General features: G+C 37.8%; 3 protein-coding genes across 3 annotated transcripts; 2 read left to right on the forward strand and 1 right to left on the reverse strand.

The window, feature by feature from the left end:
* Nucleotides 1-6,182: 6,182 nt before the first annotated feature.
* On the forward strand, nucleotides 6,183-77,641 carry LOC119792792 (neurexophilin-2). Its single transcript, XM_038299621.1, has 2 exons — nucleotides 6,183-6,682; nucleotides 76,264-77,641. Exons 1-2 carry the CDS (start codon nucleotides 6,629-6,631, stop codon nucleotides 77,068-77,070), a joined length of 861 nt encoding a protein of 286 aa, XP_038155549.1. The 5' UTR covers nucleotides 6,183-6,628; the 3' UTR covers nucleotides 77,071-77,641.
* A 3,838-nt stretch (nucleotides 77,642-81,479) lies between these two features.
* shmt2 (serine hydroxymethyltransferase 2 (mitochondrial)) lies at nucleotides 81,480-104,215 on the forward strand. The gene is made up of 12 exons (XM_038299736.1): nucleotides 81,480-81,626; nucleotides 87,888-88,079; nucleotides 92,120-92,199; nucleotides 94,263-94,463; nucleotides 94,720-94,801; nucleotides 96,622-96,744; nucleotides 97,834-97,973; nucleotides 98,548-98,710; nucleotides 98,893-98,992; nucleotides 101,605-101,760; nucleotides 102,346-102,453; nucleotides 102,637-104,215. The coding sequence occupies exons 1-12, from the start codon at nucleotides 81,594-81,596 to the stop codon at nucleotides 102,762-102,764; spliced, it is 1,506 nt and encodes a 501-aa protein (XP_038155664.1). The 5' UTR covers nucleotides 81,480-81,593; the 3' UTR covers nucleotides 102,765-104,215.
* Nucleotides 104,216-124,701: 20,486 nt separating this feature from the next.
* Nucleotides 124,702-140,816, reverse strand: LOC119792948 (NADH dehydrogenase [ubiquinone] 1 alpha subcomplex subunit 4-like 2). Its single transcript, XM_038299844.1, has 4 exons — nucleotides 140,568-140,816; nucleotides 135,737-135,822; nucleotides 126,948-127,011; nucleotides 124,702-125,063 (listed from the first exon to the last, which is right to left on the reverse strand). Exons 1-4 carry the CDS (start codon nucleotides 140,607-140,609, stop codon nucleotides 125,007-125,009), a joined length of 249 nt encoding a protein of 82 aa, XP_038155772.1. The 5' UTR covers nucleotides 140,610-140,816; the 3' UTR covers nucleotides 124,702-125,006.
* Nucleotides 140,817-144,179: the final 3,363 nt, after the last annotated feature.

Consider the following 144,179-nt stretch of genomic DNA (forward strand, 5'->3'; position numbering starts at 1 on the left):
GCGACTCCGCTTGGGATTAAGCATGTCAGAAAATGGATGGATGGATGGATGGATAGACCAGATGATGCAAAGGAAAGAGTTGTTTCCTGACATAAGAAAAAACTATTTATGGAGCTGGTGATGGTGTTATCAAACAACTTGACATGGTGTTATCAAACAACTTGACATTATTATCATTATTGAGAAATGTAAGAACCATGGGAATGAGACAACTTTCATCACACGCTTGCATAATTGCATAATATTAATACAAGAAATCAGAATCAGATCAACAAGGTATCATATTAACACACACTCATAAATACAAGTGTCACCTGTAAATATGTGATTTACCATAAAAAAACTTTTTTTTTGAAAGACGAGCAAATTTTCAGATTGTGAGTTAAAAAAAGATCATAAATAATTTAACTTAGAAAGAGTGGTGGTTATATGGTTTAGAACAGTATCACTGCCACTCCAAAGACTTAAAGGATTTTCTGTAAATAGTTTAGCCAGACAAGATAAGACCAATTTGAACAGCTGACCACTGAACACTGAGAATAAAATTGATTTACACACCAAGAGGCCTTCTACTCTACAACGCTTCATTTTACAGTCTGTACCCAACCATTGTCTTTTATCAAATGGAGGGGTTTTATATTGAACCAGGCCACATAGTTAAGTACTTATTTAATTCTTTATTGAGTTGCAGTTGTTTAAGGCCATTTCCTAGAAGTACTCTGCCTTGCTGCAGATCTGGAGAAGCTTCTGACAAAAGGCACTCTGTTGTTGCTAAACAGTCTGATAAGGAGGATGCTTGGGGCTTTCTATAATGTTTTGTATGTATTGAAGAATTCTCCTTTGAAAAATAATCTCCAAAGGTACTAGCATTCCTAGAACAGAACCAACCTTCTTTATCAGCTTGTTGAGCTTCTTTAATAATTTGCTCAGATGCTGCTACAACAACAGATAATGGTAGAATCTTGCTGCAAACACTAAAGGATCTAAACTTCCTTTAGAAGTACAGTCTGCTCTACCACTTCATATAGATAGATTCACATCTGTGTCTGAAGTCGAATCTGTTGTCCAGGTAAACAACTATTTACACTCCTCCACTTCACATCAACTTCTTCTCTAGAATGGCAGTACCATTTGTTCAAACAAATGGGCCAAACCATCTCAAATCCAGCTTCCAGCTTTTTTTCCAGCTTTTTTTTTTGTCATTTGTGGGCTGCCCTTTAGTGGTGCCTGGGGAGCAGTGTGGGGTGAAGGGTCTTTTCTCCGTGAGCCAGAGTGGCAGTCTGTGGGAGTGGGGCTCAAACTCAGTAGCTCAGGATTCCAAGCTCTATGCCCTAACCAATAGGTCGCCACTCCCCTATAGAAGGCAAGCAGAGTCCATGAAGCAAAGTAATTCACTTGATAATTGAACTAATGTTTGATATGCAATTGATATTTTGCTAACAACTAATTAATTTGTTGACCTGAGCTATAGAAACTTTAACTATTTGGAAAACATTTAACAAAGTCTAGAAAATCAGCTATTTTTCTTCTAAGCATTACAGTCTGAAGTAGTTCTACATATCCTTACAAATTTGAGAGATGTTTTATGTTTATCTGATGTTAATCTTTTTTCTTTTTGTTGCTGCTTACAAAAATCAAAAACTAAAAACATCATCATAGTGTATCCTTTTTATAATGTGAACTGACCTTTTGCTGTTGTTCTTTGGCGTACAAATGCTCCTTGCTTCACTGCCCATTTTAGCTGTCCCCCCAGATTTTATGATTTAACCAAAACGAACCATTAACTTAGCCAGCATGCATCACTTGCTGTTGTTTTGATTTTTCTTTTTCAAAATATACAGGTCTTTTTTCTATATTACATTTGTAAATATCTCACACACACCCACACACCCTCACCAACAGACAAACAGATAAATATATATATATAGACAAATGGATATAGATATATAGATTAAGCTCAGAGTTTTTGCAGTTCTGCAATATTTATGATAAAAAGTTTACTCCCTGCCATAGTTTCACAAAGAAATCCACTCTGGTGTGACTGAACAGTCTCTCCAAATGACCCTTCTCCTAGAACCTTATGATACTGTGAAGGTGTGCTGTGGACAGAGGAAAACTAAAGAAACAGTGGGCATGAAAAAAGGTACAACGCAAAGTAAAATAAGTTGTCAACTTACAATAGAAACTCAAGAATCATTTTTTCATAACTGAAACATGTTTTTTTTTGGCCTTGAAATGATTAAAAATGCAGCATTTCAATGAAATTTCAAACAATAAAATTTTGAGTTTCATGTAGCCATTATCAATGGCCGCAGGAATATTGATATGAGGGGGAGTATTCAGCAGTCCTTGCGAGAGGCAGTGTAAGTCTACACAACCTGCATATTCTGAAATATAATGTGCAGTTCAATAAAAGGTGTCAAAGTATGGAACACAGTGTTGAATTAAAGCAATGAGACAAAAGGCCCACCTGTTTATTTTAGAAAGATATTAGATGGAAGAAGGGCAATGAACATCAATCGGAACTTTTAGTCATTATACATTGTACATACGGGATACATTTTTATTTTTCTCCTAAATACATTCATTCATTCATTCATTCATTCATTTATTCATTCAACAGGGCAAGCAAGAAATAATCCTAGCAAAGACCCAGGGCTAAGGGAGATTTCAAACTTGAATTGTTTGATAAAATAATAATAATAATAATAATAGTAATAATAATAATAATAATAATAATAATAATATAATAATAATAATAATAATAATAATAATAATAATAATAATAATAATAATAATACATTTTATTTGTATTGCACTTTACATTTAAAAAAAATCTCAAAGTGCTACAAAATTCATAGTTAAAACAAAACCGTATAATAAAAACAGTATACATAGTTAAAATGAGACATTATAGTAAAATAACATACGTAGTAAAAACAAAACAGTAAAATAACCATAAAACCACACAGATAAAATACTAACTAATGTTCATAGGCTTTTTTAAATAAAAATGTCTTGAGGCCTTTCTTGAACGCCTCCACACTCTGTGGGACCCTAAGGGACTCTGGGAGGCCATTCCAGAGTTGTGGGGCAACTGCCTGGAAGGCCCTATCTCCCATTGTGCAGAGCTTGACTCTTGGCTGGTGCAGTCGGTGGGTGGAGGTGGTGGAGCGGAGGGTTCTGGAGGCGGTGTGAGGAGTTCCTTGAGGTAAGCCGGGGCAGTTCCATGTATGCACTGGTGAGTGAGGAGGCAAAGTTTGTAATGTATTCTGTGTTGGATGGGCAGCCAATGAAGGGACCTGAGGACTGGAGTGATGTGTTCGTGTTTGCGCCTCCTCGTCAGGACCCGGGCAGCACAGTTCTGGATGTGCTGCAGCTTTTGTAGACTACATGTAGATTACATGATATTATGATAAAAAAGTTTCAGTCTCTGTTTTTGGGAAACAAACAAAAGTGTTATAAAACATCAAATAAATTGTTCCTTCACAGCTTTAACAAGTTTAATTAGAAAGTGTGCTGAGTATTTACACTGCTGTTTGTGGAATGTAATTTGATTTGTTTAACATGTTGAAATTTGAGCTTTAAATTTTGGCACATTTTACTGAAAGGTTCTGATTTATTTAAATCTTTCACCCTCTCCACGCCTCCTCTGTGAAAACAGGCTTCCTGAGGCTGAGTCCACGGAGCCTTGTGTTTGCCCCCTGTGTGCAGTGAGCTTTTGGCTCACAAGGAGGCAGTGCTGTGTCGTTCACACACTGAGGAGAGTCAGTGAATTTGCCTGGGCTCCAAAGACTCCCACTAAAAACTGCATACAAGATATCAAAAAAGACACTTTCTCTAGACAGTCATTAATGGAATAGGAAATGCAGCATAGAAAGAAACACATATTACCTCCTACAACATGTAGGATAAAAAAGAAGTATTGACAACAATGGCTGCCACAGTTCTCCCCATATTCTATGAAAAAGAATTTGGAAAATGTTTTACATTAACCATTAAAATGATGCAGACTTTAATTGAAACATGATCAGTTTATAAAATGGTTATAATCTAATCCAACTTAAAACAAAAAAAAAACAATAGAACCAAACTGCTGCAGAAAAGCAGGAATACAAACATCGTTAAATGCACTAAGATTAATACAAACAATATGAAATGAACATGTAAAAATAATATAGAAAATAAAACAAGAAAACGTTAATGCAACCACCTTTCCTTTGAATATTAAGAGCCAGAGAGAACAGATGAGATTTAAAATGAGATATAAAATTGGTCAAAGAGGAAACATGCCTGATATATAGTGGCAAATGATTCCAGAGTTTGGGATTGGCTACAGAGAAGGCCTGGTCCCCTCTGGGTTTACTCCTAGTTATGGGTACTGACATGAGTAATGGATCCGCTGACCTAAGTGGTGCTTAAGAGGGTGGTGAGGGGGGCAAGGCCATTTAAAGACTTAAAACAAAATAAAATGATTTTTAAATGAATCCTAAAATTAACTGGCAGCCAGTGAACTGAAATTAAAACTAGGGAGCTATGTCTCCAGCTGTCTGCAGCAGAGAGGCGAGGCACAGGTTGCCAATGCATGACAAAGAAATTTGTGATTTAAAAAAATTGGTCCTAAAGAATTTATATTTGTATCTAACTTTACATAATAAAGAAATGGCACAAAAGTCTTAACAGAAGCTAACCAACTTAATTATTAACCAATTCTTATTTTCCCTTTTAAACGGCCAAATTAGAGAACTTAAATAAACAAATATTTATTATTACTAGAATGTATTTAGCTAAGTTAATACATTGTAATATTTTATATAGTATTTCTTTCTGTATAGAAATTGTGATTAATATATAACTAAATATACACATTTCTACACCAGTTTGCTTAGCATTTTGTTTTATTAGTTCGGAAACCTGTTGCTTATATCCCAGAAAGATTCATTAACAAAGTAGGCTTTTTGTTTGTTTGTTTCTTGGTCATATTTGCATACATGTGAAAACCTATAAGGTTTTATATGAGAATATCATTCAGTAACAACATATTTTTAACCAAAAGGGACTAACCTGCCACCATCGCCCATGGTCAGGGAGAAGCAGTTCCTTTGAGCAATATATTTGTAAATCTCCCTGATGAAAATGGAGGTTGTCAGATGTGATTGTTTACACAAAAACTGATGCTTTGCATTTCCAAGAGATCTTACATGATTTACGTTGGCTAGCACATAATGTATATAAAAATGTCAGCAAGCATCAGCCATGCACCTTTTCTTTGTTAAAGAGTTCTTTGCAGCAACTTGGAATCACATTATAAAATGTTTATCATGCTTTTTAATTATATAATGCTAATGTTAACTCTTACACTGGGATTTGGTGATATGTTTTTGCTGTGTGTTTTTATTGTTTTCTTTTGTAAATCCTCCCGAATTCCCTAAAGACATTGCATTATACAATTCACATTTTCATTTGAATAAAGTGACTTTAACCAATGAATCTAATTTGATTTACACACCAGGCTCATTGGCATACTTTTAACCAATTTAGCTGAATCCATGTGAAAACTAAAATGATATTTTGCCAAAGGTTTTAATTGTGTTGGATCCTGATCTCAGTCAAATGAACTATGTGACTAAATGAGTTTCCTTGACCATCATTTACATACATTATTTTTATTTGCTTTTCAGTCCTGACTCAGTGAAGGGTGTCTGTGGATTATGATTTCCATCATGCATGTCAAACTATAATGGTTTCTTATATTGTAAATTTAAAATAACTTTCAATTGTATTGATCAAAATATTCTGTGAGAAATGATGCGTTCTTGGGGGGCCCCCTGCTGACGTGGAGGTCCCAGGAGGATATTAGGGTAGTTTGGTCCTTTGCTCTTGTGTAGGTTTAGTTGCTTTGTCTCTGATAACGAAAAAAAAAAAAAAAAAAAAAATGATTTATTGTCAGTAAATGAACGTATTGAAATGATCAAGGTGATATAACCATAACAGACAATTTAACGAGATTATTCAATTATATTTGACAAGCTTCATGATTTTTAGATGTGGAAATAAGCCTGATTTTTATTTCTTAGTTTTCTGGGAGTTCAGGCATAATGTTCAAGATCGACTGGCTAAATTGCTCCACATGCAGTTGTTTTTGTTTTTTTTTTCAGTAAGGAAAAAAATCAGGTGTGCGCCTTCAGGACGGAGAGGGAGTGTACAGGAGAGACAGAAAGAGCTCCTCTGCGCGACAGATCGCATCTCTCCAATTCAAACATTCATTGTCCCAGCAGCACACGAGAAGCGCTCCTGAGCCCCCAAGGAGCCAGATCTCACACTGATTTGGTCTCCGCGCAAACTTCGCACCGACGATCCAGCATGTGCAGCGGGGACCAGCACCGCGGATGTGCCACATGAGGCGAAGCCGAGAAACTGAAAACAACCTTCAAAGTTTGCCCACGGAGACAATTGTGACTCTTTGCAAATCGAACTTGCCACTTTCAGCGTGGTTCCTGCTTCCCTGACACTTCCCCCGGTCACCTGCTCCCGCTCCTGGGATTGCTGGGATTCAGCTGCGTGCCTTTTTATGTTCAGCTAAGGAGACGTGAAGTTTTTCGGGGTGGTCCGCTCTTAGGAAGGTGACATGCAGGTTCTCGGTTGGACCACAATTCTCCTCTGTCAGTGGATCCTACAGAAGGTGAGTTGTACTTATGAAAAGAGAAAAAGATTTGTGTTTATTTCTTGGAAATCACCTGCTGGAAAACTGCACAGGTGCATGCTTCCAATGCTGATTTAAAAGGTTTAAAACCCAATAAAATCTACTCTTGATTAGAAAAAAATAATAATGATACCACCCTTTAAGACATCAAACAACTGACGTATCTGTATTTCTGAAGCTCTTTGCATTTTAATGTTTCTCTTGATTGGAAAGAAAAAAGCGCATGTGCGCCTCCGCTTCCAAGCGCGCAGATTTGTGCTGCCTGAGCGCTTCCTTTTCACTCCCAGTTCAGCAGCCCTCCTTATCCATTTATCTTTTTGCCCTTCAAGCAACTTCCTCTAAAATTTTCTTCAGAAGTTGAAGATGCCCGTGGCTTGGTTTATTATCTTGCCATCGCTATGTGGAAAATAGTTGGTGCGCTCAGCTGCGTTTGGAGAAGCTGCAGCAGTGTAAGCTATGTGCATTCGTGCTTAGGCGTGAGTGGATTTACTCTATATGTACCCAAGTTTTCTTTTTAAACTCACTTTGTCCATAATATTTTTTCCTTTACCCACAGAAATAGGAGATCAGAAAATATCTGAACTGATGAGCTGAGGCACAGCTCCTGCACTCATGTCTGTTTTACCCTCAAAGAATGAAAATCAGCCTTTCACAGACTATTGCCTTTTACCTAATATCTAATTTTATATAAAACTTTTTTCCCTACTGTCTTATCATTCCAGATTAAGACCTTTACAGTCTTTAGTCCAAACTTTACTGTAAAAAAAAAGAGAAAACCTTTAATGTTTTTTCACTCTACTCTTCTTTGAATTATGTTATATACTGTTTAAGTGGCATTGTAATAAATTTTGATTTTCTAAAAATGTTCACTAATTCAATGAAAAGGAAAAGTCAAAAATCCAGCACACAGACTAGTATAATTTAGATCTTTATTTTTTGATATGTTCAATATTATATACCTGATGAAAATTCAAAGTTTAGACAACTTTGAATTACACCAGACCACTAAACAAGATGCTTGATGCACAAATGTTATCCAACTGAACAGCATATTGAAGAAGTTGTAGACCATCTGCCCCCAGTACTTGCTTGGGGTTCCTTTTTCCATACATTGCTGCATTAGTGTGGTGTTGCACGGAGATGATCAGCCTGTGGTCGTGCTAAGATGTAAAGGAAGCCCATTTTTTCCTATAACTTTCTTGTTACTTCTCTTTATTGGTGTGTCTTGAATTGCATATTACACTTGACAACATTTAGAACTTTGGAAAATAATTTGTGGCCCAGTCAATCAGAGAGTCAATCTTTAAGTAGCTTGGATTCTGGGCATCTCAACTCCTCTTCCAGGCTTTGAGACTTTTTCACACAAAATTAATTCTAAAATTAGTTTGAAATAATGAATAAAAGTCTTGTTTGATTCTTAATTTGCTCTGATTACACTTTTCGATGTATTTATATGGTTCAAGAGAGGTTTGTTTCAGCTGAAGCACATTTCCTGAACACATCTGGGTGTGGTGGCTTTTGTGACTCCAGTCTGAGAACATGCCTTGTGATTCTCCCTCCATGTTGAATGTGCTTTTCTTTACTATCCTCCAAATACTTTATTTATCCGTGATGCTTGGACACTGTATTCTACTGCTCTTTATCCTGCCACACAATTTTATTTTTTCTAATTTGTTTGACCAAACTGTTCAACATTTTTTTATATAGTGATGTCCTATTATAATAAAGGATGTCGTTGACTGTTGCCGTGACTACGTGTAGGTCATTCCTCCTCATGATTGTGTTGGCCAAATGATGAGATGTCTGATCTAATCAGAAATATTGAAAACAAACCTTCAGCAAAAATGAGTCTGTGTGTAATAACTAAAAAATGTTAGTAATACCTACATAAATAAATCAACATTTGAATGATATTCTAAATCACTGAAATGTGCTGCTTCAAGGTTCAATGAGCCTGATGTGTAAAGCAAATTAGATTAATAGGTTAATGTCACTTTATTCAAATGAAAATGTGAAGTGTATAATGCAGATAAGAGAAACCTATTGTACCAGATTTTTATATATATATATATATCTATATATCTTTTTCACATGTATATGTGTATTTATACTGTATGTATGTACTGTATGTAGGTGTGTGTGTGTGTGTGTTTTTAAACACAACTAGCTATTCACACATCAGCAGATGAAGGGTTTTCTTGTTTTGTCAAAGTCAGATTTAAGCATTTTTTTAAGGATTAAATGTAAATAGTGTCTCCTGCAGATGAGAACTTCTATGCTACAGATTCTGTATTCGGCTATAACATTTAAGCTTTACAGTCTTTGTGTTGCTTAAAAAACACCTCAGTGGTGTATCAGTAGTGTACTCGAGATTGCACTATAACTTGCATCCTTGGAAGCACATTTAGCTAGGAGGACAAAAAGTGAGATGATAAAGCATGCAGTGAAAAAATTTAATGCAGCTTCAAAAATATTAAAAACAGTTTGGAGGTGACCTAAATTTATCAGTGTCTTTAAACTGAACCAACCCTAACTGATTGTTCAAAAAAACCTCTGAGATATACTTGTAGGTGGGTCTTTGCAAGAAAAAGGTGTTAACATTGTTCTGAATTTACCAAACTCTCCACTGTAATTCAAAAAAGTATACAATTTTAATACGTTTAGAGAGTTCCTTACATTTTATTAAAGAAATTAATGACACGGTTGTTTCCATGCACATGCCCTGAAAAATTAGAAAAGATGTGTGAAAAGCATCTTTGCTCCTTTATGCTCCCAGGAGAAACAATAGCATTAGCCAGCAACTCAAACTGACGAAATCCTCTTATCTCCCCCCATAAAACAACTATCCATATACCCCAGAGACATTACGGCAACTGAGTCACTGTAATTTCATTGTGCATCCCCTCTCTTCCTTTGCTTCATAGTTTATGTATTCTGCATAGCTTTGCAGTTCAACAGTATCTTTGTGTCGTCTTTAAATGTGAAAGAGGGCTGCACCCAAGATATATTCTATCCCACATGTGATGATCCTATTGTCCCCGTAAACAGCGGGATCAGATATTTTTACATCATGGATTACTGCAGGTGGTTGGTGACTTCCACCCTATTTGTCTTTCCATCCATCCATCCATCCATCCATCCATCCATCCATCCATCCATCCATCCATCCATCCATCCATCCATCCATCCATCCATCCATCCATCCAGCCATTCATCCATCCATCCATCCATCCATCCGTTTCGACAGTCAAAACATCCCAACTTCAGCAAACATGAGCCACCACTGCTCTGTAATCTGTGCAAATTATATTCTCTTTTTACTGATTAGATGTGTAATCTGTTGAATCATGATGACAGAAGCAATCACATTACTGCCATATCTGTTGTCTCTGAAATTGCTCCTAGAGATCAAATGCTCCTTTAACCTAAAAAAAACCCCGACATGGACTCATTCAGTATTTTAATAAATTCTGGCATGAATAGCTCGGGATTAAGCAACAATTCATTTTATTTAACTTCTTTACTTCCTTTTCGACAGCTTATGCCCTATTTTTGATCTGCCGTTGTTTATGAAATTAATCATTACATTTATTTATGTGGTTAATGTCCAATATTTGTGTAGTCCTTACAGGAGAGATTCTTCAATAAATACATTTTACATGAAAAAGGCATATAATTTTAGTTGAACATAATTCTAAACATATAGCAGAATATGAGACATTCATGCTCCCAAAACAGATTTAATGCAACTCCAACAATAACAGTTTCTATAAGAAGGATGAAATAGTGGGAGTTTAAGTTGAATGGAGGGGAAGTTTATAAAACAACCACCAATAATCTCTGCTGGATACGGTGAATGCAAAGACCATTGCATATCATTTATGTTTTACTCAACAAATCCTTTATAGGATTCCTAAGGATTAATAATACTGTTCTTAACACGAGAGATACCACTCCCATCAGAATAGAAATTAGAGATACACCAATCCCTAATGCAGAGATTGGAGTGTACTAGGGCTGCAACAACGAATCAATAAAATCGATAAAAATCGACTTTTAAAAGCGTTGGCAACGAATTTCATCATCGATTAGTTGTGTCGCGCGATTATTGCGTCATCCGCCGCGCCGTCATCGCTGCCTCTTGACTGAAAGAGGAAGAAAAAAAAATATGGCAGAGCGAGTCAGCGCCGCAGGTGCAGTGTTGCCAACTCAGCGACTTTTCAGACCCCTCCAGCGACTATTTTTCAAAAAAGCGACTAGCGTCAAATCTGGCGACTTTTTTCGGTGTCACTGGCGGCTTTTGGAGACTCTTACGTGAAAGCATGTATCGTTCCTACTCTGCCGTGGGGCGCCTCCCCCCGCTCCCGCAGGAGTCCCTCTTGGCGCTGCAGTCAGAGCCTCTGCGTCCAGACTGCAAATGAAGCGTGCATGCGCTGGGATTGACGGCGCAAATTGATCACAATAATTAAAATAGCCTGCGCTTTGTAAAGCGAAAAAAGTGATAACATGCAACTTTTTTCAAAAGAAATTAACATGGCACGGAACCACCATGTTTGTTTGGTTTTAAAGTGGGGAAACGTTACGTTAGTTTCTCAGGTAGCTCATCTGATGCTTTCCTTACCGTGTTAGTAGGTTACAGACAGTGATAAGGTTGGCTACTTATTTTACTTTTAATTTCATTTGAATTAGCTTAAGCAGCGTTTACATTTACTTTATAAATAAATTAACTTGCAAATTATGAGGGCAAGGCTTTTAAAGTTTAAATCTTCTGGCAAAGATAAAGTAAAGAAGATCCTGCAATTTATGGAAGTAAAGCAGAATAAAATCCAGCAAGATCAGTAATACGTCAATTAATTATCTGCCACATTCCCATGTAAATATCTGTCTTTGGAGGATGTTTTTTTAACACCCCTAGTTCTCTCATTTTTATTCCAAATACAATTTATAATTTGAATCACAGGGCTATTTTAATCGCTATGGTTCAGTATTTTCTCAAGTAGCAACTTTAACTGCTATACTTTCCTGTCTTAAGGCAGAACTCTTCTAGTCTAAAAAAAGTCATTTGTTGAAATGGGGGGCCTATTGTTTGAACCCCTTAGGGGCTTTAAAAACAAAAATGTCTTTTTTTGCGCTTTATGAAACAAAGTAGCCTATATTTTGTGGATGTACAGCTACATTTCTCATGTAAGTTTGCGTAGTTTTAACACAAACATTTATTTTTCATATTGCACCAGTACAGTTAATGAGCAACCTGTACTTGTGTGCTTGTTTGTTCTGTCTAAAATGTTTATTTTGGAATAAAGAGGTTAATATAAAAAATATTTTTTGTCCGATTCATCGATTAATCGAAAAAATAATCGTCCGATTCATCGATTTTTAAAATAATCGTTAGTTGCAGCCCTAGAGTGTACCAATTTTCCCTTTCATCATTTATTAGCAAAAATATATAATAAAACACATTTTTTAAAGAACCTAACTGGTTTTGTCCTATAAACACACCAACAACAACTCTATATTCACTCAATATCTTACATAATATAAGAAACACATTTTCATTTTTTTTATATTATTTTATATCTTAAAGAAAAAATCTGCATGCTTTTTTTACTGCTGTGTCCCTCTTTGACCTATTTCAAGCTATTTCTACTTTGATAGAACAGTTTGCAACAAATTATAAGGGTTACCCAATTTCCCCACCTACCATTAACCTGTCAGCTTTCCAATATTAAAATATAGAGAATAGGCAGGAATTATTCATGATATGCTTAAATATTAACTAAATATATACATTTATTTTGAATTCATTGTAATGTGTTCCACTTTTCCAACTCTATTTATACATAAGTATAAAAATGCCAAAATCTTACTAAACATTGTGCTGTTTTAGCTAAATTGGTGACTTTAAAAGGTTTATTGACTAAATGAATACAAGTTACCGAGGTTTCCCCTTTAGAATATGGCAGTATATTGGTGCCTATCAGTAAACTACAGTAAAAGACCCATTCTGCCAATGTACTCTACGTAATATATCAGGTAAATGGTAAATGGCCTGTAATTATGTAGTGCTTTTTTTTTCTTCAAGTCAGGAAACTTGACCAGAGCGCTTTACTCTACATTCAGTCATTCACACACAGATGGTGGTGAGCTACAGTATAGCCACAGCTTCCCTGGCACTTAATGACAGAAGTGAGGCTGCCATACACTGGTGCCACAAGGTTCCCTGACCACCATCAGTAGACGATCGGTTGAAGTGCCTTGCCCAAGGACACAAGGACACTGAAAGCTGGGGCTGGGCCATGAAACCAAAGCCCTCCAGTGGCAGGGCAAACTCCTGCATCCGACGCCACACTTAAGGTACCTAAAGGTTGTTAGACAAAGTCACAAGTCAGAGGGCTATTTCTTTAAAGCTCTGGTCGAATTAAGTAGCTTTAGTAAGTGGCTGTAGCAAACTGTTTATTAGTGTAGTGCTTTATGTGGGTAAGTCTACTTACTATGAAAATAAAGTCAAAGGGATTACAAAAAAAACAAACGTAACATAAAACGTTATGTTTTATACTTGTGATTATATCATCTCAATAAATTACGTTCTATTTGTGTTAACCATATGAAATTTTTAATTATTATTTTTTGCCCCAGCATGAAGTGCCCCTTAATGTGTTAATTTGGTCACTTCAGTACTTTTAGACATACTCAACAGTACCATTTTCTTAAAGAGAGCACATAGTTTAATGTCAACTTTACATGGGTTGAATATTAGTATTCTGGCAATCAGTTAATTTGTTAGATGCCATACAAGTGGTAAACCCCCCACCCCCACACACACACACAAATTAAGCAGTCGTACATTTTCTCTTACTTTTCCTGCATAAGAAGCTTACAGCCTAACAGTTCAGAGCACATTCATCGCCATCATCCTCTTTCTATTATACCTTGTTTTATTCAACTGAAAAGATATAAACCATTGTGTTTTTTAAAGAAATGCCAAGTATGTACACTTCTGATGAGGAAAAGGACAGAAAATATAAGTTAGATGAATGTTTTCAGCTTCTATCCAGCTATTCTGAAGCACATGAATCGGGTTTAAATACAGATATATCCAACTTCTTCAACCATAACAGAAGAGTTGAAGTTGTGTTGGAAGCTGGTTTAGGGTCAGGTCACTAAACATTTTTAAATCAAGATCTAGATTGGAACTTTTGTTCCAATTTAGGCCTACTGACCCGTCAAAACCAGTCTGCCTTTGCTGCTTTCTGGATGTGAGATCAGAGGCAATATTGCTTTACTTTGGATCCATTTCTTTTTTTTTTTGTAAACACAAAATAGTCAAAAAAGGAAGGGAGAAACTACGTACATCAACTCACAAATATTTAAAACAAGAAAGATTAATTAAAATACTCAAAATTCAAATTCTTTTTTATGCTGCAATTTAATGATACCGGTAATATGCTTCCAGACTGAGATGTTAAAAAACAGATGTACGCCAGATAAAAATAAGGAATGTTGTTTTAAAAGTCTTAAATTATTGACATAGATAGTGGTTTGGTCCATCCAATCAACACTGGTGCAGCAGGAAAACGGTTAATAGTTTTTTTAAAATTAACATTTAAAAGTTCGTATAATATCATGTTTTTCTCTTTTTTTTATCATTTACCTTTATAAAATTGGTTTTCGAACATTGCTTAAAGCTACAGTGTGCAATTTTCAGCGACATCTAACGTCCAGACTGCAGACCGCAGCAACATGAACATCTCCCCCCCACCGCTTCTCCCCCCCAACAGTGCGGCAGGCGTTACGGGACAAAATGTCTTCCACAACGTCGTATCACCTACCTTCTCATGTGATGAGGTTTGTTTACATAGATAATTTTACAGATAGTATTTCATTAGTCTGTGTAGGGTATAGATTTCAGTACCGTCTCAGTTCATCTCTCTCAACTTCTGTAGTTACTTTCGAGCGTAATGGGCGATCTCGCAATCGCTAGTTTGTTGGCTCTGCGCTGCCGTAGCGCAAAGATGTCTGCCTCCATGGCTGCGAGACCCGCTCCTATGTAATTATAAATAACGAATTCTAAGGCAACGCAAATATTAAGGTTAAGAGGCTGAGCTCGTAGATGATGATAAATAACATAGTTATGTATAATATATTACATTTCTGACTGTATATCCCTGTAATTATTACACACTGTAGCTTTAGGTTTCTATTTCGTTTTTTTTTTAGTTAGTACTGAAATACTCAATCTTTTTTAGCTGTACCCACTGTTTAAAAAAAAAAAAGAAAGTCAATGTCTTTAAACACACCATTTTGTTTTATTTAGAAATCATCTTTATGCCCAAATTGGATATAATGAGGCCTAAACAAAAATATGGTTTACATAAATGTTAAATCTGACATTTAAAGCATTAAAAGGTAAAAGTTCTTTTTTTGTCAGAATTCATATTAAATTCACATGAAACTCATTTTTTATTTCTTTTTATTCCTGGTAGGTTTTATATACTATATTATATAGTTAATGGTTTAAATTGTGTCCAAACAAATTAAATCTTAGATATATCTAATTTCTTAAGTTTTTTGAACAAGTTGTGATGTTCTGGCAAAGATGTTTAATGACGAACTCAGAAACATGAATATCCAGAAAGAAAGGCTGAATGACCATTGATAACTCTGTAGATATTTTATCAATAGGGGAAGAAAAAAGCCCTTTCAGACACCTGAATTGTAGAGTGAAGAGTCTTGTTGTTGCACAGAGTAGTGATTTTCAAGTCATGCATGTGAAAAAGACTTGATTATACCTTATTTCTAATGAAAACGTCTCGATTCAGAGAGGACCTTAAACTTCAAATGACAAACACAAGCTAACGGGAAGATGATAACCCCGTTAAAACAGAATCTCACACAACATTTTATCCTAAGAAAATGTTCCCTTTACTTTGTCTCCCAACCCTGAAATAAACGGCCTGCTTCTGTAATGGTACCTGGGTGCATTAGTGCATCATTTAGATGATTTTAACAGGCAACCAAATGGCAAGAAGGAGACTGTGTAAGAAACAGCTACTGAAGTGACAAAGGTTACCATTATTACAAAAAATATTTTCAGAGAGCATCTGGTCTATTCTAAAGAAACAAACCAGAAATACTTCCAGTATCGGCGCACCTCTGTTTTAAGGGACAAAATTGCATTTCATCTTGTGAAAATGGTCTTTAATCTTTACATAAAAAATAATAAGTGACAGATTGAAGCTGCCCTCTTCCTTAGTTAATTATGGCATTGTTGTCATTTTATTTGACCAAACTCTATTACAATTATATATTCATTTACTCAATTTTGCATTTTTTAAAGCTGAAATTAGGAATATTCTTGCTTTTTATCACAATCAGTTTTGTGTTAACATATTTTTATTTCAGGATTATTTTACCTAAAGGGGGGTTGTGTACAGTCTGGTAAGTAAAACTTTAAATTGAATTGTAGTCCTATTAAATTTTTTCACCAGGAAACTCTTTTACAATCCTAGAATTTAAATAATTTTTTTTTTTTTACATTCTTATTATACTGTACTTCAATGATTTTCTTATCTTTCATTGGTTTTGATAGGTTTCTTCACTTAATAAGGGAAAGTTATCATTTAAAAACTGCTTTTTGTGTTTTAAGTTTGTTTTTTGCCTGATTTTATAATTTGTTTAATGATCTGCAACAAAAAGGAAAGCAGAACAAATTTGTTGGGGGGCAAATGCATTTTCATGGTGATGCTGTATATGAGTTACTGCTAAATGTTAACTTGGGGAAAATTGCTCCCATAGAGGAGCTGCTGGAGACTGAATAGAAAAGTGCAGAGAAGACTCTACCACTGGCAAAGAAAATAGATGCTTCTAACGTGTTTGTAATAAAATATGACACTGGCAAGAAAGTATGCGCTGTATTGGGAATGACATAAATCACCTCTGAACAGATTCATAAATGCGTTCCGAGCTGTTAGAAAAAAATTAGAAAATGCTTGAAGTAGGATCCTGTTGTCTTCTGTTGTCGTGAACAACATAGTTGTCAGAGCATTATCAAATACTTATGAAACCAGGGAGGGAAGCATAATGCTGGAGCTTGGTGTTTTGCTGCTCCGTAGAGACAAGATCAAAAATCAATCATTAAAAAAGGCCATATGCCGAGCAGAAGGCCAAAGGGGAACAGGTTATCATTTTACTGGTTTGGAACTAATGTTAATTTTAAGGAGATCAACTTATAAAGTACATTTTTCCTAAATTATTTCTTAATTATGTAAAAAAATGTATCCCATGGGGGAGCAGTGGGCTGCCATTGTGTGACGCACGGGGAGCAGTGTGGGGTTAAGGGTCTTGCTTTATATACAGTATATATATATATATATATATATATATATATATATATATATATATATATATATATATATATATATGAAAGTAGCAGTGCACTGGGATTCCCTTTGTTTTGGAACTTCATTCACATAGAAATACTTTAGAGCAATGCAACAGTTCATTATGGTTCGAAGAAGGATAAGTACTTTCTAAAAAAATGATGTTCATTGTTCTGTATGTCAGTCAAGAAAATTCCACCGATGTCATCAAAAAATATGAAACTTGGCAAGTTTTTCTGGGAGGAAACTTTATTTTCAACTTTGCTGTTGAGTGTATTTGCCTTACAAACAGGGCACCATCTAAAGGGAAATACAGAAAGCATGCTATTCTAAGGTCTAAGTTACATTTATTGCCAAGAATTGTTGCAACATAGAAATAAAGCACTTAACACATTACTCCTTAGTTTAACTGATGAAATTTTATGTTTATAAATGAACTGTTAGAATGACATTAACCATAGACATTATTTAGCTGACTACTAAGATGAATGCTACTGAGTAGAATAGAAATATGATTCCCTGTCACAAGTGGAGAAATTCATGTGTTACCAAAAGCCAGGTAAAGGTAAAATGAAAGCATTCAGATTTCAACAAAGGTGAAATATTCTAAGTAAGATTCAGAAATAGCATAGTAAGGGCAAGTCTAGAAGGAACAACATAAGGAAAAGAATACTATAGTTTAAGAAAATACGATTTTGAGCAAAATATGTGTATGGATATTAGTGCAAAAAGAACACAAGGAAAATCCACGCACATAATAAGGGTAACTAACACTTATAGTTTAATTTGTTGAAAGCAGTGCTTATTAAGTCTAACAGCTGGTGTTTGCGAGTACCTGTGATAACGCTCCTTTGTGTGCCCAGTAGGCAGCAATCTGTCACCAAAGGACTTCTCCAGCTCAACACCCTAGAGGCTGTTATACTCCTCCAGAATCAAGAACTTTGTTGTTCCTGCGGCGAATAGCATCATTTTGTTCACTCAGGCCCATCTTAGGGGGTCGCGCTAGTTATTCTCAACACAAAGTCTGGGCAGAAGCATTTACTTGATGGGTGTCTGATTACTGTTCTTTGACTGGAAAAGAATTAGACATGTTTAGGTTGGAAGAGTAGAGATGCCTCACATCGACATTGACACTTTGGTCAACTCTCGTGCCCAAGTTCTACTCACTTGCAGCATTTCTTCTACAAATTATCCAGTTGAAGCAGTCCGAAACCCATAGCACCGCAGTCCCCTGGTGCAATCTTTCCAAATAACGCCAGAACATACGAAAATTTAAAATTTTCTTCTTCTCTAGTTTCAGCTCTCAGCTTGTGTTTGGCTCACTCTCTGTGTCCCCGCCCTCTCACCGGCCTTCATCACATGGTGTGTTAGCACAACCGGTCGGCCTCTGCTGGGGTCCATTAAAAGTGTGTGTTCTCTGAACTTATTGTACTTTTTATGTTGTGCTGACTTGGGTGCCTCCCCCCATTTAGATTGTCAATGCACTCCCAGTTCTACTTAATTAGATTTTTTTTAGCAAGTCTCTGCTGCTCGTTTTGCCCAATTTTCTTAAAGAGTTTTGTTTTTGTCCTCTTTTGCATTATTTAATAAAATAAAGCAGCAATGGGGTGTTATGGGTAAAGTGGTCAGCCCTATTTACTCTTGTTGCTCCACTTTGAGAGGTCCCCAGTCATCTGTCTGATGTGGCATGGTGTAAACCCCCCCACAACACCCCCCACCCTCCGCCTCTCTCTTTTTCCTTGCTGTAAGGAGCACAGTTGAGCTGTGGAAATAGATCACATCAGAGGGGACAGTTGGCTGTTGATGATGGGCACCATGTCTGTTTCATACATGCTTGATGAGTCTCTCGGCTCTCAGAGGGGCCAACCAGTTGAGGAGTAACAGTACTGCCGATGGTCCATGTGTTGCAAAGTCTAGGCTTCCCGAGGGAGGATAGGCACACTGTGTTTCAGGCTAAAGCTATTTGATCTACCGGTGTGGCCCTGTGTTTGCTGATGCGAGAAGCATACATTATACTTCAACATCAGCTCATGCATTCAACTGAACAGTTATACACTATTAGATACCAATGTGTATGCACTTTTACTGATACATACAATCACTTTTTGAATAAGTGTTTCCATCATAAGCATAAAAAGAAACAAATCTTTTTATGTCGTTAATGATTATGCTAAAAAATATATATATATTTTTTAATGAACAAGATAAACATTTTTCTAATGTTCTACCATCATTAGGGCCATTAAACCAGCAACAACAACTAGCTCAGACTCATGCCAACTCAAATGAAGAACATGTGAGCGGTCTCTCCTTATTCCTTTGGTTTGTAAATGCATTCAAATATGTTGTTTTATTCACCCTGATTTTATTAAATATCAGATAAAGGTAAGGGCTTTGTGCCTTGATGCTTAATGGTGAATAATCTTGCAATTTCCTAATTTTCTATCAAGTTTAAAATGACTTCATATCTAGTAACATGCATCAATTTTCTTTTAGTACATTGTAATAGAGTTTTATTTAAATTATTTAAAAGTTTTGACTATTTGTATTAATTGTAGTAGTTGAAATATTGGAACCTTTAAGAGAATTTGTATCTGACAGGAAATTTTTGTTTACTCTGTTTATATAGTATAGTGAAATCAGATTGTTAAGATATCTTAGCAGATAAGAATTTTCTTTACTAACCTTTACAGGATTTACATTGAGTCACATTCTAAATTTCTTGTTGTCTGATGTCCAAGTCAGGATGTATATTTTTGGTTTAACACCAGGTTTTCAGATCTTGATCAATACAAATGTTCATTAAAAGAAGCAGCTTTAACCTCCAGCCTCAGGGCATACAACAAAGAAGTGCTTTAGGAAGAGTGACTTAAAAAAAAACAGTGATTTTCCCAATTCACCTACATTTTTAAGTAAATAGTTCCAGTAAAGGGTCTTTTTTTGTGTGTGTGTCTTGGCAGAGACCTGAAAGTAAGTTGTTTCCAAATGTAATAGTGGTAGCCACCTTGCAGCTACCCAAAATCATGTCTAGATTTAGATGGTGATCTGATATTTTAAAACTTTATATTTGACCAGTTAGCAAACTAACACTTATGACCCTGAATACACCATCACGACATCGAAACATGGTGGTAGCAGCATTATGTAATGACTGATATCCCTCTTAAGGACAAGATGCTGGTAAGAATTGATGAGAAGATCAAACTTACACTTTGCAATCCTGGCAAAAAAAGAGGGGGAAAAAATTCCGTAAAAATTCAAAAAATATCCACTGGACTTGGTTTTCAAGATTTGAAGACGTTTCGCCACCTCTCCAGGAAGCTTTCTCAATTCAAATGTCTGGATCCGCAGTGAGTTTGAGTCTTATATAGACAACGCCTTGTATCGCTTGGAAACATGCAATGGTAACCGATGAATGGGTCGTTAGTTCCATCGTTAGCCTGTAATATCTGACCGACCCCTAGAATCATAGACAGGTTCAGATATTACAGGCTAACGATGGAACTAACGACCCATTCATCGGTTACCATTGCATGTTTCCAAGCGATACAAGGCGTTGTCTATATAAGACTCAAACTCACTGCGGATCCAGACATTTGAATTGAGAAAGCTTCCTGGAGAGGTGGCGAAACGTCTTCAAATCTTGAAAACCAAGTCCAGTGGATATTTTTTGAATTTTTACGGAATGACTTTGACCTGGATGACTGAGAACCTTCATCAGCACAGGGGGAAAAAAATCAATGGAAAAATACAAAAGACAAAAGTTCTTAGTTGCAACAAGGCAACAACTTTAACCCCTTGTCAAATGAATTTATGCACATTTAAACAAATATTTAAAAAAATAAAAAAAACATTTTTTTGCCTTTAAGTAGTTGCCAAATTGAAAATTTCAAACTTACTATTTATTTAAAAAATAAAAATAAATGTAGGTATATTACAAATTTGTAACAACATTTGTAACGGTCAATAATAACATACACTGTTTGGGACCAGACAGAACAGAAAAAAGAGCATGCCAAAGGTTCTTAGGTCCACACTGAATGTGTAAAACTGGCAATGCACATGCTATTTTGGCTTTGCAAGTAATACACAGAGATTGTTGCATATTTGCAACAATGGGTGCTCATTAAAGCCAGAGCTGCAACGTCAAATCAGATTGAATCAATGCATGTTCATGTGTTGATATCATGCTCAGTCAAAGTCCCACATTTAAATACTATTGGGAAACTTTGGTAACATTGAAAATTTGCTGTTTACAGACACACCCTAATCTAATCTGACTGAGCTCAAACTATTAAGTTAAATGAGCGAAATAAAAATCTGTGTCGGTTGGTTGGTTGAATAAAATCCGGGGAGAGAATCCATTGGTGTTTGTGGGCCGAGCAAGAACCCCATGAAAATCTACTATGGTTGTAGAAAGTTTTGACAGACACTGCATCTTGTTTACTTGACATGATCAGAAAGGTGACAATATGACTTCTTTACCCTTTTTCCATGAGCAGAGTTTGTACAAAGCTCATTTTTGTAATTAATCTACAGGCCTTGAGTTTCCATTTCTAATGAGTAATAGCAACAATAGTATCTTACCTGAGGGAAACATAAAACAGGACTATATTTGAGTAATGAGATATTAAAATGTAATCCAAGCGACATGTAATATCTAACTCATGGCGCAGATGGCGGTGAAGGCTTAGGGTCAGATCAGTGTGAGGACCCTGGCCTGCGCTGGTGTGTGGAGGACGGATTAGTTTTTATGATTTTTTAATATCTCTAGCAGAGCTTGTTATGCATTAATTCATACAAGCATTGAATTTATTTGAAAAGTGAGGCATAATGAGAAGGAGAAGACATACACACACACACACACATCATACAACCCAGCTAGATTGGTGACCCCTTTAGTAAGCTCCACTGACGCCCAGACAAACACACTATCCTAATAAATAAAAGATTCTGTGTAAATCCACTGGTGATAGAATCTCAGGGATTTGATGTTGTTGTGCTTTTAAGAAGATATGTAATAACCGAACCTTGTTTGCAATCCTTTTTAGTCTAGGCAGGATTGCAGGACTAGCAGTGGATGCATTATTAAGATGAAAGCAGAACAATATGTTTCTTTTGTTGTTTTATTTTCAGTATTTTCTTCACTGTAGACTGTTGCAACTGGTTAAGCCTTCAAATATATATTGCTCAATTCAGGCATTAAGGAGAGTGGACCGAGGAGATTTTAGTACCGATTGGGGCACTCAGCAAAACCATTTGGTCACTGATCCGTTCCGCATCTTTCAGTCTTTTTCTGGATTTCTTTCTGGCTTTCATCTTACACCTCTCTCACCTGCCACCTGCCTGTCAAAACCATCACAATCGTGCCTCTATATTTCACTCCATTATTTCTCATCCTGCAAGCTTTTCCACAGCCATGCTGCTTCTGTCCTCCTCTACAACTACTTGGCCAGTGTCTTCCATTAGAATGAAACCTTAGAAAAAGAAAAGTATAGGAACTATTTAATAGCGTTAGTTTCTAGCTCTTTTTTTCTCTGAAAGTTTCTGTTATGGAGACAAGATTTTAGATTTCCCCATCTCTCTCTTGGTGGTTTTTGGCTCCAGTCACTGTGTTTCTCTCTGGGTGTTTCGGAATCAAGACATGGCTCTTCTTACTGCTGAATTATATAAAAATCTCTGCTTGTTTTTTAGTTAATTAGCCAAAGCACAGAGCAAATGGTGGGGATGGTTAGGCTGATGGCAAAGGGGAAGACATGGTGTGTGTGTTAGAGGATGTTATAGTGGGCGAGTGTGTGTGTTGGTGTGTGTTAAAGTGGCAAGGATAAACTCTCCCTCCTTTAACTTGATCCAAGTTGGCCCAAAGGAGGCTGCTGGGAAGGGAGCCTGGGTCAGGGCTGTGGAAGGAAAGGAGTCCACAAAAAAGTGAACTTGAGACTGTGTGGGCAGAAGGCAAGATCAGAAAACACATCTGACATCTTTAATTCCTACATTTTGGGATTGTAATCCTCATGGATATATTAACTGTCAGTATATGAGTGTTTCATAGATATTGAACAGCTAGAGGGGCTAAAGGTATATCAAGTTTTCAGAAAGATTAAGATTCAAAAACCAATATTTTCTGTCGCTATGCACCACATAGGCAAGTTATGACTGTTTTTGGAAGCTATGAACAAATAAATACAAATAAAAGTGTCCGTATCTTAATCCCTACCAGTCGATATCTATCAACCCTTGTACATAGGACACAGAGAAAGCAGACTGATGAAGGTTTAAAATTAAGTGTTTTTCAGCAGCCATAAAAGCATGAATACAAAAATGTCTTCATAGAAGTACAACAGAAGTTCCGTCACAAAATTCAAGTTTAAAGAACAAAGATTGCATTTTGACTAATTGCAAACCAAGCATTGTCTTATGGATCATATTTGAAAGGTTTATTTAGGTTTTAAAGTGTTTTGACTGCCATAAATACATTTATCAATAAAAGTTACATTTCTTAGCAGTGTCTCTAAAAGTGCATTTGTCAGTGCATTAAATAGTTGGTGCTGCTTCAGCTCTGTGTGGAGAGTAGATAGTTATCAGGTAGACCGGACATGTCATCAAATAAAAAAAAAATCTTACAGACAGCTAAGTAAATGAGAGATCCTGCATGCAACTGCTAGTGGATAGCTGGTTGGAAACTGTGACAGGGATCAATATAAGTAATTAATTCAACTTTATTGATCTCATATTGGAGAAATTTATCTCTGCATTGAACCCATCCCCTTGGGGAGCAGTGGGCTGCCATTGTGGGGCGCCTGGGGAGCAATCAGGGATTAAGGGTCTTGCCCAGAGACCCAGAGTGGCAGTCTGTGGGAGTGGGTTTTGAACTCACAAGCTCAGGATTTAAATTCTATGCCCTAATCACTAGGCCACCACACCCCCAATATGAATGCTGGAGAAACTTTTAATAAAGGACAGAAAGCCAGATCTATACTCTCTGGTGGCCATTGCCCTGTTTTCAAGTTCTGAGATCAGGTCATTGTGCAAAATCTCTCAGAATGACATCTGAGTCTCCGAAAAATAGCAGGATGCTGCTGGACTAAACTATCATGGTGAAATTGCCTCCACTAACTCCACTGAATGCTCTCATACCACAAATGAATCTGAATCATTGGCTGTTAATTCTCCCCTCTAATCTCACTTTGCTCTCATGGGTATGCAACAGGCTCATAATTATAGGGTTTTGGATCATATGTGTATTTGTACACATTTAATGTCTCTTTGTTGTGTGATAAGCATTGGTATCCACTGTTTATGCTGTAAAGCTAAGTGGACTCACCCAGGTTACATCAGTTCTAGTGCCCTTTTATACATGGAAGTAAAGTTTCCCCCTCAAAAAACCCTAAAAAATCAAAACAGTTCATATATAAGTACATTTTGATGCACAAACAAAAATATGTCCCATATTTTTCTAAACACTGATAAAAGTGACCCTCTAACATGCAATTTGCTCTTTAATTTGATAAATACAACCTTATCAGTCCATGGTTATGCTACTCAACATGCCATGTAGTGATTAGTTGATCTCTACCACCTGGCATTGTCTTTTGCATGGCAGATAGTGAGGGGATAATCTATTCCCTCAAAGAGTCGCTTGAGTAGTGCTGGAGTCAGAAGATAACCAAGGAAAAGCCTGTAGAAGAGCAGCAGCACATTATATGCAAAGACCAACAGCTTTTTTTTTTTTTTTGCAGCTTAAATTAACCGCCCACATTGGTGTGGTATTCATTTTGTAGATGGTGATCAATTGTGAAAAAGCACCACATCCCAGGTTAACTGAAAGAACTAGTTCTCAGGTATTGCCTTGTTTATTATAATAATAATAATTTTTTTTTATCAAAAATAATTGCTATTGATTATAAACTATGCTTTGATACTAACTCAGTTGCCCATGAAAAGAGATCAGGTAAACATCCTAGTCTATCATGCGTGTCTATAATCTTTTTCTTCTGTTTTTATACCAAGAAAGGTCAGGGGATTCGGTTTGTAATTTTCTTACTGCACTTTGGAAACCCAACCATACTGCCTGGACAACCTTATGCAGATTAATTTGCTCATTTGAAGAGCTGGCGTTCAGCAACATGTTGCTCTGAATATGTGAAACTGTTAAAAAAAGATGAAGCAGAAGGGGGACATAATGTTATGCTATACTTATATAGACCCAGCAAGACGTCAAAAGGATTTATAGATTTCTTTAGATAACATACTGTATGTGTTTATATCATATATGAGTTTCTGTCTTTGATTTCCTTTTTTTTTTTTTGCTAGATGCTCTACCTGCTTTTTCATTGTAAGTTAACAGAACCAAGGTTTATTTTAAAGGTTAACTGAGACCCATGCTTCCAGGTGGACCAAAAACAACATGTTTGCTCTAAATTGAGAGATAAGTTGAGTTTTGACAGCTGCACAAAACACACAATCTGATTTGTTGAATTAACAGTGCTGGTGTTAAAACAGTGTTAGTTTCCCAAGTCCCCCTTTGCTTTGTTGTATGATTATATAAACAAGTTTTCTCCACGTGCTGCTGATTGAACTGAAGGAGAGGGATGGCTTCTCGACTGTGGACAGGTCTTGGTCTTTAAAACATTTTTAGCTAGCTACATTCACTTCTAAAGAGCCAATAGTCGATATTCCGCATGGAGGAAGCTGGAGCTCACCTGTGTCCCAAGCAAAAAGCTATTGAATATGGTGCTTGTCTCAAAAAGGAATGGGAAAAAGTTTTATTATATTGTTGGACAATAACCATAATAGTGATAATAAATATTATTGAACAGCCAGTTACAGCTTTATTTGGCAACAGAGTGCATTGCTTTGACTTGCTCAGCCTTCCTCTCTTTGGATTTAAATCTATGTATTTATGTAGTTATGTTCGTTTGTACGTATGTCCATATGGATGGACATGTACATAAACAGATATGTGTGTGAGTGCATGTTTCTGTGTGCACTATCATGAGACTTATTTAAAGTCATTTTCATAACAACTTTCCTCCCTAAATTACTGTTGCCAAATCATATGACTTTTCCTTATTGTTAAAAGTCAATTATCCATCTATTTAGTAACTCCATGCTGCTCAATTTTACACTACTTCACCAGCATCACTGATTAATCACTGGTGATGATTGGTCGCTGTTTTTAAGGGGCTTTTCAAAGGGACTTGTAAAAGCTAGAGACTAAATATACACCCATGATTTCATTTCTGATGACTGCTCAGGACTGATGAGAACTACATTAAGAAGTGTGAATACATCCTGAATTAGCTGATATCTTTATAATGCTTCATTTAACACTGGAAAACCAGGTGAATTTACATTTCCCTGACAAAAATAGCAAATTAAAGAAAACAAAAAGCCTTTTACATGTCAGTGTCCCAAAGCCTCAGTTCACTCTGCTCAGCAGATGTCACCCTCCCCTCAGCAAAGTCTCAGAGCAGAGTCCTACCTGCAAGCAGCAACATGACCAGTCAGTGACAGTGACATAAAGTGGCACCTAGACCACCAGTCAGACAGAGAATGGGTTTAGAGGTGATAGATGGGGAGAGAAATTGAAAAAAACATCACATATGCCAATGCAGTGAGAGGATGGACACCTCTTTACACAGGGCCCCTATATGTTCATCTAAGAAGAGTGTGAACAATGTAATGCAGCTTATACAAGAAGAGGAACATTTTAACAGCTGGATCATTCTGTGAACACCTCAGACACTGCTGGTCAAAGTGTTATTTCTCTCCTTCTAAATCTGAAGATTGTAGATGTTTGGACATTGCAGACAAATATGTGCACAGACAAGGAGGGCATCTTTATATCTTGGTATACCTCTGATGCCGTTGATTTCCTGCAACCAAATGTAATCCTCCGCATTGACATTACAGGAAAAAGCTTAATGCACAAAGCACCAATTCAAGAGAAAACACAAATCTTAATCAGGATATTAAAGCCTCACTTAATGACCTGCAATATTACTGTAACCATACACCTCTTTTGAGTAGGAGCCAGCTATAACCCTTACTAGAGCCAGAGATCACATCTGAGATAATTGAACTAATTTTTAAACACCTGTACAGGACATGCATGGGTCAGCTAGATCTCTAACTAGCCAATTACAAAAGAGCTACAATTTATGGCCATATCCACCCACAAGGAGGCGAAGACGTAAAGATCTATCCGGACAAAGCCAGGGGAGTTGTAAGAGGTTTTATAAAACTCATGCTCATGAGGGGCTTGGTAACTCTACTAAGTTAAGTATGGAAGATAAAATAGGACATTGTCTGCAACAAAAGGGATTTTAGTTCAAACCCCAGCTCTGGTTTTCATTGTCTTCACCCACATGGCCTACTCAAGGTGGTTAGAGGGCCCAGTGCGACCTGTGCATGGCACCCACACGTCTGTCAGTGAGCACCTGGGCAGCTGTTGCTTGCCACCTTCAGTGTGTGAGTGTGTATATGAATGACTAAATGTAATGTAAAGCACTTTGGTCAAGTCTCCTGATTTAAAAAAGCCCAATATAAGTACAGACCATTTACCATTTAACTTTGCCAGTGTTGTTTTTTGTGTTGTAAAGGAGCATAAAGTAAGTTCATGAATTTTTGCAAAGGTTTGCCCCCTCAGGTGTCAAGTTGAAATGACAACTGTATTGTGCAAGTAAATGGGAGAATACAAAGGTGTCTGAGCTTGCACAAGACGTCTTGTTTAGAAGTGTAATAACTGCTGAGATAAGACACTGATAAATATTTAAATCATTTAGCTAATATTTCAGTGGTGGCAGAGACTTGTGAACGAGGGCGCACAGTGAATCACACCCACACCCAGAAAATCCTACCTCCAATCACTCTCTCAATAATGGAGCCTATAAAGGCAATTGGAATAAATAGAGAAACACTTATTTAATATGTCGGACACTTCTAGAGACACGTATGGGACACAACAAAAATAATATACATATTATATGTGTATCCTTTAAACTTGTGCAATGCTCCTTTAATGGAGAGATGAGTTCTACAATGGTTCAAATGCACAGTGAGGCAAATTTATTTATTAGCAAAATTCAGTACAAGGACAATTCAAAGAGATTGATAAGAGTTGAACAATATAAATGCAATAAAAAATACATTAAAAATTAAAAACAAATAAAGATAAAACATGATAAAAGCAGGTAGTAAAGCATATTAAACAGTTGGACCACAACCTTGTCCAACTGATAACCTCAACTAATTGTACCTCAGTTAACAGTTTAACATCAGTAATAAAAGATAGTTCTAAAAAAAATGTGACCTTAACTTTGATTTTCAGTGAACTCAGGCTTTCAGCTTTTTTACAGTCTTCTGAAAGTTTGTTCCAGATAAGGGGAGCCTTTGCTGCTTCTCCATGTTTGCTTCTAGTTCTGGTTGTATAAAGTAGACTGGAACTAGAAGACCTGAGTGGTCTGCGAGGTTGTTATACTGACAACAAATCTGTTATGCATCAAGTTGCTGGTCCATTCAGTGATTTATAGACTAACAGAATTATTTTAAAGTCTGATCTCTGAGCTACCAGGAGCCAGTCGAAGGACTTCAGAACAGCGCTGATGTGCTCTACTTTCTTAATTCTAGTGAGAACACAGGCAGCAGTGTTTTGGATCAGCTGCAGCTGTGTAATTGACTTTTTAGGGAAACCTCCGAAGACCCTTTTGCAGTAGTCAATTCTACTAAAGATAAATGCATGAATGAGTTTTTCTAGATCCTACTTGGTGATTAGTCCTTTAAAACATTTTTAAATGCAGAAAAATGCCATTTAGAATTTTCAGCATGGAGTACAGGGACAGCTTAAAACTTTACAATCCTGGAAGTGTCAAATGTTCCCTATTTGGCAACTGCTTTGTATTATATGCTAAATACTACAGATTTTATGGTCAACATTTGAAAAGAAACCAAAGAAAGTAGTTGGGCTTGTAGTTCAGGATAAACAAATAGTTATTGTTCACACATATTCTTCAACTCAGTGGCTTAATTAGCTTTTTTTTAGGCTTCTATATTTATATATATATATATATATATATATATATATATATATATATATATATATATATATATATATATATATATATATGTATATATATATATATATATATATATATATATATATATATATATATATATATATATATATATCCATCCATCCATTTTCTTACACGCTTGTCCCGATTGGGGTCGCGAGGGGTGCTGGTGCCTATCTCCAGCAGTCAATGGGCGAGAGGCGGGGTACACCCTGGACAGGTCGCCAGTCCATCGCAGGGCAACACAGAGACACACAGGACAAACAACCATTCATGTACACACTCACACCTAAGGACAATTCAGAGAAGCCTATATATACAGGTGCTGGTCATAAAATTAGAATATCATGAAAAAGTAGATTGATTTCAGTAATTCCATTTAAAAAGTGAAACTTGTATATTATATTCATACATTACATTCAAACTCATATATTTCAGATGTTTATTTTCTTTAATTTTGATGATTACAAATGACAACAAATGAAAATCTCAAATTCATCATATCAGAAAATTAGAATATTACTGAAGACCAATAAAAACAAAGGATTTATAGAAATGTTGGCCAACTGAAAAGTATGAACATGAAAAGTATGAGCATGTACAGCACTCAGTATTTAGTTGGGCCTCCTTTGGCCTGTATTACTGCAGCAATGCGGCGTGGCATGGAGTCGATCAGTCTGTGGCACTGCTCAGGTGTTATGATAGCCCAGGTTGCTCTAATAGTGGCTTTTAGCTCTTCTGAATTGTTGGGTCTGGTGTATTGCATCTTCTTCTTCACAATACCCCATAGATTTTCTATGGGGTTAAGGTCAGGAGAGTTTGCTGGCCAATTAAGAACAGGGATACCATGGTCCTTCAACCAGGTACTGGTAGCTTTGGCACTGTGTGCAGGTGCCAAGTCCTGTTGGAAAATGAAATCTGCATCTCCAAAAAGTTGGTCAGCTGCAGGAAGCATGAAGTGCTCTAAAACTTCCTGGTATGTGGCTGCGTTGACCCTGGACCTCAGAAAACACAATGGACCAACACCAGCAGATGACATGGCACCCCAAACCATCACTGACTGTGGAAACTTTACACTGGACTTCAAGCAACGTGGATGAAGTGCCTCTCTTCTTTTCCTCCAGACTCTGGGACCTTGATTTCCAAAGGAAATGCAAAATTTACTTTCATCAGAGAACATGACTTTGGACCACTCACCAGCAGTCCAGTCCTGTTTCTCTTTAGCCCAGGCAAGACGCTTCTGACGCTGTCTGTGGTTCAAGAGTGGCTTGACACAAGGAATGCGACAGCAGAAACCCATGTCTTTCATACGTCTGTGTGTGGTGGTTCTTGAAGCACTCACTCCAGCTGCAGTCCACTCTTTGTGAATCTCCCCCACATTTTTGAATGGGTTTTGATTCACAATCCTCTCCAGGGTGCGGTTATCTCTCTTGCTTGTACACTTTTTTCGACCACATCTTTTCCTTCCCTTCGCCTCTCTATTAATGTGCTTGGACACTGAGCTCTGTGAACAGCCAGCCTCTTTAGCGATGACCTTTTGTGTCTTGCCCTCCTTGTGCAAGGTGTCGATGGTCGTCTTTTGGACAACTGTCAAGTCAGCAGTCTTCCCCATGATTGTGTAGCCTATAGAACTAGACTGAAAGACCATTTAAAGGCTTTTGCAGGTGGTTTGAGTTAATTAGCTGATTAGAGTGTGGCACCAGGGGCCATCAATTTTGAACCTTTTCACAATATTCTAATTTTCTGATATGATGAATTTGAGATTTTCATTTGTTGTCATTTGTAATCATCAAAATTAAACAAAATAAACATCTGAAATATATGAGTTTGTATGTAATGTATGAATATAATATACAAGTTTCACTTTTTAAATGGAATTACTGAAATCAATCTACTTTTTCATGATATTCTAATTTTATGACCAGCACCTGTATATATATATATATATATATATATATATATATATATATATATATATATATATATATATATATATATATATATATATATATATATATATTAGGGTTGGCACGATACTTAACTTTTCAACTCGATACCGATACTAAGTAAAATATTCGATACTCGATACCATTTTCGATACCACAAGTATAAAAACAAAGACTCAACAGAAATATTTTCATTACTAAAAAAATACAAGAAATAAATAAAAAAAACAATAAGAATAATATTTTGAGGTTGTATGATGTGCACAATATTAAGCAAGCTTGATAAAATACTTACAAAATTAAAATTAAGTGTTCCTTCCTTGGCTATGTTTTGCAGACATAACAATGACACTAGCCAAACCAGTTAAACAAAAAATAATTCTCAGCAGCTGCACTTCTTACAAAAAAAGTCTGAAACTGAAAAATGCATAAAATTATTCAATCACACAGTGTTCTGAAAGTGCATTTTCCTCTATTCTGCACTTTAGATGGCTGTATCGATACTTTTGAAAATGAGTATTGTATCCGGATACAACGTTTCAGTATCGATACTTTTTTGAGTATCGATACTTTTGACAACCCTAATATATATATATATATATATATATATATATATATATATATATATATATATATACCGTGTATATATATATATATACAGTATATACCGTATATATATATGTCTGTGTATGTATGTACGAATGTGTGTAAGTTAAGTAGCTGATTTCAGCTGCACTTGGTAATTGAGTGTGATAATAAAATCCCTGAAACAACCTTTGTAGAAGTAGCATTAAAATAATTTTGGCAATGATAGAAATGTTGAAAATATGAAGCATCAGAATGTGGTTTGAGCATCCAACAGAGAACCAAATACCAACAGCTTTATTTGTATGAGCTGGCCTGACCCGTCTTTGGTTGAAGAATCTTGTGAATTTATAAAGTGTTGCTGTAGAATAGTTTGCTTTCATGAGATTACCTGCCAGTGCTCCTCAAAAAGGTCCATGAATTGTGTAGACAAAAAGAAACAATACAACAGTAGTTGCAACCAGTAGATTGTTAAAGCAACTTTTTTTTATTAGATTAAAAAAATAATAATCAAATTTTCCGAAATACATTAAAAAAACATTTGTTTGTTTATAATACAAGTTTTTTTTATATGTTTCTTCCTGCACTAATTTTCTTGTTACTTCTCCTGTCTTCTGCATTATTCCAGCTTTTCTTGTTTTCTAGGTATTCATTTCCTTTTTATTATTTTCTGTCACCATGTTTGGTGGGGGGTTTTTGTGCAAACTAGATAAGGAGGCCAGGGTGAACTTATGTCTTGCTGCATCAGGCAAAGGAGTATTGAGAGGCCAGCTTTGTGTCCCTACGGCCTGCTGAGACTCATAAATCAAACACCAGCACACACAAGGACAGAAAGGAAGAGATTAAAAAGAGATATGTGAGAGATGGAGTACTGTGTTACCTTGTAAAAAATAAGGCCCAACACAAATAAAACTGTAAATATACATATCGGTGCAGGAGTGTGGTATCAACAGAGCTTGTGTGAGACCTTGAACTAGTAAACTCTGACATCAGGAGGGGCATGTGTTTGAAATTTATGCCTGGTCCAAACATCATTCTTGGGATCGACTCGAAGGTTTAACCTTAAAGTAATATTAGAAATGACAAGTCCACAAATTTAGCCTGGATATAATTGTGTGCCTCAAGGTTTATAACATCTAATAGAATCCCATCAGCCAGTGCAATTTCTACTAACCAGATGTGCTTCATGCAGAGATTGCTTCATCCACCGATCAGGATTTAAATGAGGTTTACAAATGAACATAGCACATAAATGCTTTGTAATTAAATTTTTAATCCACAAGGCCAGTCCTTTGTGTTAACCTTAACATAAAACCAGACTGACATATTTCCATGTTGGCATCAACTGAAACAGATAAGGTATACATTAAAAAAGATTCACATACTTTATAAACTGTAACAATGCTCGCTTAAGCCAGTTATGATTCTTCATGTCACAAACCGATTTCTGTTTTGATTTTCTTCTGTCATAACAAATGTTTTTTGTTGAGGTACGACTCCACCTTCAGGTTTTCAATTACTATATCTCTTGTTGCAAAGATTAGATTCAGTTGCCAAATGATTTGGATAATGATTTCATTCTTGTCCTGCATTGAGATATCAGACCCCACGGTCACCTTTTTCTTTCACATCCTCAATGCTGCACAGGCTGCAATATGTAGGAGAGTGTTTGTATGCTCATTTAATACATCAGGTTCAATGTCGAATTGGATAACGTGCTGCTATAATAATAAGCTCAGGCTATTTTATTTCTTTGGGTATGTTTTTGCACTTTTTCTAGACCTATTGGTCATATATGTTTTGTTGTAGAAGATTATTATTATTATTTTAATCACTTGGTGACACAGAATAAACATTGATGTGTCACAAACAGAGAAATGAGAGTAGTTTCAAATGCCTCTAATACAGCTTTAAAAAATATAAATTTGTTTCTTTATAGCCTACTAAGTAAAAAAAAATACCAAGTAAATGTTATATACATCAAAATATTGAACTCTTATTAGACTTCTTATTAACATTTAACTGTGTAATAATTATATATAGACATGAAAGAAATCAGTAAATAATCCTGCAAAGGTTCATTGGATTTTTTTCTATTAGTGCTACTTCTTATAAATGTGGTTAGTACATTTAAATCTAAGTCATGTTGCTGTTGTTTTTGTGTAAATTCAATGCTGATTTATTTTGGCCACCATCTATGCTGCTCTAAAGCACTCATCCAAATAGCTGTCTTTAAGGTTTCTGACCAAGCTTGTATTTTAAACATATAATATTGGGATATTGTTACTTCAGTTTAGCTTCCTGTAGTATTAAATGCTTTTAGTGATTTCTAGGAATTTTTGCACCACAGAGATGATTTAAATTTAGTTTTTGATTTTCCTGCGACAAAGTGAGCAGCTTTAACAAGAAAATAAACAAATGTTTAATTGTGTATAAAGTGCCAGCTTCAGGCTGTATTGACTTGAGAATGTATTGGCAGAACCAACATAGTGGATTGGATCAGTTTGTTCATGGGTTAATTACCCCCTTGACAACAAGCTTACTGTAATGAGAGGGTATCTAAAAAATCTTAAAAGCTTTAAGGCTGTTAGGATAAAGTCTGGTTCTGTACAAGAATAAGAAGGTGTAAGAATTATGTTAAATTTCAAAGAGGAAATTATTGTCTTCTTCACATTTCACTTTAAAGGGAAGAGCATAATTACTAAGATAGGAAATAATGGCAGCTATCACTAATTAACCTCCCCTGCAAATTAGGTTTATTGAAACAATTCTTTGTGTTTGCAATAAAGAAGTTACACACAACCTGTTAACATTACTAAAGAGACAAGGATTTATGCAAATTCAACACTTAATCCATCTTTCAAGAATCAATGCTGGCTCAGAATGTTCCAATTATTTGTGAAATAAATTTGGTGTAGCAGGATAGTCATAGCAACTGAATGCTTCTTAATTCTTCATTTTAAGAATAGTAAACAAGTTAACTATTTACAAAACTTAAAATGTGCTTACAATTCTAACCCCTGACTTGCCACTGTTGCGTCTGTCTGAAATGGTTTTAATATGTGTTCCTTTTATACTGAGAAGATGTCATACAAAGTAGTAATACAAAGTTTTTTTTTTATGGTTGTAATAGTGGCTATAGTGGCCATATGTACCCAGAACCCAGAAACTGGAATGCTACGGTATCTTATTTGAGATTATGTAACTCCTGATTGCCCAGTTACAGGTTTTGAGGTAAAAATTATTGTACCTGAACATGGGGCTGTGTTTTATGTACAAAGCTGTACAATTTTAACGTACAGTGTATAAGAAAATCAAGCAGTAGCTAACATTTTACCCATAGAGGGCAGCACTTAGATGGCTTTAGGCTTATATATTGCCAGAATAAAACAATTTTAAACATGAGAATGCCAAAATATCTTCTGTAACATAAAGAAGAAACTCCAGGACAAACTAACCTCAAATAATTATCTCAAATAAGTAGAAATATGGGTTTCAGTTAACTGAAAACTAATTGAATAAACCAAGAAGAATTCTGTTTGTTGGAGCATGATTTAAAACCAGAATATTTTGTGCTAAGGGATCTGCAACATATATGTAGGAGGAAGAAAGAGGTATAACTTCATCATGGCTTCAGCAGGATATTACTGTGGCTCAGCTATGCTCTGAGGCTTTTATTCTAAAAATTGACATGCATTCAATTAGGTATTCAAAAATCATGTGAAAAAAATGTCATCTTTTGTGCAATAGACCATCCAACAGGACAATTATCTAGCACAAGTCTCAAAGTCAACACAAAGGTTTAGGTTATGATGCAATTCTACTGTAGAAGATACTGTAGTGGTGATTATTATCACCTGACTTGAACTCCTTTGAAAATCTCTATTTCAGCAAAAACCCTGGGTAATAAATGAACACAAGGGGTTTGCCTGTGAGAAACAGCCTTAAATTTCTGCCAGGAGCTGATGTTAGACTACGCATCATATTTTCAGCCTGTCATAACTCTATAACCTATCAATACTGAAACTGCCTCCTGAAAGGGACTGCAGTCTTCATTAAAAGTGTTTTTTGTGTTTGAAAATATAGGTTAAATTGCAACTGCATAATTGCAATTATGTGCTTAACCAATGAAATTAGCTAGCAAAGTCTGTTTCTTTTTGTTTTAAAATTTAATTGCAGAAGTTTTTGAATATTTATATTCTGTATTTCAGTATATTATGCCTTTGTTATTTTTTTTTGCTGTATTTTAAAAGCATATTTTCTCTCACAGTGGTGCAGCATGTGCAATATCTTTGATTGCTATTTGTAATCAGCGCTAAATGAATAAGGTGAAGCATAATCGGCAAGTTAGCAATTATTTCGATCAAATAAAATGGTTCTAGTTTAAAGCATACATTGCTCAGATAATTTGATAAGAAGTTACGTTTATCTGATTTGCATGCATGGTACTGAATTCTGACATTCATGTTTAATTTAAAACTTTGTTGAATTATTTTCTTTTCTCATCTACAATTCCCCAGCTTAAAAAAAAATTACCGAAATGAAATCACATGGCTTCTGCCATGAAGAAAAATATATTTCTAGAGTTAATTTCTAATGCTGCTTAAATAAACATTAATTTTAAATACAGGGGCTGCACAGTGTGTTTACATGCAAATTAAGCCTTTTTTTTTATAAATCAAATTTAAACTTAATTATCTACTATTCCAAAATTTGATATATTTGAATGCGTTTTTTTGTTTTGACAAACAAAAAAACGCATTAAAATCAAAATTACACGATTCCTTGGGTAGAGAAAAGGTGATATGCAAGTGCCAGGAGTTATTGTTTGCTTTGCAGAAAGCTTTAGACTGCAGGACGTAAAATGTCATTACTGATTCAGTCAGCAGAGGAGTTTTGTCAGGAAGGTTGGGTGGAAGGAGGAGTAGGGGAGTATGAAGAGGAAAAAAAAGTCAGCTGAAATTAAAAAAATGCCACAGAATGAAATAAAGATGAGTGCTCCACTGAGCCACAGACTGAATATAAAAGACAATCCTGTGAAATATAAATGGCTGAAAAGAGAGCTGAGCTGAATGCTAAGCTCAGTTCTCTACCTGTTACCCACAATGCACACCCTGATCCTGAGCCTGTTGAGCAACCCTCAACATTCAGGGATCATCCCGACAGCTCTGATCTCTACAATGGAGCTGTTTTTCTTTATCGCTGAGGCAACACGAGACAGGAAGACATGGAGGAGAAGCGACCAGCTCCCATTTTTAATAAGATTTAATGTTATTTTTCCCTGTCTGTAATGCTTTTATTATTGCAGATCGGCTTAGTGGTGAAAGGTATTGATTGTAAGCTAGCGTTCCAACCGGGACTAAAGAGAACAGGGATGGGAGGTGTGGGCTGTTAATGGCAGGTGATTTGTTTTTGTTTAAAAAAAAACATGTTTTTTCCCTCTGCATCATGTAATGTGTTATTTTTCAGCATTCTACCCAAACGAGGAGAGTGCATTTCTGTATTTGAATAAATCACTTCAGTCATTCCTCACTCGCTTAAAAATCAGCTTTGGGAAGATTCTCACTCAATCAGCTTTGGGAAGATTGTGATAATACCACACATGTATACCCTTTGTGTTCCTTTGTTTTTCTCCCATCATTCAATTTTTTGTTCATGTCACACTAACTAGATTGACTACAACCTTTACAGGTGCATCTCACCCCTAAAACCTCCAATAAAGAAAATCACAGCACCATCCAAAATTGTTGGCCACCGTGGTAAAGATCAGTAAAAGGGCTTGAAATAATTTTGTCTTTTCTAGTAAAATAATTTCATACGGAAAAGCCACAAAATATATGGGCTTCCACTGGTTGTTTAGAAGTAATGTTAGGGGAAAGCCTTTTTATTATTTAATACTACCACATACATAAACATCTAAACATTAAACACTGCTGGAAAAAGAAGTTGAATCATAGGCTTTGTTAACCAGAAGGGAAGATGGGGCTTAGATTACAATCCAGGTGTGAAACACAAGTGAAGATAGATAAATAATTGGAATACATCTTTACTGTAAATGCATTGTTAAGCATGGAGGATATCTGATACTATAGTATCATGAAAGGCTTTCTTAAAAATTTCAAATACCAGGAGATTTTAAATAATCATTTGGATTCCTCTTCCACAAAACTACAAATGGGTTGTGATTGGGTCTGTAACCAGAAAGTGCTCCAAATGTCTAAGAAGAAGGGTTAAAGACATTTTACAAAAAAATTCCAAATATACCAATAATACAACACTGGTTGTCGTTTTGTTAAAACAAAATTTTATATATGACAGGTTATTTTCCCTTTCTTTACATTTTTTTTATGTCGCATTTAAAAAAAAAATGTAGAATTTGAGGCAGAAATTCACCACTTCAGGTCTGAAACAACCAATCAGAGCCAGGAGGATTTTTTTTACAGTATACATCTTGTTCACTGTTTATTTTGCTGTGTAATAGCTTTAAAATCTCTATCTGTACATAAAAATGCCTCCCAAATTGACTCATTATTTCTAATATCATTTTTATTCCCTGGTACAGCCTCCACTTTTGGAACTGCTGGATTAAACTCTTTATTTTATGGCCTGTGTTACAGTTCTTTCGTTTTTTGGTATTAGAGCAGAATCAGATAGCCTTTTCACATTATTTCTAAAGATTTCCCTCATCTGACTTTAAAGGGCAAAAAACAAAGAACAAAGACAAACAATATGAAGCTGTGTAAACACTAAGGAAAACCGATGGCGGGAGATGGAGCTGAAGGGAGGGCAAAATGTTGACTGGAAGGAGGAAGAGCCAGGCTGTCTTTCTTGCTTGGATCATTAATTTGTGTCCTAATTAGCAGGAATGTCACAGTTGAAATGTGACGCCTGCATAAGGACGTCCGGGCGTGTGCGAGTGTGTGCATGTGTGTGTCTTTGACCTGCCTGAGCTCTAAGTCTCCTGGCTTGTTAGAAATGACAGATTGATGCTCTCCTGCACCCCTCTATGCTGCCCACCCCCCCACGCACCAGGCCCAATTCACTCCTCTACCCATCCCACCCATCTGCTCTGGAAACGTGCCAGATCTTTAGACCTGTCTTCTGTTTACACCGTGTGGGTATTTGTGAGAAACTGTGTGTTTTTAAGTCAGTTTAGTTCAGTTGTTATTGGTATGGTTTTACCAGCAGGGATTAAAAAAAAAAAAAAATCATCTTTAGTTACATCCCTCATTTTAGCTGCTGTGGTTTTCATGGCCAGGCTAATTTTATGTGATATTCTACAAAACGATAATCATCTGTCAACAATTCACGTTTGTTTGCACATGATGAGAAGTATTAAGAGTCCTTGGATCCAAACTTTGAAGAGCGCAGTGAAAACATCCTGCTTAGTTCTTTGAGGAGCTGGGATTGAACACGTGGGTCATTCTTCATTTCCTGTGTTGCTCATCGTGGATAAACTGCTTCAGTTGAGCTTTTCATCAGCTTCCCTCTGATTTTTTTAAAAGACCTGAACTGTGCAGAGAGCATTTTCCTCCCTGGGGACTGAAAACATTAATTTAGATAGTGCCAATATCCAATTTTCCAATGCGTTACTTTTGGACATATCTTTAAGGAAGAGAGCAGAAAAATGTATCAGCGTTGCTATCATTGGTCAGTGACATCACATTTATTAAGGTTGAGTGTTTGTTCACTTGGGGGGGCTGTTTGTGTTGGTTAGTGTGTGTGCGAATGTGTGTTTTAGCTATTTCACAGGAGTATCTAGCCCAGGGACAGAGGCAAGCTGGTTCTCCCTGTAATTGAACTAGAGATCCTGCTAGACTATTAGTCACATGTCTCGCTCTGTCCAGAACCTTTTATCGTTGTTGAATCAACACAACCTGCTCGAATGAGAGCAGCTCAGTAATACAAATGAATCTCTCAAAGAAAGTGCTGAATCATTTTTCATTCTACCATGTTTTTATGTTCAAACAAAAGAAAATCTATATATATTTAAAAAAGTTTTGATGCACAAACTTGAGAGCAACATTCATAAACTAACATTTAAATTTTATGGGATATTAGAATTCTGATAATGATAGATATTGCCCAATATTTGTAAATTCCTTTGAGGGCTGTAGCTTTAGTTATACAACACTATAATTAAATAAATGTCAGTAATGAGCAGGTAGATTAGAATGAATGGTTTAGAAGAAAACACATTAAACTCCAGTTTATGTCTTATTTCTTCATCCTAGATAAGCTAAGTAACATTGATTTCCAATATATGATATATAAAGCAAGTCGCCTGCCATAGTCTTAAAATCCATAAGAACATTAAATGTGAGAACATTTTTGTTTAGATATCTAGTTTTTTCAGACATAAATGATCAAACTTGTTTCCAAGTTGGATCTGACAAGAAATATAATTTGGATTTAGCTGCAGCAGAAATAATATATTTTGTCATGATTGTTTTTTTGTTTGTTTTTTTGTCATGCGGTAATTCCCACTATCTCCGTTGTGCTGTTGCGCAACGTCCGTCAGAAATGCAGATCAAGTCTTCTATTTGTAAGATGACAAAGAAAAGCGCTTCAGTTTCTAAAAGGCCAAAAGAGCTGGACAGGAAGTCAAACATAGAAAAGTTAAGCAGAACCAATACATTTCAAAATAAGAGGTGATTTATGGACAGAATATGCAAACATTGAATTTGGATTGCTGCATGGCCATCTTTGCAAAGTATAAGGCATCACACACAAAGTATAAAAGCTGGCCTAATATCTGTCAGGTACACTGGTGAAGGTTCCCAGTCATCCAGGTCCTGGTGATTCCAAAAAAAATAAAATTAAAACCATCCAATGGACTTTGTTTCCAAGTTTGAAGATGTTTCGCTTCGCATCCAGGAAGCTTTTTCAATTCAAATTGAGCTCAATGTTATTCCTGACATTTTGGATTGAAAAAGCTTACTGGATGGGAAGCGAAACGTCTTCAAACTTGGAAATGAAGTCTACTGGATTGTTTTTTTCTTTTTTTTTGGAATCTGTCCGGTACCTTAATCATTTTGACTTTTCTCTTGACTCCATCAACTTTATCAGTACGTCTACCACTTTGTAATCATTCATGCTCAGCAGACACAAGCCTGGGTTATTTGAGGCGAGTTACCAAGGTCTGTGCAGCTAAATGACTTTATTTTGGCACCCACAACCTCTGTGTGGTGTACATGCTGGATCAAAGCACACCATGCAAAAACATGGTGGATTAGAGACAGCTACTGTTTGTGAAGGTATATCATATGGTTTGAACCATGAATACCACTACAATCAACAGATTTTTATAAACCCTTGGGAAGAGATTACTGACACTCTTGAATGACAAGAAGATGCTTTGAAAATTCTGGAAACAGCTGTTTTCTTCTACATGTTCTATGGTGTTGTAAGCTTGCTATCTGTTCCCTACAGTACATGCACACATCCCCCAGCACACACAGTACTCACCAAGCTACACGTCTACCCTTGTCTGCATCTGGGACCAGTACTTAGAGACTTAGACAACTTTTATTGTCATTTTCTATACACAGAATGTATACAAAACAACATTTCATTTTCGTACAGCTCTCGTGACATTTCCATTTCTTAAAGTGCATTAGTGATCAAATGTAAACATTGTTGGAGAAAATAAATATACATGGTGCAAATTTGCAGTGTTTTGCTTTGGTGTTGTCAGTTTGATGCAGTCTGTGACATGATTTAGAGTTTTTTCAATAGTTAAGCTGTCTGATGTCACTGGGGAAGAAGCAGTTTCGGAATCTGCTGGGTCTGCATCGGATCCTTAAAAGCCTCTTCTCAGAGGGCAACAGGAGGAACAGTCCATGGTGGGGGTGTTACGGGCTCAGGACACGTAGCTCTGGGATGAAATGTCTTTTATAGAGGAAAGAGGGGCCCCAATTATCTTCTCTGCTGTTCTCACTACTCTTTTCACCTTCTTCCAGTCTGAGGCGCTGCAGCCTCCACACCTCACAGTGAGAATGCAGGTCAGAACGCTCTCTATGGTGCTTCTGTAGAAGGTGGTGAGGATGGATGGGGGCAGATGGGATTCTGTGCCCTTTTGACCAGTGAGGTGGTGTTTACAGTCCAGGTGAGGGTATCTGTGATGTGCAACCCCAGGAATTTGGTGCTGCTGACCACCTCTAAAACTGAGCTGTGGATGAGCAGTGGAGCGTGTTTAGGTCGGTTCTTCCTGAAGTCCAAGAAGAGCACCTTCATCTTCTTCACATTTAGGATCAGGCTGTTATCTCTACCAGCAACAAAAACACGTTATTTGTCTAATTTCATTGATGCACTGTGTAGCTCAAAGGGCTGATAAAGTATTATTTTCCTGATTTGTACTACACAAAACTGATACTACAATTTTATCAGATGAAAAGTTTTAAATGAAAAATAGTTAAATAACATATACTTTAATAAACAGTAAAGCTTTTTCCATCCTGGGCTCTTAAAGCCCACTCTTCAGGTTGTTTAAGATATTTCCCCTTTATAACACACATCGTTGAGCAAACTATTCATCTCAATAACTCTGCAGAAGCTTATTATGAGCAGAACCCAGTTAGGTGTATCGTGAAGACCCTAAAGACATGTGACGCAAGAAATAACCTGAAATAGCTCATGGAGAGTACACTTGCTCATGGCTTTTGTTATTTATTTTTCCAAAAATATTATCAGTTTATCAAGTAAACACTACAGATCAGTAGAAAAAAAAGTTGCATAAGTACGGACAGAATGTGCACAATCAGCAAATTCATTTCATTTCATTTTTAAAAAAATCCACAAAATGGACTCTTAGTGCAAACAATTTTGTTCCTTTGGGTTCAAAATGACTATCTGCAGTCAGCTTTAATTTTCATGTGCGAGTTAACGTGTCAACGGAAACCAAGGAAAGGAACCATAGTTCACCACCCTGCAGGTGAAATGATCTGAGATAATCCAGATCTTTCTGTGATTTTCTGCAGAGCTGCATATTATTGTACTTTCCTTCCCATAACTTTTTTCTCTGGCAGTATTGTTCTTTATTTGAAAGTGAATAGTCTTAAAAGAGATGGAGAGAGGAGGAAGACATGCACGAAAGGTGTCATTAGATCCAGCCTCGAAACTGAGACATCTACGTTGGGGACGTGTGTGGTATATGATTTATACCACACACCATGCCCCGTTTGCCATGTTCAAATGTAAATCGATGTCCAGAAATTTCTGAATTAAAGATGACAATGGAGAGGATGAAGGTAAAAAGGACAAATTGTAAATTAATTTGATCTATTTTACTGCAAAAAGCCCCCCCCCCCCCAGATTAGACTATATGTTATCCAGTCTTACTAACCTTTTGTAGTATTGATTGGGTTTCTGTAAGCGGTATCAACACCCCCCATGTTGCAGAATTAAAACAAGGTTGCTGGTCAGCATTCTGGTCTTCTGCATCCAGATGGTGGATGTGAAAGATCCCAGTATGGGGTCCCAAAGCTGCGTCCTTGAAACTAGGTGATTTATATACTGGCAAAGGCATCTGAAAGGCAGCGGAGGGGGGAACTAACTATGCACTGTGTGCTCAAATGCTGCTTCATAATTGTTTTTTTAAATTGTGTTTGATTCTAAATGTTGAATGTTCCTTACAGATTATATCATGGTGAAAATAATCACGTATGTTTTACAGTTATTATAAATGTTCAGCCACAGATGTGAGTTACTATGTGTTTTTGTGTGTGCATAGTGTTGAGGTGAAGAGGGGAATGTTGCGGTACCCTGCTGTCTGCCACTCTTTGGGGTTTTATCCTGCGGCGCCTCACAGTGTTTTCTCTTCAATGAACCCCACCTTTGGTTGTGGGTAAAATGGCTCTGCACACCATAAGGGAGTCATGGCTGCTTTAAGTGAAGATAAAGTTAAGGTTCCTAACCAAACCCATACATACACATACATTGAGAACATATTCCACAGCAGGGGATAACCAAACATGGAAGCACATAGTCTTTTCATCTTTTATCCCATTACATCCTTAAAGTCAGCTGAATCCCAGACCAGGGAACTAAGGCTGGAAGGATTTTGGTTCTGGCAGCCAGATGAAAGAAAGTAAGAGAAAGATGCAAGAAAAAAAAAAGTAGGAAAGAATTGAGTGATAAAAATGAAGGGATCTGATGTGAAATAAATTTGTTAGAAAAGAATGGCAGGCAGGATACATGAACCTGCAGGTTAACTAGTCAATAGATGTGAGCAGTCGGTGATTTGATTGTTGATAGTAGTTAGTTGATAGTAGTGCCTTGTTTTATTGCAATGATCAATCTGGAGCACCATGATTTTCTTTTGAGTAAATGGCCTTAAATAACTAGTTGTGAATTAGTACAATTTAAGAAAGGCTTTTTACTTTTTTTATATTTTATCTATCTAAAACCTTTCTCAGTAAATTTTAAAGACTATGGCATAAAGCTAATGACAATATTTATCCATCCATCCATTTTTTCTGCTTTATGCGGGGCCGGGTCGCAGAGGCAGCAGTCTAAGCAAAGGTGCCCAGACTTCCCAATCCACACACACCTCCTCCAGCTGCTCTGGGGATCCCGAGGCGACACCAGGCCAGCTCAGAGACATAGCCCCTCCAGCATGTCCTGGGCCTTCCATGAGGCCTCCTCCCAATGGAACATGCCTGGAACACCTCCCGATGGAGGCGACTGAAACAAAAGATTTTTAAATGTTATTTCTTTCTGGACTAAGCACAACAAATGTCCAAGTTTTTGCACATGTCCTGATCACATATGAGTGGTGACTCTTGAGGCAATGTCTCTAACTGGAGTTCATGCCTCATAAATCTATCCCCAAAACAATTAAATGGGCTTTATTATTTTCCTTCCACTCAACTTTCCATTATTATGCTTCGATACAACACTCTGTAAACTTTCTGCTGTCTACCCTTTAGTGACTTTATTTCCTTTGAAGGTGGTGAGTTAACATCTTCTACCAAACTGTCAGGTCAACAATCTATCATTTTGTTAAGCTTAAGATAACATTTCTGTCAATCTATGTCCTTCGCAATAAGTTGTTTTGAACCAAACTATTTTCAAGATTTTAATGTTGATGTCTGATTTAAAAATTAATACAATGTGAACTTTTTACTTAAATAGATTTTTTTCAGATGTTTCGATTGTATTATGATCATTGAGATGCTCTTGTACATACAGTTACAGGTTTTAGCAATGGGTCAGCTTCTGATTTCAGTGTATCTTACTGCTTAAAAAAGTCAGGGTTTTAATAATTACAATGTTTTGGTGCCATTTTTTCCACTTTAAAAAGCTGTTTATAAGATTTTGAATTTATACAAGGTTTCTGTGGTTTTATGTAATATAAATTAAAGTAATGCTACCACTCCTGATTGTTCTGGCAAACTATTAGTCAATTAATAATGAAAAAACCTTATAAACATTTTCTTTGATTTCTGAAATCAAATTTAAATTGTGGTTTATTTGTATTTTATAAGAGGATCTAAAATAACTTAGCTTTACAGTATCTGAACCCTTGACCTTATACCGGGTTCTGCCATCATTGTTGGCGACAATTAACATCAAGCGCTTGTAAAAACTTAAAGAGTCTTTTACTTGCAGGTATTTATGTCTACTCTGTTTGCAGAACTGTTTTAATTCAGCCAAAATGGTGGAGTTTCAGGAAAGACCCATCTGTTTGATAATTTCACAGCAACGCAATTGGATTGAAGTCCAGAGTCTGGCTCTGCCAATATTGAAACTTTTTTATTTTCTTTTTTATAATTCTCTTTGGATTACTGTCCTGTTGCATAACCTAGGAAGTCTTGAGCTTATGTTCATTGTTTCCTAGACTCACACTTTCCTCTCTGCTCAAGCACCAAAGCGGCCCCAGACCATTATCCTTTTAACCCCATGTTTGATTGTTAGTATGACACATTAAATGCTTTTTTTTAACCTTTTACACCAGATATAATGGCATGCATACCTTCTAAAATAGTTTAATATTTGTCCATTTGTCACTCCAAAGATTAAATGTGACACTGCCTTTTCCGTTCACTTTAGTCAACATTGGTGTTAGCCACTGATTCTTCTCATTAGTGAATAATGAACCATGACCTTAAATGAGGCAAGTAGGGCCCTTTTGGTTCTTTCATGACCTTCAGGATCAGTTGTTAATAAGTTCTATGCAAAATTCTAATAGGCCACAATTGTTTAGGTTAACTACTGTTCACTTGTTAGTTTATTCATTGGTAATGGTTTTAACTGTGGGTTAGTTTATGTCCCAAATTCCTAAAATAAATCTGTTTCAAGGCTGATTAATCTTCATGACCTTCTCAATCTTTTCTTGGACCTATTTAGATCAGGGCAAGATGTTTTCAGGATCGTTTAGCACACTTGTCTTTGTCAGACAGACTGTATTTAATTGGTATATTAGGTCTACACATCAGACAGTAAACAAGCCTTGTCTGACTGATGAAGCTGAAAACAACAGTGTTTTTATAATAGCTGATGCAAATGAAGGTGGTGGCTGTTGGATTTTTTGATTTGTTGTGGGTTTTTCTTTTTTTAGATAGGGCCAAGATGGTTTAAATAACTTTTTTTCCCGTAATATTTTGTTCTTATTTAATTAAGTTATCTTTACTTAATATTAACATAAGTGTATCAAAAAGACAAAACTGTTGTATAGATTACAGAATTCTAATAAAGTTTATTTAAAACGTTTAGATTCAGAATGCAAACAATTCAGGTTAGAAAACCACATAACCGTGTCTCAGTATTTTCCTTCCTATATTTCTGAGTTGCCTTTAAAAGCCAACAAAGGATTTTTCTTCTTATTTATCATAATAAACCCCTGACCTCTTTAGCAGGATGGAAATCATTTGGGTATGCTGTCAGTTTCACCAACTTAATAATAAAGCTTATCAAATTAATAATTATGATCAGCATGGCCAAAGAAAGCACTGAGACCAAGGAGAACTAAAATCAAAGCTTGCTGTTATTACTGTTGATCTTTAGGTCATCATTGACTTTAATTAAAGCAGTTTCTGTACGGTGATTGTCCCTAAAGATCATGTGCTATCCAGCATACCAAAATAGAAATGAGGATCTTTGAAGGAATTGTTTGAATTGAGAACAAATGCAGAAGGAGAACTCAAGCTAAAAGAATTAAACACAAAAGCAAGATGAACTAAGTCAACTGTCATTCATAGATAAAGAATGTAGAATCAAAATTCCAAAATATACCAAAAACAAAAAGCCTGGATGTAAAGTTGAAAAAATATATATAAAGTCTGATGATCCCTAACTTGTGTTAATGTGGGCACCAGGAATTAAACTGTAGTAATCAAGTACTGGTCTGTGTTGTTGGTGCGTGTGTGGTACACATGCTTTTCTCAATCAAAGACTATATATATGTATGTATATATATATATATATATATATATATATATATATATATATATATATACCTATATATATATAGGTGTACCTAATAAAGTGGCCCGTGAGTGTATACACATATGTATATATATATATATATATATATATATATATATATATATATATATATATATATATATATATATATATATATATATATACATATGTGTATACACTCACGGGCCAACACCTGTCCAACTGCTCGTTAACACTTAATTTCTAAGCAGCCAATCACATGGCGGCAACTCAGTGCATTTAGGCATGTAGACATGGTCAAGACAATCTCCTGCAGTTCAAACCGAGCATCAGTATGGGGAATTTGAGTGACTTTGAACGTGGCATGATTGTTGGTGCCAGAAGGGCTGGTCTGAGTATTTCAGAAACTGCTGATCTACTGGGATTTTCACGCACAGCCATCTCTAGGGTTTACAGATAATGGTCCGAAAAAGAAAAAACATCCAGTGAGTGGCAGTTCTGTGGGCGGAAATGCCTTGTTGATGCCAGAGGTCAGAGGAGAATGGCCAGACTGGTTCGAGCTGATAGAAGGGCAACAGTGACTCAAATAACCACCCGTTACAACCAAGGTGGGCAGAAGAGCATCTCTGAACGCACAGTATGTTGAACTTTGAGACAGATGGGCTACAGCAGCAGAAGACCACACCGGGTGCCACTCCTTTCAGCTAAGAACAGGAAACTGAGGCTACAATTTGCACAAGCTCATGGAAATTGGACAATAGAAGATTGGAAAAACGTTGCCTGGTCTGATGAGTCTCGATTTCTGCTGCGACATTCGGATGGTAGGGTCAGAATTTGGCGTCTACAACATGAAAGCATGGATCCATCCTGCCTTGTATCATCGGTTCAGGCTGGTGGTGGTGGTGTCATGGTGTGGGGAATATTTTCTTGGCACTCTTTGGGCCCCTTGGTACCAATTGAGCATCGTTGCAATGCCACAGCCTGCCTGAGTATTGTTGCTGACCATGTCCATCCCTTTATGACCACAATGTGCCCAACTTCTGATGGCTACTTTCAGCAGGATAATGCGCCATGTCATAAAGCTGGAATCATCTCAGACTGGTTTCTTGAACATGACAATGAGTTCACTGTACTCAAATGGCCTCCACAGTCACCAGATCTCAATCCAATAGAGCATCTTTGGGATGTGGTGGAACGGGAGATTCGCATCATGGATATGCAGCCGACAAATCTGCGGCAACTGTGTGATGCCATCATGTCAATATGGACCAAACTCCCTGAGGAATGCTTCCAGCACCTTGTTGAATCTATGCCACGAGGATTGAGGCAGTTCTGAAGGCAAAAGGGGGTCCAACCCGTTACTAGCATGGGGTACCTAATAAAGTGGCCGGTGAGTGTATATATCTCTTGCTCACCCACCGCAGGCGGTCTCTCTTTCTTCCTCCAAGCTCAGGTCCTCTACCAGAGGCTTGGTAGCTTGAGGGATCTGCACAGTATCTTTGCTGTTCCTAGAACTGCGCTTATCTGGACCAGAATGTCTGATGTATTTCCATGGATCAGCTGTAACCACCCCTCAAGTTTGGGGGTCACTGCCCAAAGTGCCCCAATGACCACGGGCACCACTGATGCCTTGACCTTCCAGGTTTTCTCCAGCTCTTTTCTGGGATATTTCTCTAGTTTCTCATGTTTTTTTTTTTTTTCCTTATGTTGCAGTCACTTGGTATTGCTATGTCTACCACAAGGGCTTTTCTCTGGGCTTTGTCCACCACCAAATTGTCCGGTTGGTTCGCCATTACCATTCTGTATATTTGTATCTGGAAGTCCCACAGGATGAGGCAGTGCTGACAGAGCATTTGAGGGTGGGTAGGTTTTCTTTGCAAGGAGCTTGGCAGTTCTGAATTGTCTTGGCGGACTTAAAGACGGGACGACTGAGAGGCTTGGATGGAGGTCAAGCAAATTTTGATACGAAGTTTGACGGGGAGAAAAAAGAGCTAAGAGTCTGGTCCAAGCCATAGAGGGGTTCTGTGAGGATGAGGAGAACATGGTGATCAAAAGTCAGAAATGCTTTATAAATAAATGTAGGCCTGTTTACCACTGGAAGAACAGTAATCTACTGGTGCCTTCGATGGGGAAATTCTTTTTTAAAGCCTGCTGCCAAATAAGATCCAGGTGCATCCAATTACCTTTTCAGGTTGGAGCAGCACAAAAACCAACACATACAAAGAGCCACAAAGGAGTATATATGTATGTCCAGAGCGTTAACGTTATCAGTGAATTGTTTGATCACCAGAGATTTAATACTAACAAAGGTGTAAACAACACACCATAAGTAATGGCTTGGTGGTGTCCCTGGAAACGATACTTTCTAGCTCCTTCATGTGTCCAACAACAGGAGAAACTGGTGATCCTATAATATAACATAAAGATTTATGTGACAGATTTATGTCCTGCAGATTCTCATTTTGAATCCAAAGGAACAAAAATGTTTGTGCTAAGAGTCCATACTTTGCATACTTTCTAAAATGAACATTTTCTGCTTGTGCACATTGTCTTTGTACTTATGCAACCTTTTTTTTTTACCTTTTGTTTAACTGATTGGCAGTGTTTTTTATTGATAATAAATAAATAAACAAAAGCCATGAGCAAGTGTACCCTCCTTGAACTATTTCAGGGTATTTCTTGCGTACCATGTCTGTAGAGTCTTCTTGATACAACTCACTGGGTTCTATTCATAACAAGCTTCTGCAGAGTTATTGAGATGAGTAGTTTTGCTAAACAAAGTGTGTCATAAAAGGGAAAGATCCTAAACAACCTGAAGAGTGGGCTTCAAGAGTCAGGGATGGGAAAACGCTGTGCTGTTTGTTAAAGCAAATGTTATTTAGATATCTTGTAAAATTCTTCCTCTGATAAAATTGAAGTATCAGTTTTGTTTAGTACAAATAAGGACAATCATAAATTATCAGCCCTTTGAGCTACACTGTACATTAACGAATAAAGATGAATAACGTGTATTGGTCCCAGATGCAGACTGAGGTAGACATGCAGCTTGGTATTGTTATATGATAATACTACTATTGTTTTTTTCAATACCAGTATTATCAGCCAATTTCGTCTTAGGGCAGTTTAAAAAGCAACTAGATCCAACATCTTCACAGAAACAACAAATGATTTGTTGTATCTTTATGTTGTTGTTTCAGCAGGATTTGGTGACATTTTCTAGATGATTTAACTGAATTGTTTACTTTGCAGCAATTCCTTATACTACCCAAGAAAGTGGTGATAGTAAAAAGAAATGTCCTTTTAAGAAAAAGAAATCTCCACCGACTCTTGTTCAGTATGAGTGGTCTTCTTGGGGTTGGGGGCGTTTAACTTCTATCTCTGTGCCGTTTAACCTTTTCCTAGGCCTATAGTATAGTATAATATGGTGGTGATATTTGCGATATAAGACTACAAATATAAACTTCTTGAAAGCTTTATGTCTGGTATATAGTTTTATCATGTCAACCTATTGATTGGCTTGTTCTGTCTTTGTACATAAAAAAAAAACATATTTGATTACAAAATATATTTTAGACTACAAAACACACCATCGGGCTGAAATTCGGCCCGATTGAAAGATTCTTGCACGACTGGAGAATCGGGCCCAAAAAGGGTAAAAATTCGTACAGTGTATGCCCAGCTTTAGCCAACGACCTGAATGACTGCTACTGTCATTTAAACAGACAAAGGGACAGTACTGCAAACACCCCCCCTGACACCTCCCTCACCTCAGCTGGGACTCGGGCACCTCTCATAATACCCACCCCTGCTCCCCTCCACCCACCTCAGTGACAACTCTTTCCATAAATAAGAGAGATGTTGATATACCCTTCAGAAGACACATCCCCTGGAAAGTTGCTGGACCAGCTTCTGTCTCTCCATCCACCTTAAAGCACTGTGCTGATCAGCTGTCTCCAGTGTTCACAGACATTTTTAACACCTCACTGGCGACATTTCATGTGCCAACAGCTTCAAATCCTCCACTATTATCCCTGTTCCCAAGAAGACAAGGTCCAAAGGACTTAATGGCTTTAGACCCATCGCTCTCACCTCTGTGGTTAGAAAGGCTTTTAAGTGGCCTTTGCTTGAAAGAGATCACTGAACCCCTCCTGGACCCTCTACAGTTTGCTTACAGAGCCAACAGGTCTGCAGATGACACTGTCAACTTGGCCGTTCACTACATCCTCCAACACCTAGATTCCGCATGTACCTACACCAGGATCCTGTTTGTGGATTTCAGCTCTTCCTTGAATACAATCATCCAAGCTCTGCTTCAGGAGAACTCTCCCAGCAGAGAATGCCTGACTCCATCAGGTGGATTACAGACTTACTGTCTGACAGGAAGCAATGCAGGAAGTTGGGAAAACATGTCTCAGACTCACAGCTCTTCAGCAGTGGTTCCCTCCTGGGCTGTGTTCTTTCTTCTCTGCTCCCTATACCTGTACACCAAGAGCTGCATGTTCAATCATCAGTCTGTCAAGCTTCTGAAGTTCACGGACAACCCCACTCTCATCTGACTTATTGTCGGGTTCATGAATAGGTTTTTTCTTAAGAAGAACTGAAATACTTTATCGATATTATTCCTGCAGGAAGGAGAGACAGTTGAACCCCAGACTCAAACATACTGTTTCCCACTGGCCCTCCTCTGCAGAGCGTTTATTAACAGAACATGACGCATGGTTACAAACAGAGTATTGTTCTGACAGAACAATTGATCAGTTCATGAAGACAGAATGCTCCATCAGAATGACAAGGCAGGATGGTCTCCTGACTGGATCATGAGACAGGAGTGGAGCATCCCTTTGCACAAATGTTTCATAAGCACACATTAATTTTATAATCATCATTGAATAAACCTGACACTTATCTCTGATGGTGGCAAGTCCTAGGAACTTTCATCCCACAGGACCTAAAGTGGCAGCTGAGCATCAACCCCTTCACCAAGAAAGCCCAGCAGAGGATTTGCTTCCTCTACCGCCTGAAAAAATTCAATGATGTGCACTTTTACTCCTCCATCATTGAGTCCATCTTCACCCCCCCTACATCACCATCTGGTATCCTGGTGCCACCGACAAGGGCAGATTGCAGCGTGTCATCCGGTCTGCAGAGAAGGACTCGGAGGCATCCAGGTTGCGGCTTATCCCTCGCCCCCAGCTGCAAACTATTTAAGACCTTTCCCTCTGGCAGGACGATGTCATGACCAAAACCTCACGCCACAAGAAAATTTTTTCCCCATCCGCTACCAGCCTTATCAACAAGGCCCAGAGACCCCCATGAAACTGTCACTGCCTCTCTCCCAGGACCTAGAAGCTACACCAACATAGCATCTCGAGACCTCCTGCGTTACATTAACACTGCTGATGTTATATGGCTATATATTGTATTATATTCTGTATATATATCGAATTTGTCTGCACCATCAACACCAAGTCGAATTCCTTGTAAGTGCAAACCTAATTGGGAATAATTCTGATTCTGTTTCTGATTATGAGTAGCTATTGCTCTTGATTAAACTTTCAAAAAACACTTAGAAAACAAAACAACCCTACAACTAAAACATGAATTACTGACAACAGTACGTAGGACCTATTCACACTTAAAAGAAAGTGTACAACATGTTGAACATATAAAAGGAGAGAAAAACTTTAAAAGCAAAATATTAAAATGTTTCATGCTGGAGAGAGGACATAGGGCAAGACACAAATGAATGTAGTTTAACATGAAACGAAACAAGCTGGAGGCAGCAGGACTGCAGGTGGTTGGAAAAGGCAGTAGCTAAAGAAATGAAAAAGAACATGTCTTTATTGTAGTAAGTAACTTTGACACACTCGCGTTGTGCCCAGTGCCAGTCCATCCGTCATCCAGCTATCCTACTGATGAGCACTGGAAACAAATCTGAGGAAGCCGGGCTTTATTTTACCGCCTGGGTGACTTGTCTGAGTCGTCACAAGCCTGTGTGTCCCTGTATCCCTCCCCAGCTGATGTCTCCCAGGCTCCGTTTCACCCGCTGGGAATCTCCTCCTCCCTGCTCCATCCTTCGTTCCATCTCCATCTATTCATTATGCAGATGTTATTTTTTTCTGTGCCAGTTGCTCTTGTTTATTTGATTCTTTATTTATCTCCAGCGTTGCTGCTGTTTGTATGTTTGCAGACCGAGTGTGAATTTACGCTCAGTAAGTTGCAAAACACAGAGGGTATCAATCACTGTCACTTAGCTGCTCAACATGTCAGCTGCAGACAGAACTGTTTCTCCACACTTTTACTGCTTCGTCTAACCTCGATGAATTTCCAACTCCTTCAAAACATAAATCCATAAGAGGGAGAAAGAATGAGAGCAGAGGCTGGAGAGCTGGATGAGGACACATATTTTTTGTGCTTTTCCAATCTGAGTCAAATATATGTTTACACATTTACAAATAAGAAATCCAGGAGTAGAGTGTCAGATCTCATATTGTGGAAGCCCCTGGAAGGCTGCTGGGCTCTACAGCCGCTCCTGCCTCAGACTTCTGCAACTGTTATTTAGATGAATGATTAAAGTTAAGGCCCAGCCAGAGTCTCCCTATTCTTATTTAAAGGAAGAATGGGCAAGCTGTCATCTTTTGATGCATTGCCTGCCAACCTGCATGCAAACAGGGCACGCTCTCCCCACAGCCCCTCTCTTCATTTTATGTTTCCCCAAAGACATTTCTTAGTGATTGATCAGGTACTACTGTGGCATCACTGGAGACACAGGGAAAGTCTGTACACCCAGAGCAGCGACTAAAAGTCAGACTTAGATTTGAACTAACCAGTAGAAGGAATAAGGCAGAAGTGCAGCACATGGTTAATCCACATGGGCTAAAGTTTGGTTCCTAACAAGGGCATTCGGCCAATATAAGCAATTCGGCAGAGAGACCTTAGAGCAGGCTAGTAAAAAAAACTGTTACATTGTCATGATGCGATGTAATAACACTGTTTTTAATTAAGTCAGTTTGGTAAAAGTATATTAGTAACCTTAAAAACATGTAAAACCTAATCCAATTACTTTTATTTAATAACATCTTAATATATAGGTACTATTGACTGGTACTGCTATACTGTGGTATCTTGATATGCTTAATATGTCTTGAATCTTCTGAATAGTTAATGCCTTCCTGTATTATGTTCTTTATTGTCATTGCTTCTATGCAGTCAGGTCTGCTGTGAGTATGGTTGTGTGTTTGCTGTGCCACTGCCTAAGCAATATATTAAATATAGTTGGATCCTAAAAGATGCACCTATTGCAATATTAGAGAGCTCTGTGGCCAAACAAAATCCAGTGTTTAGGTTTAGAGCATGGTTAAAATGCATTTTAAGACATCAAAAAATGTATGGCTGCAAAAGGAATCATGTAACATCACTATCGTTGCAATTTCTTTGCAGTTGGCATCGGCTGAAGGGGGAAAGGAAGCTAAAAGCTAAAAACAGTGTAGAAAATAGATAACAGCTGAACTCCACTGTGAAACGGTAAAGAGGTGGAGCTGATTTGTAATAGGGAAGAGACTTAAACCTATCTTTATTATCCAAATATTACAACAGCTTTGTGTGCTTTTCTAATACATTTTTACATCAGGAATTAACAACACCAGGGAAGTTTGATCATTCACTGCATCCTTGGCGCACACCCAAAAAAAAAAAAAAAATTAAAACATTCAACACAAGATCTTATGGTTCTGTTACTTTAGGGACTTGTTTCCTCATGTTCTGTGTATTAATTGCTCGATGATTTTGAAGGGTAACAGTTCTAAATGTTATTATGCATTGCAGCTGTATCTTATGATTAAAGGTTAAAAATGTTTGAAAAATCCCAGAATGGCTAAAACGGTCCATGGGGATTATGTTTGACCCAGGCTTGTTTGTATCTGGGAATATGAAAAGAAGTGAAAAGAAGGATGGACTTTTTTTTTTTTTACTAAAAGTTAAGTTTTGACCAGATATATTTATTAAGACCTTTTATCCTTCCTTGAAGAGGGAGAGAGAAGCAATAAAATACTGCTTGCAGTTTTGTCAAGACACTTACATAATTTCTTCCCACTCTTGGCTTGTGCTATGGTTCACTCTGTCATGTTTCTGCAGATTCTTGTGAGCCCTCTAAGGGACATTGAAAGGGGAAAAAACAAAACTCTGGTATTTTTTATTTTTTTATGCACAATCTGTCTTTTAGATTCATTTGGTGCCAAATGGGAAATATTAACAGTAGTTCATGAAGATTAATGGCTATACGATTGAACTAGAGAAGGCTGCTGCAGAAATATACCTGATAATGCCCTATAAAAACAATTTGGTGTGCAGATAAAAGGCAACTTTGCTTTTTATGTGGATAGTGTAATCCACATGAAAAAGTATATACCAGAACTGTTATGCATGCCAAGAGGAAGCAATTGTTTAGATGCTTTTCTTCAATTTTGTCTTAGACACTCCACATAATTCTCCCTAAGCTATTTTACAATTGCCTGGTAAAAAGCACAAGCTCCATTACAGATTTCTTCTGTTTTTGCTTATTTGTCACACTTTATGTTTGACACATACATTTTAATTGCAGACAAAGATATCACTGTATGCAAAAAGCATGTCTCCAATATTTTCATTGGAGATAAAAAAAAAAAAAACATCAAAACCAAAACATCCATCCACAACCAGCTGTTTTATAGCAATTCAATCATCCCCTTATTGTATCATAACTGCACTGGGATTAACCATGTTATCTTAGTTCAGTTACATTAGCCACACATTAGTTTATTACTGCCAGCTAAACAAAATGTATGTTTAAAAACTGTTTCTGCTTTAAAACATAAAGCTGATTCAATTTAATACACATTTGAATTCAAAAATACTTTATTAATCCCAAAGGGGAAATAAATGTTGCAGATCTCACGGTCACTTTTTTCTGTATGTTGGTATAGATGATGATGATAGCTGTTGTCAGGAAGGATTTCCTGTTGCGGTCTGTCCTGCACAAGATCTGAAGAAGCCATTGACTTAAGACCCTGTTCTTGTTGATGGTGAAAGAAGTGCTCTAACTCTCCACAGCAGACTTATAGAGTATATGTAGCAACTTGCAGCAAACACTGCAGGACCTATGCTTTCTTAGGAAGTACAGTTTTCTTTGTCCCTTCTTCAGACAGTTATGTCTCCATTAGAATGTGTTGTCTAAGTGAACACAACGGTCCTCCACCACATCCACTTCTTTCATGATGTTGAGGATCTTCTTTTTGATTCCTCAGAAATCTGCAATAATCTCTCATGTTTTGTTTACACTCACAATCACATGATTGTTTCCACACCATGCCAAAAGGCGGTACACTTGCTCCCTGTACCTAGTGTCCATGTCTGATGCCGCCAACCACTGCAGAGTCATTGGAATATTTCTGCAGATGACAGGACCTAAAACAGTCTTGTACTGGTAGTCAGAGGTTTACAGTGTAAAAAGGAATGGTGAGAGTACCATACCCTGTGGTGCTCCTGTGCTGCTGACAACTTGGTTAGACATTGGACCCTTCAGTCTCATAACATGAGAAGGATAAAAAAAAATACATCTGGATAAGGGGTTCATTTTCCCAGGAATGGTCAAGAATAGTGGAATAGTTGGAACAGTCGTCGACTTGTGATCAGTTGGTGGTTTGATTCTTCCTACTGTTACATTTGGTTGTCCCTATGAGTAAGAGACTTAACCCCATGTAGTCTACCAACATGTTCCTGAATTTGTTACAGTTGGAACTAAAAGGTATTTCTTATCTTATAGCCATGTGAGAATGTGTGCTTGTTCGTGTGTGAGGAGTGATGTTGCTCTATTGTAAAGCGCTTTGAGAGGTCAGTTTACATAAAAATAAGTGTTCCATAATTGTACTAATTCAGGAGATCTCAAAAGAATGCAGAACAACATCTGAAACCCTTTAAGCCTTACCCACCTTCAGATCATTCAGCATGATTCAACAATAAGAAAGAGACTCGTCAAAAATGGCCTCCATGGCAGAGTCCCATGGCCAAAACAAGATCATGACATACTGTTCAAAACAAACAAAAAATAAAGTCAAATCTTGATTTTAAAGCTACAGTGTGTAATAATTACAGGGATATACAGTCAGAAATGTAATATATTATACATAACTATGTTATTTATCATCATCTACGAGCTCAGCCTCTTAACCTTAATATTTGCGTTGCCTTAGAATTCGTTATTTATAATTACATAGGAGCGGGTTTCGCAGCCATGGAGGCAGACATCTTTGCGCTACGGAAGCGCAGAGCCAACAAACTAGCGATTGCGAGATCGCCAAAACGTCACAACGATGTAGAAAAAATAACGGGTATATTTTATTATCTTAAGTCTACATGAAATCTATACCCTACACAGACTAATACTATCTGTAAAATTATCTATGTAAACAAACCTCATCACTTGAGAAGGTAGGTGATGCGGACGTCGTGGAAGACATTTTGTCCCGTAACGCTCGCCGTACTGTTGGGTGGGAGAAGCGGTGGGGGGGAGACGTTCATGTTGCTGCAGTCTGACCGCTAGATGTCGCTAAAAGTTACACACTGTAGCTTTAACATAAGAAATAAGACAAAAGCTGCACTTATTTTGCACAGCAACCCAACCTTTCTTTACTCTATATTTATTCATGGATCACCGTTTCTGTTGTCCTGAACTATTAAAAAAAAATACAAATAGATTTGTTTTGTGGATAAAGTCTAGAATAAAATGTTTGTGTTTCTTAAAGAGTTATTTTCTACCTTGGTGTTAAAAAAAAGATTTCTGCTGGACTAATATCATGCATACTGTAGCTCCATAATCCCTCAGCCGATTGCAAGAGCCTGTGTTAACAAGATCGGCGAACCGATTATCTAATGACGCTAATCTGTAGAAGTCCCAATCTTGGAATTTTGGTTGAAAAAAATATTGCTAACTTGTAAAGTTTTATCATATTCATGTGTTTTGAGTGTTCAGTCATGCCTAAAACAGTTTTTAAACATATCATTCATTGGTTGGTGAGTGCAGGGTTTAGGGTTTAAGTTTACAGCTATAAGTGACAGATGGGACTGCTTTTGAATATGAAGCAAAAAGAGAAGTATAACTCGGAATAAAAATTAACAACATGAATCCTAATGAGGGATGGTCAAAGGGTGAATGAGTTGGCGGTTGATTCATCTTTAACAGATGTAAATTCAAAATAGCATGAAGAAAGATCAAAAATGTTTCTTTAATTGAATGCGACTGTGGAACTCTGTTAAAGTCATATTAACACGGTGCTACGAATAGGAAAGAAAATATTACAACTAAAAATATTGCATTCTTATTAGCATGCAAGACCCATATACATCTGGCACACCTCTATTAATTTTTCATTCAAAATATGAAACTTAAAATCTGACTGTTTGGTTAAATTGTCAGGTTTAATTGCAGATTCAGACTGTTGTCATAAAAGAAGCCAGGTTGGAACTCTTTGTCACAGATGTTTTTTTCAAAGAAGGATCTTTTTCTCCTAAATGTAAGAGGAGCAGATCAGTTTAAAGGCTTCTTAAACAATTTTACAAAATGTTACAATGTCAAGAACCCCTTTTGTCCCACTTTAATCTGGATTATTAAAGAAAAAAAAATGTGTCTGAACCTTCCCTAATCTTTCTCTTCAAAATATTATATTAGTATAGAAATAAACTTGCATAGAGATTAAATAGACCTTCTACCTAAAATTAAAAATATAAAAATGTCTGCATTGGTATTCCTTTAACATAATATCATTGTAACTTTAAAGGGAACTATATTCTGGATTAAGATTTTTTTTTTAAATGCATAGTTCTGATGCCTACTTGCCTGTCTCAATACTCAGTACTGATGGTATTGAGTATTGATACTCAATACTCAATATTCTGGTGTAAAACAGTGGAACAATTACAGCATAGGAGGTGGGCCAGTAATGCAACAGTGCTTTACTGTAACCATAACAGTCAAGAATATCCTATAATTGAAGCTCTTTATTTTCTACCAAAAAAAAATATTTATATAGCTACACAAAACAAAGGCTGCCATAAGAGCTTTTCTTTAAAAGAATAAGAAGAAAAAGTATTTTTTGCATCAAATCCTGATGGTTCTAAACTGTTACAACTTTCTGTTAGTCCCACCTTTTAAATTGGGCTCAACGACTCCTTTCCAAAGTTACATGCAGGGTATATTGTAAAAATTAGTCCTGCTGGTCAGGCTAGATGTCTACACCCTGCCTGTTCATCCCATGCACGATTTTTCTGATGCAATCTGTACATCAGTATTTATATGAAAAATTGTCAAAAATGAAACTGCTGACTTTAAATCAATGTAAATCCCATTCTAGGCCTATATCCACCTGATGATCTTTTGGCAATACATGAAAAGTATGTTTCTGGATGGTTCTCCATCCAGTCTGATTGAGCTTGAGCTGTTTTGTAGACAAAAAAATGCAGTCTTGAGATGTGCTTAGCTGGTTGATACATAAAATACTTGCAGTTGTATTGGAGTTATGGTTGTTCTACAAAGTAGTGACTTAAATAGAAATCCATACTATACTGATCAGACTTTTCAGAACTTTTGCAACAATTGACTCTGTTGACTTCTACACAGTGTAGTGACAGTATGCTATACACCTTAGGAATATTTTGTGTTGTGCTAGAGGCTTTAACAATATAGGTTGTGGTTTATTAATTAATTACCATTATTATTGCAAACAATGCAGACATTGTAATCAAAATATATTTCTATTCTATTTTTATTCTATTTTGTTATATCTGAAATTACATTTTCAGTATTTCTAACACATCTCCCAGTAAAATCACAATGAAGTGTTTTCAAAGCTATGGTCAGATCCAAACAGAAGATTAAGAGGCTGGCAGAGAGTTATGATGCAAAGTGTTGGTCTGTTTTAGACATCATTTTGTTTCCAGATGGCTCTTCTTTATGTGACTAAACAAGCTAAATACCAAAAAGACTGAAAGGTGTATCAGGAAGCCAAAAGAGAGACATAACCATTACTTTGATTACCAAAAACAGTGGGATTTTTATTGTTTTTCTCTATCCAATATCACCTTTACAATGACCTCAGATACATTCTTTTTTTTCTTGCCTCTACATGTATTTTTTTCTCTCTTTTAAAAACTTTAAAAAAGCTAAAGTTTTGCTCACCAGGAAATGTACCACATTTTCTCCTAAATTTAAAAAATAATTTCATCCTAACTAAAATACTTTAAGAACTGAGCCGGTCTTCTTGAAACAATATTAGAGATATTACTTCTGAAGAAAACCTCTGATTATTCTCTTTGGGCTGAAGTGATTCTCATTTTTGTATTATTGCACTCATAATCTCACTGTGTGTCGTATATATATTGTCTTTTTACCTTTTTCTCTTTCTTCGCACTTTCGCCTCATATTGTCTTACACACCTCTCTTTTCTTTTTTTTCCCCTTGGACTTTTATTCTTTTATTCGTTTTCTTTTTCTCCCATGCTGTGTTATCTGCCTGGGCTCCATTTCCTTGCTCCCTGATACTCCCTGACTCAGTAGCTTTCATTTTCATGATAATCCAGAGACGCCCATGGACTGCAAAATCACTTTTACTGTCTTTTTTTTTTTCTTTCCCTCTTTTCTCTCCATCTTGCCTATCGTCTGCTGCTTTCTCTTACTCTGTTTTCGCCCTACAGGTCTGGTTTATCTTTTTTCCTTCTGGCTTTATTGCGCTTTTGTAATTAAATTAAATTTTCAGCACTCCCATTTATTCTTTTTCAGAGAAGTATTAAAAGTTTGCAAAGTTTCCTTTTATTTCTTTCAGATTTTTTTTTCTTCAACACAGGAAGTCATGGCTTTGTTGTTGGAGGCAAATCAACTACAATTCTGCAATAAAGGTCTGGAAAAATTTGAATCCCATGAGACATACAGTGTATTGCAAGCCACATGGTCTACATATAAAACACTGTGTAACACTGCATAAATACAAGTAAACGTCACATTACTATGACAGTGGGCATTATTAAAGTGAAGTCTTAATTGGTCACCGTCATTTATTTGAGGCGCTTTTTACCTTCTGGCATTTAAGACAGAAAAATCTGAAATGAGAAAATTTTCCTCTAATTTCAGGCATTTAAAATAAACTTTATGTGCATAAAAATTTAATTGATTTAAATTAAAAATTAGATTTGAAAAGCAAAGAGACAAAGTAAGTGATACTCCTGCCAAAGTAAATGAAAACACGTTTAACCAGCATGGATTATAGGTATTTGTATAACCTGAACTCCAGAGGTGTCAAAAGTATTAATGTTTATTATTCAAGAAGAAGTTTAAATCCTACCCTTTGAAAACACTTCTGTAGAAGTTAGAGTATCAGTTTAAGCTTGTTACTCAAGTGATATGTTTTTTAAAAAGGAAAAAAATGTTAAGGAAAGATGCGTTAAACCTCAAACTGGTAACGGCGCTACCCTATTAAAGGAAAAATTATCTACAATTCTGGATGATAACTTCCTTATACTTAATTTTCTTAGTTTTATAACTAATGGCAACAGTGTTAAATTTAACTTTGCATCATCTTGAAAAACTATTTAATTTGGTGTGTTGCGAACATCAACTTCCAGACAATTTCTTTGTCTAGGTAAAATAAATTATTTAGATAGTTTTTCATTTTTTTAAATACCAACAGTCCAGAACGGAAATTAGCTTCAATGAAACAAAACTAACGTGTCTACTTTAAAAATGTAAGGAGTAGAAAGTAGAGATAATTGCAAAAAAATGTAAGGAGTAAAAGTAAAAAGTCAAAAATAATTGCTCCAGTAAAGTATAGATAGCAAAAGATTCCATTTATTTAATGCAAGGAAATGTCCTTTGATACTTGACACTTCTGCTGAAATCCAACTTAGTTCTTTTGTGGAAAAGTCTATTTTATGGTAAAGGCATAACAATGTTCTTACAGAGGGCCGGATCTATCAAAGGTTTGCGTGTATAAAAACGTGAGCTATTTCACTGCGCACGCTAAAAAATGTACAAACTGATCTATCAACAGCGTGCTAAAAGGATTTGGTCTTTAAAACGTGCTAAATAGCGCCTCTTATCCATTTAGTACTTTTTCTGCAATGAATATGCAATATGGGGCGTTTACACGCAAAAGTGCGTCTTGTGGGAGGAGAACATGTAAATATATTAATTTAGCACTCGCAAAGTAATTTATCAAACCTGAAAGCAATTTTGCTAATGGTATCTGACTCTATATTTAACGCATTTCAAAAGAAGGTGCAAATGGTCTGTATGCGTAATTGCGCACACATGGCAGTGGTTATTGTCGCAAGAAGGAGACATCGAAATGAAGCAAGGAGACGCAGAGAACGCATTTTTTCACTCCGTGTGAATATTTTTGGAATGAACGAGGAAACGATCATCAAAACATATCGTTTATCCAGCATTGCCATTTTGGAGCTGTTGGGGGAACTCCGAATGGATTTGGAGCCAGCCACAAGGAGGACCCACGCAATACCAGATATCACAAAACTCCTTGCAACGTTGCACTTTTTTGCATCTGGGTCATTCCAGCGTACGGTTGCAGCGAGAGCTGGGATCTCCCAATCTCGTTTTTCAGAAGCGTTGTCCGACGTTCTAAATGCCATGTCGCCCTGACGCCCTACCGGAGAACCCCGACCTGCCCCCTGCGCCTGTGGAGCAACATGCCAATGCTGCGGGGATGCGTACGCGCAGTAATCTCATCCACAGTCACTTCTTGTGAGCCATTTGGTATGTGCATTTTTCTACAGGCCAATACAAAACACCTGTTTTTTTGTTTTTTTGTTTTTTTACTGCAGTGAAGTAGAAATTCAGCAACATACCACCTTAGTAAATAAAGGCTTGCCAAAGTTTATATATATATATATATATATATATTTATTTATTTTTTTTGGGGGGGGTGGGGGTGTCACTGTAAGATTTAAATTTCTTAATGCACTAGTTTGTACAAACTACTTTGCCGCAAACCACAAAACGCGCAAAACCATCATTTAAATAGGGTGTCTCCAACAGTTTTGCGCCTGCCACCAGTTACGCAATCACTCTTGTTAAATCACCCGCAAACCATGGTTCAGCCCCTCGCGCAAAATTCCAGTTTGCGAGCGCAAATTACTGCACGCAAAATTGGATCTTGATAAATCCGGCCCAGAGTGTATTTTCCTGTTCAGTTAAACATCTTCCTGTATTCTCTGTCCTGGAAGGTTTAACAGCCAGATATGTTGATGCTGTTAACTTTTAATCTCTTAATATCCACCTTATTTCTGTGACATTGGCCTCTTTTGCATACCCAAATGGAAAAGCAGATAACTGAGGAACTATAAGCCCAAATTACATGTGTGATACGTTATTTGAAAGCTAACACCATCTAGTTTCTGAATATATACATGAACATTGGGTGAGTCAAACACCCAAGCTACATCAAGCCCAAGCAGCATCAGTTCACACATGACTCAAAGTTGTATTTTTTTAACAGCACTAATAAAGAAATGCTTGCTTGTTGTGGCTGCGTTGTCATGCTACATTTTGACATGCTGCTATAATTGTACTTTGCTGCTCGCTATGTCCATAAAATGAACTGGGTGGTTGAATTCTGGAGAATCTAAGCTTTCCAACGATGTCCAACATGTCTATATTGGTAAACATTTTACCAGTGTAATTTTTATGCATTCTGAGTTATTATTTGTAAATGCTTTAAAACGGGTCGCCGGCGACAACTGTTTGAAGAGATGAACATGGGGTTCTCAGGTATCTAGAAATTGCAGCAATAAAGAACCACATTTATTTAGGTTCACATTCACAACCCTCTTGAATAATCTTGTTTTCTACACTCAAGGAAGCAGCACTGAGGTGTAACGCACCCAGGGTTTATCCTTATATAACTTGTTTATGACTTAATCCATCAGACCCTCACAAAGTCCTGAAAGCATCACCTGGACTTTCTCATACTGTTTTAAGAGGTTGCGTGTACAAAACATATTCATGTAAGGAGGAAAAAATGAAAAAATATTTGATAAAATAATTATAATAAAAACTTACATTTGACCATACAGTGTCTTCTTATTCAGAATATGTGATTATTTAGATACAACTCAGATTCTCCCCTGAATCATAACCTGGGTGAGCCAAACTAAAGACACACTCAAAAAGATACATGTTACCAAACACCCAAACCAACGGTATTACAAAATATCCAAATGGATGTTAAATGTCTAAAGTCTGATGAAGAAGCGATTAAACAGAGTCAATATGACTTTTTTTAAAAAGAGAGAAAAAGAAATCCCTGGAGGGCAGTTCAGGTCTCGCTCCACTGAACAGAATGAAGTAGTCAAAATTCCAGAAGCAATTTGCTGTGGCTAAAGGCCCAGATTCTTCCAATAAAATGGATCAGTGAAAGTTGCTTTAGGCTGTTTCAGTGCTGGAAACTATATAGCTGGACTGTAGGGTCGCAGAGCAGATACAAAGGTATCTGTGCAGTGTCTGAAAATAGTTTGTTATTAACATGGCAGGACCCCGAAAGCCTGCTGTTAAAATAACCTGGAGCTGACTGTCTTTGACTGAGAATTTAAAATCAAGGAGATTATCCTGCATGTTTAGTTTGAATAACGAGAAACTCATTTGATTTGCTAACTGGTTTAATGATAACATGTGATCATCAATTATTTTAAACAAATCTTATATTTTACGTTTTGCTTTTTCATTTGTGTTTTATTATAAAATTGTTTTGGTCTTTCAAATCTACATGAATGTTTCCTGCCTTTTTTGTTGCACTTTATCCACTCTAGAAAACATATGTATTCGTAATTTTTATTTCATAATGTACAAATGTGTACATTATGGAAATATGGTGTATATAAAGCAGATAACTACATAAAAACCCTTTTTGTTCGCAAAAATAGCTGGCACTGTGACACTAATTTAGTGTAAGATGTAACTGGCTCCATAGGAGGAGTAATTATCTAGCAATTGGAAAGTTGTGGGTTTTATTCCAGTTTCCTGTTCTGTCATGTGTTGATGTTAGCCAATGCACCCTGTTTGCCTTCTCCATCTCATATCGTTGAATCTGTACACATTTTAGAGTGAGACCGAGTTAATGTGGATTTATCATAAACAGCCTTTTGAGTCAGCAAGTAAAGCAGAGAATAATTCTTTCCTTTTTTGTTTCTTTTTTTCTCAGATTTTTCAGTCAGAATGTAGGTGGTGGAACATTCCCTTAATAGTAGACATCACACCTTTTTACCATTTCTCATCTGCAAATGAGCCATTTGATACCCATGTTACCTAATTACTGTGCATCATTTTATTTTTTGTTGTAGTTAAAGGTTTATGATACAGTATGAGGATGATTAATCATAAAAGTGCCCAGATCTCTCCCATTATTAATTTATTTGTTAAAAAAAAAAGGTTTAAATATTTACACATCTTATTTCACTGTTTGTGGTTCTGATCTTTATATGAACCTGTTGACACTTGAGAAATATCATGAGATAAAATATGATCAAACAAAAATGATTCTGAATGACTTCCTAATGGTAAATATTTATCTTTATCTGAGACACATACCAAAGCTAACCATATAATTCCATTAATATAGAGTATAGAGATGTTATTTTAAGCTATTGGTTTTCACACTGATTGTTTATTAATAATACATTTGGATCAGATGAGGGGGTAATGAGAACTGGGCGGAGCTAAGCAGGTGTATGAAATCAGTGATCAGAGCAGGAATCAGAGCTGAGAACATTACAGCAATAGCACTCTAAGCTTTATTGTAATATTCAGACTTATGCGTACATGAAAATCACAGTTAAACAACATTTGTGATGCAATTAGGCTGTTTGCTTAAACTAGCTAAGATTACAAGATTTGTTACTAATCTTTTCTCTCCTTCTAAAGGTTTGTTAATGTTTAAATATGAGGTTCTGACCTTCATCACATATAATAGCCTAAATCTGGAATTTGTTTACAATGACTGTGAACCATGTGACTGCAAAATGATAAAGTTCTGAAACGAATTTTTCCTATTAGGTTGCAGAAAAAGGGCAAAACTAAGTTCTCTTCTGGTGTGGAAATATTTATAGATATACAGCTCAGTTTCAATTTCAATTTGATAAAATATTAATATTAAAATATTAATATTAAAATATTTTTATTTGGTGTTTAAAGTGATATTTTATTTAGATTCATTATTTTCTGTGAACTGTCTTACAGGCCCATAAAAATAAAATAAAGTTAAGTTGTTCACATTACATTTTCTGGCATTACATTTTCGCATCAAATATTGAAAAACAGCTTGATGTCGATGTTTTTTTATTTGTGAAAAAAACTGAAGAATTAGAAGGATTTTTACTATATATGAATTTATATTATTATTGCACATCTTACCCCTTCACGGCCTGTGTCTTAGTCAAAAATTGAAAGCTCTTGAAACATGAAACCAAGCTGTAAAATCAGAGTTTGTGGTTTTGTAGTGTTGTAGGCGTGGAGTTGTACATTTGACTCCTCTGTGTGACAGCAGATCAATGCACCCCAGAGCAGAGGTAGAAATGAATTGATTGTCACCAATAAAATTCCAATTAAACAAAGGAATAGGCCTCAGAGAGCACTCAGAGAGAAGCAGCTCTCATCTTCACATAAGTCCATAGTGGGAAAGGGACTCGTATGTTTGCTGAAGAGCTAGCTTGTTAATTTTCTCTAAATATTTTGCCATCAGGAAAGTGTGGAAGTTATAGATGTATGGAAGATTGAGCAAACTGCAGACAGGAGATCAGATACAGGATAACGAGAGTATGAAAGTAGTGAGAGGAGAAGCAGCGGTGTTAACAATTGATCCAAAACATTCTTAATGATGAAAAGAGACCTTAATTGTGGGGATATGTGTGAGATCAGCTTTCAGCAGTCAATTGTGGAGCTCGTTTGACCTTATTTAATCAGCAGGGATCTTTTTCTCTCTAAACTAGTCTCTATTTTCAGTAAGGTGAGTCTTGTTACTTTTTTCTGACTATCTTTGCTGTTGCTGCAGTCTTCTTATTGAACAGACATTTTATTCTCGCATGTACTTCCAAGTAAGTTATAGGCCTTCCATCTAGGCAGCAACTAAGTATGCTTTTTGCTCCTATGAAGCTACAAATGAAGTTATAAGATGATTCATGTTCTCCTTTCCAAGAAAATGTACAAGATCTCCTTACCCTCCCCTCTTCTCCGCTCTCTTCTTCACTAATAACATTTTCTTCACTATATCCTTCTATCTCCCAAGCTCAGTAATCTGATTGTTCCTTTTATGATAGTGCTGTTATTGAGTTGCCTGTATCATACATATGTATAATTCCGCCACCATACTTATTTCCCTTTCTGCTGTTATTTCCTCCAGCATCCAACCAAACAGGAATATTCACACTAATGCTGTGTTAAACATGTGTAAAGCGTTGTCTCTGTGGGGAGTTTTTTCAGACTGCTATTACAGAGGACTTATGTGAATCTTTCAGCTTTTTTCTGATGGTTTTCCTAATATCACAGTTATTTTATTGTTTAAACCACAAACAAAAACCTTTGTGTTTGTTTCAAAGCCAAAAACATAAGTATATTGTCAGACCTAAAATGAGGTCTGCCTCAACCTTTTAGGGAGAACCTTTTTTTATGTTTTTGCGAAGTATTCTTGTTCTGCTCTTATTTACGTTTTTCCCGTGAGAATGTGAAAAACCCTCTCAATTAGAACAAAATTTCTTTCAGCTGTCACTTTAGAAAAACTTACGTTAATGGATGATGCGTATTGGACAAACCCTGGTTACTGCTATTCCTAAACATATGCTAACCAGAAAGTGTCACGACACAGGACAGAAGGACCCAGTGTTCAAGGCGAGATGGACAGTGGCATAACTCAAAGCATTTCTTAAAATAAAGATTGGGCTGTGGATCCCATTATCAGCGGCTAGGGCAGGGCACCACCCATTACTAGTGACCAAGATAATCTAAAGGATGATTATCCAAATGAGCCAGTAACCTGGTTTAACAGTTCAGTCCATCTCCATAGAGCAAGGTAGGATCCAATTGGTGGGCTGCCAAGGAGATGCGGTGGAGTGCCGCCTAGATTGTCCCAGATGCTGCTGCCCCACAGAACAAACAGGAGTCAGAGCCAGGTCTGTGAATCAGATCATACCAGGAAAGTTTAGAAGTCCAGGAGTCTGGAGCCCAGTCAGGGATACCGATGAGAACAGAAACAGGCTGTTTCGGGGTTCACAGATAGTTCAGGCAGAACATTCAGATGGGAACAGTCAGGCTAAGTGGTTGAGAGGCAGAAGAGGTCAGGATATCTAAAACACTACAGAACGCTAAAAAACTGCTCTCTCCACTAAGACCAGACAGGAATAGACGTACTCACTGGATGAGAGATGGATCAGGAACACTATGGCATGCTAAAAAAACCTCTCTCCACTGGCCCTTGAGAACAAAAACATGAGCAAGAGCATCAGCATCAATAATCCAGCCTCAATGGCTGGGACTGGGCCATATAAATAGAAGCAGCAGCAGCAGGTGGATTAGATGAGCAGTAATGAACAACCGGGCAGACTTAGACAGGTGAATGGAGTGAGCAGTTAGGACAGCCCTCAGGGCACAAGCATAATTCACAAATATTATACAATTTTCTCTACCAAACCAGCCATGCAGCTCATGTCAACATAAGCTTTTATTCTCAGTTTTTCTAGTTGTGTTCAAAATGTACATTTCAAATAAATATTCTCCACAAAAAAATTAAATGGAAGGGAAGACCCCTGATTTTACAAAGCAGCATAGTATGGCTTTTACATTTTCATGCACCTAGTCATCTATGTGATGTATAGGAAGGGTCATTCATCATACAAACTAACCTCCTTCAAATGCTCTGTAGTCCAGTTTCAATGTTGATATGGCCAATGTAGGTTATTTCTATTGGTAATTGGTGTTAGAGTGCGTCCTAATATTCTGAGGCAGTCCCATAACAACAGAATGTGATGTTTAGTATAGTGTGAGATTTTTCTATCACAACCAGCATAACCTTCTTTTACAGTCTTACAGTAGACACATTAGTTCACTGTTAAACCCGGCCTTCACTCCCACTGTTCATCCATTAGCTTTGTCCTGACATTTCCCTTCTGTTGGGCAGTTCTGCTTCTCTCTTAGACAACTGCTGAGAAATACTGACCAACATAGATTGGAAACACCTAAGAACTGCCACTCAGTTGATGATTTAACCAAGGTAAACAACTGTCTAAATTGATCTTTTTTCAAACGACCAAAAATGTTAACCTGTTGCCTATTAAATCCCACTACCATGTTTTAACACACTGTATTCTTACAGTTCCCAACTCAGCCCTTGCAGCACTGCATAATGGGGGGCAGTGTGTAATATTTTTTCTTGTTAAAATTGGACACAACATTTAATCGTTTAAGATAAGTTAGGTAGAATGAGTTGAGCATTAATGTGTACAGCTATTTTGCACTATTATTTTCTTTCAACGTGGTGTCAATTTGAGCACATCAAATGAAATGTTGCCACTGTATAAAAATGTAAATCATTCAAATCTAGTTTATCTAGCTTTCTTCCTAAATCTATTTTTTATCTTTATTACATTGTTTGGATGTGTTTGACCACACTTTTTCATTTAATTTTTTATTTCAACAACATGCTATCAGCCTCAGCGTGATTTTATTGTTTTCTGTGTTTGTCTGAACTCGTTTTTTGCTGATTCATCATGTCAACAGTACCCTGCTGTAGTGTTGTAGTAAAGACCACACCATGCAAGACCAAAGAGTATAGAATACAAGACAAGACCAAGACATTTAGAGGCCAAGACCAAGACCTTATATGGTCTAGGCCTCTAAAGCATTTGGCTTTGTCTCTGTCTCAGTACTCCTTCTTCTTGGTTGGTGTGGTCTTGAGTACACTACCCTTCTGGGTACCACTCTGAAAGTTACCTCTCAGTTATTGTAACTTAACTGATTTGCACCTAAACACAAGATTTTATTCCCCAAATCTTTCCTGGATGCTGCAACCTGATTTGACCTTATAGAAAACATTCCTTGTTTCTAAAAGTCCATAACTTATCGATTTTGATGTCAAGAGAAAATATCAGATATGTTTCCTCTAACAAACCCTCACCCTTTAAATGGATTTACTGTCAGGCACAAAAAATTTCATATTTATGCTAATGGAAAGTTCATCTGTTTATTGGTCTCTGCTGGCATTTTATTACTTCCGTGCCACAAATGAAAAGGCCCTTCCTCCATGCTCAACCCCCACCACCGCCACCTCTGTGTCAATGTTTGTTAAAGTTGCTGACCGTGAACACTCTCATTCTCCCTCTTCGCTCAGACTTACATCAACCTCAGACCCGATCACAAAATCATTTTCTTTTCCAGCTCTTTCCAGTTGACCCTGAAAGTTAGGTTGCACTTCACGTGGAGATGTTGCTCCTGAAGATGTTTAAGGATTATGATGATTATGCTACTCCGAGCTCTGCGTCATACACCAGAGAAATGATTAGGACTGCACCAGCAGAGTTTTACCCTGACAGATGGCAACACATGGAGCTAGCTGACAGCACTGCTGACAGCGCGTTCACAGGAAGTCCCCATATTGCATGCACTGTGCACACTGTTTGTTCCTGTATATATTCTGATGTTTTTCCTGCCGTCAGCCGAGGCTTATTCCTACCTGTCAATGCCAAAGTCGGCTCATGCCGCACATTCGCCGGCTTAAAAATTGCAAGACCTCTGTTTGAGCTTTCCATCATGGCACAAAAGGGAATAAGGGTGTGTTAAAAATCTGCAGTAAGACATTATTCCAGTCACTTGTCATTTATCATATCCTTCCTAAGTTTGCAATTCATCTCTCCAGTGGTCAATAAACTTTCAGTTATTTTCCATCCAATCAATCCATCAAGAAATCTGCTCTGCAGCCATGTTAATGAATGGGAAGCAGAAATAGGCAGGGTTTAATTGAATGACTGAATACATTAGGACCTGTATTGAGCGCTGTACTTTTACTTCAATGAGTAGCAATATATGACTGTTATTAGGGTCAATGATTGATGAAAATGAGGCTAACCTAAGCCGGATGGTTACCCTGCCCTGGATAGGGAAGACGGAGACTGTCCTCACAGGAGAGCACTCAAAGATTCAATCCTTTCATCTTGAAAAGTTGTTTTTGTCTTAGAATGTGACTGTTTATCAGCTAGAAAATAGTTTATAACTCAATCCAAAAGCATCCTCAAGGGAAGAGCACCTAACCCCCCTAAATAGTTGTAATAATTCTTGCTGTCACTTCATGACAGCTTCGAGCTAGAACTCTGCATGTGTGCTTTTGCTAGGTGTTTGCGTGTGTGGGTGTGTGTATTGGGGTGGCAGTGGCATGGCTGTGATTGATGAGACATAAAAGAGAGAAGGCCTAGATTTCCAGTCAATCAACCCTGCAAATAACTGCCTTGGCTGTGGATTAAAGGCAAAAAGCTGTCTGTACAAAGACCTACAACTATTACCTTACGTGCACAGTTGTTTTGCTCTGCTGAGCAACTCTGACAACAAAATTAAAGTGTGTTAACAAAAATAGACGGTTTTGTTTACTTGAATTCAGCATATGAGAGACAAAAAGATCTAACCACTGTGATGCCTGAGGAGATTAAATTAGTGTGAGGTATAAAAAGAATGGAATGAGGTGACCCTTGCAGCTCTTCCTGATAGAGTAAATCGGGTAGAATGGAACTGCAAACACTAGAAATATACATGGTTTGCTATTGGTCTTATACATGTAAAAAAAAAGTAGAAAAATAAAACTTGTTGGCTACAGCAAAATTGTTATTTTCTTTTAAACCCTAACATGCATTTCAATTAAAGTCTCATCCTGTGTTGCATGTTTTCAATTCCTCTAGATTATGTCTACAGTCTCGAGAGGTTAATATTCAATAGTTTGATAATATCATACATTTTTTGTTATTTGTCTTATATATGTAAAGAAATATAAAAGCAGCATCCCTTTGATAGACAGAAAATGTATTACAAAAACAAACACTTAGTAAAAATGAGTTGGTAAAAAAAAAAAATTTTTTTCCTCTCTTGTTTCAGAAAAAAAAAATGACTTAGAAATTTCAAACAGGATTTTGTTTTTCTGGGATTGTGTTTGTGGAGAGAAAAAAAAAAAGCACATAGAAATGTAACCAAGTCTTTTTTTCTTTCATTGTGCTGGTGGCAAAAAAAAGCCTTAGAAAACCAGGACTTTTTTTCTTCTGGCGTTGTGTTTGTGGAGAAAAAAGTTCCCCATCAATGTTACATTAAGCTGTTATAACTAAAACATAAATAAATGTAACAATTTAAGGATTCATATTTCAATTATTGCCACATCGTTTACAACACCAATGTCTAACTTAAGTTAACTTATGATAAGCATTGAGTGACAGCAAGTCTAAGGATATCTGGGAAATACAGTCTTAATCCAAAGAAAAAGCAGTATGATGTTGATGCTGGATCATCCCTGCAATTAATTCTCTATTGCTCATAAAAATAAAAGGTTGATATGCTAACCTAATGCCAAGAATACACAGCTTTTAAACCTTATTTGTATCGTTTTTTAACTTTACAAAATCTAATTTATTTTTGGGACATTGATTCTTGAAACTATACAGTCAGAAAGGCCAATGAAGAGTGCAGGCAACAGTGACTGTCTGTCTAATTATGTACACACCTCTAATGGTAGAATAAAGTATTACAAGAACAGAAAAATTAGCCTTTTAATTAATAATTTTTTTTTTTTATGGGCTTTCTGGGCAGAAAATAAAACAAGGAAAAACTGCTTCAAACTTTTCTTTTCCAGATTTTTTTTCTCTTGCAATACAGGGCAGGAAAAAAAAAAAAAAACTTCAAACTTTTCTTTTCCACATTTTTTTTTTCTCATGCTTTTCAGGGCTTCCGTAGGTGTCTCCAAGATGCACGACAAAAACATGCATAAAACCACGTGCAGTGAAGATGTGTCTCATTTCTCAAAGGTCTTATTAGTGATCCAGGATGTTTGTGATTATTTTCACTTCTACCCCAGAACATAAATGATTTATAAGCCTTAAATATTATTTTGTATGAAGGAATTGCTGGCTCTTTCACTTTAGACAGCTGTAGACAGATATAGAATTTTTTTAAACTGATAGTTTATCTTTACAGAAAATCTAAGCTATTCAAAAAAAAAGATTAAAAATAATGTTATGAAGCGAATTCAGCCAAAATATCTTAATAATAATTCATACTTAATAATAATAAATATAATGTTAATAATCTAATAATGATTATAATGATATATAATTAATAAAAATAATCAATAATAGTATCTTAAATGATTAAATCCCCGTTGACAAAATGCTCCATTAAAAAATCTGGTTAATGAAAAAGGGCCATATCCCTTCCAAAATCCATTCTCTGATCTCTGCTCTCAGGTGTAACTTTCTGCAGGACTAGTTTAGAGATGTCCCCAGCAACTTTGGCCTACTGAGGAGGATCCACACTAATAGTTTCCACTATTTTTTTTTCTTTTCCACTCATTTACTTCAGCCAACAGTGACTCGGGATGGGTGCAGCTGTCTGTGTACTATGGAAGCCCATTTCTGCCACTCTGAAGAAAATATAAATAAAAATATGAACAATCTCATAGCTAAGTCATAATTATGAGATTTGTTTTTGGGGTTTTGGTTTTTTTTTTCTTCTTACCAGAGGGGCAGAATTTGAATTCCATAGTGTTCAGAGCGTTTTCAGTCTGTTTTTTCTCTCTTCTCCTGTTCCTGAGTCCCTCCTTGGAGTTGTCATGAATAACATGATTGCCGGTCACTATTTACTGCGTACATAGCTACGTACACAACTGGAGAAGAGACAACACACAAGACCACACAGGGACTTTTCACCAGCAGCTACTTTGATATATGCTAAAGTAAAAGTTAAGAGACGGATTGGTTAAACATATAGGTGCCACCAAAAAAGCTGTTAGTTTGACATACAGAGCTTTTACAGCAAAACAGCAACAGATTTTAAGTTTATTCTTGGCAAGTTAGACTTACAATGCAGTAAGTTGGACAAAACATTGCGTTTATATGTTGTGTTCTTCTTTACCAGTTAAAAACAGCAATTCGAACAGAACCAGACTGCAGAGGTTCTAGATATCCCAAATGAACATCTTGCTGAGATTTTTAAATCAAGCAGAATAGTCTTAAAAATTAGTTTCTCTGGCATCTTATATTAGTAGGCAGCTTCATTAATGGATTTTTCAGCAGAGAACAGAGACACAAGCAGGGACAGCTGCAGATTTAAAGATGGGACAGATTTACTGGGATATGCAACATCCAATAAAAGTTTACAAGAAAAGAACTATGCTATATTTGAAATGCAACATATGTTTTTGTCTATTGCAATTCAGCAAGACTCAGAAATATTTGTGCTGCCAATATTTGTGCTGCCAATAGAACAATAGAATAGAGCCAATAAAACTGTCTATCTATAAATATAAATGTCAGTGTGTTTTAATAATCTTGCATTCTTAACAATGGGAAAGCATTAAATAAATATGTTTGGGTTCATTTTTGGACAATACAAGAACCTAGTCAAAGCATTCAGTTTGCATTCAGTAACTGTAGGTGAATAAGCCACCACCCTTATAGTTCCCACCAACTTTCATCACAAAGTTACACCCTTGTCTCTGCTTGTAATTTGCTTTAGTCCAGTAGTACGGTGGAAATTGAGAAGCATTAAAATGCCCAAGAAAACCGTTCTTTTTAATGAAAAATGTTCCTGTAGCAAAAGCAAAGTTGCCAAACTTGATCACCATCTTTTTACAACATGTACATGTGACAGATGTGGGTGCAAAATAATATCAAAACAGGCTACATAAACTACAGATTCAGCTCATTTGATATGAGAAGAGCTGTGCTTGAGCCACCTCAACCGTAAGCCAGAGATATAGCAATATTGAAATAATAATCATATCATTGCAAAAGGGGGGGAGAGGTTTTTTTTTTTTTTTTTTTTTTTTTTGATAGTTCAAAGGGCTGAAAATGAAATGTATCTAAGGCCCTCATTGGCTTTGGTCAGTGATCTGCAGCAAAAAAAGCATCTTTTTGAATCCGCTTTTAATCTGCAATCTAAAATGTTTTCAGAGTGCTTTAATTCTGTATAGTTCAGAAAGTTTTGTTTTTGTTTTATACTTTTGTTTTAAATTTAAACCATGGTTTGTTTAGGTTTTTTTTTCCTTTTTTAAGTGGGGTTGGTCACAGGTACATATCTGAGAGAGCAGTCATCAATCCTTAAAATCAGAACCCACTTCTAACTGAGGTTCAAGGTTGCTTATAAGTCTCCAATAGAGTATGAGTCAAAGGCTTTCTGCAAACCTTTTGGACTGTGGGAATAAAGCAGAAGTTAAACCAACCACTGCACATAACAAGATCCTTTCAAGAGTGAATCTCAATCATTTAAAACAGCTCAAACTGTAAAATCTGTTGTCAGGGTTTTAACTGTCTTTATAAAGAGTTTATTAAGTCTTTAACTCTAAGATGTTTGTAACTCCCTAAAAGTTGAAAGTGGAACCTTTTCCCAGGTTTTATAAATCTCTGTTTTGAAGAATTGTATTTATTAAAAAAAGTTATAATACTTTGTTTTGGATTGACTGCTGCACTGTTAGCATGATTAGGCTCCAATCACATAATGTGCTCTTTGCTCTCTCATGCTTTATGTTTCTGCTAATCACACAGCAGTTGGTAGACACCTTTTAAGAAAAAGGTTCTGCCCAGATGCTAAACAAGAGCAAGGTTTGGGAACCTCGAAATAAAGACTCCAATAAATAAACAAATACAAACAAATTTCTTAATTTTTTCTAGAATCCCTTAGAGAGAAAACTTTCCATTTATTCTGAGTAACATCCACCTAACAGGGATTTATCTATTGCTCTTACTGACTCTTATTTAACTTTTATACAATATTTCACTATTTCAGTGCACCAGCAGTTGTACAGTAGTTCTAAATCTTGAATAATAACATATTTTTTGCATTCAGACGCAAAATAGATGACTAGGCTTCTGAAAATTGTGAATAAAGCTTTATTTCTTTTATCTTTTCAGGTCCAAGGGTTGGAGAAGCAAGTGGACTTCTCAGAGCTGAGTCCTGTCGGCTCAGTAATGAAGGCTCTACCTTATGGCATGGGGGGGGGCACAGCTGGTGGAGTTGTGAAACCTCCCTATCAAACACGCATTTTCTCTACATCCATTGACCAGAAACCCTTGAAGTCTAAGCCACCAACCTACAACTTCTTCAACCCCTATGATTTAGGTCGGAACCAGTCCTTGCTACTGGATCAGACTGGATACCGTTCCAAGCGTAAGCCATCATTAAAGACCAACATGAAGACTAAGAAGATTTTCGGCTGGGGAGACTTCTATTTTAGCGTTAAGACCGTAAAGTTCAGCCTGATGGTGACAGGAAAGATTGTGGACCACATCAACGGTACATTTACCGTTTACTTCCGCCATAACTCGTCCAGCCTTGGGAACGTGTCTGTAAGCATCGTACCTCCATCAAAAGTGGTGGAGTTTGAGGTTCTACCACAGCAGCATCTGCAGCCCCACATCCAGCAGGACGTCCAGATCCAGGAGACGCGGCAGGCCACCATCGACCCCAAAGAGGGGAAGACCCTCAACTGTCGGGTTGAGTACGAGAAAACCGACAGGTCGAAGAAATCCAAACCCTGCCTGTACGATCCATCTCAGACCTGCTTCACGGAGCACACTCAGTCTCATGCTGCCTGGCTCTGTGCCAAACCCTTCAAGGTTATCTGCATCTTCATCTCTTTTTTAAGCATCGACTACAAGCTAGTTCAAAAAGTGTGTCCGGACTACAACTTCCAAAGTGAGCGCCCTTATTTTGGATAAATTAATGAGACTCAAGCGGATAGAAGGAAAAGAAAAACAATGTTCACGATCTCATTGATTAAGAGGACTATTAAACGATTGATTATGATGGAGACACAGGGGTTCCTTCCCCTCCGAACTGATGTGAACTGCAGATATAAATAATGTATAATCAGAGCTATGGATTGTATAGGAAACGGTGGATTTCTCTGATATATTTTCCAACTTTGTATTTGTTAACCTTAGTTTTTATGTTTTCTTTTCTGTAAATAATGTACTCATCCCCAGCAGAGTTTATTGTTTTTAGATCTATGTTTCTCTGTGTTATTACTTTCTGCAGTTGGAGAATTCAGTTAAAAAACAGCCCAAAAGGGTATTATTCCCTCTGAGTACAGACTGAGCCTCTCAGGCAGCTGTGCTGTGCCATCACTGTGTGGCAGACATAATGTTATGGTAGACTGACTGTTAATCATCCTCTCAGCTCTACATTTCAACACACAGATATAAGAGAGTTATATGTATGAGAAATGCTATGCTGGATGTGCATACAATATACTGTTTGAAGAAGCACATTAAAATCTCTTTAACTGTCTGTCTCTCACTGACTGAATGTTTTCATTTGTTGCTTGAAGCATGATTGGTTGGCACAAGCTGTGTAGAGCGTTATCTAACTCCGCAAAGCCCCTATTATGAATTAAGACGTATTTCCCTCTGGTGACAAACGTATATTCAAACTTTCTGCAGATACACTATTTCAGTTTTTGAAACATATTGGATGAGGCTGGTAATGGTCTAAATCTTAACATGAAACCAATCATGAAACAGTTTTGATTAAATGTTTTCTTCTTTTGAAACTGCTGATACTTGTAGAAATAGACTGCTGCAAAAGGGATGTCATGACTTTTAATCACTTAGCTTCTTTAAATTCTAGAGAAATAGATGATGGATTCAAGATGAACATATCTTACAGTTTGGTAAAAAAAATATTGCACCTAAAAAAATAGATTATTATTGCTTGCTGAGTCTTTAGGTTAGCTCAATTACAATACATCATCAATATTTCATTTCTCTTGTCCCTTTATACTAATAAGTCAAAAATGCTTAGAAGAAATGATTCATGTTAGTTACAAACTGATTTTCACAATTTGTGTAATCATTTATTGATCCTTCAGCAAAACATGATGACTTGGTTACAGGTTTCCTATGACTAATGTTTTTAGAAACTTTCAGATAACTCCTTCAGATGTTTCCTCTGAAAGCACGTTGGAAGTTTAGCAGTTAGTCTTGTGGAATTTTCAAGTTTGGAAACCCATCCACAAGATTTCCCAAGATTTCAAATTGAATTGCCTCATCCACTGGTCCCTTAAAGATATGGTGGAGGATTGTCGCACATTTTTGAAAAGACCAACCCTCTCCCGAGGAACGCCTGTTAAACTCGTGCGAGAGCATTCACAAGCCCATTTGGACATATAAATGCCGAGAAATACCTACCAGCCAAGAATTTCATCACGTCACGGGAGCGTGCATTGTCCTAAACTCTCGCACATTGATAAGAAGAAATTTGAAATATGGAGGAAGGAACTTTGAAACATATTCAAAAACGATATAGAATGGCGTTGATAGCAAAAGCGGAAAATGCCATCCACTGAGCAGAGAATATATTAACTGGACAGACTGTAGCACATCGACTAAAACGTGTCTCCATGCAATTAAAAATCGTATTCATTTGAATTTATTTGTCCACCAAAACTCTAAATTTTAGGGCATCCATGCATAAGAAATATGAAAACATTAAGAATATGTCTAAAAGTACCCTTCTCGTTCATATTTCAATCTGTTTGCTCATTAGTGTGTGAGAGGGGAGGTAATTCTCTGCAGGCAGGTATTTCTCGGCATAACACCAGTAAGTGCAAAAGGGGACAAGCAAGTAGGACGGCCTTATGTAAACATACCACCAGATTGATTGACAATTAATAGGACCACTTATTTTGATGATCCACCCGGAAAAAGAACATCCTCCACTATACCTTTAATGCAGCAATTTTTTAAAATAAAATTTCACTTTAATTGAATTTATTTAAAATATGTTTCAGAACGAATCTCATCTCAATGCACATTACATGACACACAAAATCCAGTTCTTATGCAAATATATATTGTAAATTACATTTGAACAAACAATTCAGATTCAAAAATTAATCCTTGAAGTTATTCTATAAAGCCAGTTGGGAAGAAAAGAAATATAAGCAAAAGCACCTAACTACATGAAGTGTCTGACTTTGCAACTACTTCTACTGATTAAAAATATAGGAACAAGGTAAAAGGGGAGTGTTGGCCTAGTGGGTTTCTGAGCAAAACCCTTAACCCCAAACTGCTCCCCGGGCGCCGCACAATGGCCGCCCACTGCTCCCTAAGGGGATGGGTTAAAGAGGTAAACTCCAATGTGAGATCAATAAAATTCAGTTATTATTATTATATAACAAGACACATACTAGTATCAGTTTTTTTTTTCACTATATAGCCTTCCATAATGTGGTGACAGTGGAAAGGTAAAGTGCCTGTTAGCTGGTAGAAATCTCAGTGTGAGCGGCCTTCTTACCAAAAGCAACTTGGTCTTTTAGAACACAGAGCAAATCCTGGTCTAAAACGGGGTCACTGACCCATAGACTAGGCCACTCCAAAAACTTCCTTATGTTGGGGTTTCTTAGGATTGTGATCCTTCTGAGAAACCCAAATGTGCTTTGGCTTAACCCCTTTATAAAGCCCTCAATGAAATACTTTGAACATAAAAAAAATAGGATAAGAGCGTTATTGAAGGACTGGACAATACCTTATTACTTTTGTAACAATATATGTATATTTTTATGGCAAAATTCAAGGTCGGTGTGATGACAAGATATGCCCTAATATGAAACAAAAATAACAAAAGTTCTTATATAAGAAATTCATGAAAAACACTGATAGAATAAAAAAACACATTTGTTTAGTTAACAAATAACCTTAGATTATTAATGCTGATACAAGCACAATATTTACAATAAAGTTTGTACTTTTGTAATCTTTAACTTAGCTCATAACATTTTTAGCATAACTTTTTTACTTTTCAATTTGCTATTTAACCTTTTTACTTAGAATTTTACCTTTTTTCTTAACTTAACTTAACTCTATTTTCCAACTTAATTTAGAGTATGAAACATATCATCCAAGGGCTCATTTAATTGGTCTGTGCCAAAATGATTCTGCCACATAGTAGTATCTTTGTTGAATGGTTGGACATAAATCATGCGCTTCTGAACCTCACTGACAGATGGAGGGGGACTCCATTTGTAAGGGATACGCAAGTGACCAAAAACTGTAACTTGCCATATAAAAGGTTTTGAATTCAAGTTGGACACTCTTCTTCAGAGTTTTTAGACAGACAGCAAAACACATGGTTCTATTAAACACACCAGTTATCCTGTCTTTGAAGCAGCAAAGCGGCCTCAATGTGAATACGATGTTCTCACCTACTGCTGAATCATGAACATGGATCTTGCCTCAGGTAGGTGAGTTTTGTAGTGCTGTACAGGTTACTCTGGAATCTCATCTCCTGGATAGTATAAAAGCAGCTAAGAGTTATTTTGGTAAAACCAATCTCAGAGACAGCCTTGGTAAGGTTTTTAACCATTTTCTGATTGATAGATGTCTGTGACCTTGTTTTAAGTTCATTTTTTTATTTTATTTCTATACATCAAGACATTATCTGTTGCAGAGATCTAGATATAAACACTTCATGTGACAAAAAAGTGAATAGTCAATCACAGTTAATGGTGATTTTGTTTCATGATTTACTCAGGTTATCTTAAGTTTATCTTTTGAAAATCTTAAATGATTAAGTGTGACGTAAGAAATGTGATTGTGGCAAATACGTTTTCTGCAGCACTGTGCCTCGCTCTAAACGGGAGCTTTATGTGTGTAACAATGAATCACCTTGTGTTAAACCTGTGAGTATAGATTGTTACATTTAGAACAAAAGCTCCTGGAGCCTTTTGATAGATTACCCTCTGGCATCTGACAAAGGGTAATCAATCACTGTTTACTAATCAGGTGAGAAAGATCTTTAATAACTGCATAGTCTGGGCGAGATGTGTCTGTTTGCAATTGTATGTAAAGGAAGAAAGAAAAACATGTTTTTAAAAATATTCTCAAATAATAATAAAAAAATTTTCCCTATAAACCAGACAGTGATGTAAGTGCAAACAGTTGTCTTTCATATTCGCTCTAAAAATATAGATTTTTATGCTTATTTCCACTCATGGTATTATAGTTAAATATAATTTAAGAACAGAGAGGTTCTCTGTAAATAAACGTCAATTTAGAGGTGGTCACAAAATATATTAAATATACAAGAAAAAGGTTTATGTAATTTCCACCCGCCTACATTACCCATCGACCCTTTCGGTCCGACGAGGCTAGCTAGCCGTAGCCAACAATTTGAGGCTCTCTGGATTTGTGTCAGCTTTGCCTCTAGCACCGCTTCTCCCTCCGGTCTTGGAGCTGTAAACATGCTCTCCTACGCTTTCAAGCAGCTCACACGGGTAACTATTATTTTTATAAAATATGTCTGTCAGTGTGTCATGTTTTAAACCGTGATGTTTTTTGTTGTGTAACTAAGCTAGCCTTTCTGCACAGGGGAGCTGCTAAATGCTGCCAGCATGGGTTGGTATCAACTTAGAGTCAGGGTTTAAAGTTACTGCTATAAAAATAGTCTTCAACCGTTTAAAACTAGCTCTCTCATCTGCCTTATTCCGTTTACACTGTTTATATTTTGGTGTTTGCTCTCTATCAGGTGAGATAGCTGGGTAGCCTTTCCATTTTCAGTACTAAACTAAGTTTGCCTGTAGCTCCTTTCATGTAATGATGCAACAGTCACTGTCCCGTGTCATCATGAGGGGAATCTGCAAGAACATGCATACATAAATGGTCATGTTATGCAGAAAACAAATCAGTTAAATTGCTTTTAGATAGCCTAGTGATAATATCTTATATTTTATGAATTTCCTGAAGTTTGCTGCACATTTAGGAGTTACTTTTTATTTGGTCTAGAGGGAACTAGAGATGTAGGCAAAAAGGGCAATACCAGAAATACAGTTTAGTTACTTGTCCAATTGTTGAATTGATCCCAGCTAGAGAAGCTTATTTTTTTAAAGAAGGATACTGTTATGCTTAGAGCAGGGGATGTAACCCAGCAGGGTGATATACTGAGCAGAGATAAGCAGCTGGCTCTTTCATCTAGTTTTAACTGACAAAAGACCATCAAAATCTACAGTTACTTTTTTTCACCCAAATTTCTAACTCAGGATAAAACTTATTGTTATATATCCTTAATTTGATAAAAAGAGATGTTATACAGTCATTTGTTAACACGAAACATACCTCATTAATGGTGTATTGTTTCTAGGGGTGTCCCGATACAACTTTTTACCTTCCGATACAATAACAATATTGCAGCTTTGTGAATTAAACAATACCGATATTAACTTGATACGATATTAGCGAGAATCATACCAGATTTTATTACTTATTTTATATTGTAGAATGTTCAAAACAGCTTTATCAAGTCATATTCGTAAAAAAAAAGGGAAAAAAAGTCAACAAACAAAAGATATGAACATAACCAACTTCATATACAACATATATCATTCAAGGTCTCATCTATTTGGTCAAATGCCAAAATAAGATGTACAGCCATTTAGCCGTATCTTTGCTGGATGGTTGAATATAGATCTTGTGCTTCTAGACCTCACTGAGGGACGGGGGGGGGGGGGGGGACTCCATTTGTAAGGGGTAAGCAAAGAATCAAAAATGCTAACTTGATCTATAAAGGGTTAATATCAGATTCAATATCCCTACTTTTTTCCTAGTATGTGTTTTCAAGATGCCATTTGTCCTGTTGACCATAGGTGTCTTTTTGTCACTTAATTTTACCTTATGCTAATCTCAGGCTGCCATTTGAAATATACATCTGCACATTGATAAATAACATGCTTGTTCATAGAGAGGAGTTTTTAACTGTCTCTTAAAAAGTTAACAGTAATGATGATAACATTAAAGGAAGCCAAACTTCTGGTAACAGGATCTCCAAATTCAGATATTGGAATTGGATCAGAACTGACTACAGAAGGACTGCATTGGTACATATTTAAAAAAAATAAATAAATAATCTGATTTTCAGAAATTGAAACTGCTAAACAATTGATAAAATTGATTCGTTTTCCGGCCCTATTTTATCCTTATCAATACGCAAAAAGATTTTTTCCCCCTCATATCATATGTTTTAGTTTTACTAACCTGCACCTGAGTGAGTTGGTGAGGGTTCAATTTAAGTGTAATTTTAACTGTTTAATATCTATAAGCATGCTTTGTGTGAGGGATTGCATTTGAGTCAATGAGTCGATACAGTCAACTGATTTTCCTTAGATAGATTAGATATAAAATATCCCTCTTTTTAATGACTTCAAGTTAGCAATGTAAATAAAATAAAAAAAATTTGAACCCATGATTTACTGGTTCTTTCCTAGTAGTGTTAAAAGTGCAATAGAGCATAGTATCTGCTCCTATGAACAAGAGAAAACATGGACTACATGACCTCTTACCATGATATTGTTATGCAGTAGATAAAGGTTTATAGTTGTCTAAAAACATGTTTTAGTTTTGTCAGCAATCTCCTACTGTATGATATAGTGTATTTTTATTTTTTACTTGAAGTTTAGTCAGTTTTATGTGGCATGTATTTATATCTACTTTTATTGTGTTTCCTATTTAGACTTTAGGTCAATAGATTAATAGGAAAGACATGAGTCTTTCTTTCCTATTAAGCCTTTAGGTCACATGCATGCATGCTTTTCCCATCAGTGGAAATCAGTTAAGCAAGTCCGAACAGACTCACAAGATTCGTACACATGTGCACTGTTAGCCTGTCCTCAGGAGATCCATGAGTTAGTTTTCATTTAGTTTCTAGCTGCAGTTGAAATTTGTTCATTTTTTTGTTGCTTTTTTAGGGTAATAGCACTTTATAGAAACTAAATTGCTATATAGGAAATAAAATGTATCCATCTAGGGATATTAAAGAAGTCATATTTGACAACTTTGACATAAAAATTCCAACATTCCATGTGCAGTATTAGTGTGGATTTGGACAGTAGTTTATTATGCTTCTTGGCCCTTTGCATTCCCGAAATCATTTAAGTAAAGTGAAACAGGGTTTGATGCAATTGCGGATCTTGACTTTGCTGGCAAAATATAGCTTGGCTCCATATTTTGACAGTGACGGACGGAAAAATCTTACGGGGACGGTGACGTGCGGAGGAGAAGCGGTGGATGTGGAACATTTCTCATTGATTAACATGACTGCGCTAGTGCTCTGCACAACGTACGTGAGCAGGACGGAGCAGTGACTGAGGGTGTGGCATATAGGGGTCAGTGTGGTTAGAAAAGGAATCAGCACCTAAGGCAGCACACTTCATCAGCCCCTCCTCTACTGCTGGTTAAATAAGTTTAAAAATGTTGTTTCCTCTACCTATACCTTTCAAATATTGGCCAAGAAGTTTCTCTAACCATAAGCAACCCTTGATCCAAAAACGGTTGCTGTGGGCTGAACCTCTGTCCCTTTGTGCCTCTTCACCCCATCCAGTTTACTCAGTCTGGTGTCACCCTGGGTCATTTGTAACCGACAGTTTGGGTATTAGTCAGTGACAGAGAAAAGAGGCATCGATATATCAGACTGATGGGTTCCTGCCCTGTTGACTCTTCTTCTCTCTGTTCTTACATATTTTTTTTTTCTTTACCATCGTTCCCCTATAGTCCTGTTTGTTTTCATTCTGTTACAAGGTTAATTATTGTTTGCTAAAGCCACTGCAAGACAGCACCCATCTGTAAAATTGAGTCAGCTCAGCCACTTGCATGAAATGGATAAAAGAAATACAAAACTGGGAATAATTAAAAAATGTTTCTATTTTCTTCCTCTGCTATTTTTATTTTTTACAGATGCACATTTTACAAAGAAAAGCAACAATTCGATATGATCTTCACAAAGATGTTGTCTTATTAGCATCCTGGTTAATGTGGCCTAATCTAGCCCTTTTCTCACTGCAGAGCTTTCATAAAGTTCACCTTCAAACAACAGCGTAACCTGTCGACTAAAAATAGTCCAGCTGTGACACATTTGGTGCTTGGATCCTGGCTCTCACTTATCCTGTGTTTATTAATTAATCTTCTGTAATCATCAGGGCAGAGAAATGAAGCTGCAGAGAGGCAAATCACAGGGACAACCTGCGAGTTGTTTGTAGAAACCAGGAGCTGTTCTATTTTGGTGCCTTATAAAGAAGCCATTGGCGCTTAACATGGCAGCGTTTGTTTAGCTGCACTAGTGGACAGGAAGGTGGGAAAGGGGATAGGAAGATGCTAGAAACAAGCAACAGCATTCTTGTTTCTTAGGTAAATGATGGAATACTGGCTTATTTTATTCCTAGTAATGTTAAGTGCAAAAGATAGTTACTGTCAGAATTACATAATTCCTCTAATTTCTTTATGAAAAGTGACGTTTTTTTGGTGGGGTGGGCCTTCCTGGCCTCTTGTTTTTTTGTTGGAAAGTCGGCTTTAAGTCAATAATCAGCAATACGTTACCCTTATGTCAAGGCCAGAGGTACATCTTTTAAAATTTTGTTGCATATTTCTGATCTCTGGCTTCCGTAATATTTCTGTAATGGACGTTATATTTGTCTTCTTTTCTGTAGATTGCATAAAAAGTATATGCTAAATATGAAAAGAAAGCCATGCAAAAGTGTTTTTATCTGTAAATATTGTATTTAAATAATTTAAATTGTTTAAAGGGCAACAATTTGTGCTGTGAAACCTGCTTATAAAATAATCATGTTTCTTAACAATGAAATTATAACACACTAAATGTTTGCAGGTGGTGGTATTAAACAAAATTAGTTTATCAGTTATAAATGCACATCGAAGAACAAAAAGGGAGGAAAACTGATGCTCTGAGCTATGAAAGCCCAAGGTGTGGATTGGTGGATGATTTTCCAAAAATCAACATAAACTAAAAATTAGATAATTTGATTGTATTGATTAATTTTTTAGCCCAAGTTGTGTTTAGTTTTTATTTCAGTTTTGTTGTTTTTGCATTTGTTTGTTCTTTTTGGTTTTCCATATATATTTTTTCGCTGTGCAGACCTAGGCCATTTACTGTAATTTCAAGTTATATTTATTTTTTCTATTTTGGATGTTTAAAATTTCCTCACTTTCATTGTTTAAAAGTTAAAGTTTATTGATAATTGATATGGTGGCCTTTTGTTTATACCATTAGTTGAGAGTGGCATTCATCAAGCAAAGTTTATTGTCACAAGCAAAAACTGAACATATTCTGAAAATAAAATGTAATTTGTTTTCCTTTTTTTAATCAAGGAAATGCTTCTACATCCTAAATTTGTTCTTTTTCAGTGTAAAATTCTTTCAGCATCCTTCCTCCTGCAGTAACGTTTGATGCTTTTCGAAGGTAAAGAAAAAAAAAAAACGGTATATTTTTTTTTTAGCTTTCCACTGGTCTGGCCAATCAAGCTGAAAACCTGCAAGTTCTCTTCATATGATAAAATCTCAGTGCATTTCTATGTAAGGGTGTCCTTTCTGATGTCTAAGAAAAAGGACAAACGTATATCAGGTGTCTCTTCTATAACAACTTTCCCTTCCTTAAAATTCAAAGTATTTCTTTTTATGTTGTTTCCATGTTTAAATGGGAATAAAGAGAAGGTAAAGTACCCTCAGCATTTTCCTGCACTCAAGATGAGAATAATGGCTCTTTTTAAATGAATGTCCTAAGTTAGTTCCGGGCATAATGTTAATTACTTTTTAATGATGCTATTAAAACGGAGGCTGTCCTTCATAACCTAGCCCACCTGTACAGATGATAACTACTGGTTACATGTGGAGTAATTGATCGAAGCATACTTAAAATAATAGTGTTGATTAAATGTCAGGAAAAAAGCCAGTTTATTCTTCATGCAATCAACTAGTCATGTATTTTATTTAACCCCTAATGTTTTCCTCCATAAAGCACTTCTTTTTGAGAATTATAATTGCATCAAAGTAAAGCTTAATTACTTTTCTGTGTCTGAAAGTTTTCTAGCTGCCCAAGCAGTATTTAAAGAAAAACTGAGAAATGAAGGCAGAATTCAACCCAGTGGGAGGATTCATGTTTTAAAAAGAACCCGTTAAATTTTAAGTCTCTGCACTCTTATGCGATCCGGCATTTCAGCAGCAGAACTTGCCAGCCCCAGTCTAGATTAGATAAGCAGGAAGTGCTGAATCTGTTCTCTCTATACCTCCCTTTTGGTACACTGAGGCAGTTAAAGTCAGTCGCTCAGTTCTAGAAGTGCTGATGGAAGCATAATTAAAAAACTGTGCTGATTATTGATATCGTGCAAACACACAATCTTCTAATTGTGCCAGGCTACATATTGAAGCGCAGCAGATGAAGACTTGAAAAGACCCTTTTATATAAAAAATGTACCGTCTTGCTTTGAAATGTGAAATGTTGGAGTCTTGATACTTTATGTTCTATTCACTTGCTCTAATCTATGATCATCCAAAAATGTTTATTGTAACTGATAGCATTAGTAGAGATTTTATTTTTCCAAATGCTTCTGTATTTCACGCTGGCTTTATGAACAATGACCTACTTTCCATTTGATGATCCAATTTCAGAAAATGAGTCTCTAAAACTGTCACACTGTAGTTTTTCCATACGTTATTTTGCTCATACACTCAAACATTCACCCCTTTCTTACCCCCAGCCCTTGTGCCAGCGGGCCTCCACTCGCCTCAGTGTACGATTCCAGCAGTCCCATGCAGCCACCCGTACCGCCGTCGAAGATGGCTCCTGGACCGGACAAGAGAGTCTGGCTGAGGACGACCCAGAAATGTGGGCTCTGCTGCAGAGGGAGAAGGACAGACAGTGTCGTGGTTTGGAGCTCATTGCATCAGAGGTATTTTAAACTTAATATTCCATAATCTATACACATTTTTCTCCAGTTACAATAATTATTCATGCACTCCTAAAATGTATGGAAATATTTTGTTCATTTTCAAAGTTTCAGGGGAAAATCCATATTTTATATCTGAAAGATGAACAGAAATACAGTTTGTAATAAAAGGGGCTTTCATTTGTCACACAAAATATTTTGTTCAGGTTTGTTCAGATTTGGTTTTCACGGTACTGAAATTATAGATTGTTGGCATTCTAGGTTTGAAAGTTTTTAAATTAAGATCATAGCTAATTTCTCAAGCTTAATGCAACAGAAAGTTTAACCAGTTGATTTCTGATTGATTTGGTTGACTAAAAACCAGTCGATAATCAGATGTTATCTGGCATAACATTTTCAGCAGTTCTCGGTACGCTTAGGACGACATCCAAGTTAATACTAGAAATGGTAACGGTGACGTTTAAACTTTTTAACGCTTAAGTTCCAACTGGAATTATTTGTCAAACCATCTTGTTAATAACCTTATAGTATCTTTTACATTATGGCCCATGGCATTTTAGCCTTTTCTCTGTTCTCTGTACCAAAACACCATATTTTGTATTTTAAAACCCAAATGTAAACTCCAATTAGCTTTGATTATGAACCAGTAAAGAGAGCAAACTTCTTTACTTGTCTATACAATTTATTTTGGGAAACAAAACCTGACGCAATGGTTTCCAACCACAGTTTGATTTATTCTTTATATTCCTTTTTTTGTTGTTTTGAAAAACCTGACAGGTCAATTAATATAATTATAATATTGTGTCGATTTTGCTAAAAGTTACAGTGATATAACTGTTCACACAAACTCTAAGAAGAGAAAAAGGTTTTTTGTCGGTAAGATAATCAGCTATCAATTAAATGTTCTATTGTAAAAACAAGGAATTTTAACTTGTTGTTAAAATGAATGTGTGAATCCTTCCTAGAAAAAAAAAGATTTTCTCTTTTAGCCCAGAGCCCCATGGTGAGAAATGAAGAATGTTACTATTGAGAAGGGAGATTGTGTTTTATCTTCTGTTGTTCTTTCTCTCTTCCTCTCGCTTCTTCTTGCCACAGTAGTTGTTCAGTGGAGTATATCAGCCTCTTCTCAGCACAAAGCCTGATCGCTCTAGTGTGAGATAAAGCTGGTATCTTCATCCTGCTTCCACCTTAACTCAATCTGCATAGCACAGTAACAGACACAGCCTGAATGAGAAGACATACATTTTTTACACGTGACCAACCCAGCCAACCAACAACCTCCCAAAAGGGTGTGAAGTAAACTGTTTTCATTTGCTAATATATGCACATTTATTGACATGACAGATGGATGCAACAGAAAGCTGTTACTAGAACTGTTATTTTCCTCGATCTCCTTTTTGTTGCTTTAGGAAAAAATAACTCTCCCACTCGCATATGATATATGACCACCACCCTATCAAAGCAAAAGGTGGGGAATAAGTTTGTCTGTTTTTGCCCTGACAGACTCTAAATTTCTTCAAACAAGGTCTAAAAGGGTAGTTAAAATTTATCAGTTGCAAAGTAGTGATTTTTCCATTTCTAGGTCCATATAATCAAGGGGTCAGAAATGAATACTTTAGACTCAGCTGTAGATAGAGTTGGAATCATCATAATGACTGTGAAGAGCAAAAAAGATAGAAAAGCATGTATGGCAACCCGTGTGGTGATCAATGCCACCAAATTCCCTGCAGCCCAGTTTTACTTTCTAACATAGAAAAACCAAAGACAAGGCACTTTGTCAGGATTTTGTGATACAAAAACACAATCGAATGCTTGATCATTAATTTGATTGAAGGGAAACCTGGTTTACAGATTTGGGGTCATTGTATTGCAGGCAATTAAAACCTCCATGATGATGTCAGGCCTTAGGCTTGTATCTACATCTGTCTTCATCTCTATTCTGGGTGGGTTCTTAAGTGTGATGTACAGCTTTTTCTTTTTTTGTATTGTTTTTTAACAGCATTGTTTTACATGTAGGAATGAAATATACAGTTTGATCTAATTATTTCAGAGTTGTTTCTTCCATTTTTGCTTTGTCTCAATTGTCTCAATTAATTGGATTAATCGTGATTAATCGATTATTGAAATAATCGTCAACAAGTTTAGTAGGGATGCACGATATAATCGGCCCCCTATCGGTATCGGCCTTAAAACTGAATATCGGACATCGGCCACCCCACCGATATTTAAACCGATATTTGATCAGCTTCTGAGTTTCTAAAGTCTAAAAAAAATACCACTTATTCTTCCTCAAAAACTTACAGACTTAAAAACTTCTAAAGACGAGGGAAAAAATATTGATACATTAAAATATCTTCATATGCTGATATATTGCCATTTAAAAACACCATATCAATCTCTTTTACTAATGAAATATTGCTTTATGTCATCGTTATGCTACGAAATCCCCCGAAAATTCACGAAATTTTGCCATATTTTTATATGTTGATATATTGACGCAGTATCCATTAATTTACTAACAAAATCTCCCAAGAATTTGCAAAATATCACGAGAGTTTGTAACAGAACGATGACATTTCACGAGATTTTGAAAGTAAAATAGATCGATACCACGTTTTTAAAAATCAATTTGATATCAGCATATGAAAATATATATTGAGTATATTATTTTTCAAAGTGTCAGAAATGGATAACAAAACTGCTATTTTCAATGACTACTTATATTTGTCCAGCTTTAACATCGGTATCGGTTATTGGCTACATGAGTTTTAAAATATCGGCATATCGGATATCGGCCAGGATCCCAATATCGTGCATCCCTAAAATTTAGTAATTGATTAATCGTTAAATGGAGTATAGAGCCTATAAAATATGTCTATAGCTGACAGAGCAACCCACTTAGATCAGTAATTATATCAGAACTATTAAAAAAAAGTAAACATTTTGCATTTAAGATGTCAGTATGTTCAATCCAGAACTACTCAAATGGATACATTTTAGTATTGGCTGGTTTGATTAAGTAAAAAATCTTCGAGTAGAACAGTTATTTCCCCACCACCATTAGACCGCTGAATGTTACATAAAATTAGGTTTATTTAAAAAAATAACAACCCTAAATGTTGGAGACTGAAAATCATATACAGTCGTAGGTTTACATTGATCATTGCTGCTTACCTTTTATCACTGCTACACTTTCAAAAATGAAAATTTCTAAAGGGCTGTATTCTTCTTGTCTTCTTTTGTATTCTTTTTGCATACACTCTATGTTTAAAAAAAAAAAAAAAAAGACAAAAAAATGTAAGTCTAAGTTTATTACAGATATACCTCTTAAGGTATGCTTAAATTAACATTTGTCATATTTTAGCTTTATCCCCAGCATTATGAAACATATTCTTAGGAGAACCCCTTCATAGACGATGTTTGTCTTTTTCTAGGATTACACAACATCCATGCAGCTGCATGTCATGAAATTCGAAACGAGATATGGGGGCATAACAAAACAGCAGAACGACTTAGGATTTGCTGTAAATCTGAAATATTACCAACATGCAAATATTTTTTTTTTATAACCTCTATTTTTGTTGTTGTTTTTTTTAAATCTCCTTTCCTAGATGTGGCTTAAGTTGTAATGCTTTAGCATTTATAAATCAGTAAAAAAAAATAGGTTTAAAAAATGTAGATGGAGGGTTGATTGCTTGTAAAAGCTTTGTCCTTATTTTCCAGCTGAACACACAGACAGCACTTTTCTTTGAAAGTGCATTTTAACATAAAAATCCAACAACAAATATGCCACACAGATATAGCCCAACATGTGCACTAACATTTATCACATTATCTTGTGTCCTCCAGCAGTGTAGTGATGAACACTGTGAAGTGTAGAGTGTTAGTCTATGGACGTCCACAGGTTCAATACTGTAATGATTGCTTCTAGCCAAAGGGGGATTTCTTACTATCACTTAACAGACTTTAATTTGCCATCCTTGTCCCTTCTATCCTCTCATATCATTGATCTGAGCGTGTGTGTGTGTGTGTTGTGCTCACAGAATTTCTGCAGCCGAGCAGCTCTGGAGGCTCAGGGCTCATGTCTGAACAACAAATATTCTGAAGGCTACCCAGGGAGAAGGTGAGTGTTTACTTAGCCATGGCTTACCAACATATATTCTGGGCTTTGGGATATTTAATGCAGCTCTAAAAAAAAAAAAGCAAACATGCCCCTGATGTGATATTACTGTGTTTTCCATGTTACATACCTTTACTAGTAATCCACTCTCCTAAGTTACTAAAGACGAGTGGGGCGGGGAGCGCTGGGTATATTTATAGTCACAATTCTGAGTGTTCATCTATTTTAGTGTTGGGGTTGTTTTCATTTTGGCATTTATGAAAAGTAACAACAGATTGAAAGCTTTAAAGATGTAAAACCCTTAATGGTTCGATGTCTCGAACACAACCCTCATAAATCTATTCAGAGCTAAGTGTTGACCCACCCCACATTCATCCTCTCTGCTTTTGAAGACTTCGGTGTAATGAAGCAGTGTTTTTTTTTTAATGAAGCAGTCAGCTGCTTTTTCACCTGCAAATCTGCTGAAACCTTTCTATAAAATGTCCAGCCTGAAACATCCACAGTTTGTTGGTTTACCGATGGTGGAAGATATTTTTATTTTAATTGACGCATAACACTTTCTAAATAGTTCTAGTGAGAAAACATTCTGATGAGATTTTTTCTCTAATGTCCCACATTATTATTATTTACAGTGTCCTGTCTGGCAATGTGGCAATAACAATAATTGTCTTGATGCCAAAAAGAGCCCAACAGATATACTTTCACAAGAGGAGCAGTACGCCTATTGCCATAGTGTTCCGCTTGTTTTATGCATATAAATTGCTTTATTATAATTATGCAGGGAGTTTTACAGATTGTATGGACACTGCAATGTAAACAGAACAGGAAAGGAAAAACAGGGAAAAAAAAGGAGAAAAGATGAAAGAAAGTAGAGATAAAAGGGAGATAATGATAAAACATTTTCAGTCTGCTTCATAACCTCCCCCACAAGGAAAGACAGCATCAACCAGAAATCTCCTTATTTAGCCCTCCTCTGGATGAACTGTTTTAGCTTTCCACGCCCCGTCCTCCTGAACGCCAATACAACCCACCACCATGATAGCCGGTCAGAGTTTGTAAAAATGGCGACTAGGAGCATGAAATAATACCCTAGATGGATGCTGTAGCTCTACCAATGGGCTGCTGCAGACCACTCTGGACAGCTTATTTCCTGTTATGACTTCATAAGGGGTACTAAACAGAGCATTTTGATCAAACATTAGCTAATAGGTGGAGAAAGACAATTATAGAGGTTAAAGGGCTTTTTTTCTTTCATGAATCTCAGACACAGGCTTCAGGACACATATGACTATTAGAAGAATGTTTAGAAATTATAAATGAATAGACACTTCATTAATAGCTTTCATTATAGACATTCCTTATGCTGGTTGCTTTTAGTCTGTTAGGAGAATTAAAATAAAAAAGTTCCTTCATTGTGCGAAGGTTGGACCTTCATGCTGGAATTCCAAACCTTGGCTAAAATCTAATCGTCACAACACTGATGCCTACTGTTTGCCTGAAAGATGCTAAAGTAACTTTAGTACAACAGCTGTAGGTTTACATACCGCAGCTGGAAATCTCAGATTAACAAAGTCAGTCTTGTCTTTTTCTGTGATGTTGGTCTTAAAAATTATTAGCATAGCATAGAGTCTAAAAGTGATATAGTATTGTGATATTTGGAGGACGTCTGTTGATTATATCACCGATTTTAAAATACAAAAAATAGGAAATCTGCAGCTGTAAAAAAAATTCTAATTAATTTTGCAAATCCCTCTTTGATGTATTCAGGAAGGAAACAAGAATCCCTTAAAAGTAAAACTGTTCAAATTAAAACCAATGATTCTGTCTAAAAGTCATCACTATGATTTAGTTAAACTTCTTCCAAACTTTGAAAAAAGAAATTAATGTCAACAAGTTTGATATTGACATCTTGCATTGAATTGTTTTCCTATTAATTCCTTTTTTGCAAACAAGAATAATGGGATCTGTGTTAACAACAAAGCCACAAACATTAATTTAGAATTTCTTTTTTTAATCAGTTACATCAAAGTTTTTTCCCCCAATCTGTCTCTTATTTTTGGCTTTAGGTACTATGGTGGAGCAGAGGTGGTTGACCAAATCGAGCTTCTGTGTCAGAAGCGAGCTTTGGAGACCTTTGACTTGGACCCGGAAAAGTGGGGCGTTAACGTCCAGCCGTACTCAGGATCTCCTGCTAACTTTGCTGTCTATACGGCTGTTCTTAAACCCCATGACCGCATCATGGGCTTGGACCTGCCCGATGGAGGACAGTCAGTATTCACTTTTTTATTTTTTTTTATTTTGTTTTCTCTTCTTTGGTCTTTTTCTTGTTCTTATTCTCTTATTTTTCAAAGCTGCCCCAGTTTCTTTGTTGGTCAAACCTAGTGTGTCACTTTGAGGCTTGAATGATAAACACCATGATCTATTCCTTTTTTTCCCTTTATACTTTTATCATTCAAATTATTTCTAATGCATAAAGTTGTCAGAATTGCACATTGAAAAGATTCTTTTTTTTTGTCATTGCAGTCTTACGCACGGCTACATGTCAGATGTGAAGAGGATCTCTGCAACCTCAATATACTTTGAGTCCATGCCTTACAAGTTAAATGTAAGCAGATGATCATAGCACACATTTCAAAGCACACTAAAGCTTTAGCTGAACTGTTCCAGTTTGAAATCGAGCTGAAACGTACTTCAAAATTCATTCAGGGCAAACTTCTGTTAAAGGATACAAAGAACCATAATAGAGCTGCTTTCTTTTTAGTCTGGGTTTTCATTTTCACTTGATGCTTTACTTCGGTATTATTAAAATACCTATCAATGGCACTTCCAGAATGTAAAAATGGAGCATATGTTTTGCTTTATGTGAATAGACCATTTCTTTTTCTTGTATCAGTGTAGGACCAAAAAACAACAAAAAAACTGATACAGCATCATTAAGCAAACACATGTTGGGACTATCATTGAGCCCTGTACATCCCTGTCAGTGCAATGGCTATGCTGCACGTTTGGTTTTCTCTAATTGCAAAGAAATCTGCTACTATAATAGCGTTTGGACAGTCGAACTGATGTAAATAACCGTGAATTACATTAAGGTAAGGTGTGCAGCCATTTAGAAAAAAAATAATTGCAACAGTTAAAAAACATCAAGCAATGTAATAACCTGTTTTAACAAAAGTAATGCAAGGGAGATTGAAGCACACAGTAAACAAAATGATGTTCTCTTTAAGTTGCATGCAATAATTTTATTATTTGTAAGATTCTAGTAATGATATTCACTAGTGGACTCACTTCCTTCCTCTTTTCCTTCCTTGCTTCCTACCAGTTTCTGAATCCTTACCTTCCATCTTTAAAGCCTTTCCCGTGTAGAAACATCTGTCATACGTGTGTATAAATGTGTAGCAAGCCCTGTATCTTAAACATCCATCTACTTGTTTACTTGCATTGTGATCTGTAAAAATCAGTGTCCCCGAAACCTTACAGGATATCTATACAGCAGATATGATCGCTCCTCCGAATGTTTAATGTATTTTATACCCATGGATCAGGATTGTCTGGTAGCAGCTGATGGATGGCGATGAGGGTCTGCTTGTCCAGACCTGCTGATGTATGGGCAGGCAGGACCCCTCTGCGAGAGAGATAATGGGAAATCGACAGGCTGGCCAGCACCACTGGCTCTGTCCTCACAATGAGCAGCTTGATGGAGTGAGGAGGGCATCCATAGATGTGCTCTTGAGATGGGAGATTATTAGGTTGTCTAAATAAAGCTTTCTCTGCTCCTTTCGTCTCTCTTTTTTCCCCGTCTCCAGCTCCTATTCTCTGTTGTTTCTGTCTTCCACTGTTTTCTTCTTCATTCAGCTGTGCGTCGTTGTTTTTCCTCCAAAGCTGGGAGAAAAATTAGATGGGTAAAAGTTTAGTTAGCGCAGACAGACAGGTCGGTTCATGTCTGTCTCATCTCCATCCTCAGAGGTGCAAATGAACTAGCATGTTACTTAAATTGCTGCGGTCATTGAGAAGCAGCGGGGAGAATCTAAAAACCAGCCTGATCCGTTCAGCCTCATCTCACCAGTTTAGCAGAACTCTGAAAGGCTGAATTAGGATAAGTAGTGGTGCATTACTGCAATTGCTCCATCTTCCTCCATGATATGATAGGTGTAAATGTCTCTCTTAGATACATTTCATCCCTTTTTAAAAGTGCCCAAAGTACTTCAATTGCAGCTGCTTCGAATGAGCTTCAAATGGAGAAATCTCTCCTCCGTGTTCATATCCTCACTCTTGATCTTCAAACATCTAAATTTTTTCTGTTTTTTTTCCCCTTCTGACCTCTACACTCCTGCATATATCCTTATTTTCTTCATCCACTCCCTCTTCATTTTTGCTTCTTCAATATTTCTTTTCTCTCCTCTCAACCTGCCTGTTATTACACAGCCTGCTTCGGGACTCATAGACTACGAGCAGATGGAGATGACAGCCAAGCTGTTCCGGCCCAGGCTCATCATCGCTGGCACCAGCGCCTACGCTCGCCTCATTGACTATGCCCGCATCAAGAAGGTGAACTAAGCTCCCTAATATTCAAACCTCACCCTACTTTCACCCTGCCTAGCCTCTACCTGTTTTCTCCGCTGTTCACTGTGTTAAGGAGGTCAGAGGAGGTTCGTTCTTAAATGTAAAACTCAGTCAACCTTTTCATTAAAATGTCAAACTCACCTGTCTGTTGTAACAATAGGTCAGACCCCGTCAGACCTTCTTGCAGACATATTTATACCTTCTATTCAGCTTTAGAAATATCATAGCTCTAAATCCAAGCGTTCTCACTTTTGTTAGCTATTTTCAAACCTTTCGAAACAGTTTTCATGCACACACAGATGCTTTCATCCTTTGTTGCCTCACTCTCACAAAAAAAAACCACACCAACTTTTAAACACACTTCACTGCTCTCTTTGATGGTGCACAAGGGGGCCCTTTAACGGTTTTTGTTGTACCAACTGGCTAATTTACTAAAATCAGACCATGTCTGGTTCCCTCTGTGGCAGAGCTCCACTTTAGCTAGCACCATCAGATGGATGTATGCTACCTTTATTTTTTTTCACCGTTGGCCTTTCTTTCTATATAGCAAAGCTCTTTAGCTCTGCTTTTTTCATCCAAATTGCATCCAGTATAAATAAAAGTGGAAGAGACTCGTTCTTTTTAAAGCACAATAATGTATTGCTGTATGGTTTTTTTGATCTAACACCAGACATACATTTATATTTTTGAAAGCTATTTATTGTTTGTATCTTTTATAATAAACCCTGGCAACTGAAAGCCTAGATTTATTGAATGTTGCCTTCATATTTCAGGGCTCTTAGGACTGCCAATTAGAGTGTAATTACACATCTTAAAATATATATCTCCTCTCTGAGAAGATGGGTAACGTCTGCTGAAGTCGAGTTGGTGATCAATTCTTAATCATGCAGGGAAAATGCAAACTTAGAGAGGTTAAGACTCTGCTTCTGTTGCCTTTCAACAAGTTCAGCTCAGTGAAATACACCTCTCCCTCTACTGATAACAGACAGCTGAATTTCTTGTGTTTTAATATTAATGTCCTATCAAAAAAAAAAAATTTAAAGTTTGAGATGATTTTCTTTTTCATCCTGTCAGGTATGTACAGACATTAACGCCTACATGCTCGCTGACATGGCTCATATCAGTGGCCTGGTGGCGGGAAAGGGAGTCCCCTCTCCCTTTGATCACGCTGACCTGGTCACTTCTACCACACACAAGTCCCTCAGAGGATCCAGGTGAGGTCCTCATTATTCCGTACAATATCATTGTAAAGGTATTCAAGCTCCTAAACCTTATTTTATTTTATTTTTTTCCATTTTTCTCATGTAACAACTTCAATTTGTTATATTTAGAATTAGTGTCATAGTCCAACTCAAAGTCACATAGCTGTGCAGTGGAAGAAACAGTTTTGCTAAATCTGCAAAGTTTGAAGGTGCATTTGTAGTTGACCTACTTCAATTTTTAATTTCAATAACAGCTGAAACTGTATTGGTATGCCTCTACCTGCTTTGTAAATGTAGAGACTTGATTTTTTTTCCCTCACTTCTGATTTCTGAAAATACCTCAAGCTCATTGGAGGAACTTTTATTTTGAAGTCAACAAATTTTCCATTGGATTTAGATGCTTCACTATACCATTCATGATAGTAACTTAACAAAATATAAACGAAATTCAACGTGTATGATTGCTTCTGCAAAGAAATCTAGAGTATGCTTTACATATGTTAAATGAAGAAATAATTCAACAGTTCAGGTTTTTGAATTTTAAATTTATAATTGTTTTACTGAAGAATGATTTTGTTCATTCTAGAGCTGGCCTTATCTTCTATCGTAAGGGCATCCGCTCAGTGGACAAGAAAGGAAGGGAGATCATGTACGACCTGGAAGATAAAGTAAACTTTGCAGTGTTCCCGTCCCTGCAGGGTGGACCTCACAACCACGCTATTGCTGGAGTAGCAGTGGCTCTCAAACAGGTCAAGAAGTGAAACAAATACCTTGATTTATGTGGAACTCTCACTTTCTTTGTTTTTTTTTTATCATTTACAGTATGAACTGTAATTATCTCTTTAATGCTGGTAGAGACAATTAAATATCTGGTCTTGAAATCAAGTGTTTTCCAAACAAATAATGCTAACCCTCTCTATTGTTTGTCCAGGCTCAGTCTCCTATGTTTAGGGAGTATATTACCCAAGTACTGAAGAATGCAAAGGCCATGGCTGGAGCTCTTCTCAGCAAAGGCTACACACTGGTATCAGGTAATACTGCATGTTTTACACTTGACTTTTTTAACCTACAAATAAGACATTGATTCATCTAACAGCACTGGAACAAACTCATGAGAACCTCCTGTCACACAGATGCAAATTACACAGCAGGAGGAAAAAACAAAGGTGCATTTAAATTCATGATGTGCAAATGGACTAATGCCAGTACAGCTGCCTTGCCAGTCAGGAAAATAAAGTCTGATGAACGTGTTCACTTTGTGATTGTGAGAAAATGCTTGACTGTTGTTTAGCATTTAATATGCTGGCCTCAGCTCTTTTTTGATCTATGGCCCTAAGTTGATACCTTTTAAAAATCTACCTGTTTTGTGCTTACACTGCAGCATCTAAAGTAATTTGGCATTTTAATGCAATAACAATAAAAAGACTGTTTTCTGTAGCTCAGTTTGTCCAAAGCTGCCAGCTGGGAGTCTTGGTACTAGTGTGAAGCATGCTAATCTATCTTTGCCTCACTCTGTCGGCGTGGTTGCCAAAAATGACTAAAGCTAGTTGTTGCTAAATTAAATAAAAAAGAGAGGGGGAAAAAAAGGTTTTACCGCTTTCATATTTTTTAATTAATCAGTGACGGTCAACAGTAAACAAAGACAACCATTTTCTAGTTTCTAATTAGATCCGAATCATTCATCTCACATAGGGAAAGATGAAGCCTCCAGCTTGGGAGCATTAAACTTAGAGATTGAGAATACAGCTTAATTACATTTATGTATCAGAAATTTGCATCAGTCACATAAAACAAACTGTTAGTCTGTAACAGCCCACCCAAAGGAGTTAATTTGGTTACTCAATCAGTGAGACTGAACTACATGGTTAAAAAAAAGAAAATAGATCATTTAGAAAGGGGGGAACAAAACGTATAATTCTCTGAATTGTGATTTATGTTGGAACTAATCACGTATAGTTAAAAAAAAAAAAAAAGCTTTTACTGATCATCCAATTTATCTAAATACTTACAAAACAAAGATAAAGATAAAAACAGACATGACATTTAAGTAAAATCTGACCTCATGAAAAAGTATTTGTTGTAGTTCTTATTCTCTGAACCTAAAAGTAGAAGGGTTTTCGCTGACTTGTGATTTATCAATACATAAATGGACTTTATGGGGAGGTTGGAAAGGTGAAATTAGGGCGAACTTCCTCAGCTTCAACACCTCTGACCACCTTGAACTGCTGCTGTAAAGCCAGTAAACGTTTTACTCTAGTTTGTAATCAGACCGTGGGCTCACAGCTTGGACTTCAGCAGGTGAAATTTCCGCACTCTTGTCTCTGGAGCTGGCAAAAGGGAATATGTCTACATAAATTAGTTTTTAGCCCACTTAGGTCACCCCCAAACTGGCTGGCTTGCTCTCTCCTAGCACTGACCCCCGAATGTCTCCCAGTTCCCAAAGTGTAGCGCCTCCACTGTGAAACAATTCATCCTTTGTTATTATATTGTATTGAAAGTCTGCTCTCATTTGAAAAGGATATGAAGAGATTTTTACTCAAATCTTCTGTTCTTTAAGACATCTCTTTTTAGAGGATAATATGTAAGCTGTCAGATTTCTGGATTTCTACATTTAGTCCTAACAAACTGAATAAAAGGTATGCACAGCCTGCTTTATCTGATTTCTTGCAAACTAGCTTCAACTGAGCTACAAGTTGCCTTTGTTACATTATAACACCTTTAACAAACATAATTACCTTGCATATGTACATTCAGCCCATTCTAGTAATTCATTGTCTTATCTAACAAATTCAATAAATTTTTGAGTGTTGTAGGTACAAGCTGCATACAATCTGCTTTCTGAGAAGATAAAAAATAACCAAATTACATAACTAAATGCAAACAGCTACCTGTGACCATAAAACTCTAAAATAGAAAATAATTATTTAGATTTAAGAAAGGGACTCTTTTAAAAATTAGAGAACAAATACCCCAAAAAGGTGTTTTGATCTTAACTATTAAAACAAACCAAAAAAAAAACATGTAAAAAAAAAATGAAATATTGAAAAACTGACAAAAGCATGGATTTTATAGTTTGCTTTTAAAATAAAAGTCATGTAGCCTGAAAAGTTATACTTTTCTCCTATTGGACCTGATGTGTAAAGGAGGCAATCTTCAGTCTGGGTGTTGGAGGTGTGTCTGTTGCACCTGCCTCTTCAACTGAAACTTTTTGGATTTTTGTGATTAGTTAGATTTTTAAAGTTCCCAGCCCTCCTCTGTCAGAGGCTGGGTGCACAGCGGCAGCTTGATATATGTGTTTATGATCTGTCTGGTGGGTGTGGACCCTCTGAAGGTTTGTGGCAAAAAAGATTGTGGAAGCTGTTCAGTATCAAAATATATGAATAACCCATTTATCACTTTATGACAAATTTCTCTGTAGAGGGCATATGAATTGGGAACATTTAGTACTGAAGCATCTGCCAGAAGGTTAGTAGAAGTTGAACATTAATTAAAACATCTGCAGCTCAGTGTTTGATGCATATGGTTACTTTTAATTTAAGGGCCTAAATAATGAAGGGGAATGGTTTTAAAGGCTTTCTGTAAAGAAATGTTGCCTTATCTCTGCATTGAGCTTTCAGTAACATGTTGGATTTTAATGTTTCAGGAGGAACAGACAACCACCTGGTTCTGGTGGACTTGCGCCCAAAGGGCATCGATGGAGCTCGCGCTGAAAGAGTACTGGAGCTTGTTTCGATCACAGCCAATAAGAACACATGCCCAGGAGACAAGAGTGCCCTGACCCCCGGAGGCCTAAGGCTAGGTACCAATCTGTCTCTAGCTGTGCTCAAATAACCTATAGAGGATTGCTGTATCTGATGAGCTGAAACCAAGAGGACAAAAATGCAAATATTATTTTCTTCTTTTTCTTGTGCTTTGAAGATGTTGACTAAAATAATTTTACTTTTTTACCATCTCTACAGAATAATTAAGTATGCAACAGTCCGGTATTTTCTGGCTAGTACTGGTATCTGGTGTCTTGTGTTAAGTTTTATCAACTCACATAACCAAACGGTCTTCTAAGAACAATTTCTTACCAAAATACCTGATCCCAAATGCAAAGGTTTTTCCTTTTCCTTAGAAAGTCCACTTTTAGGCAGTATCTTGGAGCTGCAGTGCAATATTCTGAAGATATTGCCTTATCTTTGAACTATTTTCACAGTAGCATCACATCAACTGTCAGAATTTGTGTTGTTTTGACACATTGACACAGTCTGTTCACATTAATTGACAATTCAAAAGGCTTATTTTCTTCAAATCCCCTGTTACGTAGAGAAGAAAGACAGTAAAATAGAAATTACAAAGAATGAAAGTAATTTAGGTAATATGATTGTATTCTTGGTTGTAGGAGCTCCAGCTCTGACTTCCAGACAGTTTAAAGAAGACGACTTTGTGCAGGTTGTGGAGTTTATGGATGAGGGATTCAAGATCGCTTTGGATGTCAAGAAAAAGACAGGTAAGCCTATTTGAGAAGAAGTAAACTTACCTGTAACCCAGTGGTTGTTGTGACAAGATATGTGTGGAAAAAGACAAATGAGGAAAAAACAACAAAATTCATTTTGGTACTTAATAAATAATATAAAACATAAAAGAACTAAGAAGATACACATTTTTTTGTCTTTACTCTTCACTATTGCAGCAAAGCTCCAGGACTTCAAGAACTTCCTCCTCCAGGACCCGGAGACGGTGGCTCGTATTGCGGATCTGCGGCACCGGGTGGAGGCATTTGCCAGGCCGTTCCCCATGCCTGGCTTCTGCGACCATTAGGCGAAGTCACAGGTCTGGAACAGCCAGGTGGCAGACAGCTGGCTGGGCAGAAGTGTGCATGGAGAAAATGGAAAAATGTCATGGTAGTGAAATGTGGATGGTGCCTGAGAATTAGGATGACTTTAGTTCACTTTTTTATTTTATTTTTGCAATCAGACCTGCTGAGACACATTTTTTTTTCTTAATACTTCTGTCCTGTCATTCATTGATCTATTCTTGAAAATCCAGCCTTCAGTTTGAAGGAAACAAACGGGGGGAAAAATAAACATGACAGATTTTTGTATCGCTGGAGAAGCCACTGTCTGTGGTGTGTGAAAAGATTATTCTCAGCTGTCTTCACACCGTTTATTTAATGCAAGCGTCAAGAGAACAACAACTTGTCAAATCAGATTTTTTTCAGACTCACTTTTATGATTAGTAACATCAGGATACACTCCGTCTTAAATTTTCTTTTTAAGTTCTTAGCCATGCTATATATATATATTTATATATATAATATGTTATTTTAAAACCAAGGACAGAGGGCCAAATCAATATTCTGTTAAAGTCTTAATTTCTCTCTAAAGGATTTCAGAATATATATTTTTTAAATGCATTTTACAAAATTTTAGGCTCTCTTTTGTTTTGTGAACCAACTTACAGAAGCTACACAAAACCATATATTTTAACACGATATAGTTATTTAAAACAACACTACAGGTTTTATTTAGGGTTTTACTCGCTGGAATTTTGATTTATTGGTTTCTGTTTACCTAACTGGTGACATCACTTTTCTTCGAGGATTTTTTTTTTTCATCCTCTATTTTGCAGTAAGGACAGTTATAAATATTCAAAATCAATAATAAAAATGTCAGTTAATGTTCACAGCTTTTTTTGTTTGTTTACAGAGATTATACATGGCATTTCTATTTATGGTTTTTAGAAGTAAATATTACATGATCTCCATCCTGTGACCATATGATGTCATTTTAAAAAACATTGCTAATGATTTATAAATGTCCTTTGCGCTATTTCCATTGCTTTGATGCTTGAAACTGTGAAGAAATCTGTATCTAATGAAATGTTTCAGTGTTTTATAGTCTTAAGAGATTCAGTTTACTGCTGTGGTCATGGTCACTGCATCAGTGAGAAAACAAGATTCCTGTTTGAGAAATGAGCCTAAAACAGCACAATGATGAAATACGTCTTAGTCCTGAGGTTGCTCTTACTTTACACAAAGCACAACCTTTAAACTAATGTTTTTCCACGTTAACTTCCTAACCAAGCTTTTGCCAAAATATACCAGAAAGTATTTTTGCTAACATGTTTATTCATCAACTGTTGATCTGAAAAGCATCTGAAACAGTTTTTGGTTCTTGTAGAAATTTGTTTTACAAAAAATTGTTTTACTCTTTTCTTTTGTTGAATGACTTTGTTAGCATAATACTTATGAAATAAACTTACAAATGTGAGCTGTGTGGTGGGATTTATTTTATAATGGTAAAAATGTTTGTGTTTAAGGTTTATCTTGGGTTTACATATGTCTTAATAGCATTCTTCTTGGAAGTATCTTTGGTTTATAAATTATAAATTTTACTTAAACAGTTTCAAGCAGAACCTTCAACATCATGGGCACCAACAGTAACCAGAATTTATGACCAATTTGAGAAGGGGGGCATTACCATCTCCCCCAATGAGTTTGCTCCAGGTGCCCATCAGAGCCTAGCATTTCCCCATCGCCCAGCAGGTAGCCTGACACGTTGCTGTGTGCTAGAGGCCATCTGACTGCAGCCAATAGTAGTTTAAGAAAAAGACCTTGAAGTTCTTCAAAGGTTAAACAGGGCCGTAACCATGAGCCAAGTGGGATGTCCAATCCCAGTAAAGTACTACTTCCTACATGTTACATATAATATCCCTGCTCTACTATGTGTAAGTCAAATGGTAACATTTTATTTGTAAGCAAGTCATTAAACTTTGCAGAAGTCTCTTACTGATCATTTAAATCGTGCTGAAGTGGAGGCCCATCTGAAACATGAGACTCCATCGAGCTTGAGATGTGATGGTGTTACCTTTCTCTTACGTGGAATCCCATTCCATGTAGGGTGTGCTACTTTTTAGGTGTGTTTCTGCTCCAGTGCAGAGATTCAAATCGATAAATTAGCTCCTCAGGATGTAATTATGTTTTCCATGAGCTGTACCACTGGCTCTAGGGGATCTCATTTAGTAGGGGAGCTGTTTTAGTACATACTTGGCTTTGGTATAGATAAATGTCCTAAACCTTTCTTCTCAAATGTTGCACTTACTAGGATTGGATCACCTGCTTCTACAGGTAGGTCTTTGATCATGTTTCTCTTTTTTACTTTGGGATTTAAAGCATTAAAACACTGGTGATATCTGATTATTTTTCAGATTCTGCAAATATCTAGCCATTTGCTGATTTTTAAGGAATACTTTTTCCTCATTTTGCAGTTTCCCTGCTTCCAAACTTCTTTTACCCTGTCATCTTTTTCCCTTTAATAAATTCTGTGGTTTGTAAAGTTTATTTCTTATGCAGATATGCTTATCCATCAATTCGATAGGCAACTCTATATTTTTTCTCCTACTTCTGTACAGTAATTTATTTTACTGCAATGCCACCCAGTGTGGTGTCTGCCTATGCTGGAAGGGCAGCGTGCACAAAGGGCTACGATGGTGCTTCAATGCTAAAATAGGAAATGGCCTCAATGTTTAAAGCGCCTGGTCAAGTTCAAGGACCCCAAAGCACTTTACATTACATTTTTTCAGTCACCAGTTCATGCACACATTAACATGCTGTTGTAATGGCTCACTGACGCAAGTGAGGGTGCTGTACACAGGTGTTGATGCAAAGATGCTTGCAGTGGTTGAACACGGACTGGGTTCGCTCAAACTAAGTTGTTAATGGTCCCAAATTCTGCAGAATTCGTTTCATAAACCTTCGTAACAGTTACACGTGTCCTGAAACATGAGGTTCACAAATAAAAAATAAAAAAAAAAACGTTTCCCTCTCTCACTTCCTTTCTCCACCTCTTAGCTAATGTGTGCTCAAAATGCTCTGTTTGAAAAGCATTCCCCTTAATGATGTCATAAGGGGATATAAGTTGTCATGAGTGGTCTACAGCAGCCCATCAGTCAAGCTATGACCCTCATCTAATGTATTATTCTGAGCTTCTTGGTTATCTCTACCAGCTTTGAATGATTGTCACGGTTGTGGATTTTTGGGGCGCGGCCTTAAGGGCTGATTATAGTCCCGCAGCAGTGTGTCGCAGTGAGCTTGTCGAAGGTATGATGCAGACATTTTTGATTTAAGCCCAATTTTGAAGTGTTGTCTGCGCTATGTTATTCCACGCCATAACGCAAGAGGGACAATCGTGAACCCACTGTGGGTCTAGATACGGCCGAGGCGGTGAGGAGGGGGAAAACCGCAAGGGGCAAGTTTGTGCGACAACGGAGGGACATAAGATCCAGGTGGAAAAAGCATCCCAGCTTTCTTGCACACCTTGCTCTTTTCGCTGGTCCATCTTCACAAGTCGGTTTCCACAATGGCGTCATACAAGCAAACAAGCTGGTAAGGTACCAAACAGGAAATACGCATAGTATAGAGCGGATGTAGGTTTGACCAATCAGAGGCCTCCTGTCTGCGGCCACCTACAATTTTGGAGAGGTGCAGCAGAGTGTCTGCGGAAAGGGCGGGGGCATATCTGCATTAACTGCGACACGTGCAGACGACCTGGTTTCTGAGCATGAACCAGCCTTTAGAGAGGACAGAGGCATACAGTAGAATGCCAAAACAGCTCGTCCAGAGGAGGGCTAAATAAGAAAATTCTTCGTAAAGGTTATCTGCCTATTTTGAGGGGACGCTCTGGGGGCTTTGTTGTCGATATCTTTTATCTTCAAATATAGAATAACATTTGAACTTTAATTCAGAAATCCTCAATTTTAAGAAAGGGAGGATGAAATGCTTTTTAGACCACCACAGAGCATCCGCAAACCGATACTGATTGGCTCTGTAAGTGCAGAATGAAAGATACTGGTTTTCATTGTCTCGCCAGATGCCCAAGGCCACGTCGACATGTGGCAGACGATTGCTGAAATCAAACTTGCAACATCCAGATCGACCAACAACTAGTCTTACCCATGCACTACTCCCCATTTTCTTCCTATCACAAATGGAGCAAGTTTTCTGAATCTGAACCATGGCTAAACAAAGTCAGTTCAACTTCCTTAAAAGCAGTGAAACAGCTCTTTACTAACTGTATTAGTCACAGTTTTATTGAGCTATTTTATTTAACCTTGAGTCTTTTTTTTTTTCTTTTTTTTGGTGTTTTGGTCAATGCTTTTGACTAATTTTACATAAATAATACCAATATACTAAAAGCATCAGGGTCCGTTTGTCACAGTCCAACAGGCTTGTGTTTGTTTGGAGAGTTTTTTTTTTTTTTTGCAGCTCACTGTCAAAGTGTCAGCCAGGAATACTATGTGTAACATCTCTCTGGGATTTCATGGCTGATATTTTTTCCTAGCACCTTATATTCACATTATATTTCTGTCATTGGCTTCAGCTATTCACTTGAGTAAAAAAAAAAAAAAAAGATTTGAGTGTGTTTCTGTGAATTTTGTTTTTCTGTCACTCTTCACCTGTCACATTTTACCTGAGGCTCATCTACTCCAAAGGACTGCATTATGTGGTTTTAGGATGCTTGAATACTGATTAGCTGCTGCAATGTTTTGGCCACTGTTGCAATAGCAGGCAGTTTGCTCAAGTTACTTCCACTCATTTCGGTAGCGAGATGCCGGGAAGCATTTCCATTCCAGGTTGTTCTCCAGGGTTTGCTAATGAAAGCTGGCATAGGACTCAGTTCTTAATAGACTTCTGTGGTGGTCTGGTTTTTGGCATCTATAATAATGCTTCAACTACTCATACAGGCATTTTTTCACTTTTACTGTTTTTGTTGTTCATCTATTGAGGATTTATTTCATTATTTCTACTGGACTTGTTTTATTTAATACATGAGAATGACAAATAGCAAAACATGTTGAGGTATAGGGGATGAATTTTAAATTTTTTAGCCAGACAGAGCAGATGTAAGGTTTAGTATAAAATATCACTTTAAAGTTTTCTTGGTTGGCTGAGGTGTCAGGAGTACAGATACTGCTCAGAAGCAGTCAGTAATTATGTGTTCCATTATTCTATTAAAGTTAAATAGAACAATAATAAAGTTTTCCAGTTGGCTTTTCACAATGAGTGTGTGTGAAAATAGGACTTATGTCATGAACAGCCCTGTTTGGTTGGTTTATTCAAATATTTTAGACTTTATGCATCTTTAGCATTTGATGGAAATTGATTTCATCATCCATTGATCGACTAACCTGCCTTTAATTAGTTTTATATATTATAGTAAAGTTTAAACTCTGGTACGAGTATGAAAATAACAATTGTTCTGTCTTTATTTGCATTTTTACAAAAATAAAATTTTTGGGAACTCTTCACACATTTAATAGGTTAAAGAGCATTATCAATATCATGGAAATTGAATGGTACTTCTACTTTTAGACCACTCTTTTAAAGGTTTTCACCTATATTTAATTTTCTTTTTTCTGAGTGTGAAGTATTTTGGGTTGGAAGCCCTCTTTGCCATCACCATAATCTTTGTGATTTCTCATATTCTCTATTAGACTGAAATGTTAACCTTTCCTCCACTAAGAATAAATAATCATGTTAACGTTACAGGATTAATTTAACTCAAATCTAGCTAAATCTACAGGTCTTAACTTTAGCTTCTTCGTTAAAGCTACAGTGTGTAATAATTACAGGGATATACAGTCAGAAATGTAATATATTATACATAACTATGTTATTTATAATCATCTACGAGCTCAGCCTCTTAACCTTAATATTTGCGTTGCCTTAGAATTCGTTATTTATAATTACATAGGAGCGGGTCTCGCAGCCATGGAGGCAGACATCTTTGCGCTACGGCAGCGCAGAGCCAACAAACTAGCGATTGCGAGATCGCCAAAACGTCACAATGATGTAGAAAAAATAACGGGTATATTTATTATCTTAAGTCTACATGAAATCTATACCCTACACAGACTAATGAAATACTATCTGAAAAATTATCTATGTAAACAAACCTCATCACTTGAGAAGGTAGGTGATGCGGACGTCGTGGAAGACATTTTGTCCCGTAACGCTCGCCGTACTGTTGGGGGGGAGAAGCGGTGGCGGGGAGATGTTCATGTTGCTGCAGTCTGACCGCTAGATGTCGCTAAAGGTTACACACTGTAGCTTTAAAAACATAAAATGACCCAAACCCAACACTGAAATGCCTCATAAATAAACAAAACTTGGAGTCAAAGGTAAGGTTAGAGGTGGGAAAACGTATAACATTAGTGTTGTTGATCTGGTGAGAGATGAGCCTCTCCGTTGGGTTTGATTTTTTAAAGCGTCCAATGCAGTTTTATTTCTTGATTGGACAGCATCCGTATTCATCCCCTTCCAGAGATGGGGGATGAGGAGCCATCAAGTCATCTCTATGGCGTGTATTTGTTGTGTCCAGCCACTGAACCAGGTGAGTCAAATCTGCACAATATTCACTTTGTATCCCTCTATCTTTGTCTCCTTCTATCTTCCAATAAACTGAAAAGCTGCATGTTACCTGCTGAATCGGACAACTTTGACATTATGATTCTGCCACTACCATGTTTAAAGGAATAGTACACCCAAAACATGATTAGCCTTCATTTTCTACTCACCCCCATGCTGAACAACACTCTGGAGTACTTTTTTGATATCTCAAATGCATCTGGAGATCTGGGAGGCTTCTTGCTGTCTGCTGACATTCAAATAATGGAGGTATATGGTGCCCGAGACAGAAAGGTCCATAAAAGTCCACAAAAAACGTGTCAATATTCCTCCATACTGCTCGTCCAATGTATTCCAAGTGTCCTGAGTGGGTAGCATCCAGAATTTACTCGAAACGAAGTCATTTAGAATGTTTTTAGAGCATAAACAGTGGTGTATAGGATTTCCTGAAAGCGCGCACATGCGCGTTCATGACGCTACGGAAGCCGGCAGACAAACCAGATGAAAGTGCGCATTCAGCGTCTGCTCTGCCAATAATGCAAGCGTAGAAGAAGAAATGTGCTGTTTACCTGTGCAAAGAAAGAAACAACGAAAGAAAAATGTCTGAGGACTTCAGTGTTGAGGAAGAGCATGAGTTCTTTGCTGAGCTGAATGTTGTGTGATTCAAAGTGCACTCCAAGGATAAAATCACTGAACCTCTCACAGGCCCATGTCAGTGCCAGTGCCTCTTTCTCCAGCTGGGCGTATCGCTGTTCTGTGTCGGTCAGCGACCTGGAAGCATACGCGACCGGTAGCCACGCTTCTGCCTTCTTCTGTAGCAGCACGGCTCCCAGCCCATAAGATGAGGCGTCCGCCGAGATCTTCAGTGGGCTGTTTGGGTCGTACAGCTGGAGTACTGGCGCTGTGGAGAGTTCATGTTCGAGGCTGCGGAAAGCACGTTGCTGGTCGTGCCCCCAGAACCACATGTTCTTCTTTGAGAGCAGGGCTCTCAGTGGCTTGTCCTTCTCAGAGAGGTTGGGGATGAACTTCCCGAGCTGGTTTACCATCCCCAGGAAGCTGCGGAGCTCGCTGATGTTCGTCGGCTCCCTCATGTCTTGAACTGCCTTTGTCTTCTCTGGGTCTGGTTTCACCCCCTCAGCTGAGATGATGTGCCCCAGGAACTTTACCTCTTCTCTCCCGAACTCACACTTTGCCATGTTCAGCGTCACACCGGCCTTCTCTGCCCGCTCCAGGACTGCATGCACCCTGCTGTCGTGCTGCTCCTTCTTGTCTCCCCAGATGAGGATGTCGTCGACGTGGCAGACGACGCCTTCCAGGCCTGCCGTGACCTCAGATGTCATCCTGTTCTGGAAGTGCTCCGATGCTGAGCTGATCCCGAAGGGTAGCCTGTTGAAGTGGTACCGCCCGAATGGCGTGATGAAGGTGGTGTACAGTGCTGAGTCTTTTGAGAGCGGTATCTGCCAAAAGCCCATGTTTGCGTCGAGTTTGGAGAAATATTTGGCCCCTGTCAGCATGCCCAGGGTGTGTTCCACCGATGGCAAGATGAACTTTTCCCTGCACACTGACTCATTCACTGGTGACATGTCCACACATATCCTCACCTCATTGTTTTCCTTGGGAGCCACCACCATGCCGCAGCACCACTCAGTTGGCGCCTCAATGCGGCTGATGACGCCCAGGCTCTCCATCCTCTCCAGCTCCCGTTTCACCTTGCCCATGAGAGGTAGTGGTACTCGCCGTGGGACTTTGAGAGAGAAGGGTTTGGCGTCCGGCTTGAGTTTGATGGTGTAGGGCTTCTGCACCAGCCCCAGTCCATCGCAGAGTTTTGGGTACGTCGTCCTCACCGTCTCCTGGTCGATCATGTCTATCCGAGCAACCAGTTTGAGCCTCACTGAAGCTGGCCTGCTCAGTAGCCCGACGTGTAGGTCTCTGACGATGTAGATCCTCTCTGTGGTGCTCCTGTCCTTGTAGGTGAGTGTTTCGGTGACTGATCCTAGCACATTCAACTTTGCACCACCAGGGCCATACAGCTGTTTCATGGCGGCTTTAACGTCTTTGGCACCGGGCATGGTATTTTTGTATACTGTCTCTGGTATGGCTGTTACATCGGCGCCCGTGTCTATTTTAAAAGTCACTTTTCTGCCCTGTAAGCCTATGTCAGCCATCCATGGATCTTCACCCGAGGACACCTCACCTAGAAACAGTCCATCTGTGTCCTCGGCTAACTCATTCACAGAGCTGATGAGTCTGCATACCTTGCCGTAGTGCCCTCTTTTGCCGCAGCTGTGGCATTCAGCGTTCCGAGCCGGACACTGAACCGCAGGATGAGATGGTGATTTTCCACATTTGTGGCATGCCTTGTTTCCCGTCGCCGTGTGAGTCGCTGCTTTTGCTTTTGCATGTCCCGGTTTAAGCCCTTTAGCTTTTAATTGCGTCGCGTTCCACTGCTTTCCTTTTGCTTTGTGCAGTGCATCCACAGCTACTTTGCTAGCAGTGCTCATTTCCCCCCTCAGGTCCGTCTGCTGGCGCCGAACTTCTTCCGACTGCCTGGCCATGGTGATCCCCTTGGTGAGAGTGAGTTGGCTATCCAGCTGCATTTTCTGAGACAGTGCTGTGTCTCTAATGCCCACCACCAATCTGTCTCGTAGCAGTTCATCATGTAGGGAACCATAGTTGCAGCTTTCTGCTAGGGCATAAAGTGCTGTGAGGAATGCGTCGACTGATTCGGTAGGTTGCTGTACTCGTTGGTTAAACTTAGCACGTTCATAAATAACGTTTTTCTTCGGGACGAAGTAACCGTCAAATCCCTCCTTCACTGCATTGTACTGCAAACGCTGCTGCTGGGTTAGCACTAGCCCTCTTAGCACGTCGTCCGCCTCATCACCCATGCAGTAAATTAGCGTGTTAACTTGGTTAGCCTCTGAAGAACAGTTCAAATTACTTGCCAGCCGGAATCTCTCGAAGCGACGAATCCATTTCTCCCATTCGTGCGGTTTAGAAAAGTCAAACGGTTCCGGTGGCTTTATGGTAAACGTTGCACACGGTATGCTAGCCGCTCCTTGGCTTTCCGTTACAGCGTTAGCCATATAACGGTCTGTAACGTTAGCATCTTCGTGGTGGTCCCCCGACGCTTCAACGTTCCCCTGCTGCTGCTCTCGCTCACTCATACTCGCTTGATGTCTCCTCTGTCGCCGTCTGGCACTAGATCCTGGCATTCACGCTGTCTCTTGTCCGCAGGTCGTGAAGTCTACACTTCTGACACCATGTTGTGTGATTCAAAGTAAACGTTGAAAGAAAACACGGGACAACCAGCGTACGTTTCTGTTCAACTGTATTGAATAACCGACGTTCTGATACAATGCTCTGCCTTACATACCAAGGGACTCAGGTTCCCTCCAGTGGTCACATTTGGTATTACACATGCAGGTCTTATCACATAAACACTGGTTAACATCACACTGAATGCGCACTTTCATCTGGGTTGGTCTGCCGCGGTTTCCGTAGCGCCGTGAACGCGCTTTCAGGAAATCCTATACACTACTGTTTGTGCTCTAAAAACATTCTAAATGACTTCGTTTCGAGTAAATTATGGACGCTACCCACTCAGGACACTTGGAATACATTGGACGAGCAGTATGGAGGAATATTGAAACGTTTTTTGTGGACTTTTATGGACCTTTCTGCCTCGGTCGCCCCCATTATTTGAATGTCAGCAGACAGCAAGAAGCCTCCCAGATCTCCAGATGCATTTGAGATATCAAAAAAGTACTCCAGAGTGTTGTTCAGCATGGGGGTGAGTAGAAAATGAAGGCTAATCATGTTTTGGGTGTACTATTCCTTTAACACTCAGGATGGTGAGTTTCCATCTAAGCTTTTAATACATTTTTTTAATTGAACATTATTGATCTCACGTTGGAGAAGTTTACCTCTGCATTTAACCATCCCTTTGGGGAGCAGTTGGCTGCCATCGTTCATACCATACAATCAAGGGTTAAGGGTCTTGCTTAGAGACCCAGAGTGGCAGTCTGTGGAAGTGGGGTTCAAACTCAGAACCTCACGATTCCAAGCCCTATGTTCTAACTAGGCCGCAAGTCCCCTATAGTCTTAAATAGAATTTGGAATAAAACATCTACATGTGGTGTCACTCTTTTTTTGTACCTATGTTATCCTTGAGATTTTTATAGGACCAGTCAGAATTTTAAGTTTTATACTATTAATATAGATCCTTTGTTTGCCCTGTCCTCATGAGGCAGATGTAAAGGTTACGGTAGTTAACTCCCTAAGGTGGAGAAACAACATATGGTTTTATTAAAAGGTTTTAGTGTAGTCATCAACTGAATGGTAGCAGGTGGATTATACAGGGATTAGGATTAGGATTATTGCCCATAGACATCGGCACAAACAGAATCAATGCTCCTCACCCTTCCATGACCACCTTATTAGGAGATAATTACAGGACATTAGTCTGGCTTGAATGTGTAAATATGACTGAGAACATAACTACATCTGGACAGACATCTCTCCCATCTCTATATAGTTTTTAACCAGTCAAATCAAACCTGAGCAGACTGAACTGTGACAGGTAATGAAGTGACAAAGAAACATCTATGTGAACTGTACACTCAACTTATCCTTACACAGAAATGACAGGCTGAAGACACATTTCTAATTAATTGCTGACAGTGTCATTTATCCCCCTCCTCATTAAACTGACATGATTTATTGTCAGACCAGCAACTGGGGGGATTTAATTTGATCATCTCTCCATTTGAAACTGTGCGTGCATGGATTAGTTTTTGTACAGCAGCAGAGGGCAGATCAGAGGGAGTTTAAGGGGTTTTGATAGATGACCAACATTACAGGGAAATGTACCAGATGGGCGATACTGTCTACAGTTATAACCAATATAACAGGGAAGGATTTTTCATTACACTTTTGCTTGTTTGTGAACCCACTCATTTTGCATTTTCTGCTGCTAAAATATATCAGTTGCTGTTTATTGTACCTGAAATTATCAGAAAAGCATCGCAGACCGGAGTTGAACACAGCCTGCTTTTAAAATGGGCTAAATATCAGGAGGTATGTGGATGTTAAAAATGGGATTAAATGCCCTAAAGGTTTGGAGCCTTTTATAAAATGTAAATGTCTTGGGTACATTTCAAAGTAAGAGAATGAAAAACTGTCAAAGAACAAAACTGGGAGAAAGAGTGACTGCAAGCTTAAAATGACCTGGCGAGTTCCCAAACTAACTTCCTAGGTAGGAGGGTTTAAATTGAATAAGGAATCAATAGGCACATGGTAATTCCATAGCAGCTACATAGATTAAGAGCTAAAATAGGATACCGGTAATCTGTCATCAGAAGACCAGTTAACAGAAAGAAATCAATTAGAAGTCAGCTGTGATCAAGTGGGAAGAGTAGACGTCAAAGATTGCTGGTTTGATTCCAGAGTATCCCACCACATGTCAATTTGCTGTTTAGAGACTTTTGTGTACAAATGCTTCATTAGTTTGCTAAAAAGGAAATCTTACTTTAAGGTTTTACTCAGCAAACATGAAGGAGATGCAGTCAGTTAAGCCATAAAAACTCAATGTTTTGGAATTTAGTGTTATGCTGCTTAAAGCCCCTGATGCTGAGAGAGGAGTGGATCTGTCTGAGACACAGCAAGATGTCCCACAGAGTAGAAATCACAGCCTTGAATCAAGCAGGACATACAAGTTTGTTCAGAAGATGATTATATTAGGATTCTTTAACTGTTGGTTTTCCTTCTCTGGGTTACTTTGACCTCTTTACAGAATCCATATTTTCAACATCATGATACACTTTGAACTGGAACACATTAGGGGACATTTTGTATAAACAGCACTGTGATGGAATATAGGATGTTAGGTTTGGAGAAAAATTATAATCAGATCTAAAAATCCTACAGTTTAAGCTGCTTTGTTTGAAATCTATTTAATCTATTTAAATTAAAAAAAAAAAAAATCTAGGCATGCTTTCACATTAACAATATCATATTAAAACTCTCTTATAGTGCCACAAGCAAGTATTTCCCTTTCAGATATTTGTGCTATTTTTCCTGTTTGGTCACACCTAAATATTTCAGATCATCAAACATTTTTTGTTTTAATCAGGCAAACATGGAAAGTGGTGACCTAGTGGTCAGGGCATTAGAATTGCGCTTGGAATCCAGAGGTTTTGAGTTCAAGCTCCCTGAGCAAACTGCTCCCCAGGTGCTGCACCATGGCAGCCCACTGCTCCCCAAGGGGATGGGATAAATGCAGAGAGTTAATTTCCTGGCTCTGTACTTGTGACAGAGTGATGACAATAAAAAGCTTGGGGGAAAAAATAACAACTTCAGTAAAAATGAAAAGATGCACTTTTTAACAGGTTTCTTTTTTCCAGAAAAAAAAAGATCCAAACCAGCATGTTCCTATGTGGGGGAAAAAATCACCCCCATTGTCTGTGGTATTATGAATTAACTAACACATTGTTTTGTGAAAGTAGAATTTTAGTTTCATGAGCCAAACTGAAATGTGTTGCCTACTGGAATCAAGACATCACTTTAATGAAAGCTTTCTGACATCATGGGGTACGCTAAAAGATCTGAAAAGCAGAGCATTGCTTCACAATCTTAAAAAAAAAGGGTGAAAAGATGATAGAATTATGATCAAACTATAAAGAAGGGGTTGTAAAGCCATATCTATCAGCCATTATGAACAAAAGAGCAAATCTGTTATCCATCAAGTCAAAAAAGGACTTAAAAGAACATCTAAAAATTGGCATCCCATTTACTGTATCTCAGTTTTAAGATTAGTGTTCATTAAGAAACAACATAAAAACAAGAAGAAAAACAAGGTCTGGACTAATGAGACATAAGTGGGAATATTTGGATAGACTTCATACTGGTGTGTCTGATGTAAAAAATAATATAAAAATTCAGAAAAGATCAGCTAGCCTACAGTCCAACATGGTGGTGGTAGTGTGATGGCCCGGGGCTGCTTTGCGTCATGGGCTTTATTCAGTAGGACTAACTCTCTTTGTGTCATACATGCATATGAAACTTTTAATTCTGACAAAAAGTAGAACAACAATCAAAATAGGATTTAACTTTAATGAACCTTTTAAAGTCTTAAAATCTTGATCTATCCAACATCATCAGCCATCTTCCCATAATACAGATAAATCGCTTAGAAGAGCTCTTTTTTTAAACATTCATCATTTGTAGGACCATGTTACGATGTGCGAGCACAGCGTGCACATTAAAGGTATAGAGGATGATTGTTTATTTCCCGGTGCATCATCAAAATAAGTGATCCTCTTAATTGTCAGTCATTCTGGTGATACGTTTACGTAAGGCCGTCCTAACTGTTCATCCCATCAGCTATCTTTTTCTGCACATGCACCATTATAGGCGTATATCTGTCGGGAGTTATGGTTTCAGACGGTCATTGATGCCCACTTTTCTCACTGCGGTTCTTTAAAAATGGCAGAGGGTCGTAAGACAAAAAGTGTCTATGAAGTGTATGAGAAGAAAAGAAAGGTCTATGCTACGTTCACATCAAAAGCAGCAGAGGCAGCAGGAGCAGCTAGTTTACATACAAAGTCAATGTTTGACGTGCGTGTTAGGTTACACACAGGACACACAGAAAGGGATTTTCAACAACAGCTTCTGCAGAAGGAGAAGAGAGCCGCACCCAACTCACTAACCCTCTCTCACCCCGACCTCCTCTGCAGAGCGTTTTTATTAACAGAACATAACAGATGGTTACAAAACAGAGTATTGTTCTGACAGGACAATTGATCATGTCATAAGACAGGATGCTCCACTGACTGAATCGCAAGGCAGAGCGGTCTTCAGATTGAATCATAAGACAGAGTGAAGCATCTCATTTCTCCAATGTTTTATATGTACATACATTAATTTGTAATCATCATTGAATAAACCTAACAGCGCGTCAAGGCGCAGCAAAATGTCAGCTTTTGCTGCTCGAGAAAGGATAGAGTAGCTCCGCCTAACGCGCATCAGACCCACTTTGCCATTGCACAGCTGAAGCAGCTTTACTGCTCCTGCTGCGTGTCAGAACTAAACTTGTACAAGCATCATAAATGAAGCAGCAGACGCGTTTTTGCTGCTCCTGCTGCTTTTGGTGTGAACGTAGCATTAGAAGAGACAGATATATTCCAGAATGCTTTGCACAGAGAGCTCTCGCAAAGCATTATTGGATTTTCTTTCACAGCGGCCCACTATCACCATAGGCTGCTGCTACCTGAGAGAGGCAAATGATAACGAAGATGGTGCAGCCCCCGCGCAGTAGACCAACAGGGAGGTGATCATCTGTCTGAATGGTAAGTTGACCGAGTTCACTATAAAGTCCCCGCTCCATATAGCGATTGAGGGATTTAGGAGTTAGTGCGGACGTTCAGACACAGTGAGCCTATGAGCTATGAGAAAAGCAACTTTTAAACAGAGCATGCACGAGGAGAAATGGGCCTGTGCATGCTCTCGCCCATGCATTTTTTTATTTTTTTTTTAAGTGGAGAGGGCGGGTCTTTTATAAAATTCGAGAAAATCCCCCATAATACCTTTAAGAAACAAAAGTTATTTATAAATAGAACAGTTTCAGCCCAGGAAAGGCAGGCTTATTTATATAAACAATTTCAGTAATAGGACATTGAAAGTGGATCAAGCCAAAGGATAGTTTCAGATATTTTCAGAATGTCAGGTAAAGATTGTATAACTAGTCCTAAATATCTTTACAGTTTAATGCTCCATGCTTTGTGTAAAGTAATGGAGATCCAATGCTGTGTATGTTTGTGCGACATAGGTAATGTATTTATGAATGTCTACAGGAAACTGCTGTTTCTAAGTTATTCAGAGAGATTCCTTCTTTTTCCTTCTTACTTTTGCCTGGACCACAAATATCGTTAAAAAAATTTAAATTGATCGCTGCTGTATTTTTTTTCAGACTTGCAGCGGGTGAACTAATAAAAGAAAGGAGCCTATTCTTTTTGTTTGTCTCTACCTCCACCACACTAGGAATGTTTCCGACTCCTCGAGCGCTGAGGGAATCTATGAACCAGGCAGACAATTCAGCATAAATCTTTATCCTGATTTCCATACGCTGTTAGCTATTTTCATGCCTTTTTACTATGAAGACACCTGTTTGGGTATAAGTCACATTGGCAGGATGGTATAGAATATATAAGCCTCTTTTTTTTTTATCCCTCATACAATACATATTAATTCAAAAATTCTTTATTAATCCTGTAGGGAAATGAAATGTATTTGTTGTCTTTTTTTTTTCCAGATCTGTATTCATGTTGTCAGCTTTTGTTGCTTTGTAATATAACTAATGTCAGAATTTAAAATATCACCAGGAAAAATACACAACGCCCTGGATTAACCTCGCAACTTGGACAAAGCAAAATTTTTCAGGAGTTTGTCTTCAAATGTAAGCATCTTTTCTGAAAAAATATGAAGTCTTCTGCCTTTCCCAGTTGAACATTAATATCTAGCATTTCTTTCCTCAACCCAGGAGGATATATATTTATTGTTGCCCCAACTAAGAGATTAAAATTCTCCGAAATTGAGTTTAAGAGTTAGATGTCATCATTTTCTTTCTAATTAGGAATGTAAAACTTGAGAAAATAAGGAAGAAAAGTCCAATTAAGCCTAACAACCTGTCCTGGGTTGTATCGTGGAGTTGTGGACAAACCCGGGTTTGATCTTTGATGTTTCTGCTCTGGGAGAAAACGTTAAATGATGAAAAGCTTCACTATCTTGGCCATATCAATGCAGCCGCCCAAGGCCTCACAACAACTACACACCAACACTGCCACCGTCGCCTCCTGTTTTTTAGGCATGTCCTATTTACTTATTTATTCAAACCCTCCTCCACTCACAACTTACTTCTTATCTTACCCATTAAAATTAATCCTCATCTAAAAATATCTACTCTCTCTCATCAGGGAGGATGTAACCAGGGTGAAGGTGGCCTTTATGAGTTTCCCTCCTGCTTATGTGGTGTGCAGGATTGGTTTTAATGTCTAAAGAGAAATATAGAAAATATGCAACCAGCATTTGTGAAACAATTACTCTAATCAAGTAATTGGCTTAATTTATTAAACGAAGAGCTTGATTGTTGGAGCATGCTTTTTTTGCAAAAAATAAAAATGCTTAAAATTTTTTTAACAGTACTTCAGCTCCATCAGCAATGTGGTTGCTAAAATGAAAGATTTAAAGAAGTGTGACTAAATAAAGAGCAAGAAGTATATCTGGATTCACTGTTTTTCCTGGATTCCAAAACGATCTGAGATAGTATGTTCTGGACTCATGTTCTATAAAAACTATATATCTATAAGAAATTCAAATGAAGTAAAGTTGATTCATGGATATAGTGAAGTTGTTGGACTCTAAACCAAGCTGTCAACCAAGACAAAACACAAACTACTGGACTTGCAGAGTGTAGAAAAAAACATAATAAACCAAAGTGTTGATTAGAATCAAAAGGCTGGTTTGGTTGATGTTGGAGGGCTGTTATCTGCACATTTTTACAATAACAGAGGCAACACGGTCACAGTTCCCAGTGTATCTCTACAAGCTGTAAACTGCACTGTGTGTTTGTGTGACCTTGCTATTATGCCCCGGTGTGATGCTTTGGTGTGGCTGATTACCTGTCAGCAGGTTCTCTGTATCTGACATAAGCGAACACACACCTACACGCGCACACACATTACCGGAGCGAACCCACAGGGCAGGTCACCACACTGTTGGATGAAGCATATTGCTGTTCAAAATGTGCACACACAGACACACCAGCAGCCCTAAATGGACCCATGCAGGGTCTGGAACATAGATTGTCTATTAAGCAGTGTATTAGCAGACAGAGCCCAGGGGCCTGACATTGAGACAGTTTGTGTGCCATTAGAGAAGGATTTTATGTTGTCTGCTGTCTATTGATAATATCCGAAGAAGCATACAAACGAGCTCACACCGACTAAACTTCATCATCCAATGATTCCTCCAGCAGGGGGGAATTATGCTACCAGGAGACGCATTTTGGAGAAAACACCGATTCCTGTCTCTCACTCTGTTCCTGATTGAAATGGATATTTGATCCTCTCCGTCTGAAAACTGCTCTAAAAATGTTCTCTGACCCACACAAACATTCTCCTCTCATGATTGATTTCTATTTTGGGCCTTTTTATCTGCAACTTCATATCTCAGCATGTGTGCATGTGTGACTTACTTATCCCAGCAGTACTGGATTTGTGAAGTGATTGGATGAGTAAATAATGTTTTGTCCTCTAAAAAAATTTGAAGCAGTGTACTGTGCTCCATTGAGCATAGTTTCATGTGCTACAGGAGTCAGCTGATGAGTGTAGCATGGCTCCAGTGCTATGCTATTTGTTTAATTTACAGACCAAAATATATATATATATATATATATATATATATAGAGAGAGAGAGAGAGAGAGAGAGAGAGAGAGAGAGAGAGAGAGAGAGAGAGAGAGAGAGAGAGATTTTTTTCAACTACAAACAAAGTGCTTCAATTGTGAGAATACATTACCCACTGAGCTACTCACTTTGCCTGATCACTCCTTTTGAATGAGTGTTTTGCCACAGTGGACAGCTGATTGCATCCAGACTTTAACTTTGCACAATTACTAAAAGTGAGCATGCAGCTGCAGCAGAAAGGAAAACCCTCTTTAATAGGAAAAAACATTTCCCAGCAGAACCTGGCTCATTGGGAATGGACCATCTGCCGCGACTGACTGGGGATTTAAAACGACTGAGAAAACACACAAAAGTGCTGATCCAGGAGTAGAGTGTTAGTTATAGAAAAGGTATGAATGGCAGCAGCAACTCCTGTATTGGCTTCAACAATTAGAGAAAAATGAAATTAAATAAAAAAGTCTGAGCAAGTTTAAAAAAAATACTTAATGCAAAAAGTATATATACAGCTGTAGGTAATTCCAGCAAGAGCTTCTTTATTTGTGTTGAGTGAAAGAGTTTAATACAGAAAAGTAGACATCCTTAGAAAGAAATAATTAAGTTATTGGCAACTGTAATTTAGCCAATGGCTCCCTCCTAGAAAGGTTTCACAGTTCACCTGAAATGGCAGTCTGAGTATAACTTCTATACAGTTAAAAAAACAGAACACAAAGTTATGCAACATCAGTTGCTGGAGAAGCATAAATGGAGAGTAATAATAGAAAGTAACAAAGTAAAAAAATGTTCTTGGTATATTAGATGTTAGTATCTTACAGGAAAATAGCTGCAGAACAACAATGCCAAAACCTGAGCTGCTCTAACAAAACGTTTATGAAAAGGAGTTTTAGTCCTAGTCTTAAAAGTTGAAAGGTTGACTGCCTCAGAAAAAATAAACCCAGAGCCAGAAAAGGAGCCTGTCAACCAAATTATCTGCCTCTATTTTTCTCTGCCCTTGTGCTAAAACAAGTTCAGCGTATATAGTTGCTTTGACACTTACTCTCGCTGCACCAGGGTCTCCTATCAGCAGGTTGTGCTTAAAAAAATAATCCAAAGATCTCTGAAAACTTCATTTAATGTTTTTTGTGTGTTCTCTTTTATCTGGATGAGAAAAATGAATAGGATAAAATATGAGTGATAATATTTTTCTTTATTTTGCTCTTTGAACATCTCAGTAACATTTTTTACAAGATGATGTAGAGGTATGTATGTCAGAGGTAAACAATATCAGTGCATAAATTAAGCTTAGTATAATGTGAATTTTTTATGTTGGATTGTTAAGGGTGAAGAAAACAAAGACCAGCTGCTAAAAACTGGCGTAGAGTAAACCGACTAAGAAAAAAGGTTCATGTATATAAATTTGATCTTGTTTCAGATATTGGCTTGTAATAGAGAAAAACTTACTATGTATTTTTGATACTCTGAGGGTCATTTTAATAAAGTTGATTCTAATGTCAGTCTGAGGCATTTTGAACATACTTCCAAATGAGACTTAAAAGTTTTAGGAGTTTATCTAAAAAGGTGTTAGAAGAAAACCCTTCCTTGTACCATTGCCTTGTATGCTCTATTAAAAATGTAAAAATGTAAAACTCACTGAAAAATTACCTCATCAGCCTCACAGTGTCAAACTATTTTCTTCATTTTATGTTCACATTCTTTGTTCCTTGGCTTGAATTTTTACTGATTATGACAAAGTGTGACAAGAATGCAGTGCCTCTAAAGGAACATTACAGATGCAAAACACCAAAACAGCTACATCAACAAAGAGGACCTACAGGCTACTGATGGGATTTGCATGTCCTCATGTCATATTAGGATGGATCTAAGAACATTTAAAGCCACAGCTTGCACAGGTTTTAGTACTGAGTGAAACTCCAGCATAATCTGACAGATACACCTGTCGCCTTTTTCTTACGGTAAGTGATGCACGGACAGAAAAGGATCAAACAGTTTGAAAACCACACAATGCTTAATAGTGAGCTTTAGTTAGACTCTTGATGTAATTTTGATTTTTAAACAATAACAAAAAAAATATATAATTTTTTAATAAAATACATTAAAACCCTGAATTTTGCTAAGCTCTTATACCGGCTCCATGCAGTGAACAAACAACTCCCCTGCTGGTGAATAAATCACTGAATGGCTTTGTGCCAAAATGCACTGCAGGTTTATTTTAATTGTACAATCCTTTCAGGCACCAAGGTACTCTGATATCTACTCTAAATCCCGAAAACCAGAACCAATGCAGAAAGCAGCGTTCAGTTCTTATGTTGCACTTATTCAGAACAAACCATCAGAGGAGCTATAATGCTGAAATCCTGGGTTCTTCCAAATGAAGAATAAGCAACCTTTTATTTAGGCTTTTGTTTAACTGTTTAAGTCATACTCATGGAGGGATTTTTCATGAAATGTGAAATGTCCCTTATTTTTAAAATCACACTTTTATTCATTGGTTTTGGACACACCCTCAGGAACCTGTTTTTTTAACCTCTGTCTTTATTGTTTTATTGATTGTGTTGTTTTAACAGTCTATTCATATCACTCTTTTTCCTTGCATTATATATTAACTGAATCATGGTAAGCTTTTTATTTGTCTTTAATATGCAATGTATGTTTTAGGTTTTCCTTTCCATGTAAAGTATTTTGAATATCCTCTTCTTGAAATCTGCTTTACCAATAAACTTGCCTTGTTTTTGTGTCTTGGTCACAGTCCTCTGTACAGTTTTCTCAGGTTTTCACTCCTAATTTTGGCTTTTACAGCATGTCTTCCCCTTCTATCTCTGTCTGTCTTACTTGCTGCACTACTAATTATTAACAGCTACTAGTGCTACTGAAAAAGTGTTAACATGAGGTTATATGTGACTGCTGACCAGCTTTTCACAATTTCTCTGGTATGTCCAATTCTTTGAGGCCAAAAAGTCTCTTAACCATAACCCTTTATTCCTACTTAAGTTTGGTCACACCGAAATAATAGAATACCAATTCAGAAACAAAAAATATATACAGTATGTACTTTGAAGGTCATTCCAATAAAGCTGCTGCAACTACAGGAAGGATCTATGGGCTTGGGTGAGTGTTAGGATTCCAGTGTGTGTGTGTGGGTTGTTTTTGTGTTTTTTCTTCTCTCCACCACCAGATGGTGCCCTGTTCTCGTTGGGCCTCCTTACACACCTGCGGCTCGTTGGGTCTTTACCAGAGGAGTATTTGAGCAGCGGGCTGTCACTACCTTGAGGCCAAAGTGTTTGCCAGTATTGGGTACTCTAGCCATACTGAGATTAGCAGAGTCTAACCTTGGTCTTGTCTCTCTGAGTCTAAACTTGGTTTTGTATTTGTTCTTTGGCAGGAAGCCTTCCTGAAACACTGGATAAGCCTGGACCGTCTACCCCCCTGGAAGGATTATCTGGGTCACACTGAGCAAGGGGAAACCTCCACATGATCTGTTCAAGTCCACTTCTGGAAAACCTAGTGACAGTCCGCTCCTTTACTCCTCTGGGTCTAACGTTAGTCTGCCTGTCCGCTCTCCAACGAGTTCATTCTTCTCTGGATTAAAAATGCAGTTCTAGAGGCAAATATGGTACAACGGTTATTGGTTTGTCATGAGATCTTATAACAGCTGAAGTAGATGAGTGTCACCCAAGACAGAAAACTGACAGAAATAGTGATATTAGATTTATTTAAATGTACATTATGTTTTTATTATTACATTATTTTTTTCTGAGGATCTAGAGCTTGATCAGGTGTATGCAGTGCAAACTAAAGGAATTTCATATCAAAAGGTAAACTAAAAGGTAAAAACAGAATTAACCAAATAGAATAAGACACTATTTGAATTAATAAAATAAAATCATCTTAGAAAAGTCAAAGGTGCAGAGTTTTTAATATAATACAGGATAAAATATCCAAAGCACTGGAAAATATGGACCCTGCCATCCAGAAATACCATCCGATTGGTTCCGTACAACAAAATAAAGCAGATTAAAGTCGAACCATGCATAGCATCATGTGATCTTTTAATATATATATTTTTTCCACATTAGTTAAGAGTATATGTTGCAAAGGTACAGGCAGGGTTAATTTGTGCATAAGGTTTCACATGAGGTGAGGTGACAGCTGGAGGAGGAGGTCCTGCTGAACTTGCCGTCCCATTCTTCCATGGAGGACCTTTAGAAGTCAGGTCTGTCCTTCTTCAGGCTCTTGTAGTCTGTGTTGACGGCAACAAACTGCGGAGGGAAAGTGGAATACATTTAAATCTGCTTTGCTTAAATTAGATTTATCAGGGCTGTCTTCAGGAGGGTATGTTAAAAAATGAAAGGAGTTTAAAATTATACAAACACACCTGCATGAATATAATTTACTAAAATTTAGGGGGGTAATTTTTCTCTCTTATATTCTCATTCTCTAATGCCTTATAGCCAACAGTTCGGATGGATTATAGTCACTGTGTGGTTGCATAAATCAAAGGTAAGTACCTACCCGAAAAAGCTGTTCATTTTTATTGCACTGATATATATTTTTTTTTACATTTACTTTTGATAACCATTTCAACTATTGAAATCTTCTCTTTCTTCGCTCCTCGTTATGGTTATTATTTGGACGCTAGTGGAATTTCGATGTGAGACCTTTGGCCTGCTGGGGAGAATTAAACATGTTTTGTCGTGACCTTTTGTCTGCAGAAACTTTTATTCCTTGGATTTAAACCCCAGCCTTCAAAAAAAAAAAAAAACTCAGAAAAGTTATCTACTCTCCAAAGTCATCCTGTCTAGATCCATACAGATTCCGTCAAATTGTTGTTCTATACGTTTTACTTTGAGTACATAGTTTTAATAAGACCATTTGCTTTTCTGGTTTTTACCTTTCCTGGGAAGAATAAACATTACAGCTTCAACTTTTACACTTTTTCATTTTAACACAACAGCATTCAGTGTATTTGGCGGGATTTTGAAGTGTAAATAAACCTTTGTCAAGGTTGGGTCTGGTTTGTATGACCCAAATGCAGAGGCAGAGAGGCTGAGGAGATTTCTAGGAGTTTTAATGGGGCAAAAACAGTAAACAAAGGCAGGAATCCAAAAATCCAACTAGAGCCAGGGAGAGACGAGGTAGGTGGACAACAGCATGGGAGGACAGCAAAGACAAGGAATCAACAAAGAGTGAGAGCAGAGGGAGAACATTTATAGCTAACAGAGACAAAGGGAGGGCTAACGAGCTGACAAGGAGCAGGTGTGAGAGGAGACAACGAGGGAGCCAAGGGGAAAGGAACACACACACACAAGAGGACAACAGAAAAACATGAGAACTAATATAAATCTAGAAATTACAACAAAAAAGGAATTAAACCAATAAAACTAGGAAACCTAGAGCAAAGCAAAGCACAATAGAAACAAGACCATGACAACCTTATAATGGTTTTATTTTTGCACTGACTTTCTTCTTTCTCTCTCTTGAATACAATCCTGATCCTTAAAGCTCACCAATCCCTGTTCACACTGAACCAGATTCTGCTGGAGGTTGCTTCCCGTGTAAATTGCGGTTTTTCCTTCTGCTGTTGCTACATGCCTTCTAATTCACCTCTGTATGATTGGTTTCAACTCATGTATACATTTTCACTGGAAAATGTTCAAACTAAACTGAATTGTCTTGCTCCGTCGGTTACGGTGCACAGACATGTCTTGGCAGGTTTGTTATGTTACTGTTTCCATTTTCCAATGATGGTATGAAGACGGCTCTGTAAGAGGTTTAAAGCCTGCTTGACATTTCTTCATCACTGCAAATTTACTTCCACTTTACAGTAATGAGTAAATTCCAAATGAAAGTTTTCTGTTGGAACTTCCCAAAAAAGTGATAAGGTTTAGGGGTACAAATACTTTTCTAATTTAGTTTCCAGTTTCCTGAAGTATATCTTTGAACAAAGCTAAGAATAATCTGGAATCAGCCATAATCATCATTTGATATTTTGCTAACACTTATTTGACTCTAAAAAAAAAAAAAAAGGTTATGATAAATGTTTTTTTTTTTTTTTTTGACCCAGCAAAGCATTGGTTATATATATGTTTTCTTGGAGACATTATGTGAGCAGGAAAGTGGCTTTGTGTGAGGGGAATTGTCACCTTGTACTGATAGGTCGGATCGAGCTTGTTCCAGGGCTCAGGGTTACTCTTTTTGTCCCAGAAACTGCAAATGTAAGAAATTCAGAGAGAAGGAAAAAAGAGAAAGCCAAATACAAATGTGAGAATTGAGCATGAGAAAGAGAGAAAAAATAGACTGCATACAGGGTAAATAAGGAGGACAAGATTATGAGGATTTCGGATTATGTAACAAATTATGAAGAAGAAAAGAGGAGCAGAAGGACGGAAGTGAAATGAGACTCAAAACTGAAAGGAGACAGAAGTCAGGAGGGGAAAAAAGTGATTATGAGATGAAGTCAGCTCTGTGAATTGGCAGTTCTTTCTCTGTTCATTAACCAAAATCTGGATTTCACAGCACTCCAGCGCGACAGTCCATTCCTCTACTTCCCCCTCCACAAGCACATTATGCTGCCAAACTACAAACAAACTGGGATGACAGCAGGAGCGTGTCTGTCCTCCCGTGTGTCCATTACAACAAACACTGGGAAGCCTCAGAGGGAGGAAGCAACTGACCACAGCACTCATCACCAGCTGGTGATGAGGTCAGGCTTTACGGCTGACCCCCAGAACAAGAGGTTCTGTGTGTTCTGAAATGGAACGTGATCCATCTACATTTACTCTACGTGAGTGGTCACAGGGTTTGCTGTGATTGGTGTGGCTCAGCACACAAAATCTAAGGATTTTCTTTTTCTTTTCTATCTCTACAACTGGTTTATCTCTTTCTTTTTAAAGAGTTTGGGATCTCTTCTATGTAACGATTCATATAAGGCATATATTACCCTAAAAGATTCAATTAGACTTCTATCAAAAAATACCATAGTGTTTTATGCAAACACATATTTAAATCTTTAAAATGTTATCTTTGCTGTGGATGGATATGTCAAGAGTGGCTGCTGTTCACCTAGAGACCTTCCTGTGTCAATCAACATTATGTCTACCAAATAGAAGAGTAAAGCAGTAAAAATGCTGTTTAATAACAACGACAATATTTTTAAAACAGCTCTACTCTAATTTTTACATTTTGTTCCATTCTGAGTATTTATTTCCCCCCGGAAAGGTATTATTAAGGCATTGCCTCCAAGCAATGATGTCACAATAATTGATTTCTTCAAAAAAAGAAAGTAAAAACATGACTTGAAGCATGACTTCATAGATCCTAATTAATAACGCTTAGACATTTTAAACATGTTAATTATAAGATTTTTCACATTTTGCAATCCAAATGTTCCATGTGCAAAATATGTTTTTAAATGTGCATATTTCACATGTGAAGCTGGAAAGACAGCCATACTTAAATTTTATTTATTATTATTATTTATTTATTTTGTGGGGATTAAAAAGTGTTTCAAAGAACAGCTCTGATAATGTGTAAAATGTGAGTTGCTAAATGTGTTGGGAGCTGGAGAATATCCCATCTTTCTCCAGCAGAGTCCGCCGTGGATCCTCTGAGGGAGCCTCCTGCGCAGCTGCAGCTCATCTAGATCATCAGAGGATCCACTATATAAGCTGTCTTCAGACCTTGCCTCAACGCCGCAGTGTTGTTCCAGTTGGTCAGCGCTAAAGCCTAGATCTTTGAGTATCTCCATGACTTTGAATCCAGGTTGGATTCTAACCCCTATCTCTGTGTTTCCAGGAAACCCGTGTCTCCTCCGTGAAAGCTCAGGAAGAGCTAACCTGCCGAGCCGACCCTCTGAGCCAAACCCTGAAGATTCTCTGAGAACCTCCAAGCAGCTCTGGACCAGAGCTGGGAAACCAAGGCTAAGGTCTGTTCAAGCTAGACGTGAGACGCTGAAGCAGCAAACGGACTCTGCTGATAAACACCTCTCCAGAACCAACAGTGACTCTCCCAAAAGAGAACCTCTAGAACCCTCAAGGTACAATCAGAGCTCACTTGGAAATCAAATCCTGTCAGCAGTCCTTAACCGCTTTGTCTCTCACGCAGACTCCGGTGAAACCAGAACCCAGGCCCGAACCTGTCATCAGTACATTCTGTGTGTTGTGCTTAATAAACGTGTTAAACTTTCATCCTTGTGTCCATCAAGTGGTGTTCTGCATAATTGGGTCTCCATTTGAGAACCCATCATGACAGAACACTGCGGCCAAACTCAAGGCCCAGCAGATCACCTCACCCGTCGTTTGGAGGAACAGGATGCTCAACTACAAGGACAATCCCAAACGCTCCGTGAGTTATACCATCTAGTTGGAACTCATAACCAAATGCTACAGAGTTGTGCTAACTTCCTGAATAGCGCTAATGCTGCATCTGTTCAGCAACCATTTCCGGGTCCAGTCCCTCCCCCGAGGTCACAACCTGTGACGTCATCAGAGTTCCGCCCTAGTCTTCCAGAGAAATTCTCCGGTAATATGAAAGATTGCAAAGGATTTTTATTCCAGTGTCGGTTGATTTTTCAGAACTCTCCTAGTAGTTTTTCCACAGATCACAAGAAGATAACGTTCATTCTTTCTCAGTTAACAGGAAGAGCCTTGGAATGGGCTCAGGCAAGATTTGCCACTGACGACAGTTTAAATTGCCGTTTTTCTGACTTCATTGCTGAATTTACCCAGGTTTTCAACCAGGAAACTGACCAAACTATTGATTCCAGAGCTCTTTTCAGCCTTAAACAAGGAAATTCATCGGTGGCAGATTTTTCAATAAACTTCCGGGTTAAGGCGGCAGCTTCCGGATGGAACCAAAGCGCCTTGAAGGGAGCCTTCTTCATGGCATTAAACGAACAGATTAAGGATGAACTAGCAACCCTCGACGAACCAGCTTCCCTCGAGGATTTAATTCGCCTATCCATTAGGCTTGATAATAGGATTCGAGCCAGAAACAGTTCTAAGAAGCTGAGTAATTTCTCTCCTGCCTCTCTTAATGTGACTGTGTGTTCTCCCTCTACAGAGCAGATGCCCACTCAGAGGTCTAAGTCCCAATCTCTACCATTGCCTGTTCAAGCCTCTCATTCGGGGGAAAGGGATTTTGAACCTATGCAGGTGGGACACACTAGGCTCACTCCAGAGGAGAGACAGAGGCGTTTCCTAAGTAAGCTATGTATCTACTGTGGCGAGAGTGGACACTTCATCGCCTCCTGTCCGGCAAAATCAAAAGCCGGGGCCCGCCAGAGGATCTGAGGAGTCTGGCGGGCCAGATTAATACAATAAAATCTCCTCGTTTGTTACTGCCTGCCACGCTCTTCTGTGATAACCAAAGTCTCTCTTTCTCCGCTTTCATCGACTCAGGCTGTGAGCGTAACCTAATCGACTCTAACCTCGTCCAGCAACTCCAGATTAAAACCGTTCCTCTCTCTCAGCCTCTCAGTGTGTCCGCCATAGACGGAAAAAGACTCCATCGTGTTACCCACCAAACCCAGCCCCTCGAGCTACTTCTGTCAGGTAACCACCGAGAGACAATAACTTTCTTTGTTTTTCCCTCTGCATGTTCCCCGCTGGTCCTCGGGTTCGAGTGGCTGGAGAAGCACAACCCTCACATTAATTGGACTAAACGTCTTCTGGAATCATGGTCCACTATGTGCCACGAAACCTGCCTTCGTTCTGCTGCCCCTATGTTGGGGCCTCCTAGTGGTGGGGGGGGAGATGGACTCTCCCGACCTTTCTTCAGTTCCCTCGGAGTACCATGACTTAGCCCCTGTCTTCAGTAAGGTCAGTGCGACGTCCCTACCTCCACACAGACCATACGATTGCGCCATTGAACTTTTACCTGGTGCACCCCTTCCTAGCAGCAGATTGTATAACATTTCCAAGCCCGAAAGAGAAACAATGGAGAAATACATCAACGAATCATTAGCTGCTGGAATAATTCGCCCTTCATCCTCTCCATTGGGCGCCGGTTTCTTCTTCGTGGGCAAGAAGGATGGTTCCCTGAGACCTTGTATTGATTATCGAGGTTTAAATCAGATCACAGTTAAAAATAAATACCCACTGCCTCTTCTCGCCTCTGCTTTTGAACCTGTACAGGGTGCAACAGTGTTCTCCGAGCTGGATTTAAGAAACGCCTATCATCTCCTTAGGATACGAGAGGGCGATGAATGGAAAACTGCCTTTAAGACACCCTTGGGTCAATTCGAATACCTGGTGATGCCCTTCGGTTTAACTAACGCTCCTGCCTGCTTTCAGGCTTTGGTTAATGATGTTCTCAGAGATTTCCTCAACGTGTTTTTTGTGTACATTGATGACATTCTCATCTATTCCAAGGACCTCCAGGAACACAAGAGACATGTCCGTCTTGTCTTACAGAGACTACTGGAAAATAAACTGTTCATGAAAGCCGAGAAGTGCGAATTCCATCAACCTTCAGTCACCTTTTTGGGGTTTGTGCTCGAGGGCGGCCAGGTAAAACCTTCAGAAGACAAGATCAAAGCAGTTTTAGACTGGCCAGTTCCTGAAAACCGAAAACAGCTACAGAGGTTTTTATGGTTCGCTAACTTCTATCGTCGATTCATCAGAAATTACAGTCAAACCGCCCTTCCATTAACCTCTCTGACTTCCATTAAACGAACTTTTCAGTGGACTCCCGAGGCTCAAGCTGCTTTTGAGAAACTCAAATCCTTGTTTTCTAGAGCACCCGTTCTGATACAACCTGACCCAACAAAACAGTTCATCCTAGAGGTGGATGCTTCTGATTCTGGGGTTGGAGCGGTTCTCTCCCAGAGGCTCGACTCTGATCAGAAGATACACCCATGTGATTTCTTCTCTCGTAGACTCTCTTCCGCAGAACAGAACTATGACGTGGGTGACCGAGAGCTCCTGGCTATTAAGTTGGCGTTGGAAGAATGGAGACATTGGCTGGAGGGAGCTGAGCATCCGGTTCTTGTATGGACAGACCACAAGAACCTGGCTTACATCCAGTCAACCAAGCAGGCAAATCCTCGCCAATCCAGGTGGTCAATCTTCTTCTCACGTTTCAACCTTATCATTTCCTACAGACCCGGATCCAAGAACGTGAAGCCCGATTCTCTCTCTCGTCTCTACTCCGTCGATCATCCAGAGACACCTCAACCTGTCCTTCCAGCTTCATGTACCATTGGAGTGGTCAATTGGGAAATAACGGATCTTATCAACTCTGCCCTAGCCACAGAACCAGATCCAGGTACCGGTCCGCCTAATCGTACATATGTCCCATCTTCTGTCAGGTCCCGTCTGATCCAGTGGATGCATGCCGCCAAATTCACCGCTCATCCAGGAGTGAGTAGAACAGTTGCTCTCATCTCCAGGCGCTTCTGGTGGCCCACACTCCACAAAGACGTAAAGGAGTATGTGTTGGCTTGCCCCACATGTGCCCGCAACAAAGCCTCACACCAACCTCCTTCAGGCCTGCTTCAACCACTACCAGTTCCCTCTCGTCCTTGGTCCCACATAGCCATTGATTTTGTCACCGGTCTCCCTGTCTCCCGAGGTATGTCCACCATCCTAACCATCGTTTCTCGAAGTCCTGCCATCTAGTACCCCTCAGGAAACTTCCCACGGCCTTCCAGACAGCCCAGCTACTTATTAAACATGTTTTCCGGCTTCATGGCATTCCCCAGGAAATCCTCTCGGACAGAGGTCCACAGTTCATCTCACAGGTATGGAAGGCTTTCTGTTCTGCTCTCGGTTGCAAACCATCCCTCACTTCAGGTTACCACCCTCAATCCAACGGCCAGACAGAACGAATGAACCAGCAGCTGGAATCCACCCTCCGCTGTCTCACCTCCAATAACCCCGTGGATTGGAGTCAATACCTCCCGTGGATAGAATACGCCCACAACTCTCTCCGTTCTGCATCCACTGGACAGTCCCCATTCCAGGTTAGTCTCGGATACCAACCACCTCTTTTCCCTGCAGATGAGAGAGAGATATCGGTGCTGTCCGTCAACCAACACATCCGTCGCTGTCAGAGGATTTGGAGGGAGACCATCGCCACACTCAACCAGTCATCCGAGTCAATTAAACGTTTCGCCGACGCCAAGAGACGCCCCGCCCCCGAGTATTCTGAAGGCCAGGAAGTGTGGCTCTCCACTCGAGACATCCCCCTCAAGGGGATGTCTCGAAAACTCTCCCCAAGATTCATTGGTCCCTTCAAGATCTCACGAGTCATCAACCCCTCAGCTGTTCGTCTCCAATTACCTCAGTCCCTCCGAATCCACCCTACATTCCACGTCTCCCAGATTAAGCCTGTTTCTTCGAGCCCTCTGTGCCCACCGTCCGACTCCCCACCACCCGCCCTGGAGGTCGATGGCCATCCGGCCTTCACAGTGCGCCGCATTGTAGACTCCCGTCGACGAGGTCGCGGATGGCAGTACCTCGTCGACTGGGAGGGCTACGGACCGGAGGATCGTCAGTGGGTCCCAGGCTCGTACATCCTCGACCCTACATTGATCGAGGAGTACGAGCGTTCCTGCCCATCTACCTCTTCCGCACCGCCAAGGGGCGGTTGTTGAGGGGGGGGTACTGTTGGGAGCTGGAGAATATCCCATCTTTCTCCAGCAGAGTCCGCCGTGGATCCTCTGAGGGAGCCTCCTGCGCAGCTGCAGCTCATCTAGATCATCAGAGGATCCACTATATAAGCTGTCTTCAGACCTTGCCTCAACGCCGCAGTGTTGTTCCAGTTGGTCAGCGCTAAAGCCTAGATCTTTGAGTATCTCCATGACTTTGAATCCAGGTTGGATTCTAACCCCTATCTCTGTGTTTCCAGGAAACCCGTGTCTCCTCCGTGAAAGCTCAGGAAGAGCTAACCTGCCGAGCCGACCCTCTGAGCCAAACCCTGAAGATTCTCTGAGAACCTCCAAGCAGCTCTGGACCAGAGCTGGGAAACCAAGGCTAAGGTCTGTTCAAGCTAGACGTGAGACGCTGAAGCAGCAAACGGACTCTGCTGATAAACACCTCTCCAGAACCAACAGAGACTCTCCCAAAAGAGAACCTCTAGAACCCTCAAGGTACAATCAGAGCTCACTTGGAAATCAAATCCTGTCAGCAGTCCTTAACCGCTCTGTCTCTCACGCAGACTCCGGTGAAACCAGAACCCAGGCCCGAACCTGTCATCAGTACATTCTGTGTGTTGTGCTTAATAAACGTGTTAAACTTTCATCCTTGTGTCCATCAAGTGGTGTTCTGCATAATTGGGTCTCCATTTGAGAACCCATCATGACAAAATGTGAGTCGCTACATAAAACATTTTTTTCCCCAAGCTTCCAATACTTACTCCATACACAAATGAAAAGACACCATGTACTTTGAATTATTTGTGTGTGTTGACATTTCTCATAATGAGTATAAAGTAAAAGAAAAAAAACATGTTTTATTTTATTTTATTTTGCTAAAAAAACAAACGCCCGCCTGCATTCATTATAGTATAAAAATAGGCGGACAATTGAAAAAATATGTAAAAATGAATTAAATGTATGTGATATCCCTCCACTTCCAGATGGGTAGACAGAATTTGCAGCTCATTGTAATTTATGAGCTTAGCTCTGAGTCTCTGTTTTGTAGAATAGGATTTTTTATTTTTTATTTTTACTTTCTTTAATGACATTCTAAAATTTGGACCTGGATTCTGCTAACATGATCAGAATTTACCTTCCCTGTTAGATAAACTTGAGTCCTGATCTGTTAGCTACTTCATATCCCTATGCAGAACATTACGGCCCTCATGCTTCCGAGTTGTCAAATTTGTTGTTCTATTAAATGTATTTTTTTCCCCTTTAGTCAGCATAATGTTTGATAATGGTGGCCAAAGAGCTCCATAATGTCCTTCTTACCGACCCAGATGTTGCTGTGCACACTTCCCCACCTTTTATCCGAAACATGTTGGTCAGCTTTCCCTCTTCTGATTATTTTATGGTGTCTGTCTGTTTCATAGCTGCAGGGAGAAACAGTGCAGTGCAGCACCTTTTGTCAGCTAAACCCTCATTGAGTGGCTCTGCAACTATGAGGCAAAGATTTTAACAATATTACAAATACATAGTTTGGCTCTTGTTGTCATATCACATGTTTCTGAACACAATAGAATACAAACAATACTACTTATTGGCACCTCTGGCAAAATAGTTAAAAAGAAAAATATAAGAGATTCATTTACACTAATACCCTAATCTCAAAATTAAGGTTTAAGTAGAATATAGAGTATGGATAAATGTATTAACTGATGTAAAAGCACCTTTCTATACAGCTATCTATCACATACTGTCACTTCATGAAAGAAGTATGAAATATATATATATATATATATATATATATATATATATATATATATATATATATATATATATATATATATATATATATATATACTTTTTGAAAATTTAAAAAAAGGTTCTTTTTTACAGCCTCTTAGAGCTTGAAAAGGTTATCCATGACTTTTTGTTGTTCTTGGGATGTAAATAATATGACATTATTTTATTTTTCTTAGTTGCTCTTTAGATGGCAACAAAATAAGGGATCATGCCGTTTAAGTAAGATGTCTGTGGACATGACATAAGTAATTATGTTTTTAATGGAAGTAAAATGTGAACATTCCAAGACTCTCTTTTAGAGACCTGCTGCAAAGTTTGTCCTCTTTGATTTAAAAAGTCATCACTAAAACACTGAACAGTGCTGTATGTTATTTAAACACTGTACCATGTTGGTCTATCACATAAAAACAAAACACTTTCTAATAACTAAAAGTTCATGGTTATAATGTAACAGCTGAAGAAACACAAACATTTCAAAGGATCATTCTGTGCAATAAAACAAAAATAAAACAGCAGATGTAATATTATTACACTGGGCAGTCTTACGTGACATGCGGCCCTCTTGCCAGTCGGATCAGGTAGAGCATGGCCCCCGAGAATCCCAGAGTCATGAAGAAAAACTGAGGGATTAACTAGAGACAGGAAAGGAAGAATAAATTAGCCCTAAACCTCGATGATACAACATAAGAACTGCACATCATATGAAGCCGTTGGCTATGAAACCAACATGCATCTGTGTGGAAACACACCGACACAAAGATGCAGGTAGTTATTATCATTCTCCTTTCACCTCTCTGTGCCCTTTTGCATATGCATGAAACTCAGGCCATGTGTGAGGTTGTTCACTGTCAACATGGGTTGAACCGACAAGGACACAAAGGAAGCAAAAGCCATCATCTGCATGTGTGTGTGTGTGGGTGTGTGTTTGCAGCAGATTTTCTTTAACAGTATACCTGTCAGACTGAGAAACACACATACACACACAAACCACACTTCTTTCCAAAAAATGGCATATTAAAGCACGTGCTGCTGCTTAATATTTGTGCAGAGGTTCTAACTGCTGACACAGATAGGAATTAAAGTAAAAAAAAAAAGTATTTTAAGGGGACAGGGGGATTATGTGATTTGTCATCTTAAACACCTAAGCTTAGGTGAGAGAAACCATAAACCGCGCTGCATCTATTTGTCAACACTTTCCTGAGTGGTTCTGTGTACGAGTCGGACGGGAGAGTCACACCGCTGGCGAACAGCTGTTTGCAGCTCAGACAGATCTAGTCGAGCTGTAGAGAGCTGACAGTTTGATCAGGTTGAACTGAAGGATGTCTCTACTCAGCTGCATCCAGACATCTGTCTCCCACAAATTGCACTGCCACTTGCTTTACCTCATTAAGAGGATGTCTAATGACAAAACTTTATTTTTTTCCCCCCGAAATTTTAAGTTCTGGTTAATAGCTACGGCAGCATTGCCTCTGTTAAACCCCTAGAATCCCAGAGGATTGCTAGAAGACACAGGGCCGGATTTATCAAGATCCAATTTTGCGTGCAGTAATTTGCGCTCGCAAACTGGAATTTTGCGCGAGGGGCTGAACCATGGTTTGCGGGTGATTTAACAAGAGTGATTGCGTAACTGGTGGCAGGTGCAAAACTGTTGGAGACGCCCTATTTAAATGATGGTTTTGCGCGTTTTGTGGTTTGCGGCAAAGTAGTTTGTAGTCTGTACAAACTAGTGCATTAAGAAATTTAAATCTTAGTGACCCCCAACAAAAAAAAAAAAAAAAAAAAATAAAAAAAAAAAAATATATATATATATATATATATATATATATATATATATATATATATATATATATATATATATATATATATATATATATATATATATATATATATATATAAATTGGCAACCTTTATTCCCTAAGGTGGTATGTGCTGCAGTAAAAAAACAAAACAAAACAAAAAACAGGTGTTTTGTATTGGCCTGTGACTGTGGATGAGATCCCCGCAGCATTGGCATGTTGCTCCACAGGCGCAGGGGGAGAACCCCGACCCCGTCGCACAGCACTTCTGAAAAAACGAGATAGGGAGATCCCAGCTCTCGCTGCAACCGTACGCTGGAATGACCCAGATGCAAAAAAGTGCAATGTTGCAAGGAGTTTCGTGATATCTGGTATTGCGTGGATCCTCCTTGTGGCTGGCTCCAAATCCATTCGGAGTTCCCCCAACAGCTCCAAAATGGCAATGCTGGATAAACGATATGTTTTGATGATCGTTTCCTCGTTCATTCCAAAAATATTCACACGGAGTGAAAAAATGCGTTCTCTGCGTCTCCTTGCTTCATTTCCATGTCTCCTTCTTGCGACAGTAACCGCTGCCATGTGTGCGCAATTACGCATACAGACCATTTGCACCTTCTTTTGAAACGTGTTAAATATAGAGTCAGATACCGTCAGCAAAATTGCGTCCAGGTTTGATAAATCACTTTGCGAGTGCTAAATTAATATATTTACATGTTCTCCTCCCACAAGACGCACTTTTGCGTGTAAACGCCCCATATTGCATATTCATTGCAGAAAAAGTACTAAATGGATAAGAGGCGCTATTTAGCACGTTTTAAAGACCAAATCCTTTTAGCACGCTGTTGATAGATCAGTTTGTACATTTTTTAGCGTGCGCAGTGAAATAGCTCACGTTTTTATACACGCAAACCTTTGATAGATCCGGCCCACATAGCGGAAAAGTGGGAACATGTTACACAAACATAAGTTAGTAACAACAGGTCGTGTATTTTAACCTGTATTTCCCAATTACGGGAATAAAGGAAATTATTATAGCATGTTCCCTTAACTGCAGTGTATTTAAGACCAGATGCAAATGCATCTTTTTGTGAAAATATCTGATATTTCATTAGATAAATTTTGTTCATACTTTTTTCATGCAGAAATTTTATAGAGAAGAGTGACAGAGGAGGACATTGAAACCTTTCCCTGAGCCCCACACTCATATCTGTAGGGCTAAGGTTGAAATACACTATATTAAAAAGATTTCTTTTGCTCACCTGAGTAATATACCACTCTTAATCCATTGGGTTTAACATGGTCTTGACACACCGTTTTCAAGTTATAACAACCTTAAGTCTTTCAGGAATTATTTTACCGAGGTTTAGGACTTTTTTTTTTTTTTATAAACATTTTTGTCCATTTCTTCCAGATGAGCATTTATGAAGTCAGACACTGATGTTGGAGAAGGACAAAATTAAAGTTTCTGGTTTAATATATCCCAGAGGTGTTCTGTTGTAGTAAGGTTAGGATTATCTTCAGGGTTGCTGAACTTATTCCCAGCAAAACTTTAAAAAAAAAGCAGTTGTTGGAAAATCTGGATTTATCCCAATTACCGGGGATTTGTCAGAATTATACGTTTTAGCTTCTCAGCAATCCATTATCAGTGTTAATGTATTCTTTTCATCATAAAAGGCAATCATTTTTCAGTTTACAATAAATTCTCTATTATTATGGAGGCTTGACATTCATCTACTAAAAATCCAAGGTGGTCATTTCAAAATGTTACTGTACATTTTAGATGACCGTGTTTGCAAGAATCCTTACTGTAATTCTGTGCAGATCTGTTATGTGCACTCAATTTCTACATCAGAGGTTCTCTTAGTAGTGCTTATTGTATTGTCTGTAGGTTTCTCAGTGCAATTCTGCCTGAGGAAACCAAAGGCTGTGCACATTGGTTGGTGATTCATCCAAACACAATTTAGGAGGAAATATCTTAATTAAATTTATATGACAATTCAATCGATTTGAAACAGAGAGACTAGTTCAAAGTTTTCCACAGAAACCCTTATTCAAATCAAGTCATTGAGTTTCCAGCATTGGCTCCTCCTGAATCATATATATTTATATCATCTTTCTGTCTGTCCATCCATCTATTTGCACTTTTTTCTATCCTTTCCTCAGTCCATCCATTTGTCTTTCTCTTTTCATTTGTCCATCTACCATCCATCTATTATTTTGCCAACTGATTTATGTTCTGTGATCCATAAGCTGTCCATAATCCATCCATCTCCTTACAGCTGCTGTTTTTGTATGTTCCATACTTAGTCCCTTCCCTCAGTAAAAGTATCTACAGAAATTTCCTGTTGAACCTTATGCTACGAAATGTGCTTTATTTCAGTTATAGCTAAGATAATACACCTCAAACTGTGACAAAAAAAATAAAAATGAAGAAATTAGAGTGAAGAAAAGTGCTATTTTGAATTTTGAAGCTGTGTGGGGAACCCTATATGTGGTACAGAATCTCTACAGACTTTATGACCTTGGAAATTGGTTCATAGAAAGCACACACACTGTGGGCTGAGTGCAGAGGCATCAGCTCTGTCATCGCTAGAGTAAACACAAGCAGCAACACTCACACATATACACATAGAAGCAGGTCAGCTTTGATCTGACACACGCACACAAACATGGAGCAAATAATGAAGACATGCTTGTGTATAGGAGGCCGTCTACTACATGCTGCTCATATCTTCCCACTGAGCCACACAACTGAGCAGTTCACCTTTCACCATCCAGGCTGACCAATATAGGAAGTGTTTTATACTCGCAGGGGTTCGATACTGTTGCTGCCCTTATTACTTTTCTGGTGCGCTGCCAAGCCTGCCCTGTCAGTCCATGAATTTGGGTCACCCTCAGTACAGCTCTAAGGCAACAGAGGAGAAAAACAAGCACACACACAGCTTGTGTCATCCTTTCTTCCATTTATTTATTAAGATAGTAAAGCAAATTAAGAAGGCAGGGAAATGATGTGCCGCCACAGTGCCTGTTTCAAGCATTTCACTTTATTTAAGAACTTGCATTCAAGGTTCTTCTTTTAAGTTTTCTGTGCATTTCGAGCTTTCAGCCGAACAGTTCATCCTTTTCTCTGTGTTATTTCTGTTGTGGATTTATTTTTGCATAAATTACTCAGTAATAGAAGCTGTCATGGCAAAAAAGGGGGGGGTATTGTTTCTATTGAAACAGCAGTGGCTCCTTTTTACGGTAGTTTTTTGGTCATTTTGCATCATATTTTCATTTTATTTAAAATATTTTATATAAACATGCAAAACAATCTTTATATGGCTTTGTTAGCCCCCTTTTCCAATGCACAACCTTTAAAAATGCTTTTAAAGTTACTTAAATAAATTATTGGCTTTATTCCAAGTTAACAAATGTTCAGTTTATACTGCATGTCTATGTATAAATCAAGTAGTTTTAAAGATAGTAAAGTCCTTACAATTTTCTTTTGACTCATAACTACATAATTTAACAAGGAAGGAATAATAATTAATGTCTTTGAAATAATTAGCACTCAACAAACAACAAGCAATCCAACCTACCCCTGGATGTTTCTTCGCATGCTGAATCATGTGTTTAATCATCTTTATTATTCCTCTGAAAATGAGTCCACCTTAATAAAAACTAAACCACATAAAAACAGGGACCAGTCACCAACTGATGACTATATCCATGTGAGATAATGTCTCTGTGCGGATTTATTGAAAGAGCTTTTTTTTTTTTTTGTTGGCTGACGTACAGTTTGTCCCCCAGAGCAACAAGACCTGTTGCCAGTCTCCCGTTCTGCCTCCCTCCCGTTGCACAAGAGAGAGGGTCAAAGGCTAGAGAGACAGAGGCAGAGACGTAAGTCGTAATCCTCATAATCACATCTGTTCATAGCGCTGAATGTTTCCACTGAGGCTCACCCATGGATCTGAGTCCTAAACTGCTTTGCCGTTCAGCAGTATACCTGCTGGGACTAAAGCTACAGTGCAGAACAGTTTGTTATTGTCAACGGGTCACTTTTTAAAAGTTTAAATCCTGCTTAAACCTCTAAAATGATCCCTTTCTGAGATGTTGGATGCTGCTTTTTTTCAGTTTGTTTCGCTAAGAATGAGAATTGATAGCAACAGAGAGCTTGTCCCCTGGGTGCAGACCATGATAATGGCAATTGATTAGTCAATGATGCTGCACTTGCAGACTATAAAGGTTCCCTTACATCCCTCTACAATCTAATGAACCTAAGGCAATTAATACTTTAATGCTATGCTGGGGAAATTGCACAAACTATTGCTATTCTTTACTTAAGGTAACTGCTGCTGTTACATCGTTTATCATACTTAAGGGATGATGTGAGACAACTTTACGTTGTCTCACTTCATCATGATTTTTCTTACCCTTAAACGTAATTTATTTGGATATAATGTGACACAAAAAAAGTAAAATGGTTTATAAGAGTGAATAAGCCTAAAGTCTCAAGGTAACTTTGGTCCAACTGACAGCAGGTTTCTTTGGTGTGAAAGTCGGTTATGAGTGAGGCTGTGGAGATCCACAGCGAAGATCAATACATTTATCAACAGCAAAACTATTAGTTGAACCTTTGCAGAAAGAAAGCCATAAAAAGTTTCTCACAAGAAATGTGGTAACAAAGCGAACATGTTAAAGAAGTTTCTCTGATCAGATGTAACCACAAGTGAGCAGTTTGACCTATATGAAAAATGTATGTGTGGAGGAAAATTACAAGTGCATATCAATGTGAATACACAGTCCCTGGTGAAAAAACATGGTGGTAGCAGCATAATGTTGTGCAGATACTTTTCCTTGGAATTGACTGGGATGGTGATCAGATGATAGGATTATATAGGGAGCTAAATATAGGCCACTCCAGCAAGAAATCCTGTTAGAGACTACAAAAGTCTTTCCCTTAGCACCTACTGTAGCAGTACAGCGACCCTAAACCTACAACTAGGATGAGGTTAGAATGTAGAATTTTGATTCATTTTATTGGCACTTTATATACCCTGGATTTATTTGCAAAGATAAAGAAGCATACAAAATAAGTTAGGGAAATAAAAAAGTCAGGGACAAAAGCATTAAGAGATAAAATATTCTTAATAAACAAATCCAAAACTAAATTAAAGTCTAAAAGAAAATAATATTTTATTTTAAACAGTCTGAGAATCAGAATATAAAAGAAAACCGCCCAAACTAAACAATAAACTTATTAAACAGTTCCCTCTACAACTGAGAGCCGACAAGAAAACCAAAGCCACCAAATAAAGAAACAGTCTGTTTCTTTGCACAGCTTTCCTCTGTGTGGAGTAGGGTGGAGGCAGCCATACAACTTTATTATCTGCAGGATCTGCAGGAGGTAAAGGGCCTACAGAAAACCAAAGTCCCAGCCAAACCGTCCATGCACTTCTGAGTGTAACAAATCTACAGTACGTGAAAGGCCTTGAACATTTCTGTTCTGTCTAACTATTGCGTTACTTTTGAGTTTCTCGCCCCCGTAACCCTCAACACCCAGCCCCCACTTTCTCGCCGTGTGTTTCAAAAGCCAGCTGAATAGAGCGGATGACAAAGACAAGAACCTGCAGAGAGTTTTGCATTTATTGCAACTCAACGTAAATAACATCGGTGAACGCCATGTGAAGTTTTTTAACAGGGCATTCAGATCTGGTGAGTATATGAAATTAATAACTGGGGATGTCTAATTCTGAAATCCTGTGTGTTTGGGTTGTTATAGATACTGCAACATCTATCTATCTAGATGTGTGTGACATAAAATATGGATCTCCATCCCTGCCACAAAGGCCATCAAATAATGCTTAAAATAAAAAATACAGTCGGTTGAAAAGGCAGAGTATCCATCCATCCATCCATCCATCCAGATTTCTCCCTTTCTCCATATAGGCTAATGATCGTTCACGCTCTCCATAGTTCTCCTGTGGCGCGAGCACAGGGCGACTGTTGCGTCCCTTTAGCGAGCATGCGCGTTTCCTGTCGCTTGCGCTGTGACTCGTGCCGCCTGCGCTGTGCGGAGATGCAGGGGAAACAGTATCTGATGGGGAAACGCAGCTCGACGTAACACCGGTATTTCCATCTGGAAAACGCTGTTTTGCTGCTGGAGTCATCCTCACTCTCCATCTCTCTGTGTGTGCTGTACGTTAACACTCACCAGCGGAAACACCCACCTACCCAACTAACAGACGGAATCTCACTATACATCAGCCAATCCCATCATCTCCTCTCTCATGACAAGGCGCGCACGAGTCCTATCATGAAAAAAAGGTTCATTGTGCATCCTGAGTAACGCACAGAAACGGGGTGTCTGCAATGGTAACTGCGTTATAGTTACAGTCAAAGTAATTAGTTAGATTACTCATTACTAAAACAAGGAAACAGCGTTAGTAACGGTGGGGTAAGATGCTGAGCAGACACCAGGAAGGCTATATGGAAAACATCAAGGTTGGTTGAAGGTCTAATTCTTGTATACATTTCATCTACTGTATGTTGTTATTTGGAAATGCTACATTAAGGAAAGCTGACAGTCTCTAAAAAAATCATCTTTAAGGATCTATACAATGTAGCACTTATACTGTTTGTTCAGTAGTGCTAGCCATGCTTAGTGATAATCAGTGATGAAAATTAAACTCGGGGTGTGCTTTGGTGGCACACGACCCATGTTTGGAGGTCTTAGTCCTGAACGCGGGCGACCCGGGTTAAAATCCGGCCTGTGGTCCTTTCCCGCATGTCTCTCCCCTTCTCTCGTTTCCTGTCAGCCTACTGTATATAAAAATGAGCCATTAGTGCCATAAAAACTCAAAAAAAGAAAATTAAACTCAGCTTAAAAAAATCGGTTAATCGGTTTTGAAATTTCAATAAAACCATTCAACAGTACAGCTCTCTCACTTATGTATTGTTTAAAAAAATTTTTATATTTTTTTTGTAAAAGATTTTTACAATCAATAAATGTATTGTCAGCATTAGACAGCTGACAATACACATTCTTTAAATGTAGGTGGAAAGAAAGATTTTTATGCAAGTGTTGGTATAATACTGGCAACACCACTCTAAAAACATGAAGAACATCCATACAGTACGTCATTGCACAGATTACACTACTTGTATCAATTGAGAGGTGAACCCATTTCACCCATTGTCAAATTGTGTTT

Source organism: Cyprinodon tularosa, unplaced genomic scaffold, assembly GCF_016077235.1.
Source record: "Cyprinodon tularosa strain WSP-4 unplaced genomic scaffold, ASM1607723v1 ctg10, whole genome shotgun sequence".
Taxonomy (NCBI): domain Eukaryota; kingdom Metazoa; phylum Chordata; class Actinopteri; order Cyprinodontiformes; family Cyprinodontidae; genus Cyprinodon; species Cyprinodon tularosa.

Excerpts from the sequence above, each read along its gene's own strand:
- LOC119792792 (XM_038299621.1), top strand. The coding sequence starts at position 6,629 with ATGCAGGTTCTCGGTTGGACCACAATTCTCCTCTGTCAGTGGATCCTA. Across the intron at positions 6,683-76,263 it reads GTCAGTGGATCCTACAGAAG|GTCCAAGGGTTGGAGAAGCA; the intron begins GTGAGTTGTACT and ends TTATCTTTTCAG.
- LOC119792948 (XM_038299844.1), bottom strand. The coding sequence starts at position 140,609 with ATGATTAAACACATGATTCAGCATGCGAAGAAACATCCAGGG. Across the intron at positions 127,012-135,736 it reads GCAAGAGGGCCGCATGTCAC|TTTCTGGGACAAAAAGAGTA; the intron begins GTAAGACTGCCC and ends TTACATTTGCAG. Across the intron at positions 125,064-126,947 it reads ATCCGACCTATCAGTACAAG|TTTGTTGCCGTCAACACAGA; the intron begins GTGACAATTCCC and ends TTCCCTCCGCAG.
- shmt2 (XM_038299736.1), top strand. The coding sequence starts at position 81,594 with ATGCTCTCCTACGCTTTCAAGCAGCTCACACGG. Across the intron at positions 94,464-94,719 it reads GACCTGCCCGATGGAGGACA|TCTTACGCACGGCTACATGT; the intron begins GTCAGTATTCAC and ends TTGTCATTGCAG. Across the intron at positions 94,802-96,621 it reads CCATGCCTTACAAGTTAAAT|CCTGCTTCGGGACTCATAGA; the intron begins GTAAGCAGATGA and ends GTTATTACACAG.